At 43.7% G+C, this 127,945-nt stretch overlaps 9 protein-coding genes across 10 annotated transcripts; 6 read left to right on the plus strand and 3 right to left on the minus strand.

The window, feature by feature from the left end:
• Window positions 1-541: 541 nt before the first annotated feature.
• capn15 (calpain 15) lies at window positions 542-38,721 on the plus strand. 2 transcript variants are annotated; one of them, XM_035145949.2, is made up of 12 exons: window positions 542-809; window positions 16,586-18,245; window positions 22,612-22,820; window positions 24,410-24,593; window positions 25,451-25,674; window positions 26,365-26,490; window positions 28,471-28,623; window positions 31,647-31,808; window positions 31,923-32,158; window positions 32,302-32,471; window positions 33,950-34,128; window positions 35,071-38,721. In XM_035145949.2, exons 2-12 carry the CDS (start codon window positions 16,608-16,610, stop codon window positions 35,246-35,248), a joined length of 3,459 nt encoding a protein of 1,152 aa, XP_035001840.1. In that variant the 5' UTR covers window positions 542-809; window positions 16,586-16,607; the 3' UTR covers window positions 35,249-38,721. The 2 variants fall into 2 exon arrangements, with proteins under 2 accessions (XP_035001840.1, XP_035001839.1); XM_035145948.2 differs by lacking the exon at window positions 542-809 and adding an exon at window positions 2,884-5,697.
• A 682-nt stretch (window positions 38,722-39,403) lies between these two features.
• LOC118100637 (putative protein MSS51 homolog, mitochondrial) lies at window positions 39,404-50,756 on the plus strand. The gene is made up of 7 exons (XM_035145951.2): window positions 39,404-39,619; window positions 42,525-42,702; window positions 42,796-42,945; window positions 44,986-45,110; window positions 45,362-45,925; window positions 49,270-49,363; window positions 49,870-50,756. The coding sequence occupies exons 2-7, from the start codon at window positions 42,545-42,547 to the stop codon at window positions 50,075-50,077; spliced, it is 1,299 nt and encodes a 432-aa protein (XP_035001842.2). The 5' UTR covers window positions 39,404-39,619; window positions 42,525-42,544; the 3' UTR covers window positions 50,078-50,756.
• Window positions 50,757-51,859: 1,103 nt separating this feature from the next.
• On the plus strand, window positions 51,860-56,207 carry LOC118100635 (putative protein MSS51 homolog, mitochondrial). The gene is made up of 6 exons (XM_035145950.2): window positions 51,860-52,041; window positions 52,377-52,526; window positions 53,484-53,608; window positions 53,769-54,332; window positions 54,487-54,580; window positions 55,426-56,207. The coding sequence occupies exons 1-6, from the start codon at window positions 51,875-51,877 to the stop codon at window positions 55,628-55,630; spliced, it is 1,305 nt and encodes a 434-aa protein (XP_035001841.1). The 5' UTR covers window positions 51,860-51,874; the 3' UTR covers window positions 55,631-56,207.
• A 123-nt stretch (window positions 56,208-56,330) lies between these two features.
• Window positions 56,331-57,203, minus strand: LOC118100638 (myeloid-associated differentiation marker). The gene has a single exon (XM_035145952.2). It carries the CDS (start codon window positions 57,201-57,203, stop codon window positions 56,331-56,333), a length of 873 nt encoding a protein of 290 aa, XP_035001843.1.
• Window positions 57,204-58,657: 1,454 nt separating this feature from the next.
• LOC118100833 (myeloid-associated differentiation marker-like protein 2) lies at window positions 58,658-59,590 on the minus strand. Its single transcript, XM_035146267.1, has one exon. It carries the CDS (start codon window positions 59,552-59,554, stop codon window positions 58,658-58,660), a length of 897 nt encoding a protein of 298 aa, XP_035002158.1. The 5' UTR covers window positions 59,555-59,590.
• A 950-nt stretch (window positions 59,591-60,540) lies between these two features.
• Window positions 60,541-67,166, plus strand: cog7 (component of oligomeric golgi complex 7). The gene is made up of 17 exons (XM_035146410.2): window positions 60,541-61,045; window positions 62,014-62,162; window positions 62,415-62,531; window positions 62,932-63,100; window positions 63,210-63,292; window positions 63,432-63,554; window positions 63,645-63,843; window positions 63,946-64,073; window positions 64,172-64,326; window positions 64,439-64,555; window positions 64,704-64,769; window positions 64,872-65,058; window positions 65,133-65,273; window positions 65,421-65,501; window positions 65,598-65,712; window positions 66,045-66,188; window positions 66,374-67,166. Exons 1-17 carry the CDS (start codon window positions 60,880-60,882, stop codon window positions 66,538-66,540), a joined length of 2,307 nt encoding a protein of 768 aa, XP_035002301.1. The 5' UTR covers window positions 60,541-60,879; the 3' UTR covers window positions 66,541-67,166.
• Window positions 67,167-68,500: 1,334 nt separating this feature from the next.
• Window positions 68,501-84,801, plus strand: LOC118101116 (ubiquitin carboxyl-terminal hydrolase 31). The gene is made up of 16 exons (XM_035146803.2): window positions 68,501-70,088; window positions 73,804-73,941; window positions 74,157-74,245; window positions 74,976-75,068; window positions 75,322-75,457; window positions 75,766-75,916; window positions 76,134-76,314; window positions 77,020-77,131; window positions 77,237-77,331; window positions 77,730-77,807; window positions 77,927-78,056; window positions 79,076-79,195; window positions 79,295-79,520; window positions 80,068-80,226; window positions 80,337-80,489; window positions 80,575-84,801. Exons 1-16 carry the CDS (start codon window positions 69,549-69,551, stop codon window positions 82,119-82,121), a joined length of 3,948 nt encoding a protein of 1,315 aa, XP_035002694.1. The 5' UTR covers window positions 68,501-69,548; the 3' UTR covers window positions 82,122-84,801.
• Window positions 84,802-94,872: 10,071 nt separating this feature from the next.
• On the minus strand, window positions 94,873-100,399 carry LOC118100170 (heparan sulfate glucosamine 3-O-sulfotransferase 2). Its single transcript, XM_035144944.2, has 2 exons — window positions 99,534-100,399; window positions 94,873-96,249 (listed from the first exon to the last, which is right to left on the minus strand). Exons 1-2 carry the CDS (start codon window positions 100,067-100,069, stop codon window positions 95,631-95,633), a joined length of 1,155 nt encoding a protein of 384 aa, XP_035000835.1. The 5' UTR covers window positions 100,070-100,399; the 3' UTR covers window positions 94,873-95,630.
• Window positions 100,400-111,326: 10,927 nt separating this feature from the next.
• Window positions 111,327-119,281, plus strand: lrrc4bb (leucine rich repeat containing 4Bb). Its single transcript, XM_035146554.2, has 3 exons — window positions 111,327-111,990; window positions 115,870-116,475; window positions 116,593-119,281. Exons 2-3 carry the CDS (start codon window positions 116,233-116,235, stop codon window positions 118,576-118,578), a joined length of 2,229 nt encoding a protein of 742 aa, XP_035002445.1. The 5' UTR covers window positions 111,327-111,990; window positions 115,870-116,232; the 3' UTR covers window positions 118,579-119,281.
• Window positions 119,282-127,945: the final 8,664 nt, after the last annotated feature.

The following is a 127,945-nucleotide window of genomic DNA, read 5'->3' on the forward strand; positions in this document are numbered from 1 at the left end:
GTCCATATGATAATAAAAATAAAAATCATAAAAATAACTTTATTCACATGGTACATTTTAAAGCATACATTACACAAGGCTTCAAAAACAAGATTACAACACATCACAGACAAGAAGCAAACTCATACAATGACATCACAGACAGCAAATGATATAATACATTTTAAAATAAAAAAATAAGCAAATAAAATAATAGAGCAGAATTTAAAAGTAATGGCAAAATAAAGGATTAAAAGATATATAAGTAATAGCAAAAAAAAAACAATCACGTTAAAGCGATATAAAAGTATTTCAATGAGGAACAATTCAGTTTTTTGTGTTACTTATGCTCGTCAGTGGTGACGACACTCGTACCCAGATATCCGGGTTGCTAATGTCCGCGTTGAGCATGGGAAGTGTAGTCCTCTACGCCGGCATTCTGGAATGGCTTTTACGCACGCTTCCTTGCGCACACACACTGTAGTGAGCCGGACGCTGCGCATTTGACGCACGGCCGCTCCGCGCTAGCTCCTTGGAGATTCCCCCTCTTCCTTCCTGGGCTGTTTGAGGTAAACCTACACGGTCGTATCGGTGTCGCTAACACCCGGCGGAGTGAAACTACATGTACCGCGCGTTTGGCACCGATGTTGGGGACATGGAGCCGCCGCGGGCAGCGCGAAGCTAGCGCCGGGGGAAGGTGACGTTAGCCACAGCACAACCCCCGGGAAGAACTTAACCGTCTCCATGGCTGTGGAAAGTTAACGCGCAAGACGAAGAACTGGGGGAAAAGAAAAGCCGCCGAATCGCTCTCCCTCGTCCGCCGACTCGAGGTAAGGGGAACCGGGCTGGGAGTGTGGGGTTTAACCGGGGGCCACGGCTGTCGAGAGCGTCTTTGTTTACGCGGAGCTCCGGCGTCTTTCTCCCCCCGCTGCGTGCCGTCTCAATGGGATTGTTGAGTGTGGCTACACTGTGTTGGCTAATGTTAGTGTCAGGCTTCTTCCACACAGACATTGATTATGTGACAGTGGTTAGCGGCGGCAGGTCACTTAGGAACGGGGTAATACACCAATAACAACACGGAGCTCCTCTCTGATGCTGGTAGGGGAGCCGGGGTCATGAAGGTGTATCTGCATGTCCAGATACTACAGGAGCACATGAATACTTCAGCAGGGTGGATGATACTCTTTATGTGGCCTGACACGTGAACTCAGCTCATACAGTTGAAGGTTTTGGCATCAAAATAAAAAAATCCAGGCTGGTGTGTTTACATTGAAGTTGTCAGGTTCTTCAGGGTATAGTCTCATCCCAATGCTTTCCAGTCTGTCCACTAGAGAGAGAGAGAGAGAGAGAGAGAGAGAGAGGTACAAAACCCAGAAGAAGCATGTGACAGTCAGGACATTTTGGGTGGTGCAGAAATGACAACTTACAATTTACCGTGAAATCAGCTCACATCCTCCCTTTCCCTTCTTCCCCTCCTGTGTGTCCCTGGAGACGAGAAATGAAATCCAATATCGCTCCCTCCCTGCGTCCCCCCCCTTTTCTCTCTGGCACTGACTGTGTCAGCTGCTGTTTCCCAGGGGTGCCGACTTGCATCAGGACAGGTGGCACTTGGACAGGTGGCACCCCGAACAAAGGCCTGCAGTCCTCAGACTTCTGGCCCCGGTTTATTACCTCTGCCGAGGAGGTTATGTTTTCAGTTTCACCCTCTGTCTGCTTGTTTTTATAGTTGTTTCGTATGTTTATTTGTTTGTTTGTGATGGAAAGAGACCATTAAATATCCGTGTAGATCCAAGACTTTTTTTATATCACTTTCTTTAACTTTGTGAGACAGGGTGTTTGTTGACTTTTTCAATCATTTACCATGGACAACAATCAGACTGATTAATTAGGGGGCTGATTTTATACATGTGCACAACTTGGTTGAATTTAAGGACTATAGGGCCTTGGCAGAAATATATGCTCTCCTGAGTGCTAATCTAGTGTTCAGTTCTTTTTTTTCTTTTTTTGTGCACACGTTATTGTCGTTACCCCTATCACACAGCTACAGTATGCAGTACGTCAGTTTTATTTGCATATACTGCTTTCTTTGTTGTATGATTTCTGAGTAAATCTGATATGATTCTCATTCAAAGAAAACTTCCTGCATGACACAATCTGCTCTTGTTGAGGAGTTTTGACTGCTCCTCTTTCCGCATGACACAGACATTCTTGACAGCTCCAGTCATCCTCTCTGGTACAGAGGTTCGACCTATAGAGTACATCCACATCAGCTACTATGTCACACACTGGAGGCTTTTCTCTGGAATCACAGAGCAAGTCAGGTTTCACCAGACAAACCAGTTTCCCTCTGAACCCTGTGTGCACATGGAAAACCACCCTTGCAGCCACTGTGCACCTGGTTAGGCAGAGTTCCAGACAAAACGACTGGGCACACAGTCAAGCCTGCTTGAGCTGCAGCAGCATGTGTTAGTGGTGAAAAGACAACCCAGTGATTTCTAAACAAAAAAGGATTCACATGTGAATATGAGTTTTAGGTGTTTTATGCTGTTATACTGCTCAATGAAACTATATCAATATATATCGCAATATAATTTTCATCAATAGCAATATGACAAAGGTTTGATGTACAGTATGTCAATATCATGCGTATGCATTGTGCAAGCATGGTGAGGAGGTACAACACATAAGTGATCAACCTCATATTCATGAAATGTTTTGCTGATGGTAAGTGTTTGTCAATCTCTGCTCATAAAGAAGAGTTTAAAACCACAACCAATCTTTAAACCTAAAAGAAATAATAATTTGACATTTTTTCGATACCGACCGATATGATCATCTTAATCTTGATATAATTTTTGGCTCATATAGTTTTATGGGTGAACACTGCGAAGTCAGTGGGAGAAGAAGAAGAGATCAGGAATGAGGTCAGCAAAGTGATATGAAGTGGAAGAGAGCGGAAAGGGGAAAGTTTGAAGGCTTATCTCAGTAATGGGCAGGGACAGTTGAGCAATGATGAGTGTGGCAGTCACAACTGTCTTCTACTTAACCCTTCACTACCTCCTCTGGCAGTGGCTCTTATCAGGGAGCCAGCAGATAAACACGAGGACATTTCAGCTAGTAGACACGAGTGGGACATGGAAACTGGTTTGATTCCCAACACTGAATCCCCCTCATCCCGTCCGAGCTGTGCCTGACACCCACTGCCACTCATTACCCCGGGATACCTTTCACATTAATGAGTGAGACCTCCACCACTCCTCTCGGACTCTTGCGAGGCAAAACCCCAGCTCGCCTCTGCTCGCCGGGGCCAGTGCGCATGCGCCCTGCTGACACTCCAGTAATCCGCTGTTAGGAGGAGATTGCATCCCCCGTCCACTGCGCTCAGGCAACCAGCGAGGACGAATGAAAGCCCCCACCCCCCCATCCGGGAGAACATATCACGGGGGGGAAATGGGAGAATTAGAGAACATATCGTGAGCAGAACGCGCCCGGGATGGAACGAGTGATCAGTGCGCGCACCGGGATGGAGCAGTTCTGACACGGAGAGCGGACTCGTATCCGAGAGGCGACAACGGGACTGGGGCGAGGATGTCTCCTCATGTAAGACAACAAGGCTCAACATCTACAGCCCAAGACGCTGGGAACATGAGATGAAGCCGGCGGAAGATGGTGAAATCCGCGATTGAGTGCTGCCTTTCCTGGACGAGACCTCCTCGGCTATTTCCACGTTTCCTCAACCTGCATGTCGCCTTCTTGCACGGTGCTCCCCCTGGCCTCTGTGTGGAAGCGGACACAAGCCAGCTTTTTTATTCGTGCGAGATTCGAGATACGTGCTGTTCACAAGCGAAATTCAAAGCACATATGCGCGTCTGTCCTCAGTGATAAGCACGCATGTAATATTCGCAGGAACCTTGGAAACCCTTAAGTATAGTTTGAAACCCATGTGATCCATGCGTTGGTGCCATGATAATCAGCTAACACTACATGTCAAACAAACCACTGGATGTTGCTGCGCAGACCTCAGCCTCGGGGTTTCCTACAAGCTATCGATACCCGTCAAAGTGCGTGCAAATGTTCCCTCTCCTCCCTCGCAGGAATGATACTTGTTTCTTTTTCGCCCTGCGCAGACTTGCTGTGACAGGCTTGGGAGTCCACATTGATCCAAGCGCAAGTTGATGAACTCGACTGACTGCGCTTTTGGGATCAGACAGAAATTAAGCTGCGTCTCTCAGACAGCGGAAACTGGGATCATCTCCTCGTCCTTGCTTTTGGCAGAGCAGCCCCGAAAAAGGGACATTCCTCTCGGGTATTCTGTCGGATGTTGCACGGACCTTGAAGATGAGCTGTAAACATTTTTGATGTTGTGGCAACAGTCTAAGTTTAGAGAGTGTAGCTGCTTTTTAAAACTCCACTTGTATCTGGAGTTTCTTCAGGTTCAATTCGGAAGTTCATGTGAGTTGAAATCCAAAATTGTGCAAACACCAGCAGTGGCCTCCTCGCAAGGGTTTTTCAATCGTGATTTTTTTTTTCTATCCAGTGGGAGAAATGCAGCTGGGCTGTTTTACTGGTAAACTTCCACAGCAGCTGTTAGTCGGACTGGATGTCTGAAAGATGACACTTGGACATTAGCATACTTGTAGGTTTGCCAACACCCTCCCAAGGAAATGCAGTGCATCGATTTTTCTCCTTTGCCCACATCGTAAATAACTCTGTGAATATATTTTGTGTGACTGCTATAGTTCCATGCCTCTATTGATCCGGATCAGCTGTTTTTATGGACCTTGATGCTACTGGGATTTCCTGGATGCCCCCCCACCCCCTCGCTTCTTGAACCTTGAGTTTTCCCCAGGTGAACTGTTTGGCTGCTGAGATGCTGAAAGACGGTGAACACACACAATGTTCTCATGTGCGCAGCTTCCCCAGCTTTTGTTGAGCTTCTGAGCATGTGCAAAGGATAAAGGAACGAGGCATGAGAGCACACAGACTGGGGACATGTGTCGGAGGCAACGCGGGAGGAATTATGAGTGGCACTGTGGAAGATGTGGTGCAGAGTGCTACAGGCTTAGCGTCGACAAGAGACAGAATTATGAGCCTTTGCTGTGACAAAACTGTATTTTCTCCTCTCTGAGACCAGCCGCTGAAGTGGAATCAGTGCTCTACACATGAAATTACTTTTTCAATTGAGACCGTCTTCCTCTGTGCACTGTAGGAAATCCACCCTGCTCTGCACACTTGGCCACCTGCAAGTAACTCTAATTTCTTTGAGTACCCTCATCTTTGATTCCCTGTTGCGATGGCTTTTATTTGTTTTTACTCTAACACCCTCACAGTTCATGAGGAAATTTGCTGACAGGAAGTTTGCGGCAAATAGAAACACATGATTAGTCTCGCCTGTGTAGTCCAAACAACCCCTTTAGTATCTTCCCAATCTGTGTCTCACACTGAAAACGACTGTGGAACCCTTGTCAACCTTTTGTGCTCTAGGGGCAAACGAAACAAGTAGATCTATTCATCAGACTAGTTTCCGATCGCTGTGGCGATGGGGAGTTCAGCCTCGTCCCTCACTGCGGAGACTGAGTCGGACCATGGCTTCCGCAGCACCCCCTACCCGTCGTCACCCCCTGTGGGCTGGCTCAGGAACAGCCACAGCAGCCCGGTGTGGGGAACCACCTTCATCACACGTCAGCAGCAGCCCCCGCTGCCTCATCGGGAGCGCAGGTAAGAGCCCGACCTGTTAGCAGCCGGGTGCCAGCCAACACAGCTCTGTCCGTTGGGTGCAACTGGAGCAGGAGTGGCCTGGCTTGACTGGTTGAGTCACAGGGGGAATGAGCAGTGGGGTTGTATTACACAGAACTGCTGTGAGTGTTAGGGTACAACTTGGCATTCTTTTAGGATCTTGTGCTGATGTTGTCATTGGCTTCAGTATTTAGGTGATGTGCATTACAGGACACTGTTAATCACTGTTGCGTATTTGAGAAACTTCCTACATTCTCTTCCACAGACTTTTAGAAACGCTCACTGAATATTCAGTAACCTCACAGCTATGGATCCAATCCACGGTTTCATCAAAGCTTATCTAATCAAAGCCTACATTTTGCTGTTTTTTCTATGATGCACCCAAAATCTTTCTAAGCTGGATTTGTAAACCGAAATCCCACCCTATTGGTTCCTCCCAGCGCAGCTGCACAGTATGTGCTACATTTCAGGGCTGTGCAGCGCTGAGTGGATTGCCTGGACAGATAGATTGACCCGACCTCTGTGAGCCCAATGAAAAGCAGCCCAAGGGTAATTAGAAGATTAGTTTTTCTGTTATGCTTTTAATCAGACTTCAAGAGGCGCTTTGATTCACTTGTGTTAATTTTGAAAATGATTAAAAACAAGAGTGGATGCATTCTCTTAAGAGTCTTGTTAAGCGATGCAGCACTGTGGTTTTGTTTTATTCAGTCAACACACATCTATTTTCCACCCACAGAAAACTTACCAGCGACTAGAGGCTGCTTAGTTTGATTGTCTGAAATTGGTGGGGGGTTCTCAGACTATATTATCTATTCAGAGTTTCTCCAAGAACAAAGTGTTTTCGAGCAGCAGCAGCTGTGTAACTGAGCAAGATTTATGTCCAGCAGAGTAAACTATTTGTAGAAGAGAGGTGCTTTTTGTATATACTTTTGTTCTGTATTGACAGAATGAAAGGGATATATTCAGTTACTATATCTAGAATGACTGTGCTGCAAAAATTAATTTTTCCCCTCATTGTACTGTCATCATAGTCAAAATTCCCATCAGCAGTATGCAAGAAGCTCGACCGGCAGCTCTGACGGACTTTTTCTGCTGAAAAATTATCTTCTCTCTTCTCTGATCCGCCCTCACATAAACTTGTTTAGAAGTGTCTCCAGTTTTTCTTCCGCTTTTTGGGTCATGTCTCCCGGAACAAGAACAGGCAGTTGATATCGACCGCTTGTAGTGTATTGAAGTTGTTGCTGAGTCACTCAGGGCATCATGGTCCGGTTGTTAGTTATTGATTTTCAGAGAGACCGATCACATTTCCCCACAATGGATGCCATTATTTATTCAGCATTGGTCTCCAGTTGGGCTTTCATCTTTCTTGATTCCTGCCTGCTGCTGTCAATGCTTTCCTTGCAGTTGCTCTATGTTTAACAGCTACGGCTGACATGGTTTCCTCTGCTAAGTCTTGTAAGACTTCTAAACTATAGACAGGGCTAGCTTAAGCACATGCTTTAACACGGTTCCATCAACCATACCTCTACGCATGAATGAAACTCAAGTGTGGCTCCTACTTTTCATAAGTCATAACTTGTCTTTTATTCAACAGATTCATCTTTTGTGTTTGTACATCTCTGTAGCAACAAGCCTCCACCTCCATCACTCACCAATCCCACTACACCCTCAGTCAGCTAAGCCCATAAACACAGGCAGAAATGCACAAAGACAACTCACGCACCCTCTCTGGCTGATGCTGCAAGGCAGAGAGGGACACACACACATGTTCTGACAAAAAACGTTTTAGAAAGACGATGCAGCAGCACTCTGAACATGCCCTCTTATCTGCCTCCACTCCCCCTCTCTCACGCACGCACGCACTCACTGTCGTATGCACGCAGACACACTGCTGTGTGAGCCTAACAACGTTGGGCAAGCTTTGCTGAGCTGTGACAGAGCATGAAAAACAGAAACAACAGAACACTATGAGCCCAGCTTAACTTCAGTCATTTTTATACAGTTTATTCTCCAATATATTGTCCAGTATAACTTTTCTTTTCCTTGGTACCTCGTGAACAATGTTGTCCTTGGGTATTTTCAATTTGTTTTCACCCAGCAGTGACCCATTGACTTTGGGATTCTTTGTGTGCTCTGAATCAGTGCTGTTATTGTGATGATTCCCTCATGATAAAAAATAACACCCTCAGCAGACAGATATTTGCTACAGAGGGGTAGCAGTTCATAACTGTGGAATCTCACTCTTTTCTCTTTTTTAATTAATAGCAGCTCAACACGGTTTTATTCCAATGGTATTATTGTTTGTGCTTCATTTCATCTCGGCCCCACACTCGCAGTGTGTTACATTACACATGGCCTTGGGAGTCCTAAGCCATTAAAGTCAGAGTCTGCTCTCCCCAGTGTCAATCCCAGCGTCTCTACTGTCCCAGCATGATGGATGACGCTGTTTATTCCAGCTCCATTCCACTGGCTCTCCTCCCTTTAATTGGATTAAACTGGGTCCACTTGGATTCAACCAGCATGGTCACTGGCCGTGTTTATGTCTGAATGATTTCAGCGCCTTCTCCCCTGCTAACGTCTGTCTGGCAAAGACAGGGCCGCGTCAGGACAGTCCGCACGCATGCAGAATAGATTTGGCATGCAGGCTTTGTCTCTCAGCGTGGCTTTCTTGGAGAAAAACGGAGGATGGGCGCTGCAAAATAAAATAGCCTATTGACACTGAAACTGACATGTCTCCAGATTCCCCTACTCCTGTTGCCATGGAAATGTGTTGCATATGTTCAGTAACCTAATTTCCTTGGGCCCTAGATATCCACACATAGTAGCCTGGCAGTCACACACAGAAAGAAGCATGTGCTGGCTTATCGCACCTGTGTAGGATTACAATAACCTGCTAATTACTCATGGCACTGTTTAGTGACCTTAGATAGACATTTAGCTTGATAAACCTTATGGTAAGTGTTTTTTTTTTTACACTGCTTTAAAGGGTTAAATGTATGTCTTGGTGACAGTAAATCTCTACCCTGGGCTGTCTGTGTTTGAAGTTCCCTCTCGGACTGAAGGCAGCACTGTGTCAGCAGTGTTCCTGCCCTCCAGCTTTGGGTGCCTGCAGGAACTTGAGATTAATGGCAGCAGCACCATACCCTTGATGCCCCTGCCATCTCAGCCCCTTCTTCCTCCCCGATTTCTGAGCGTCCTGGCAGCTTCCTGTTAGCGCTTGTGTTGCACCACGCTGCTGAAACCCAGTCAGAGAGTTTCCTCTGTTAAAAGATTCAACTGTCTGAAGCTGTCTCCACCGATGACAGATTCACTCATCAAAAATGAGCTCCGGTCGTGAAATATTCACCGAGGGCATAGCTAGAGGTCAGAAGCTACTGGTGTACGTTCTGTTTCTCATCCAGCATTTGTATTCTTAGCATCTTCAGTCTCTTATTCACAAACAGTGATTGTTAGTTCAAATCTTGTGTAGATAATAGTTCTGGGATATGAGGCCTCGTGTGGGGTCATGTGTGTCAGGCTCACATAAAAACAACAACTTAAAAAAAAACAGCGATGAACTGTCTTGAAGTGAAAAACATTAAAAGCATAACCAAACTCAGATAATCTCATGCTCATGGCGCTGACCTGACACATAATATTTATACAACGCCTCCCTTGTTTCTACAGAATCACACCCTTCTTGTAGCATTCCATTTTCTTGATAGAGGACTATTTATTCAGCTTTTAAAATGCCTTTTATTGTAAAGCCTCAGCAATGCTTATTAAGGATCGTCTTAGCCTGAGGGAACCTTTTTCAAAGGAGCCTTTGTCGAAGTTGCTCTGTTAGTCTGCGTCAGCATCATAACATTTTATAAACCTATTCAGTCTTAATGTTCTGTCTCCAAAAAGTCTCACTTCTCATTAAAGAAACGTCCTGCTCAGTGTCAGTTGAGCATAACTTCCCCAATTATCTTGTTGTGTTGTCTTTTGTGACTCAGACTTGACTGTTACCAATCCCCCGTACTGTTGTACTAAGTCTCGGAGTCGAAACTCTTTATCTGCTGCTAAAGTTTGGGCTCCAGACACTCGTCTCAGATAAATTCATAAGGCAGTGGCTCGGCTCCATAGTGTTTGTCGTAACAAATGAATTCAGGAGACCTGTCAGGGTTGATTAATGAGTCGTACTTATCATGCCATGGCGTATTAGCTGGCAGGTAGAAAGGTTTTTACAGTTAATCTGACCCTGATTCATCAGCTCCTTTTGAAACACAAAGAGGAATGTTTGCTCAGGGAAAATCCCTTTAAAGTGAAAGACTTGCTCTGATCTCGCACGCAAGAAAAGGGCCATAATGAAGTGATAAACAAATTTCTTTTGCCATCAGACGCAGACTGACTTAAGGGCTGAGATATATTCTATAAAGTCGGTTTTCTGTGTGTGATAAATAACGTTTGAAAGAGCTGGTGTGTTCTTGCTGTGTACAGATGCAGCAAAATTCTTCAACCATCTTTATTGTCCGATTCATACAGCACATTGGCCTTTTGATAGCTGTCATTTTTAATACCAAGCTCATTGTTAAACAGAATCACCAGTCCACCCATTTCCAATACTGTTATATAGGCAGATAAAAAATGGCAATAATTCCTAAGATGTTTTTAATCAAACCCTCATGACAAAGAAATGTAATTAAAGCATTTTTATTACTTTCTATAGTTTTATTGGCCATCGGCATCAATCCGTTTGTAATGTTAGAAGTAAAAGTCAACAGAAAGCAGCAGCAGTAAGGCCAGCACTTTGGGAAGCCTGACTAATGCGCTCGCAGGTGCAGATTACTCCCTGCATCTCTGTCACTTCCAGAGCTGCAGCTATTAAACAGGATCATTGTCCAGTGCACATTCGCCACAGCATTTTTCTGACATAAACATTTAATAATCTCCAGGTCTACGCCTCTAGTTCTCTCCCTGCGTTCAAATAAAACTGAGCCTGTAAATATTTATCCCGAGAGTGACTCACTTTATTTGAGCGTGTTTGTGTGTGGAGCGGCTCTATCTGGAGTGAGTTCAACACAGTCTGCCTACCTAGAGTTATCCAACTCCACGCGGCCTCTTAGTAATCCCAGATAACGAATGTAGAGAAGCCTTTTGTCGGGGAATTCAAATGACCCAAATAAATTGCAACAAATTACAAATGCATCATCGATAGATCGAGTCTGGGTTAATCTCATTTGATCTATTAAATTATGAACTTGTGTATTCCTCAGGGAAATTAGTTTATCGTCATTAAAACAAATTGCTGATTAAGAGATAGTGAAGGAGGAAGCAATAGAAGCCGAAGAAAATTGCTAAATTATTTAAAATGATAAAAGCAATTATATGGTTTTATAATTTCTTATATATACATTAATGTATTATCTATCTATCGTCTATCTTTTTAGTACATTGTAAAATTAGGACGACTGAATGAAAACGTGTTTTGAGCTCTTCCATAAAGGCAAGATCATATGACTCTGACTAATTGCATTACTGATTAATTCATTGATAATTCATCGGGCTTAATTGACCCCATGTGAGTGTTTTAAAATCGCTCCAACCTGGAGTCTGAGACCCCCCCAAATATTCAATGACTAATGAGGTAGTTTGTGAGGCTGTGAACACATTAGCTTTCTCTGCAAATTAGAATGGGTGATTTCACTAGGTACAGTAATCTTTTTATTGTCATTAATTGCAGAAATCTGTTATGCTGTTGATCATAGTTTATCAGGAAGCTTTTTTTCTGTCAGTATTTCTCTGCTGTCAGCAGGTTGTGCGGTACAATTCCCTTTCAAAGAGTCATATGAAATGTACGGACGAGCCCGACCCAGCTCAGCATGGCTTGGTTGCATTATTAATTAGGAGCAGCCCCCATCCGGACAAGTTCACTTCACCACATTCTGTGTCTGTTGAGCCATTTAGCTCAAGTTTGACTTACTAGGAAAATACTTTTAATCATACAAGTGCACACCTTGTGGTCACTTTGGGGTTTTGCTTGCAGATTTTTCTTGGCACGTACTCTTTGTGGTTTCCAGTATAACACACCCTTGAGCTGTAATGTGTGTGTACCAGCAGCTAGTAACAGGTGGGGCATGCTTTGTATCTCTCAGCTATTGTGTCGTATGAAGGAAGTAGAAACGCATACACTTGATGAGAAATGGATTCATTCCTACTCCTATTGTGTTTAGGCTCAGAGAACCATTGTGTTTTACTAATTTCCTAAGCACAGCTAGACACAAGATAAACTGTCATGGAAACCCTGTGTGACACACTTTTTAGTTTTAGTTTTTTTAAATTATGATTACTATAAACGAATTGTGTAGCTTCTATATGATAGTCCCAGATCTTGAGGGAAAGCCGCCACACACTGACTCCGCTGCTCACATCTCTCTTTCTCTCTCTCTTACATTGACACAAGCTCAGCTGACGTCTCTGACCCGCTACAGTTTAAACTTAGACTTGTTTGAAATGACGCAACAGTATCAACACTGATCACCACATAATGATCAGTCATTTTCTTAAATGAGTAAAATCTTCCTAGCTGCACACACTCCACCCTCTCTGTCTCTGTCTCTGTCTCTCTCTCTCTCTCTCTCTCTCTCTCTCTCTCTCTGTGTCACTCTCTCAGACACACAGCCAGCCAGAGACACACACACACACACACACACAAAGAGACTGGGTAATTAATTGTACTGGTTAAGGAAAAGCCTTGTCAACAATAACATCTGGTTGATACTTGTTTTTTAAGCCAAGGAGGGTACCACACTTTCCCCTCGGGCCCTGGGCTCAGAGCCAACCTTGGAAAGGCAGTGCTAATGACTGTCGCACAAAGGTCAAATGTCTCACAGCGAGGCAGGGAGAAACTGGCGAGACTCAGCTCACTTGATCCCGCAACCAGGTTCAGTATGTGGAGTGAATTCAAGTAGCCAGCCGAAGGTAACCCTTAGATTACCAACAGGGCCTTTGTAGATTTAGCTCAGTCTTTTACATTTCTTACAGTCCTACTGACCCATATTATGTCCTGGCTCATCTACATACATCTTTACGCTCTTTTCATCAGCACCCTTTTTTTCTCCAGCCTAAAGACTTCCTTTGCAATATCTCGGTTGTTTACTATGATGGTGCTGACTTGCTCGTTTTCACTGAGCGTTTTAAAGATCACACTCCGTGTAATGGTCTGCCGAAGTGCTCCATGATTATCTTACACCCAGTGAAGCATTTCAAAATTAGCCAGGGGTCACTGATGTTCTTGCTTAAGTGAATTTTGAACTAGGAGCAGGTTCCTTATTGGCAGCAATCTGCATTGAGGACCTCATTGCAAAAAGATGGGTTTTGTAGAGGTGAGGTCTCTCTCTCTCTCTCTCTCTCTCTCTCTCTCTCTCTCTCTCTCTCTCTCTCTCTCTCTCCACTGTAAGCTGTTGGCCTGCTTCCCAGGTCTGCGACACTGAGGAACAGAGGAGCTGAAGTGGGCACTTTTAGAACAGCTCCATTGAACACAGGGCCAAGGACAAAAGGTGTTTGTGTGTATTTGTGTGGATCTGTGTGTAACTCTGTGGATGTTTGTCTGAATATGTATGCACTCTTATGAGTGGAGCATGTACACGGAAAGCATCCTTTTAAGTAGGGTCCAGGGATCACAGGCAATAGTGGGTCATCCTCTGCTGCAGGCATGTACTGTACATGCAAAGGTTTGTGTGTGTGTGTGTGTGTGTGTGTGTGTGTGTGTGTGTGTGTGTGTGTGTGTGTGTGTGTGTGTGTGTGTGTGTGTGTGTGTGTGTGTGTGTGTGTGTGTGTGTGTGTGTGTGTGTGTGTGTGTGTGTGCAGAAATGGAGCTAAAATATCTTGGAGATAAATGCCACCATCTTGCACTTTTGGATTCTTTGCAGTAGGGATCATAATGTTTTACCCTGAGTTTAATAACTTCAAATAAGTAACTAAACCAAACTCACTTGACAAATGAACACTTGAACATAGATCATTTATTTGACATGTACAATGACTTTTTAGTTTGGACCATGCCCTACCCATTAACGTGGAGGAGGCAGAATTTATGAACTATATTGCAGCCAGCCACCAGGAGGCGATCAAGATAATTTGGCTTCTCTTTCTTGTCTTCTAACTTTTTATACAGTCTATGGTGTGTACTCATGATGCATTCATAGTGCATTGAAGGGGCCACGACTGTGATTGTAGATGTTCATCATGTGTTGCTTTCATTTGATAGGCGCGATGCCGACAACTGAAAATAATGATATATTTAAGCCAGGTATTAACATTTCCTGGAGAGGCCGATTATTTCGTTGAGAAGCTCTTAGAACGGCTGCTGTAGACAGAAACATAATGAATTTACAATCCCCGGTGCTCCGGCGAGAACCAAATCAATTGCTGTGACAAAGTCTCTGTGCGGCTGACACCATGACTTTGCTCTCTCGCTGGAGATGAAAGAGGCCTGACAGTTATGAAAATGGCCACAGGGAAGTATCTGTCATCAAACATGAGGTGTTGACACTTGTTGTTGTTGTTGTCATTGCTGTTTGCAGGCCTTTGAAGAACCAAGCACAGTGTGAACATGTGCGATCAACGCCAGGGCTGTCACTCAATTCAAACACATTTAACTAAACCACTGAGTGGGTGGAGTTTGTGTTTTAGTCTGAGGCAACACTATAGGTTTTTGAAGATAGAATAAATATTTTCAGTGCATAATGAAAATATTGTTTTTGGCAAACAATTTTGATGCACTTCGTATTCTCACACAGGGACTGATGCTGCATCCACACCCCCTCTATGTTAATTTGTAAGGTTAAGAACCCTTCCAAATTCCACACTACCATGGGGACATGACAGCTATTGCTTCTGGATGAAAGCTAAACAAAGCGCTAAGTACTGATCTCCTAGTGTTTGTGTGTCTTCATAAAAATTGTGTTTTCCTAATTTTCCTCATCATTATCATTGGAGGGCTTAGCTTCCTCCTCACTCCATAGGGCCCTGGTTTATGTTGGAGTGCTGACTTCAGCCCACGGGAATGAATGCAGTGCTAATGGCTCCTGACATAAAGCACTGGGACTTCTACTTCCATACTTTTGCTGCCTCGAGGTAGAGGACGAAATGTGGCACAAATGTAGCTCGTCTGTCAATAAATAAATATAGTGCTACATGCCTGCACACGCTTAGTGGTAAGAACCTACAGACTCGAAGACACCCATAGAGACACGTTAGAGGCCCTTCCTGCTGCCATTCTCCTCCTTGCCTTTGGGAGGAGAGTTGACGGGAGTAGTGGAGCTGGGAGCAAGAGCTTTTCTGTGAGAGGTCCCCCTGGGTTCTGGGGATTGGCCTGGTTTAAAAAGGTTTAATGGAGTTGAACTAAGGGAAATCAGTTGGCCTGGACACATGGTGCTGCAGTGGAGAAGAGCAATTGGGCCACACAACCAGCAAGTCTCTCCTATACTGTGGCAGAAATCTATGTCCTAATGTGACAAGCAACAAAGGAATAATCAGAAAATGTTTCTCCATAGAAAAATAGGCTTGTTTTCACAGCACGTACATTTTACAAATAGCCACAAACCACTGCTTTCCCCATAAAAGCCTTTGTCGAAGCACCTTTGCATGTGGGCATAGTTCTCTAACCATAGAAGAAAGGCAGATAAATGTGACCAGATCCACACACTCTGTGGGTAGCATCTTCGCCACTGGGATCAATAAAAAGGAGCATCGTGGTATTCCAGCTCTTAGCACCTTCCCCTCTGCTACCCTACAATCCCCACAGTACCTTCTCTGTGTTGGTGTTCACACATGAGCAGCTTGAGCGACTGTGACATTTTTATGGGTTTGTCCAGACAGCAACCACGTCCGTCCCTTGGGGCCAACCCTCTCCAAACCCACCCTCCCATCCCCTTGTACTTTGGAGGTATCCAACTGTGCTGCTTCCCCCCCCAAAAGGCTTAGATATACCCACTATCAATATGTTGGATTGACTGAACTGCAGCCACACGGAATGAACTACATGCAAGTCAATTCAGAACAACACTGTTGGAGGTTATTTTGTCTAAGGGGTGGAAATCCCTCGACACTGTTTATACTGCTGAAGATTAATTAAAATTCAACAGTATGAATGGTTTGTAATTTCAATAACCCCAAAGTCCAAAGTTCTGCTTATTCACTGCACCCATCCATTCAAACTTAATTTAGAAATTCACTTGGGCATTGGGTTGACATGACCTTAAGTAGCTCCCGTCTACCCTGCATTAACATTCACTCAGAAAAAGGGAGATGGGTGCTTAAGTGAAGTGGAGGAGATCCTGTGTTTTTTTTTCAGTCTAATAAGTGTCAGTCAGGAGTACTCAATGAACTCTCGCTGCCTCTCTCTGCCTCTCTCTACCTCTCCTCTCCTCTCCTCTCCATGTGCTGTCTTCCTAGCTCTAATCATGTGGCCATTGTGTATGGATTTACAGCCCTCACTGCCCCCAGGAGGGAGATTTGATTTTTCCCCTGCACTTGCTAATCTTTCCCTCTCACACTCTATTTTTCTTTTCTAATTCTGTCTTTCTCCCCTCCTCTCGCAGTCCCAGAGATGTTTTTGCTGTCTTGTCTGCCGATTATCACCATGAGTTGACTGGAAGCATGTATTCATCCTCAGGGTTCTTCATAATTTTTTATTTCTCACTCTTTCTGATGCCATCTTACTTCTTTTTTTTTTTTTACTTTGCTCCTACATTTCTCCAGGGACACTTTATTCAAACAGAATACTGACTGAAATTGCTGAAATGATTGAGCAGCGCCAAACTCGATATGAATTTATTATTGCTGTGCAAAAGTAGGTAAAACTATTATGAATTTGTTTTGACACATTGTCTACTTTTTTTTCCAGCCACTCTCACTCTCCTGGCTCCATGGCAGCAGCGGTGCGAGGCAGTGAGTGGTCGTGTGGACGCTGTACGTTCTTGAATGCCGGCGCAGCACCTCGCTGTTCCATTTGTGAGGCCCCACGCCAGAAACCTGACCTTAACCAGATCCTGCGGCTGAGCAGCACCGAGGAGCATCGCTGGGCCTGCCCCCGCTGTACCCTTAACAATCCCCAGGGATCTGGAGCCTGCTCCGTCTGTGGCTTTGGACCATCCCTTGCCACTAACACACCCCCTACCACCACCATAGCCGCCACCGCCAATGGCCTGCCGTCTGCTCCGACCGAACCTCCAACACCAACTCTCCCTCCCACAGTCCTGCTTGAGCCTCAGGGGCAGCATCCAGCTAAGGAGGAAGTGCTACGACGGTCCGAGAGTAATGGAGAGGTGGGCAGCCTGGAGGTGCAGCACTCGGGCTGGGCTTGCCCTAGATGCACACTCCACAACACTCCTGTGGCTTTGTCGTGCTCAGCCTGTGGTGGCCCCAGGAAACTGTCTTTGCCTAAAATCCCCCCAGAGGCACTAGTGGTGCCTGAGGTGCGCACGCCTGTGCTGGGATTTCCAGTTCACACAGCAGGGACTGCCCCACTACTCATAGACCTTACAGACGATTCTCCCCCACCCCCTCCCTGTGATCCTCAAGAACCTCCCCATGTGTCCTCACAGTCCCTCTCCTCCCCCTTTACTTCTTTCTCTTCCCTCCAGAATAACCCAGTGCCCCGAAGCAGGAGAGAAGTGCCCCCTCCAGGGCGCCCACCGAACGCAGGCACCAACACTCCCAGTCCCACTTCCCCGTCAACGGCCACTGTGCCACCCCAGCCAGGCCCACAGCGGCCAGCCAAGCCCAAACATGCCCAACCCCAGGAACCCTCATACCCCAACAAGCGCCTCAGTATCTTGGAGGAAGAAGATGCTCAGCACCACCCACTGACTCCACACCTCCCTGTTGCTTCCACAGCTGCCCCCACCTGGAAGTGCCCTAGTTGTTCTTTGCCCAATCCAGGTAGCTCATCTAAATGTGAGGCCTGCCGATCATCACGGGCAGGCGCTGACCTCATTGACCTTGTTGGCTGCGAAACGGTACGATTTACCCCAGCTAGCCCCTCCAGCCCAGACTTCAGCACCTGGGCCTGTTCCAAGTGCACCCTGCGCAATCCTACAGGGGCACCTAAGTGCTCAGCCTGTGGTTCTTCCAAGCTGCATGGCTTTCAGGAACAGCAGGCGCCCATGACCCGCTGCTGTGCACACTGTGGCCTCCCATCGGGGTCTGGTACGGCATCTTGTTCTTGCACACCTTCATCCTCTTCAGGTCATAAAACACGGAAACAGGCCCGGGGCTACCCTTCCTCCTCCCCTGCTATTGCTCCTTCCAATTCCACTTCCTCCTCCACCTTATCGAGCCTTCAAGAGAAGATAGGACAGTGGAGCTGCCCGGCATGTACGCTGCTCAACGACATCAAGGCCAAGAACTGTGCAGCGTGCCACACACCCCAGCAGTACCTCACCCTTCGCAAAGTGATGAAGCCTCTGAAGAGGAGGGAGAGCATGCATGTCGAGGCCCGTCGACGAAATGACGAAGGCGAGGCCAAGGAGCTTTGGGAGAACATTGTCAGCTTCTGCAGAGAGGTAAGAGTAACTAAACTACTAATGACAAATGGCTCAACAGTGACACACATGTATATTATAAGGGTTTCAGACTATCTATGTTGAGATCTGTTTTACTACTTGAATTCATAAGACCATGCTTAAAGCCGGAAGGTTTTTCTTTTGCAGTGCACTTGTTATCTAAGGGTGAACAAGTAAACCCTTGTCCGACTAGGTCATTTGTTGTCCTGCAACTCTGAGTTCTTGATATGTCAGCGTTACCTTTTCTTTGTGTTGAGTTTTCCTTGATGTCTTTGATAACCCTGCTTATTTCAATGTGTAATGCGTCACAGGGTGCACATTGCCTTGCATAGCACAGCTCCTTCATTTTAATTCCTCTTTTTTGCAACGGCTCTGGCTTTGTTCCCACTCCCCTCAATCTTTCTAATTTCAGAGAAATGCTAATAGGCTTTGTCATTACCTCTGTTTGCACTTGCTTTGTTAGCTGGGTTTAAAACGACCAGTGGGTGAATCTTGGCTACCTGAATGAGCTGCAGATACTGAGCATCTCATTTCTATAGCCAGACTACAGCCCGCCCTCATTCTGAAAGAAGTCCCTTAACAAAATACTGCAATACTCTGTTGCAGAACTGTAACTCCTGTCTTGGGAGTCCAGCTTTATTTGTTCTGAATAGTTATTTTTTTTCACTCCTGACAGTTTAGTTTGAGTCAGATGTTCTATTTCCTGTCCTCAGTTGACTCCCACCACAACTTGGAGTTCTTATTTAGGAAGACATTGGGCGGCTTAATGAAATACATTTCTTTGTATCAGCAGACCTGCCTCTTAGACATAAAAACATTTTTGATCATTCTGAATGTAATTTCCCTTCAGAACTGTGGTTGTTGTTAAAAGCTCCTTTTTATATCAATACACACCCTGAAACAGAACATAATCATTATGTTGAATAATAAAACTAGATCATCCTGTTTTTTTGTTCTCAGTATTGAAAACGCTAATGATGTTATGCTTTTGTAATTCTGGGCTTGTCTGTTGTTATAACAACCCTAATGAACGATAATAATGCCCAAAGAGGACGAAAGGTCAATTGGGGCGTTCATCCGTCACCGCAGTTCGGAGACATGGAGACGTCTCGCCTAGCTACTGTAGTTAAGATGGGACAAGCTTTATTTGGCTCCTCTGTATCACACCACTTCATGCTCACTTTGTTTCTGCAGACCTTTGATAAGCCTCTAGTGTGTTGTCATGGATATGCTACTCAGAGCTGTCACAAGGGCTCATTTGTTAAGACCTATGCTAATGAGGCAAATCTGATTGGACGAGTTAAACCTCAGAAAAATGCAGAATCCAGAAACTATTAGATTCAGGTAATTTTTTGTGCAGCAGCAGATTTATTTTTCTGAATTTCTTCGGGTGATGCGTTCCCATTCACTGCACCGCCATTGCACCTATCATGCCATGTTTACAATAGCATGGAGTGAGCTTTTGAATGCATAATTTATGTCTTCTTTGAAAGTCGCAGGGCTCACTGCTGTTAGCGTGGGAGGGAAGTTGGCTTAGTAGGAAGGAAGGATATCGGAGATCTCTCATCCCCACCTTTCCCTTTTCCCTAATTTGAGGCCGACATTTAAAATACTCGTTCTTTTTTATCATCTTTCCCTTTTTTCTCCAAATATTTCAGGCCTCCTTCTCTCCAACTCTCCCCCCTCTGCTCTCTTCAAAGTACTTTCCCCTTTTCATCTCCTTTTTATCCCATCTCCTTCATCACATCTATCCCCACATGCTCATCCTGTGTTTTTTCTCTTCCTCTCTGCTAATATCTCAAAATATGCTTTTCCCCTTGCCACCCACTGTACCCTCTCCGCCCCCACCCCACCCTCTCCACACGACTGCACTCAATTCACCAGTGTAGCAGATAATGTGTGTGTTTGTGTGTGTGTGTGCTAAGGTGAACACAGGGCTCTTCTATTTTTAGCAGCAGAGCTAGAGAAGAGAAGAGCAGAAACGATCGGCTTCCCTATAGTGAATGAAATCTCTAACAGCATCAACCGCTGCAGCTCAGTTTTAGGGGTCAAAGATCTGAAGGGGGCTAAAATTGTTAAGTAAGAGGCTCTAGTCTGTCGTATCCATCTCTGTCAAAGCATTAACACTTGGCAAGCACTGAAAACACCAGCGGTGAAAATGTAATTACGATAAAAGCTTTCGGTTTACCCTGTTAAGGCATGTGGGCAGTCCATTCACACAAACACAGCGAGCGTGTCCGAGCGTACGTTTCTGTTTGTTTAGTTCCGATTTTCCTCCTCGAGTCGTTGCATTATAGCAAATGGTGCTGCTGATGAAACTGACTGTAGAAGTTACAGCAGAGTTTGTCCAGATTGCAACAATCAATAAAGAGCAAAAAAAATGAAGCTGGAGTTGTACTGGAAGAAATATTATTCTCTCTTCACCTGAGGGCCTCGTTGCTTTTCTACTCTCCTTGATTGGTTTTGAGAGTAAGAGGTGTGTGCTTGATGCCAGTGCCCCAGAGCGCGTCCGCTTACTCCCGGTGCCAAGCGAGTAAATGCTACTAAGAGCCATCAGCGCCGCTTGTGAACTGTAAAACCCAGCATGGCTGGAACTCGGGCCTCTGTTCCCTCTCCATGTCACCCTCAGAGGGAGCAACAAGAAGATGCCACATGGCAACAGATTAACTTTGATTTGTTTTATTTATCTCCTCAACACCACTCTCTGTAACCACTTCTGTCATTTGATTTTGTGCCACACGTTGGATTGTATCTGGGGTTTTGGTTTACATGTTTTGGATTGTAAGTTGTGACTGCCTGCAGTGACAGGTTTTCACAGACTGTGACAGCCGTGTACGTGCCAGGCTGTTCTGGGATGCCTTTGTTTTGAGTTTAATAAGTGTAGCACTGTGAAATCCAGCTCTATGGTTCCTTGTCACCATGTTTTTTTCCGAGATCAATATGTTGTCTGCGAGATGTAGATGTCTAGCTACAAGCTTACACTCCTCAAAAAAGCATTGTATGGCTGCCAGTTGTGTGTATTCTGGGAGATGGCATGGAGGCAGCAGGTTTTCTGAGCTCAGCAGTGAATTGGCTGATCACTGTCTCGGGTTTGCGTGCTGGCATGTGCCCAGTGGAAGACTCAGAGTTGGCAGCACCAGGTCAGCTAGATTTACACTAGTAGACATCACATTGCAACCTCAATAACAGAATTGTTTTTGTGTTCGTATTTCATTAAAACTCCTTACACAATCAAAAAGTGTTGCTGATAACGTCGTAGCTTGTATATGTTATATGTTAATTCAATTTCTTTTAAATCCATATTCTTATATACTTACTTGTTTGTTTTTAACATTTTATCATTTTTATGGATCGTGTAAAAAAAGATATCAGGAAAAGGACAAGACTTCAGTTACAAAGCAGCTTATGTGTGACATTAGATTGAAGTGTATTCTCTGTTTGTGCCCACCTTTGATAGCCATGCCTCCCTCTCCTCCTCTGTGGAAAATCCCCGAGACCGTACAATAAAAGCAAGCACAAGGGTCAAACTTAAGCCAGTGAACTACAGACTCTGTAAGCTACACAGAGACCTTGGAGGATCAGGGTGGCGGGGCTGCGTGGAAGTGATTCTGCCTGGTGGCTAATGCTGCATCCCGGGCTGCGGAATTGGATTGTGTGGGATGGGGACTAATCAATTCGCCGCACTGTGAGCCACCAGTGAGGTGCCCACATTACATCCCCTGCCTGCCTCGCAGAGCGACTGGCAGAGCCCACTTCTCGCGCCACAAATGGGAAAGCGGATAGGGTTGCGTGTGTGGCGGTTTGCCCTCTCAGGTTTGTACAGGAGAGTTTAAGATGAGCAGATAGTGTGACGGATAAGGTGTCGTGATCTGTTTATGTATTAATGTAGTCCAGGTCCTGTGTACAGTAACGAGGCAGTGTTAAAATACAGTGTGTCTTGTTAAACTCTTGGTGCTGTGCAGAAAGTGAGGTGCTTTGAAGGTTTGGAAGTGATGTGCACATGTGTCCTGTATCCTGGCAGGCCCACTGCTCCACAGCTGGTGTTCTGCTGTGCACATGTGGGATGCCACGCTCACAGTGGAAGTAAAACCTCCTGTCACATGAATATATTTTGGAGTTTGTCCTTGTTCAGCCCAGAATGCAGGGCTCATGTGTCATGTAGTGCCCTGCATTAATCCTCATCCACCTGCAGACTTCTTCATATCAGAAGGTTTGAGATTAACCATCACTCCTTCAAGGCTGCATTTCAGAAGTTTTTTTCTTTTGGTGTTTAGATAAGCTGTCTTCTTCTAACAATCTAAAATCACTTTTTTTACTTTCCCCCTCTCCCCTCCACCCCGTCTCCCTATTGTCCCCCTTTTTTCAGAACTCTGTGAACTTTGTGGATGACAGTTTCCCCCCGGGACCTCGCTCCGTGGGCTTCCCCGAAGGCGACAGTGTCCAGCAGCGAATCAAAAAGTGGCTGCGCCCCCACGAGATCAACTGCAGCAACTTCAAAGACCGGAGCGTCAAATGGTCCGTCTTCCGCACGCCGCGGCCCTCTGACATCCTGCAAGGCTTGCTCGGAAACTGCTGGTGAGCTGTCACAGACTGACACTAATGAACCTAGATAACTAGAATGATCTAGAGACAGACCAAGGAAATTTGTCCTGATTAATGCTTTGACCCAGGACAAACAAGAATAGCCGAAAATCCCCAAAGTAAAAGGCGATTTCTCATTCCCCCTCAGCCTCTGCGAAAGGTCAGAGGAATATAAAACAGACGACAGATACCACTTCAAGTCTGTGTGGGTTTTGTTTTCGATGAATACTGCAGCCTGAAGCCAGGAGAGGGAGTGAGATGGAGACAGTGACAAAGAGGCAGTGAAACAATAAGTCGAGAAAGAAAAAAGGAAAATGAAAAACTTGCAGCAGAGAAAAATAAAGGGGGCCACAGATTAAATGGCAGAGGAAGCAGGTTGGAGTTAGACAGATGTACAGATACACCTGACAGGGAGATTATTCACGGGAGCGTGAGTCCGGACACATGCTTTATCTCCCTGCCCTTGTTCCGTGTGTCCTTCGGGGTGTGTGTGAGTGAGTGTGTGTATATGTGTTACCATCTTCCTCCGCGCACACAACAAAGAACAGTCGATCACAAAGTTGTCCCAATACAACTTCTCGCTTCATCACCAGCACACACAGCTTATCAAAAATAACCCTCCCGAGAACCGAATCCTCTCACTCGCGACAGCATGTAACCCAAATTCTTCCTCTCAGGCTGCGTCTCCCTCACTCTTACTCTCTCGAATACACACACCGACACACTTGTCCTAATAAACCAGCCGACATCCCGGCTCCCGCCAGCCAGCCAGCCAGTCAATGACAGCAGAAATAGAAATAGTGCCAGTCACCCATGTCCTTGTCTGTGGCTGCAATACAAGCCGATATTAAGAGTCACATTATGACACAGATAATTGGATTTTCATTTGATTCTGCGGCGACAATTGGGGTTTTCATCTGCGGCAGAATGGGCCGCCACTTAAACAGATAGAATGTAGCTTTAATAATGCACATTTCCAGCCTCGCACAAAGGAGTTTCAGCCTTTAAATGGCTGCTGTACTAACACACAGTGACAAGTGGATGGAAAGATATATTCCTTTTAAGTGGGATCCTTGTGTCCCCAGCTGTGTTTCTTCTTTTTTGCGAAGGAATTAGCATTTTCTGATGTAGCTGTATTTTTGATTAACTAATTTCTCATGCAAGCTCATTAGGCAAGGCGGTTTGTCTTTGCTGCAGGGTGAATTAACAGTAATGGGGGAGGTAACCAGAAGGCACAGAAGCTTGACTCATCAAATGAAATGGATTTTCAATGAGGGAAAATTATGTTAAAAAACAAATTCACAACGGCTCAAGGTACCTTAAGGAGAAGTATGTTTTAATTCTGCATTCAGATGCTGCTAGTCTAAATTAGCCTAACCCCCTGCCTGTCTTTTTGACAAAACAGAGCGTCCAATCACCTGGCCGCCACGATCAGCTGATCATTGATGTCTTTTCTTCTCCACCCCTCTCAGTGCTTTATTAACATCATCTTTGTCTCACTCGCACATCCTCTCATTTACCCATCTGTCCGTCCTCATCCAACTTTTCATTTTCCAGTTCATTGAGTATTTTTCTCTCTCCAGGTTCCTGAGTGCGCTGGCGGTGCTGGCTGAGCGCCCAGAGCTGGTGGAGAGGGTAATGATCACCAGGACCATCTGCCCAGAGGGGGCCTACCAGGTTCGGCTATGTAAAGACGGGACGTGGACGACGGTGCTGGTGGACGACATGCTGCCCTGCGACGATTATGGCTACCTCCTCTTCTCCCAGGTCAGAGTCGAAGAGGGTTGTGATGAATCTTGTAGGGAGTTAAACGCTATTGGTGTCAGAGAGGTTGCACGGACACTAGGAATACAGGGAAAAAGAGTTCACGTTTATTTTTGTCTGAGAGAGTAGAACACAGGACCAGAGAAACATACTGATGCATACAGACATGCACTGTTAATTTTTTATTCACTCTTGCACTATTGTGACCCTTCAAGGTAACAAAACAGGAAGTGGATGCTTGACCGATTATAAACTATTTGCTCCTTCTGCAAACAGGGCACAATGAAGCCACATTCACTTCCTCCATTATTGCCGCCTTAAGAAAATATTAACAATATTAACTTCTTAATATGAGTTCAAGCTAATTCATTATCTGGCTTTTTATCACAAGCATGTCTCAGAGGACCCCTCAGAAAAGGAATGCATGTGGAGGTCTAATTAATCAACAGTCACTTACAGGATATACAAAGTACTGCATTACGCAACAAACGAAGCACAAGGTAAAAAGAACTAGGCACAGATAGATGCTGGAGAGAGCTAACATGATACCTTATCGACTTATCTTGTTGAGAAAAAAAGAAGAAGAAACGTTCGATCGGCCAGTTCAGAGTAGATTCCGCCACCGCGATGACTGAACAAGTACGAAATGTTTCTTCAAAGCTGTCAAAGAAGTGTGAAGTTGATGGAGCTGATAAGATAAGAAAGACGCAGAGTATGAGAGGTTACGAGTGGGTTATCATGTTCAGAAACCTTGAAACGAGCCTCACAGCAAACAGCTTCCTGTGATAAGTTCACCTCTCTCAGTGACCCACATTTTGGCTTGCGGATGACTAAACGTTTCCTATTTCCCATCCTCGCAGGCCCAAAGGAAGCAGCTATGGGTGGCGCTGATCGAGAAGGCCCTGGCCAAGCTCCACGGCTCCTACTTTGCCCTGCAGGCAGGGCGTGCCATCGAGGGCTTAGCCACGCTGACCGGAGCTCCGTGCGACTCGCTCATGCTCCAGGTCAGCTCCACCAACCCCCGGGAGGAACCAATCGACACGGACCTCATCTGGGCCAAGATGCTCAGCTCCAAAGAGGCCGGGTAAGAGAGGGGCACATTTTCTTTGCTGGTGTTTGCTTTTCACATAATCACCTTCCTTTTTCAAACAGAATACTTAAATAAAGTACATATACAATAAATATGTTCATGTTCTGCCCAGCTAACAGTAGAAATAATATGCAATCACAGCAATAATCACAACTATGACCAGTGAGGTACTACAAAGCTCATTTGCAGCATATGTCAGTAATGAAAGAGGTCTGTTAATCAGGACTTTGATATGTGAGCTTTCAAAGCAACGAGACACGAGCTGAAAAGAGGCCAAATCATCTGTGGCCAAACAACCATCTGTCAGAAAACCTGCAGTATTGTATGTACCAATGGAGAACAGTCTGAAATACATTTACACATTACAATTATTAGACACATAGGCATATTAATGATATTTGTTCCAAGCTAATATTGTTTGTCTCTGAATTAGTGTATTGTTGTCTAACTTGGCCACAACAAAGAAAAGGATAGAGATTTAATAAGGGAATAAATTATAAACATAATTAACTATACAACACAAGAAAAACAATAGTTTGCTCTGACATTTAAAATAGTTTGTACAGACATTTAAAATACTTTTTACAGACATTTATTTACCTCTATTCCTTGGTTTTTACATTATTTTTGCTAACAACACTGTAGTAAAGTCTTTATCTTACACATTTTGTTCTTGTCTTTTAGATTTCTGATGGGAGCATCATGTGGAGGAGGCAACATGAAGGTAGACGATGTTGTCTACGAGTCTCTGGGTCTTCGGCCTCGACATGCCTATTCCATCTTGGACGTCCGAGATGTCCAGGGTTACAGGTATGGACGGGCTGGTTGGACTCTCTGAGTTCCGGTTTGTAGAATACTGCTTTATTTTTCTCCTTACCTCTATCTTTATTTGTAACAGACAATATTGAAGATGTTAAAGGGAAACTTAAAATTAAAAGAAATAACATTGTCTGGCTGCACACCTGCGGAAAAACATTGTTGGAATTTTTGGTTACACTGGCGAAGAAATGTCACAAACAGTAAGACGTATGTTGACTGCCATTCAAATGTTCAGCATACAGGTCACAACTAGGTGGTTGCTCTCATTTTGAAGGGGAGGAGAGGAGAATGTTGGCTTATATCCACAGTCTATATCGAGACAGTCAGACTAGTCTACGTATGACCTTGACGTATACAGCTCATTCACTTAAACAGAACACTGTGGTCAGCTTTTAGTACAGAGGAGGAGCTATTCAGTAATAATTCTGTTTCCACGTTTATTACCAGGACTTTGGCAGCCTGCCATAGTGCAATTTGTCCCACTACACTTTCCTAATGGTCCAAAAAAAACTTCTCATATTAATATATAAGGTCTCGTACTTTGTGCAGTTGCTTCACTGCTGTGTGTAGAGCTCACTCTCTCCCTCCTCTCACAAAATGAGTCAGAGTTGCCATCAGCTGCACGGGGAGAAATCCTGCTGCGTCGTTGAACATTCAAAAACATCCATTAAGTTTTTACTGTCCTCAGCATGCAGGCAAACCTCAGCATAACACCTGCCCTCGCAGTGTACCTGGTTGTGCATCACAGGGTACTGCAAGTATGTTCACATAATCAGTCTGACACCAACGGGGGGGGCCCTGCCTCAGCTACTGCCACAGATAGAATCTAATTCTCTGGGAAACACTGTTGTATTTAAATCAGTTCACTTTACTACTCTGAAGTAAGCATTTATGATGGTAATGAAATGTTTTGAATTCGCTCCAGCTCTGATTCGTGCCTCTGGCTGTTTCTTCATAGCAACAGTGATTTGTTATATAATTTCAGAGTCGTATGATTTCTCTGAGACAACATTAAGATTATGAAAACTGATGGCCATAACATAAGTCTGCAAATCACTGAACGTTATCTGGGAGAGTTGTGTGTTTCAAATAATATTGAGGATGTTTTTTAAGGAAATAGAACTCAATTAGGAATACATGGTGAGAATGGTGAAAATACTCATTTATCAGTTATTTTAAGGCTGAAACATCATCTTCAATTCCCCCCTTTCCTTCAGCTACATCTCCCATTCGGGTCTGATGTAGATTTTATAGCCAGAACCAATGAATCATACAATCTGTTGCACTGGCATCGACTTGCAGGAGTATTTATCAAAAGAAGCTGCCTTACATCTTGCCCAACATCTCGTCCTATATTCTCAATAAAAAGCATATTCTCAAACACATTCTGGATTATATATTATGGATATTATTGAAAAGTTACCGTATGTTTTTTGTGAACATAATTCTTGAATGATAGGTAAATGGGGACAGAGGTTTGATGCCAGTAGAGAACAGGGACACACCAGCTCACTTTGATCACTTTGATCAGGGCACTCCACAATGGAGGCTTCTTCTGTCCCGACTACAGGAGGAAGTTGAGAGTAGCCGTAAATCCCAGAAGCAATTTGCTCAAGAGCCAGAGCCGCACACACAGCCACTTTAATTTGCTGCCATAAAGCAATCGGAGCGGAAGCGGCTGATCTAAAATGAGTTGGAGACCTCGTGCTAGGATCCGAGAAGATGAAAAGCAGCTTGGAAACAGTGATTCACCTGCACTTTTTTGGGGGGAAAGTTGTGGCTCTCCAATATGGCTTCCCATAACACCTTTACACTGTAACGAGGAGGCGGTAAAATGAAATGGGTTGTTAAAAAGTGGGCAACCATCCATGAGAGGAGCTGCAGGGGTGAGGATGCTGTGTTGACCAAAGCTGCCGTCGCTTAAATTGGATCTTATATTTGGCTCCCCCTGGCTGACACTCTTTGTTTTAGGCTGCTGCGGCTGCGGAACCCGTGGGGCCGCTTCTCGTGGAACGGCAGCTGGTCGGACGAGTGGACGGACTGGCCACAGCACCTGCGTCACGAGCTGATGGCCCATGGCAGCAGTGAGGGGGTCTTCTGGATGGAGTACACCGACTTCATAAAGTAAGAGTCACATTTACACAAAAAAGTATGATCCAGTAAGACCAGTGTTTTTTGGTCTATAGCGTTATACAGAATAAACTACACTAACCAATTTCACCAGTGAAAGAACAGTGAAACTACATTGGTATTAAAATTAGGGCTGGCCCAAAATTATATAAGATATACATGATAACAATTTTCATATCAGTCAAATTATTTATTTTAAGTTATAAGACACACTTTTGCGAAGGTTGTGGTTTCAAACTCTGTCTTATAGGCAATGAATTACAAACGTTTTCTGAACAACAATACATTTTACAAATCTGAGATAAATAAATTATGTTTTATACTTCCTCACCGTGTTTGCACAATGCATATATATCGATATATATTGGACATTTGTTATGTTGCTATTCATGAACGTGATATTACGATCATTATTGATATTGTTTTATTGCCAGATTCCTCTTTTGTAGAAGTGAATCACATCTTGTGTTGTGACATGAATCAGTCGTTCTGGATTTGCCAATCTGCTCCGTGGCAGCAGCTGTAACTGACACCGCGCATATTTTGTCAACTTAAGTTATCATTGCTCTGATATGACTTTTCTGTTGATATCTGATTCCACTGGTATGAAGGACTATGAATTTGAGCCATGGTTGCTTCGGCCCGCTAACGCTACACTTACCCACATCCCTTTGTTTATTCCACACACACACAACTGTCAGAAATGTAAAATGCATGACTTCCTGTGAGGGTTTATCCCAGGAAAGATGTGCTCAGCGCCAGCTGTTCAGAGCAGCGAATGTTAAAGCTTTTATTAAGTGAGTGCAGGTGAAACAACTCTCCAAATGTCCTTCAATTGTGTCATGATGGAAGTACAGAAAGTGCGATGGATGGTTTAGTAATCTCTTGGCCCTGTGGATTTTACTGACCATCTGGTATTGACACCAAACTGAGTGACTGCGTTGTTGTTTTCAGTACATTTTGTTTGTTGACAAGCGCATCACACACTGTTTCCCACACCGTGCTGTTCGTATGGAATTGTTTGTAATGCTGTTTTCTTCTTGTAGTTGCTTTGGTTGCCAGGGATTTGGCAGTCAAAGGCTTAGACTTGTCATGGCTCAGAGTTTTGTCATATTAGATTAATCCTCTCATTCAGTCACACGCAGCATTAAGTATTGACAAGCGTTAATATTTCTATCTGTCTTTCTTTTACATAAAATGGCCATGTCTTGAGCCATTAGACTGTAAATGAAGATGGACAATACATAGAAATTAAGCTTGAATATACCTACGCCGTCATTTTACACATTTGGAGTCCGAGTCTGCAAAGTAGCAATTGTGGGATGGAGTTGCAGTAGCGAATTACCTTTGATACAAGCACTCGACCAATGGACATGGTCGAGTGCCAATGGAATGGACTTTCAGTTTGGTCCATGTCCCATCCACTAACATGGATGAGGCATTACTGCCCTGAAATCAAATCCAAAAAAACGAATTAAGATTTGAAAAGAATCAGTTTAACTGTTGCATAAACATTTCCCTAAGTGTTTTGTTTGTGTAACTAACCTGATTTCACGCTGCCAGAAGGTGATCCCACAGACAGGACCGTTCTTGCCTAGAAAAAGTTTTTCCCCCCCACTGTCAGCAAATCATCTGATCAATGCATATCGGCACAAAGTCCAGCTGGTCAGCGGGTTCACCTGAAGATGAATTATGTGTTTGTCGGTGTGCTACTCATGTCTGTCTAACAAAATAAGAGCAATAACTCCGCAATAAGTTCAGAGAGACCGGTGTGGCTGTCCTCCGTGAAAAAATCCAACCTGAGAAATGTGTTCGGCCCAGACGAAAAATCTCATCTGTCTTCTGGCTCTTTATTGGTTTCTGTGACAATAAAATTATCTCTCCGATTCGCACTAAATGACAAACCTTAGCCTGCGTCTGCCCAAACCTGTGTCAGTGAAGAAAAAGGACGAGGAATGTATTGACTCTTATGCATCAAGTGGACAAGTAGCCCTGATGCTGATTATTAATAAGGTTTCAAAAAAGACTATTACACTAAACACAGTAAAGTACAAAACATAAAGAAACAAAAGACATCAGAAGCAGACATGTTTGTCTCTAGTGATCAAAACCTACTGTAAAACTTCAGCATACCTTCTCATTCTTCCTCTCTCTTGTTCTTGATTGTCAAGACGACAAAAGGAGGCCGGGAGACAGTTGTCAGGGTGAGGTTAGGAAGTGATGAAATAATAGAAAAGTGAGAAGGAAATGTCTCTCGGGGGCTTCGTCTTTGAAGGAGGAGGTCTGATGTGTAAGCACTAAAACTGTGTTTGTACAGCAGCACCTACAGAGGCTGTGCTAATGTTAAGGATTTGATTGCGGTGCTTTCAAATGACAGGAAGGGAGCAGAATCTGGAAACATACAGACTTTTTAAATAAATGCCATACTGTTTATAGTAGAGTCTGACTTAGGCTGCAATTTTCTGTCGGAGTCTGAGAGAAAATGAACAGGACTCGACAGGCATTCTGGTTTTTTTGCGCCTGAGCCAGAGTCTGATGTTTTCCTTGATTAAAAAAAAATCACGTACATAGGCCCAACCAACGTAACAGAAGCCGACCTAAATATCATTCAAAATTCTTGTCCGAACCCGCCCCGACTCGACGGGTCCCGATGGCCTCAGGTCAGGTTCCCACACTCCAGTGTATAGACCAAAGAAGGTCTATACACTGAAGCAGTGAATGTTCACGTCCTGCAATAATAACATAAATAAAACCTTGTTAAAACAAACATAAATGCGCTTTTGCTTTGAAAACAAGTGTTCCAAATATTTATGCGTGTGATATATTCGACAGATGTTGAAATATCCTTTCCAGAGACCTCAAACCTCGAGAGGAGCCGCGTGGGTCTGAGACGCACGGCGCTCTGTGGGCGCTCTGACCTGATAACATGGGCCCTGAAATGAAAAGCAAGACGTTCCCTGACAATCGCGCATCCTGGCGTGGCCTGGGCGTAACCTCTCTGCCCTCTCCTCCCACAGGTACTTTGACTCTGTGGACATCTGTAAGATCCACTCGGACTGGCAGGAGGTGAGGCTACAGGGATGCTTCCCCAGCAAGGCCAGCGGCCCGGTGACCGTCACAGCCCTTACTGTGCTGGAAAGGACGGCGCTGGAGTTCGCTCTCTTCCAGGAGGGAAGCAGGTACAGTCAGGCTAATTTTTAGCCCTCCCCCGCACCTCCTCTCCTGCCCCTGTTTTTGTTGTTCCCTCCTCTCCTGTCTGTGCTCTAACCTCTTCATCCCCTCTCCCTCCCCAGGCGTTCAGACACAGCTGACAGCCACCTGCTGGACCTGTGCATCATGGTGTTTCGCGCCTCCTTCGGCAGCGGCAACAAGCTGACCCTGGGCCGCCTGTTGGCCCACAGCAAGCGAGCCGTGAAGAAGTTTGTCGGCTGTGATGTGATGCTGGAGCCGGGGGAGTACGCTGTTGTCTGCTGCGCCTTCAACCACTGGCAGATGAATGTCAGCGGGACGGGAGGTCCAGCCACACCCAGTAGGTGTAAACATGCAGTGTGCACAAGCAAAGCGCTTTTTTGTTTTGTTTGTATACTCAACATGAACAGAAACTCAGTTGACATTGAACACACAGCATCTGTTAGTTTTTGTCCGATTCACATCACTATCTCTTTCCAAAAGTCTCCAGCCCAACCAGTGGAGCAGCACGGCGGCCCAGCCAGGACTTCCCTGGCTACATCCTCGCCATTTACAGCTCCAGACAGGTGATGGTGGAGCAGGTGGAGGCCAACGCCACCACGCTGGCCGACGCCATCATCCTCCTCACGGAAAACAAAGGGGAAAGACACGAGGTGAGAGCAAGAGAACAAGCACAGTTCGATTTTAATCTGTTAAATATCTTTTTCAGTTTCCTCACTCCACAGCTTCGACTTTCCCTGTCCTCCCATCACACACATACATACACACACACACCTCTTTGAATACATATACGCTTGTGAAGCGGGAGATTGCATGAAACTCAGTAAGCCACTTTGTGATAACACTTCAGATTTCCTCAGCAGAGTCCTGCCTTTACACATGCACGTGTGTGCACATTATCTAACACACACAGACCCGCTCACACTGAAGGAAACAAATTATTCTGGCTCTCCTGAACAGCACTTTCCTAAAACTGCTGTCACATTGCTTGGTATTTTAGAGGATGACAGGGCTTTTTAAACACTTGAGATCGTCTTTGTTAAATCATTCAGCTCCTCGGCTCTCTAGGAATTCACCACACGCAGTGGGTGTCAACCACTCTGCAGTGAACAGCAGCCGCTCTACTTCTTGTGTTTCATGATATGGTTAAAAAATTGATGTTTTGGGATATTATTGATTAATTATTTGACCAATTCTGGGTCATGAAAAGAAAAGTTCTGGATTCGGAGCTACAAACATGCTGTCAGTTATGTGTTAGTTAGAGTAGGATTCATGGTAAAACTGAGGTGACATTGACAGCAGCTAAAGATGTTCTGCTGCATTTGTTTTAACTTAATTACAATGACAGGCCCCAAAAGCGAAAATCAGCAGACACATCATGAGAGGGGATAGTCATCTCTCCGTCAGAGAGTTGTATTGTGAATTCAACAATCCATCAATTATCTATACTGCTTATTATCCATTAAGGGTCAAAGAGGGGTCGGCGCCAATCCCTGCTAACATTGGGCGAGAGGCAGGGTACATCCTGGACAGGCTGCCAGCGTATCGCAGGGCCAACACACAGAGACCAACACTCATTCACGCTACAGTTTAGTGTCGACAATTGACCTAACCCTACTTTGCATGTCAGAAGAACATGCAAACTAACACACACAAAAACTGAACCAGGAACTTTCATGTTGTAAGATGGTAGTGCTAATCTTAAAAGCTATTTCACAGCAGACTGCAGTTAGAAAACTGCCGTTGTCTGTAACGGGTCTTAGTCCATTAAAGACCAAGGTCATACTGAAATATGGATAATATAGCAATATAGCTCTTATTGGATCTGTACAGACCTTCTCTTATCCCTCTCACCTCACCTCTACCACATCCCTGCTGCTATTCCACCACTGCTTTCAGCTACTGTACTGTATCTCCTCTCACCTCCGTTACTCTTTGTGTCTATTAGCATTTAGAATGAGTGAAATATTGCCTCTCTTAGACTCTAGGGGGCCTAAGAAGATGATTTAAAATGTCCTCACTGAACTGTCCCTTCTTTATACATTTAGAGGATTGGACTTGGCCTGTATGTCTTGTAAATGTCACGTGAATCTCTGCCGTACATACATCTTCAGCTTTCTCTTCTCCTCAGGGACGTGAAGGCATGACGTGCTACTACCTGACCCACGGCTGGGCGGGGCTCATCGTGGTGGTGGAGAACCGCCACCCCAAATACTACCTCCACGTCTCCTGTGACTGCACCGACAGCTTCAACGTGGTGTCCACGCGCGGCAGCCTCAAGACCATCGACAGCGTCCCGCCCCTGCACAGGTACCCTGTTCTCTCTCTCTCTCTTCCTCACATACACACAACTCTGATGGGGCTTTTTTTTTTTATATCACACTATATTTTGGTGTGATTAACCTGAATAGATTAGTGAGGAGATTGGACGCTCTGGGAACATTTGCTACAGGTGCAGCGAACATCCACCCACCATAGAGGATTATATTTGTACACATTTAAATGAAAGCAGCGATCCTAGATGATTAGCACTCTATGTTTCTTAATAATCTTCCCTTAACTGCTTTTGTTTTGCCTGTCAATCTGCTCTGTGCCCTTGAGAGACATGGGAAATATTATGTTTGATAGACACCTGCAGAATCGAGCACGGTGTCGATGTTCACACGTCATTAGGTTTCTCTGAGTTTAGCGTCTTTGGACATCCACTGCATGAATGCTGCAGTCGTACGGACGCATTGCTGCGCACATTAGCGCAAATTTACGACCTTATCATCTGGATGTTATGTCCCGCGTAATAGGAAACTGTAAAGAGTCCCCATGCATGAGGACCATGTCTTTTAATGTCGTTTCCTCTCGTCTAACAAGAAGATTATGTCAATTCCACTTGATAAAAACACTCGACGCTGCAATATCACTCTGTTTTTACTCACTCGATATTACACAGTGTATAGAGGAGATGAAAGCATTAGGCTGCAAGGCAATTATGTTCAGGATGAAATATGTCACAGGAGTGTGGTCGGAGGATCCAAAGAAAATATGAATTAAGCTGGGGAAGCAAATATAAAATTCAGACCACCTTCCTCACACCAATAAGTTGAATACACCACCTTATTATTATTATTATTCACATAATCATCATCATATTTGTGCTCTGAATGCTCAGCGTGTGCCTGTTTGGCCTTGATGTGCCTGATTGGCCTTGATGTGCCTCTCAGCAGCTTGACGTCCTTGTTGCAATGTCTCCCTCTGCAGGCAGGTGCTGGTCGTGCTGTCGCAGCTCGAAGGGAACGCCGGCTTCTCCATCACACACCGCCTCGCTCACCGCAAGGCAGCCCAGGCCTCTCTGGGAGACTGGACCCCCACGAAAGCCACCCACAGCCCGCAGCTCACGCCAGACATCGACGGCCTGCACCGGCCCAGGCCGCTATGACCACCGCCCACTTTCACCCTGTACATACGCAGACTCCACATCAATGAACTGTCAAGACCACTGGAAAACCAGACTGGGGTGGGCGAGTGGTGTGTGCAGCCCTGAAACACAGAGACAGATGTGTATTTGTGTGTCCATTTTTTTGGATGGACACACACATGAATGTATAGCATGAACGGGCAGCATTTATGTGCTCTCTCCCCCCCTCCAAATGCTCCGTAAATGCTGAAATCTTCATCTGGCCCTCATGCACTCTGTCCCTTGCCAAGTGGATGTGCCATGTCAGGAATAAATTAGGGAAGCGGGCTACGTGGAGTGACAGGGACGTACTCGCAGGACGATTATTTTACCAAGTCATCGGAGAGGATCCACTTTGAATTCTGGAGGTATTTTGTACAAGCGCTGTATGTGGCACGGATGTCAGCCCCGGGTTTTCGTACGCTCGGAGACGACCCAGCTTCACAAAGGCCAGGGTGGGGCGCTGTAACTACTGAGCCGTATGCCTGCAACAATCGGACACCCCCCCCCATGTCATGCACAGAGACAGCTAACAAAGTGGGATACTTCAGTGGGATTTATCTCACCCTGTCCTTGATGCGGTACTTAATGAGCCAAACCCAACTTCGAGTGTTACTCTTGGTTACACGTTTTTTTGTTTTTTGTTTTGAAACAATACACTCAGTCAGTATCAGTCTTACTTCTTTAATACATGACCTTTGTTGCCGTTTTGTCCATATTTGTGTTTTTTGAGATCGTAGAACAAGCCATCATTCATATCAGTACTGTGAGTCCACACTCTCCATCACCGCGGTGCTGTCAAAGCGCTCTGTAGCTCAGGACCAAACTCACAACCTTTACAGCTGGCTGGAGTGGAGCAGAAACCTCAGGCTGATTCAGTGACAGGTGTGTGTGGTAGCTGGAATCTCTTTATCTCTGTTTGTTCGTAAAAAGAACCGCTCACTGGGAAGGAGGCGGTGTAGACGGCGGTGTTGTGCTTTCGGAGGTTTTGTCTTGTGGAGAACTGACACACAAGCCGTTTTCAGACATGAATCCCGGACATTTTCCGCACAGTGGGGTCCAGACTTTGTCCAGAGTTTGCCTTTCACATATGAAGAATGCAGCAGGAGATTCTCTGGTGAAAAACAACAGAAAAATCTGGTGCGTTCAGGTGAAGGGGGGGGCGCAGCATGTAGGAGACGTATAAATTCGGCTGCAGAGAGAGATTTCGTTTACAGCACCCGTATCACCAAAAGTTTTCAAATCTCTTTCTAAGTTGTCCTCTATGTGTATGGCTCCTCATTTTGTCCTGACATATTTGGGTTTTTTTCAGTTTTGCATCTGTCGCTTGTCAGAAATGTCTCGTGCCCACTGAATCCTCCAGAGAATCTCCTGCACTATTGTCACATGGGTTCACTCAGACATTATCCAGAGTTTTTACTGGGGGGTTGGCAGGAGAAAAACCTGGGAGAATGTCTGCAGCAACTAACTCATATGTGCATGTCAGTAAACCGCTACAATGAAATCCCCACCTTTGTGCTTTGGTAGACAAACATCAAATTTTGGCTTTTTATTGCTCCAGAGAAAAAAAGACTTGTATACATCTTTGTCTTTACCCTCTTAAAGTAATTTTCTCTCAACCTCAGTTTGAGGTCTAAATGCTGGAGGCGAGTCAGTTGATCCGTATTTGAACACACATCCTACAGAGTGACTTCATGCTGAATCCTGCACTTCTGCATTGTGACACCTCACACCTCTTTTTGTCTGGTTCTTTCCGGTACAGAAGGTCAGCGAGCACTTTGTAAGTACTTTGCGAGTGCTGGAGAAGCGAGTTGCTGTTTGAACAGTCAGTCTGCCACAGGGGAGCTTTTAAGAGTTTACTCTGGGAGGTCAGGGACCACTTTTTTGTTTGCTCGGGTGCAGCGCCAGCATCTGGGCCGTCCTCCCGCAAGAATACACTGACAGCACATTAGCGACAGCACGGAGTCCTTGTGTAATAACAAATCTCCATTTTTGTCAGACTGCATGCGAACGCAATAAGAGAGACGAGGGGACCCCTGAGACGTGTTGTGACACAGAAAACGGTTTAGTTCTCTCTGAGTTTTCGTCTGCGTCGTTTCTCAGGATGTGTTCCCCCCGCAGCTGTTTCACGCACGCCCCACCCAGTTGTTCGTTCCAATTTATCCGCCGTCAGAGCCGTTAGTCATCTTTCGCTGAGGATCTTTCACTCGTCACCATGGCAACGTAGATGTAGAGGGAGAACTAATGCGGTACTATGACATGTACCAAGTTGACGTCTTACTATTATCATCGTGAAATGAGAAGAAAAAAACTTGATAAGAAAATCCCTGGAGGACTATGATAGGACGATGATTGTTTTGGTAGAAGAAATCATTTTTGTATGTCGATAAAGTTCTGAGTCTGAAGAGTTCCTCCGTGAGATGATTCGGCTCACGAGTTTGCGACCTTGAATTGAGCAAACGCTGAAACGTGCATCGTCTCGTGAGTCGTTCCTGTAGCTGGTGTTGTCTCCGCACGGCCTCGTCTTGTCCTCGTCTGTAGACTTCGCTTCACGACACCTTCATTTTGTGTGAGAACTACTACAGCAGCGTAACGTTTCTTGAAAGAAACCTGAAGCCGAAGTGACTGTAAATAAGTTTTTCCAAAGATACAGGACGTGTAACGACCACTTCCAGATGTCCCCACGAGTGTGAGTGCGGCCCAGCAGCTGTGGAGCGTCTAATTTATTGGTATAAGTGATTTGCAGGCCTGTTGTCTAATGAATGCTGTTGATGATCACTGCGTCAATGAATGACAGATAAAGGAATGTGATAATTTAAGGCTTTAGATTGAGCCCAGGGGGATGAGCTCGAGGAGAACGTGCACTGAAACACCTGCAAAGACGAGGCACCTCATAATTCAGTGTCGCTGCTGAATCACTTTACATTTACATTGAGATTGATTTTTGTTTTTTACTTATGTTTTTTTGTTGTCATTATTGTCACTGTTGCTCTTGCTTGTGTCTTTTGAACTCACTCCCCTCCTGGTTGAAATTGTGGTGGGCACTCTTCTGTGCTTCAGTGGCGCCCCCTGCTGCTGAAGAGGCTGCTGCCAGCTGGGAAAAAGGTTCGAGAGGCCGACACGACGCCTTTTTTCTCTCTCTCTTCTCCCATGTCTGGTTTCCTCCTTGTAAATTGTACAGACTGCAAATATAAGCCACAAAAAAAAAGATTTAAAAAAGATTTGAAAAAAATCAACTGACCCTTTTAAACTTGTAAAATAAAAGACAAAAGTATAATAGTAGAAATTTAAAAAAATACAACCTAATGCTGAAAAATTGGATCTCTGATGAATGTGAGATATATTTTAACGATCTTTTCTGTGGGATGGATATGTGTATATGTGTACAAAACTTATGTATGTTTAATTTTCAATCTCAGGTTCCGATGGACCAAATAAATTTTTTTAAATTAAAAGTCAACGTTTGTCATTATTGCAATTGTAGAACAATGGACAAGATGGTGAATATCTCTTGTATAATACGGTGTCTTCTTCTCATTTCGAGGGTGGTGTTGGCTCTTTGTGTTACGGTAGTGTTTTCCTCATCCATTCAAATGTATCACACACTAACAGAGAGGCTCGTGTTTGCTTGTGTTTCACAGAAATGACCTGACGAGCTGCGGATCTTTCAAAACTGAAATTGGTTTTGAGACTTTACACGTCCCGGCTGTTGCACTTGAAGAATAATGAGAGGAAGTCAAAGCAGTCACGCAGCACATACTTAAAGAGAATATATTAACACATCAAAATTGTTTTTCATTCACTCGCACACTTGTTTACTTCACATTCACTGATTCCAGAAATCCCCTTTCTGATGTGTCTTATCACTAACTCCTCTTTTCTCTTCCACATGCATCCTCTCATCTTTCCCCTCATCCAGGCTGAGTGTGTGTGACATCTGAGGAATATATTTGATCCTGTGTGTGTGTGTGTGCGCGTGTGTCCCGCTCGGGTCTCCACCTCTTCTCCCTTCACTCCACCCCACCCAGCTTTTTCTCAGAATGTGCATTGGTCCTGCTCCCCACTCCTCTCCTCACCGGCCCCCACCTTCCTCTAAGGCCAAACCCACCTCCCCTAACCCCTCCGGCTCCCTCTCCCCCTACCCTCTAACCTCAGATGCCAGGAGCACTCTGCACCTCCCCAACTTTGGCTCTGTTGGGGGTGGGCTTTTTAAGACTCCAGCAGAGGAGGTGAGGGCTCCATGACTTGCTCACATCCAGCATAAGGAGCTGTCAGTCACTTTGCTTCCTCTGTATTCAGCTGAGAAAACTCACAGAATCATCTAGGATCCACGCTGCTCGTCTGGAATCACAGGTACAAACTAACACTACGTGTCTTGGTGTGTGTGGTGACATGGCGGCAGTCATAATGATCATGCTTTGGCCAGATCACCAGTGGTGGGACTTTTATCTGTCGGGGTCAGATGTGTGAGGACAGAAAGATCTGCCCTCTGGTGGGAAATCTGTTCAGTCTGTGCATGCCTTTCCCAGACGCTCTGCAGATACCAGCAAACTAATTAGATAAAAGGCCTTTCAATTTTCGTCTGAAGACGTGATGAGGCAAAAATCGTTCCCCAGCGTCACTCGATGTGAAATTGAAAAGATGCAGAGTTCCTGAAAAGTGGATGAAACACAGTTGTTGTGTTTTTTAACGAGGAGCGTTGAGACGGCAAACCAGTGTCTAGGTGTGATAAAGTATTTATTGTGCTGTTCTCAAGCCAAGTAGAAGGTTTTATGGCTGCGAGATGCTTGTAGGTAAATGCAGTTCACATCACAATATCATAATAAACATGGGAAAATATTGTATCAAAGGTACTTCATCCAAAATAACTAGAAATTGAATGTGAAAAAAGTTGCAGACATGATTCTAAAAAACCTCCAGCAAAATCTAGAGCAGACTGAAGGAGGCTTGTGAGTTACATAGATGTGTGTGTGTGTATGTGTGTGTGAGAACCTGTACTGATGTCTTTGTGGGGACCATTTTAAGCATAGACCCTACAGAGTGAGGACATTTTGACCGGTCGTCACTTTTTCAAAGGGCTGTTTGAGAGTTAAGACTTGGCTTATGGGTTAGGGTCAGGCATTTAGTTCGGGTGGTTAAGGTGAGGGTAAGGGGCTCGCGAGTGTATCATGTCAATGAGTGACCTCACTAAGATAGAAGTACAAACATGTGTGTGTAGGGTTAGGGTTAGGTGTGCGTGTGATGATCACATTTCTCCCCCCTCTTATTTCCCCTTATGTCAAGACAAGCACATAGATCATGTGACATGCAAACAGGGGGGAGGCGGGGGTGCGGGGTGAGGGGTGAGGATGCCAGGGTTGTGGGGACAGAGGATAGATTTTTTTGTTTGTCAAGGGCATGAGGCACAGTGACACAACACAAAGAACATTCCCTGGGCAGCCTCCGCTTGTCTGAGGTTTGGAGTGATCCTCTGGTCGTGAGTCTCTGTCATCAGGAGGCATCAGGCTGTGAGTGAGTGTGAGTGTGTGAGTGTGAGTGTGTGTGTGTGTGTGTGTGTGTGTGTGTGTGTGTGTGTGTGTGTGTGTGTGTGTGTGTGTGTGTGTGTGTGTGTGTGTGTGTGTGTGTGTGTGTGTGTGTGTGTGTGTGTGTGTGTGTGTGTGTTTTAAATGCACAAAGGCAAGCCTGCTCTGCTTTACACCTCTGTAGCTATGCAGAGAAGAAAGACTCCTACCACTGCCTTGAGATTAACACAATGTATAATAGGAAGGAGCACAGCCTGTGTTTATGTGCAGCTCTTTCACTGGGGGGACCGGGAAAAAAACCAATCTCATATCCTGGAGAACCTTATGTGTATTCCTTAAAAAAAAATGTTATCCTCGGTTCTGAAATAGCTTTTTGTGGGGCTCCTGGCGACAGTGATGCATTATCAAGAGAAGCATTTTGCACCCTGTCTGGAGTCGTCATCTATAAAAGCAGAGGAAATCTTTTCTGCTGGTTGCATTGAGATAACTTGCGTGTGAGGGTTCACACTAAGAATACATCTGTGTGTCCGGGCCGCTCTGCTTCTTCTCATTCGTCAGTCTGTCCGTCCACACAAGCCCCTCACTCTGCTGCCTATCTGTCACACAAAGCCTTGAAAAAGAATGGACCTGATATTTCAGAGGGCGCTGCTGTTGTTGAGGGTGGGGGGGGGGGGGGGGGTGTTGTTGTTCCTGGTACTAGGCCCAGTTTGACTGACTGAGCCATTACAGACACCAAACCGGTGGATAACATTTGATAATACTCTGTGACAGGGTTGGGCAATGCTGGAGAGTTATCACCGCCATGGTTATTTTATCTTTTGTTGCCATGATCACAGGGTGAACTGCAAAAAAAAACAAAATAACATGGCACACAAAGTAATCTAGAAGGAACGTGCACTTATTTGACTGGACCGTGCAGTGTCCTGCTGGATGACATTGAGTTACTGTCAAGACAGGTTCAAGATTTTGTATTTGTTTTGATTAAATTTAAATTCAATTGAATTTGTTAATTGAATTTTTGATTTTCTCTTCCCTACAAGCTAAAGTCAGAGATGTGATTTGTTGCAGCACGGCAACAAAACAAACCACAGGAGTCAACAAACGACTTTCATCGTAGGTTCTGCTACAGCTAAATATCTCTCCAGGCCAAACATTATTTTTAGATAAGATCATTTTGTTTGTCTGATACGTTCCTCATATTTTCCTGACAGAATCCACTTGTAGAAATCGGTGAGATGAGACCTTTTGCAGAGAGATTTTAGGAAACACTATGTCATATTAATGGCTAATAAAATAATACATGTGTTATTATTTGGGTGGCATGGTGATGAAGGTGGGTAGCACTGTTACCAGTTTGCATGGTAACATTTTCATTTTCTCGCAGATGCAGATTAATTGTCATATAGATAAGCAGTATAGATAAAAGGTGGATGGATGGATTTTTTTCTCGAAGGGATAAAAACAGAGACCAGTCATGAAGGTATCTCCCTGAAGTCTCAAATATGACTTGCAATAAGTCTTTTTTCATGTCTTTCTTTCAGTGAATTTTAGGAGAAAATATGAGAAACATATAGAAACTAAAATGGACTAAAGTGAGAATTACGTATTCTCTGGGATGTCCCACCACCTCTGCTGGGTCAAGGCGTTATCCCAGGACAGAGCTGACCCTCCAGTCTCAGTGAATTTAATGTTAATGTGTGTTTTTCTATATTTTGGATGCATTATTCTCCTCGTAGTGGAAAGCCAAGGCGTCAACATGGCATCTCAGATCCCAGCTCTCCCTCAGTCCTACGCTCCTGGGACCGACAGCGTCTTCTCGGACCAGTCTGGCTTTTACTCTCTGGACTCCAACGTGCCCGGGCTCTCCAAGGTGATTCTCAACAAGCTCAACATGAAGGACTACGGAGAGTACAGGTGCAAACAGACTCTGATTCATCAATATGGACACACATGTTATAAATGATGAATATCTTCTCCTCATTGCTTCATTTGTTCCATGCCAACCAGGGCTGCCGTTGTGGGAGAAGCTAAAGGAATCTCGTTCCGCAACTACAAGGAGATGTTCCAGAAGATGGAGGAGACCTTTAAGTTCTGCACCGGCTGCAACAAACTGCCGGAGCATCTCGGCGAGAACCAGACCCTGAAGCGTTGTGTGAAGTGAGTGCGAAGCCCCAAGGGACGGGCGACACTTGAGCTCTCCAGTGTGCTTCCTTTTAGTAGGTGCTCCGCGGCGCGCTGCAATACCCTGGCATTAACACTGATTAACATTAATCATTGTTGACCATCAGAGTATTTCAGGGTCACTGAAACCCACAGCGTTCTCCGCTCGGCTCCATCAGCACCTGGTCGGGACATTGGTTTGACATCGTTGCCCGAAAGCTGTCATGAGTGAAGCATTACCCTATGATGACGGACCGTCAAGGTGCGGACGACTCCACAAAGGTGGACGATGGCCAGTGGCAGATATAACTAAGTCCCATGACTGTGATTCATTGCTCCAGAGCCCTGCAGCTTATTATGAGCAGCTTAATGTATTTTGTACTGTCACAGCAATGCAGATATTTCAAGGAGCGTATTGAGAGTAAGAGCCCCGGGATATTGTGCTGCTTATTCACAAGGGCCTCGTTGTTTTTTTTTGTTATCTCACCTTTGCTTGTCTGTTTCTCTCTTTTCTCTCTCCAGTAGATTCAGAAACACACTCTCTCTCTCTCTCTCTCTCTCTCTCTCTCTCTCTCTCTCTCTCTCTCTCTCTCTCTCTCTCTCTCTCTCTCTCACACACACACACACACCATCATGCATGTGGGTGAAATTCCCAGCTGCTACTGCCTCTCGTGGAAAAGTAACTGGGAGCAGCAGACGAAAAACCAGAGTTGCTGACGAGTGAAAACCCTCCGGACCTTTGACATTTGAGAATTACCATGAACAGTCCAACAGAGCCTCTGCATGCTTTCCTAAATCTGGATCTCTGAAAAAAAAAAAAATATATATATATATATATATATATATATGTATATATGTATATATATATATATATATATATTTTCCTTTTTCACAGCCACCTCTGTTTCCTCACATTGTTTTGCCTCCTTTGTCCACCTGTAAGCCACTTTTTGGAGGATTAGTCCCCGTGTGCACCGTGTCACTACACAGTGGCTGATAAATTGTTTTATGTAAATGCAGGCGCCTCCGAGGCAGCAAATGATTGCAAGGTAAAGTAATATCTCCCTCAAAGCGCCAACTGGCCGTCACATTCCTAATCTAACACGCTACCTCACCACCTGAACTGTGCGACAACACACACACACACACACACCGAGGCCACATGACCATAATTTAAATTGCAGCATCTGACTGGCGTGCGTGTTTCCGTCGTCTAAAACGGGACAGAATCCGCCGTAAGAGTCACGAGTATACAACAGTAGAAGAAGGTCAAATGTAGATGGTTCTAAGGGGATGCAAGATGCTATTTACGTCCTGGCACAAGACGTTCTGATAATAAATCTGAATGATTTATACTGAGGCATAGCATTGCAAAGCTAAATAATACTAACAGGAAGAAATTAACACGCTCACATTACATTGCTGATATGTGGGCAGTTAGCAGGTATAATGTTTGCCATGCAGGGGCGGATGCATGGGCAGGGCCATGAAATCTGATTGGCCCCTGAGGTTCATCTTCCTATACGTGCAGTGCTACTTCACTGAATTTATTCTGTTTACATTGTAAATATTATTGTTATACGTTCTTATTATAATTATTTGTATTATTTCTTCTAATGTTTATATCGCCCCTATTTTTGTATTGCATCATGTTTACGTTGCATATATTCAAATGTATTATTTTCTAACTGATGCTTCCCTCCTGCTGCGATACAGCAGATCTTTGGGACTGAAAGAAATATCTAAACTTAATCATCTGAATTAAACTACGACAGTTTCTTACAATGCAGCTTTCAAGGTTTTTTTTCCGTAGTGAATCAACTTATTGAACAAACTGCACATTTGAACCTGATGATGGCTCGAGATGAAATGTCAGCGGATCACCGGAGGACTTATCCTCTAAGGACCTTGAATATCTAAACTTATGCAATCTTTAGAAAATCGCAAAACAAATTCAAATGCAGATGTATAGTAGTTTGTACAACTTTGTTAGTAAAAGTGCTTCTTTTCGATTAATTCCCATGATTTCTCTCGCAGGTGCTTGAATGTGTACTATTGCACCAAGGACTGTCAGAGAAAAGACTGGCCTCAGCATAAAAAAGTCTGCAAAACACTGCATCTGGTGGCCATTGACAGACTAGTGGAGTGGCTGATGTTCACTGGTGAGTAATGAAAAGGCCTTAAAACGCGATGTTGCATTAATGAGGTAGTCGGCTGTATTTTAAAGCTGAGCTGCAGAAACTAAATACATCAGAGACTAAAAGGGACACAGTCCCAGTGGAATATCTGTGTGGTTTCGAAATTGTAATTAGTTCCTTTGAATTTCTCTTATTGCTTTTTCGAGCTTTTCTGTAAACTTGACAGGCCGAGTCAACATGTGTTGTCTTCATCATAAATGTTCTACCACACACAGGAGACCTCCCATTCCCCACTGAGGAGTGGTCCAAATCAGCCGCTGAGGTGAAGAACTGGGACGACTGGCTCCCCATGCAGGGCGACCTCACGCCGCGTCTGGATGCCATTTTGTCCGGTGCCAAAATGGCGACCCTTTGGGACAACGCCAGCAGGACGCGGCCCGATGATGCTGACCTGCGACAGTCTTTGTGGCGCCTTCAGAGTGAGTTCCTCTCTCGAGTTCTCACAGTTGGGATGGCGGTTCAACACTTTGGCTTGGATCCGTACGCCAAACCCCTCACCATTCACGTGGCAGGGGCGTCCCACAATGAGACCATGAGAGCAGGGCTGACAGACTATGATGAACTCAACCACATGTTCCCCGGACACCAGGGCATAGAGATCGTCATGGTGGGGCCGGAAGTGGTGGACGGGCCCATCATGAGGCCCCCTCTCAGGGGGTTTGGACCCAGGCAGAAGGTCTTCATCAGCGCCTATAAGGGGCTGTACCACCAATTCTGGGAGGAGGTGGTGGAGGAAGAGGAAGCAGCCAAGCCGGACCTGGTGGTCGGATTTCATCCTGGTATGTAAACACAACAATGTGCCATCGTGGAGGTGTGAAAGTACAAACCCTAGAATCACATAGAAACAGCTTAATCTGAGTGTTTAGAGAATTTAGGACTTCTCTCCCTTCATGTGTGTCGGACAATAACCTCCCTCGGTAAACAGAGCGGGTAGGAGACGCATAACATGCTACATCTGGCCTATTCATTACAGCCAGGCTTTTATTGGGGATTTGGGTAATTAATCGGAGTAGCTGGGAAAGATTTTGGCTTCGGATTGCTGGACTCAGCATAATGTCGATAAGCTGCCCTTTTGAGTCCCAGTTCACTCCCTCGGAGGATTCACTCAGGCGGACATTTGGTGTGACAGTCAAAATCACTGACTCAAAACAACCTCTGCATCCCTGTCCTGTCTTCATTTCAAGGACGTACAATATAGGGGCCTAATAAAACCATTTTTTTGTCAATTATGGATGGATTTAATCTACATGTGGAATGCATATCTGGAGTTTGGTGCGATTTGGACATTTGATACATTCTAATTTAATAAAAATGTGACTAAGCAGGGGACCAGCGCTCTGTAGCAGTCAGTGGATGTCGTCTTCTATGTCTTCAGATAAACAACAGCAGCAGTCGGCAATTGGGTCAATATCACTGCCAGATCATTTGGATAATTTGATTATTTTCATTTAACCATAGGACTGACACTGACACACAACACAGATGCTGATCTCCATCATGGCATCAACATTCACAGAATCCCCCTTCCTTTAGAAAGATGTCTTCAAAGTAAAAGCACAACGTTCCTTTTACAAAGCTTTTATTTTGAAAAATTGTGAACTTGGGTCTGAAGATTGTGCTGATGCTTAACAGACCTAACAGATCATTCACACTTTTATGCAAACCACACAGGAGAACAGTAATAAAGCAAATTCAGTCTCATTTTATTAAAACATTGACTTTATAAAATCTTCTTACACAACGTTTTCTAACCATAGACTGTTTATAAAAAGCTCTGCACACAACATCCGGCACACAAACAATAACAAGTGACAGTATGAAGTCGAACTGTTCGAGGAGGACTCACTAATGACAAGGAATAACTCTGAAATAGCTCTGGAGCATTAACACAGGACAAGAGAACAGCCCATTCCAAACAGGCAGGTTTGAGAAATGGGCAAAAGCAACTTCACATATTTCACGTCAGGCTCAAACTTATCACAACCCCCTATAGAGAACCAACCCATTAAAGTTGCACCGAACAACCCGACACCTCCTTAAGCTCTGGCACTTACTCGGCCCCTTGGACCCTTTAACCTGCAAATCACCAGTAAAGCCCAGACCCCTCTGCGCCCATCACCCCCCGGCTCAGCAGCCACTGCAGGCTCCCACATGGAGCTAAATATACGGTGAATCAGTCGTCCTGTGAGCAAAGTGCCTGAGTGGCTGGCTGCATTTCATACTGCAAAGCTGGCAGAGCGCTGCATTATAACGCTGTTTCTGTGATAGTGGAGCAGGCGGCGTGACACGAGGAATAGAAAGACCGGTGTGTGTGTGTGTGTGTGTGTGTGTGAAAGTTAGAAAGAGACAGAGATTGAGAGGGAGTGGGAAGGCGACAAGAAAGCTGTGAGAAACTGATAAACAGGAGGCTTGACCTTATAGAACAGCAGAGGGCTGTTGTCTCTCAATAAGGAGACGGATGTGGCCTCAGTCAAGTCCTCCTCACGAAGATAGAACTGTGGCTGCGGGCGAAAAAAGTCCAAATAAACTCCTTTCCTATCCACTGTTCCTTGACCCCTGTGGAGAACGTCAGGAGGTGAAGGAGAAGCGGAGGAGTTAGGCAGTGCAGAGAAAACCTGACTCCGCTCACACTCTGTGTTTCTTTAAACAAACTTTGTTTATAACAGCGGGGACTTAAGTGTGTGGTAAAGTTTCCTGTGCAAAACAGAATGACACGTCCTGATAAGTGATGGCTTCAGTTTTTACAGAGGGAACATTTAACCATCAGTTACTCACAGGATGAAAAATAACAAATCACGGACTGAAATGTTGAAATAATCTAATAATGTTAGGGATACACGTGGAGAAAACCTTATGTTAGTGGAGACAATTATTTATGACTTTTATAGTAAAGAAATCAGGAGCTTCGACATTATTGTGAAGATTTCTCTGGTACCAATAAGACACGATAACAGTCGTTAACAGTCACAGTGCAACGTCTCTTTTACACCTCATCTCTTGAACGTCTAAATGCCGCCACGCTTATACTCCCTGTTAAATCTTTTACTGTGACGAGGAGTGTAACCTGTTTGATGTTTGTATCGTAACGTGCATTATTCAAATCTAAATCCCTGGAAAGATCGGTGGAAAGCATGATACCATCTGTGCAGCAGTATCAGGGGCCTTACAGCTCTCTGGCCTCTGTGGCAAACTCTTAACCGGTACACACACTCACACACACACCAGTAAACTACAGAACAGCTGATGCTTTAAAAAATGCATCACTTGCTTTTCTATTTCTCACATGCATAGTTTCTCATATATCTGTCTGTGGGACGGACTATTAATGTGAGATTTTAATTCTCTGCTCCCCTTGGTTTTGTCTGATTCAAGGACGTTTTACGCTGGATGGATTTAAAGCATTTGCTGCCACAGCGGCTTGAACCTCAGTCGTCAGGCTGAAGGGCAAATATTCACCACTACTACCCTGCTGCTCTGGAAAAAAAAAACATAATACCACTGATGGAAACCAGAGTCAGGGGAAAGTGACATCTGTCAGTTAATATGCCGCAGAGATTATGAAGCCAACCAGCTTAAATGTGGCAGAACTGCTGCACTGGATTGTCTCTGTGTAGTTTCACTGAATTTTCGTGAATTTTTGTCAGTTGGTTTGTTTGTGAGCAAGATTTCATAAAAACAACTGAGTGGATTTCCACGAAACTTGCTGGAAGAATGCAATATAGCCCAAAGAAATATTTTTTTTTGCTTTCTTGAACATTGTGAGATAAGAGCGTTTTACTGTTTTCCCAGAGAATAAATCATGGATATAGATCTAGATATAAAAAAATGATGCTGTTTAGGGAACTGATATCTATGATTGTATTAAATTTGGAGCAGCTTGATTGAATTTAAGGGCCTCGGTGGAGGAATGCACTCTACTGAGTGCTTTTCTAGTTTAATATAAGTTTAATGGCCCTAATATACTGTCGTACATATGCACCTACATGGCAACTCTGAAACCCCATATGATAAATCCCAATTTCATAGTAGTATGGTTTTACTTCCAGGCACCAATCAAATTTAACAAGACTGACATGAAAATCTGATCACTTTTGTGCAGTTATTATGTTTTTTATGTTTTTAGGGTTCCATGCCAACCAGGGTCTGGTGGAAGGCTGGCTGCCAACGCTCCTGCTACTCAGAGACTCCAACATCCCATCCTTCTTCACCATGTACAGGTTGGTCGCATAACTGTATCGAAAACAAAACAAAAACAAAGCATCTTTTAGGAATAAAAGCCCCGAACAGTAGTGAATATATGAATGTCTTTGTGCCAGAGGGCCTCATTAACTCGCAGCGTTACACCATCTGCTCCCCTAAACTCTCGCAGAAAGAAACGTCATAACTGATTAATGTCGACTCCGTTCAGACGCTGCACCTCCTCTGTGGCGGAGTCTTATTGGTTCACCCACATATCATGTCTGGTCTCCCTGCTCCTCACCTTCCTGACCTCATCACCACAGTCCTCAGTTGTTGTTGTTGCCCACATCACACCACTGCTCTCACACCTCACCCTCACTAACCTCACCTCCCGGTAGACTGTAACTCGACAAGATAGCAAAGTTATTGATGTTGTTCTCATTCTCCTCTCATCCCACCGTTTCCCCGTAATTTCTCTCGCGAGGACCATGAAACCGAACTCACTTGATTTATTGATTCCCCCTCTGTCTCTTTGTCCCCCCAGTGAGATGGAGCTCAAGTACTCAATGCAGATCCTGCTGGAGCTGGAGATGCACATCAGGGACAGTGGCTCCAATCCGTTCACCTCGCAGAAGCCGGAGCAGGTCCAGGCCTGTCCCAACAAAACGCCGGTCCAATGCAACTCGCACTACGTCCGCTTCCAGGGACTGCTGCCAAGTGAGGACCTTGAGGAGTTAGGTCCAGACAACTAAGAAGATCAGAGCTTGTTTGGGTTCTCACAGCTCCCTCCTCTATAAGGATGTGCACTTTGGGAACGTCGTGGACTGTGAGGTTTCCTGCAGATTTACTTTACATTACTCATCGGTGCAGCCTCTTGGCAGATACGGACAATGGGGCTCACATTCTCGTTACATATCTACGTTATGTCCCTTGGATTCTAGAGCTCAGTATTGGGTCCACCTCCACCAAGGCCCACCGTAAATTCAGTCTAGCTGCACCAAATTGCACACACTCATAGATATAAGTTGCAGAAATATGCCTGTTTTTTTTTTTCATCGAGATGCATGAATTCTCCCCTGGGAAATAAATGAAAATGTGGATCGGCACCAAAATGTAATGACTTCTCTCCTGACGCATACTACATCCTTCCACCAAGTTTAGTAGTAATCCGTCCACTAAAGTGGAGGAAATAAAGTTAATTGTGTGGGATGATGGCACCTGAGTTTGTACTTCATTGGTGCCCTCAGGTGCATCATGGGTGTACAAACATAATGAGACCAAAATGGGTTCAGTCCAAATTTGATGGTTGTGTTGATGATGTGCTTTGCAGCTGAATTTATTCCAAAATCTCACATTAGATGCATGACAGGTGCCACATGATGTAAAATCACACTGAAATAAATCACGAGAGCCACATGATGCAGAATGTTACCAAACCATTGTTATTCTCTTCCTTCATCTTTGTGATTCTTTGGGATTTTCTGTTGTCGACCTTTATCCGAACCTGGGTTCATTCACAGCTCTGTCCTGAACACTCTTTTTAATAGACAATGTAATAGTTCTGTGTTTGCTGAGTGGAGTGGAGACAATTACACCTTTAATAAAAAAGGACAAAAGGTCAAGCAGCAGCTGGTTAACAGATTTTTTCAGTTTTAATCAGAGTGAATTATATATCATATTATTATCAAATAAAACACAGGATTAAATATTCGTGATTAGATAAGTGATCAGCGATTCCACAGGCTTTTGGATGGGATAGTATTGCATTACAATACATAGGTAGATAGATCGATGTACTTTATTGATCCCAAATTGGGAGATTATTGTGTAACAGCAGCATGTCAAGGGAATTGCACATAGAGCAAAGAACAAGTGACCAAATGCAAGAGATGACAAGTAGTTGCAGTAGTTGTTTGCAAAGGTAAGCTGCCATGAAAATGCTATTTCAAAAGCATAAAATGATAATCTTGGAGAATACGCTCTGAAAATCTTCGGGTGAAAGTTTTCACCCAAGCTTTTTGTGTCAATACAGTTGTTGATTTACTTAATTGTCCTATAATTTACTAATAGTTGAATAATAAAGCAAATTCTTCCCAGAAATCTCATTGGATTCAAATATTATTATAACAATGCTCAATTATGAGATCCACACCACACTGTGTTAAACATAACCATTGAGAAAATAATGGCATGTGTTTCTTGTTTCGATTCACAAAAAGAAGAATAGTCCTGCAGATCTCTTTTGGAACAGGGACCTCTAGTGGAGAAAAGTGTTAAAAACACTGACAGTGTACTGCAGGTTGTGTTGTAGTAGTGAGGCTCAGGAGAAGTGGAAACAGACTATGTCCTGGTGATTTGACAAAAAACACTAATTAAATTAACCCAAACTAATCAAAAGAAATGAATTGTTGAATTGTGCCCTGCATTAATATAATAATAAAATAATGGGTTTATGTTGTTCTCTTTCCATAAAAACCTGTATGTGTGTGTAGATATGAATGTGTTTTATGTAAAGGATCATTTGTGGTCACCTTCTTGGAAAGTCAGGAATGGTCTGGAGTTGTCAGGTCTTTCTGGAAGGGAAAGCACAGGTGTTGAATCTGGCAGCAGCAGCAGCAGCCCCCCCGACAGGCTGCTCAGATAACAAACCCGAGGAGCAGCAGAGGAGGAAACACAGGAGCCAGTGTGAGTCCCACAAAATGACAGAAACTCAGGGGTAAGTAGCTTTTAACCCTCTTCGCTGCCACATCCTTTACCTGTCGCTTTTATTCGAGAGAGCACGTCTAAATTTGCCTTCACCACCTCACGACCCCATTAATATCATGGTTGTGTGAAGCCACGCACAGTGTGAACAGACGAGAGACAACGTGACATTTGAATGGCATTTTGTGACACTGGCCCGCCACCACGACCTGTTTCATTACTTTTGCTTCCCGCTGTTCCTCGCTGCTTCTCCCCTGCCACATTGTTCACATGTGAATCTATGCAAAGCCTCTATGCTCCACATGCTGTATGTCCCGGTCTAATAATAGAAGAGATTTCTGTCCTCAGAGCCGCTCCGGACACTGGGGGTGAACCCATAGCCTTCCACTCTCAGAAGGAGATGTTTGAGAAGATGGAGGAATCCTTTAAAGTGTGTGCACATTGTGAGAAGAGGCCAAACCAACTCTCAAACACACAGAACCTGAAGCGCTGTGTGAGGTAAAGAGAGATAAGAAGAGATTTCGTCAAGTGAAACAATGCCTCCAAGTTATTTTGCTATCCTGAATGCGTGTATGCCTATATATATTTGTATATATACTTAATGTGTATACATATGTCATTGTAAATGGAAATATAGTTATATGAAAGATAGCGACATGTAGAAGGTTAATGAATGAGAGTATAGCAATAGGGTGTGTTATTTCAAAACATTTTTAAATATGATGAATAAGAGTACATAAATACTGGATCCTTACTAAAATCTAATTGGTTCCCAAGAAGTAAAAAAAAAAAAAGTTGCCAAATGTGCAGGAAAGTTCTTATTCATGCATTCATTTTCTATATCTGTATTAATTTGTATAGTGTAGTGTAGTGTAGTATAGAATATAGTATAATACAGTATAGTGTAATGTAGAGTAGTGTAGTGTAGCACAGTAAAGCATAGTCTACTATAGTGCAATATAGTGTAGTGTGGTATCATATAGTGTAATAAAGTGTATTGTAATACAGTATAGTATAGTCCAGTATATATATTGTGGTGTAGTGTACTATAGTATAGCACAGTGTATAGTGTATTGTATTGTAGTATAGTATATTAAAGTAGTGTAGTGTAGTACAGTATGGTACAGTACAGTACAGTACAGACAGTATATAGTATAGTATAGTATAGTATAGTATAATATAGTATTGTATAGTGTAGTGTAGTATAGTGTAGTAAAGTACATTGATAAAGTAAGCTTTCCAGAAAGTATTTTATGAGTAATTATTTTCTTGTTCATAGTTGTTTTACCTGTGGTGTCCTGACTGATGTCACGTATGTGTGTTTTTGATATTTTATCTGATCCGCAGGAAGAAGAGCAGCAGCTGCTCGATCTTAATAAAATCATGAATCTTGATCCAGGTTAGAAATGTCAGAGAAAAGAAGTGTTTTACTTTCTGTCCTCTCTCTCTGCACAGATGTCTAAATGTTTACTACTGCTGCAGAGACTGTCAGAAGGAGGACTGGCACAAACACAAGAAGCTCTGCTCGCTGCTGCGTCTCGCTGCCATCGACAGAGTGGTGGAGTGGCTCGTGTTCAAAGGTAAAAACATCCTCACACACCTAAAAGACAGTGAGAGGAGTCAGGTGAATTTATCCAGAAGAGGAATGAGGGAATCAGCAAAAATAGTTAAACTCATGATCCATCTCTACTTCCATTAATCTACAAAACTAATTTAATGTATTCATTTTTCCTTCACCAGGAGAGCTTCCATTCCCCACAGAGCAGTGGTCGAAGCCGCTGTCAGAGGTTAAAGGTTGGGACGACTGGCTGGCGATGCAGGGAGATCTCACCTCTCGCCTCGATCCCATTATAAACGGAGCCATCATGTCAGAGCTGTGGATCAACACGTGCAGACCTCGGCCTGATGTCCCAGACCTCGAGCAGTCACTGTGGCGGGTCTGCAGCGAGTTCTTCTCCCGGCCGCTGACCATCGCCTGGGGGATGAGGCTGTTTGGCCTGAAGCCTTTTTCCAAACCTCTCACCATTCACCTGGTGGGAGCAGGCCACAGTGAGACCCTGGCTGCCAGACTGACAGACTATGATGAGCTAAACAACATGTTCCCCGGGCACCAGGGGATCGAGATCGTCATGGTGGGACCAGAGGTGGTGGACGGCCCCATCATGAGGCCTCCTCTCAGGGGGTTCGGCCCCAAGAAGGCGGTCTTCATCAGCGCCTATAAGGGGCTGTACCACGAGTTCTGGGAGGAGCTGGTGGAGAAACAGGAAGCAGCAAAGCCGGACCTGGTGGTTGGTTTTCATCCTGGTGAGGACGTCTTTCCATTTACCCAAAAATATCAGTGATTTACCAGGAAATACAAAGATTCCAACCTGATTTACTGAGGACAAAATAGCTGTTAATTGACTCTTAGACAAAATTTATATCCGTACTGATTAATTTTTATTTTTGGTGTTTATAGGGTTTGATGCCAGTCAGGGTCTGGACCAGGGTTGGCTTCCAACTCTTCTGCTCCTCAGGGATTATGAGATTCCTTCTGTTTTCACTGCTCTCAAGTGAGTGTTACACACGAGTACTAGTCCCACTAGTCACACACACGCACACACGCACACACACACACACACACACACACACACACACACACACACACACACACACACACACACACTTTATCTCCTTGTAACTGAATTAGAAAGAAATAAAAACAGAAAACATGTAGTCGATTTCATGTTACATATGTGGTACAGTACTGAAGAATATTATGATATTTGACAGATTTATATTAGTGCTTATTTTTATGCCTGGGTTATATGTCCGTCCCATTCTTGTGAACTCGATATCTCAAGAATGCTTTGAGGAAATTTCTTCAATTTTGGTGGTCAAAGGTCAAAGGTTAAGGTCACAGTGACTGCACAAAACATGCTTTTGGCCTCTTGAACATGATTTATCAAGTCTGCCTTTAGGCCTTTAGGGAGATTCTCCAAATTTTGAGCAGTTGTCACCTGGACGGAAAGATGGTGAAAGGTCACAGTGACCTCACATGAGTCTTGAATAAAGTGTGTGTAGACTGAAACTGCACTGAATGGAGGAGGCATACAACCACAGGGTGGTACTTTTAGTTTGTTAAAGTAATTTGAAGTAGCTCAAATGTTCACATCATACAACTGTGATTAAATATGCTCTTAAAAATCAATCATTGGATGATTTAATAACCTTTCCTTCTCAACCTGCAGATCCTTGAATTGATTTAACCATGAATACAGACATTGATACATATTATAATCCATATCTGATGAATACTGCCCCTGTAATCCAGGCTCAGTCTCTATCAATCTATTATTATGAAAAGTGAACAAATCCATTACAAACCATACCCCTGCTCCCTGTCCTCCGTCCGCAGCGAGACGGAGATGACCTACTCGCTGCAGATCCTGCTGGAGCTGGAGATGGACATGAGGGGGAGCGGCGCCAACCCGTTCTCCTCGCTGAAACCAGAGGGGGTGGGCTCGAGTCCGGGCAAGCCCCCCGTCTACTGCAACTCCCACTACTTCTGTTTCCAGGGTCTGCTGGAGACGGCAGAGTTTGAGGAGCCGGAGGAGGCCTGAAGGAGCTGAGTGCTGCAGTGTGCACCGACACACTGACGCCTTTCACATGTGGAAACTGAACAAATTCTATTTGACTATATTTTATTAAATTCTAATCACGATTTAGAAGTAGTGTTATATAGCACGTATGTATTATTGTTAAAAAATGTGTACATTTTAAGTTGGCTCTGACATTTACATTCACTATCTCAGTTTAATGTCATGCAACTGCCAAAGTGGTGAGATTTGAATATGCCCTCTGTGAACTATTGTCCTGTTTGCAGAGGCAATACAATATTGTAGAAATAGCTTAATTTATGATGATATCCACAGAGACGTTTTCTAACTAGTTAGTGCTGAAAGGACTCTGTTGTTCATTCTGGTTAAACCACCACTTTTCCCTTCTTTACTTTAAAAAGGCACATTTTATTCACGAGGCTACATTTATTTATTCATAACTCTTCAGAATGAATTATATGATTTAGTTTCAATCAACAATAAGACATATTATAAAATATTGTCCACTCCTGACTTGAATACAATGCAAGACTTTATGTTATTAATTAAAGAAAATTAAATAAAGCTAATGTTTCACTCAGCTTTGGGCTATAAATCAATTGATAGATTGCATCGATTAATACATAACACACTATGCACAGCTAAGTAGCCTGAGGAAATAAAACAATCTAATACGAGCAAATAAATTTTCATGTTCGTACTTCTAGAGGGATTTGAAGGATAAAACCAGGTCGACCAGGTAAAGCACCAGGTTGACGAGGGCTCCGACGATGACGGTGATGAAGTCTGCGTAGGAGCAGCGCTCACAGATGTAAGGGCTGTAATTGTAGTGTTTGTAACCAAAGACAATCCAGAGAGTGATGGCGAGCAGGTACGACAGCACCGTCACGATGTTGAACACAAACTCCATCAAGCCGAGGCCGAATGAGAGGAGGCACCGCAGGAGCTTGAGCAGGTGGAGGAGGATGATGACCACGGTGACCAGGAGGCAAACGGCAAACACGATGATGCTGCCTATCATCCCAAAAGGAGGAACGGACCAATGCTGATTCACAAAGTAGTCGGCGGCGGCGGTGAGAATGATACAAGCCAGGAAGGCCTCTGACATGCGGAGGAGGCCTCTGAGGCCGGAGAGGTAGCAGCTCCGACACGTGATCTTCTGCTTTACAGCGTCGACCAGGAAGACAGCTGTGGCGACCAGGGAGAAGATGACACACAGGATGTTGAGGACGCAGGAGAGGCAGGCGAACACAGCTGCGAAGATGATTGTGGCCGAGATGATTGTGGCCGAGATGATTGTGGCCGAGATGGTCATGGCGGCACACAGCAGGGTCAGCCCGCAGCTCAGGTCGGCCCAGTCGGGGAGGAAGGCGGCCAGGAGTTTGTGCCACGACATGGCCTCCATCACCATCAGCACCAGGGGCACGATGATGCAGAACACCCAGACGAACTCGCACCACACGCCCCGTGGACTCACCATCCCGCCCCTGATCATGATGATGATGAGGGACAAAGCGCTGAAGATGATTTCCAAGAGGCGTAAAATGGCCTGGCAGCTTTTAAATGGGCCACACATGATGTTTGGTTTGGTTCCTCCTGATGCTCCAACACCTGCACTCAAGGTGACCTGATCCTGTTTCTACCTGTTTCCACTGCTGCTCTGTTCTTACACTGACAGGGGACCTTGTGTTATAGGACAGGCGTTTCCCTGTATTCAAATTTCTTGATGGAGGAATTATTCCGTAGACTGTGTGAGTGGGTTTTCTGTGGAAAAAAACAGCTTTTCAACTATTTTCAAGATACTTATTTAGTATTTATAATGATCTTAAAACCAATATCATCATTTTGTAGGATATGTGCTTAAAATTAGAAAATGTATAAACCACAGTTTCTATTTTTTTCCCATCATTTTAAACATTTTCAGCTCTTATTGAATAAATCAGGACACAAATATGAAACCGCACTTTAAATCGTCTTCATTCCCACTGTACAGGAATCACTGTATTCTGGCCTCAGGTGTGTTCATTCCGTGTAATCTCATTTTCAAACAGTTAAAAGCGATTATGTGTTAATTCACTCGAGTGTGTGTGGGTGAATCTTTCCAAATAATACATGAAGCCTTTACAAAATGTAAATTACCTTTAAGATCCAGTGTTTTGAGTGTGATCAGAAATGGATTGTTCAATGCCCTGAAACTTGATTGTTGTACAGCTACAGTTCTGAAACCAGAGGTTGTGGGTTCGAGTCCCAACAAGTCTCCTATCAACTGCAACTCCCACTACTTCTGTTTCCAGGGTATGTGGAGACGGTGGAGTTTGAGGAACCAGAGGAGGCCTGAAGGAGCTGAGTGCTGCAGAGTGCACACACTCACTATCTCGGTTGCCTGGTGTTCAACTGTCAGAGTGGTGAGATTTGAATATGCTGTCTCTGTTGGGCAAGACATAAAACTTTGTAGAAATAGTCAAATGTCAACTCTTATCACATCTCCAATTACAACTTTCCAAATGATGAAATAAAGGGAAGAATGTAGTGTCCACGGCTTTTCTTTTCTTTATTTAAAGACTATTAAATATTATATTATTTTGTGAATTTCTGACATATATTCTATACATATGCATATGTGGAATGTACTATAAACAGAAAAAACTTTTACATGATATTCATTGGTAATAAACAGATTCAATTTAATTTATACTCTAAATACACACCAATGCATTATGGAGTAAAAAATGGAAAATTACACAAGGAGCCGATTTTACGTTTCATTAAACATCACGCTGTACATTAACTGAAAAAACAAGACTTAAATCATATTAAATATTTGATACAGAAAATAAATCATTCAAATGGAAGTTTCTGTTTAAAAGATGGCAACTTAAAACCTTATTACTCAGAAATGCTTCATTTTCTGTCACATTTGTGTTTGATTGTCCATCTGAATAAGTATCATTTCCTGCATTGACCACATCATGTCAGTCCTCAAATTTGTTTAGGTTTTCAAAAAAATGATTACAAAAGCCAGCACAATATTTATGTACGTTTGAAGCCACAGATTCCAAGCAAGGTAAAAATGAGGTCCACTGTGAAAAGTGTGAGATTCACATAGGTCATGAATGCAACCATGAACTGAATGGCCCAGACGCAGAAGCTGGGCGGACACTCGCTGGGACGAGGGTTGTTTCTGAACATAAAAATAGGCCACACTATAGCAGCGAAGATGTACAGCACAACGGAGATCACCAGGAATATAAACACAAACCTGTCCAAGTTAAAAGGCAAACACTTCTTCAGTTTCTTCAGGATGTTGGTGGCTATGATGACTGGGAGGATGGGGAAGGGAATGATGTACGCTATAACGCAGACGATCAGAGCCGGCTTGTCTCTGTAGCCCGTCAGTGATATGAATATTACACAGCTCACAAAGGCCTCCATGACCTTGAAGAATCCAGGCAGAGCGGCGAGGTAGGTCCCCTTCTTCTTGTCCAGGATTTTGTCCTTCAACACTTCAAGGGCGTAAACAAAACCGCACAAAGAAGCAGACACACTCACTATCCAGCCGTACAGGCATTTCAGGCAGGCGTAGAAGTTGGCGTAGGTGATGGCGACGGAGACGGTCATGAGCGTGGAGGACATGGCCATGCCCGTGGCGAAGTCAGGCCAGTCCATACAAAACATGTTGAGTGGGATATCGAGTTTAAACATTTCGATGATGGTGATGATGAGGGTCATGATGGGGCAGAAGGCCCAGGTGAACATGGCGTAGTTCCAGTAGGTATGGCTGCTCCCTCCTCTGAAGGCAGCCAGGACAAAGGTGACCAGAGACAGGGTGATCTGAGCCATGTGCAGCCCGCCGCGTCCAGATAGCAGAGTAGAAGGAGAAAACACCGCTTTGGACATTGTGTCCTTGATATGATCAATTATCCCCATCTCTCTGGGCGAGCTGAAATATGCTTGTGATGTCCCAGGTAGCTGCAAGAAACTGGATGAGGGTGTTTGATGAGAGTTTTCACTTGTTTCACTGCCTCCCACTTTCCTTCCACGTTATTATCGTAGAGTTATGGCCTTACTGGTTTGCATAACAGTCGTGAAAGAGTCTGTGTGTAGAGATAAATATCTGCTGCACCTGATATGAAATAACTGAAGTGTTTTATTGTGCTTGTGGCATCAGTTATTTAAATAGGGACATAGTTACAGACAGGTAATCAACCTGACTATTAGTCACACAATACACAAAGATAGTTTACAACTTTATTATTATATTATATTGTATTATTTTATATTATACTTTTATTTGTAGTAGAAGCATCGTTATTGTTATTATGTAAACTTATAATTTTTTATTATTTCATTAGTATTATATTTATCCTCAGTAGTAATTCAAATTATTTGATGGGCAAATGTTTACTGAAGGAAAGAAGAAAGGAAGGAATTCAACTTTTGGTTTTCTTTAACCCATAAAAGTGAATGTAGTAACACAAAGCGTTTCGTTATTAGCTTTAAATCTGTTAACAAAAAGGCTATAAAACCCATATGTGTTACTTTGAACATTTTTATGTAATGTGACAAAACCCTGGCCGTGTTTGTTTTTCTTCTTCTTTGTATATTTCCCCTGTATAATATGTCTCATTCTCTCGCTATTAAGGAATTAAGGAATAAATGCGAAGCAAATTGCAAGAAAACTAGGGATACACGATTCCAAACGGATACATTTATTTGTGACACATCTTCAAACCCTCCGATATGTGTGCCCATAGACACGTTTGTGTATTTGTGTGTCTCCCTCTGTCACAGCTGCATTGACAAACACACGCATTGTTTAATGTTGTGGTCGAAAAGCTCTTAATTATATATATTTCATATTTAATTTGGCAGGTCACTTTGTTGCTGCTGGTCCTTGTTTCTGCGGAGGGTAAATAGAGCGCACAAACAGGAAGTTGTTGTCAAGTGTCAGTAGCGCAAATCTTCTCCTACACAGAAAGATGTCTGTGGTTTTCTCCCAGTAAAACCCGGGGACACTTCAAAATAACTCTGGAGGAGGCCGTCGCACTGTTGGAACTTTATCTGGTTGTGATGATCATTTCTTTTTCTTGGGCCATTTACTTTATATTCGTGTCGAAGCCGTTGTTTGGGAAGAACTAGCTAGCGGCTAACGTTAGCCATGGGTCGATGACACACACACTGCAGCAGCAGCAGGGGAAGAAGAGTTGACTGACGGTGTCTCTCTGCCCTGGTGGAGGGCTGAAGGGGCCGTGATGGATTTCTCCAAGTTCCTGGACGAGGACTTCGATGTGAAGGACTGGGTGAACGGAGCCTTCACGGTGGTGCAGAAGGACGCGCCGGGGAAAGCGGACACACACGCAGCCACACTGGTCATGAAGCTGCAACTGTTCATCCAGGAGGTCAACAACGCCATCGAGGGTCAGTCCTCCATTATCCCTGCTGCCTCTCGATGTCTGCCGCTCTGCTTAGACAATACCTGGGGTTTACTTCATTCAGTTTATAGGCAGGATGATTAAACACTTGATCTACGAATACAACACAACAGCACCACAATCTGAGGGTGTGTCATTGTTTATGTTTTGAATTGTGCATTTCGCCATTGGTCTATATAGTCTATACAACAGTGAACTACAGTCTATCTACAGGGTTAAATATCTGCACAATCAACTTTAACTTCCAACTTTATTTGTCCCCAAAGGAAGGGACAAACAAGGAAGTACAACACATAAGACATAAAACGGAACAGAACAATTTGTATAATTCGAAAAACTGGTATCTCTACATGGACAAGATGAACAGAGAGACATTCAGATTTCTCAGCTGGAAGTTAAGATGGAAGCAGGGCTCGTCTAAGGGCAACATTGTTTATATGAATCCAGTTTATTAGGTACATTTGAAGTGAATTAGTTCAGTCTTAACAACCTTAAATTATAATGATCCTAAGTTCCAAGTCTTACTCTTGTAAAGGTTTCTGTGTGGATTTTGGTTGTTACACAAGGCAACTGATGCACCATGATTTCTCCAATTCTTATGTCTTTGCACCATCATTGTAAGCACCAGAGAAATCACTCAAGTCTGTAGGAGTTAGTTTAAGTTGGATGTACTTAATAAAATGGGAAATAAGTGTTAAATGTGTGAATAGCATTTAAGGTAGACAACTCTCTTATGTCTTGTATAGTAAATTAAAACACACCCGATAATTCAGTCTACAGAAGTCGCAGTAGTGAGGTTAGTTAGAGTTTCTTTTTGTTAAAACCAGTACCAAAGATTCTTTTTTTTTTCCAGTTTTGTCTTCGTGGCACCAGCTCTGACATTATGTTCTGAAAGTTAAACTTTTCTTTTCATGTCCTTCAATAACTCAACGACTGCTGCATGTCTGTTTGCAGAGAGCAGTCATCAGGCCCTCCAGAATATGCCCAGAGTGCTGCGGGATGTGGAGGCTGTGAAACAGGAGGCTTCTTTCCTCAAGGAGCAAATGGTCCTGGTCAAAGAGGACATCAAGAAGTTCGAGCAGGACACTGTGCAGTCGATGCAGGTGTTTGACCTTTTCATTTACTATTATATTTAGCATTTGCATTCTTGAAGTATAGTCACAGTTCGCAAGTAAAATATTGCAGGTAAAATCAAGATCCATAAGAACGTTCACTTTTAGATTATCAAAGTGACCTTCTCTGAATTTCTGTGATAATAAGCAGCGTAATATTCTAAACCTGACAGCGGTTTAAAATGCGCAGTGTGATGTGATATTTTTAGGCTGACCTGTATTTTTGTGGATCCTATTCATCAGGTTCTGGTGGAGATAGATCAGGTGAAGAGCCGCATGCAGCTGGCAGCTGAGGCTCTGCAGGAGGCAGACAAATGGAGCACACTGAGTGCAGACATCGAGGAGACCTTCAAAACACAGGTATAAATGGACAAAACCTCCACAGGACTTTGCTTGTTATGTTTGTGTGGAGGTTATTATACCTTTGGTATTTGGAGCTACTTACCCCTGTCCTTGTCGATAGAAATCATGGGTTGAATTCCTTTTTATATTCTTAAAACTGTGCACATATACAAATTCATTTTACTGAGAAAAGGAGGAGTCCAAACTCTCTAAAGTGTAAACACAACTCAACCCTGTAAATTGGCCCCTCTTGGATTCAAGCCGTATCTCAGGCAGTTCATGTGAAGTAATTCTATTTAGCTCAGAAAGATTCATCACCATATTTTATTATATATTATTATGAAATAATTGAAAGTAAAACATCAGGACTTTATATTGTGGACATTAACAGCGAAGGGGCTTTTTTTTCTTCTTCCAGGACTTTGCAGTGATCTCCTCCAAACTGACCAGCATGCAGAACAGCCTGGCCATGCTGGTGGACACGCCAGACTTCTCTGAAAAGTGCGTCCACCTGGAGGCGCTGAAGAACAGGCTGGAGGCTCTGGCCAGCCCACAAATAGTAGCGACTTTTAACTCCATGTCTATAGGTAAAAACCTGCGAGAAGTGCTTTTGTCTGTTTGTTCCTAATCTGTATCTCTGTTCCCTGAAGGTCACTGTCTGTGTACACAACTTATTCTCCTGTTTTCTCTCTGCAGACCAGGCCAAGCTGTTTGTTAAAGTCTTCAGAGAGATCGACAGAATGCCACAGCTTCTCGCCTACTACTACAAGTGTCATAAGGTAGGTGGGACAGGCCTCTTCCTCGCGTGAATAAAACATTTTAAGTAAGCGATTACAAAATCACAGTCTCATCCTTTTTCATCTGTATGGTGGAGGCATGCACGCATTTGTGAATGAATGTTTGTTTTGGCCCCTCCAGGGCCAGTTGGTGAGTATTTGGCAGGATATCTCTCAGAGCGAGCTCGGTCTGAACCAGCAGCTGTCCGAGTTCTATGACACCTTGCTCTCCACGTGGCACACTCAGCTCCAGTGGAGCAGCCAGGTCAGAAACACTAACACAGTTTGTGAATTGCTGGACAGTAATCAGCTAGAGAAAGTGCAAAACAAATACATTACCTGTGACTGTCTACAGGTGTTCAAGAACCCATATGAGGTGGTGACGGTGCTGCTGATCCAGACTCTGGGGGCCATGGTGCCATCCATCGCTGTTTGCCTGAGCACGGCCATGGAGCGGGAAGCCCAAGAGCAGTGTCTCAACACCCTGCTGGAACTCCATCAAACTACGTCCACGTTTGGGCACGGCCTGGAGGCCGCCATGCTTCCACACCTGGGTGTGTGCACCTGCAAAAAAGATGAAGCCGAAACACAGAAACTGAATGAATCATATATGTGGTGAGTTTGGTCCTTATGTTGTGTTTGTCTTTTGTCTCCAGGTGAGAATAACCTGCTGAAGGTGAATGAGCTGGTCTGTGCGCTGTACGACCCATATAAATCCTATCAACTGCAGTATGGAGATCTGGAGGAAGCGCACCTCCTCATCCAGATCAGTGCTGTACCTTTGGTAACTCACCCCACAAATATACACACATACGAGTTAATAGAGTTGTCATTTTTGTCTGATTCCATCTTGTCACACTGCACATTCTTTCCTCTCTTCAGGAACACGGGGAGGTAATTGATTGTGTAGAAGAGTTGACCCACTCTGTCGGCAAGTTGTTCGGCCTGGCCAGTGCTGCTGTGGACCGCTGTGTCAAACTGACGGACGGCCTGGCCGTGTGTGGCCTCCTCAAAGCTCTCAAAGCCCTTTTTACCAAGTAAGGATTCTTAACCTTTTAACTGTTACAATACTTTCATTTTTAGCACGTGTGATACTTTGATTGATTTACATGTATGTTGCCAGTTTTAACGTTGTGCTCTTTTTTGCAGGTATGTGTCTGACTTCTCCACAACGCTGCAGTCAATCAGGAAAAAGTGTAAACTGGAGGATACGCCAAGTTCATCGGTTTTCCAGGAGGATTGGACGGCCTTCCAGAACTCAGTCAGGTTAGATCTCCATTTATGTTTGAGATCTTAATAGCAAGTTATTTGAATTTCTATTTAGAATACAAAAGACTTATTTCTTTTCAAAACTGCCCTTTTGTTAGTTAGAGATGTTGCTGATGCTTTAGGGTTTTTCTGTTGTATTTTGCAGGATTATTGCCACTTGTGGGGAGTTACTTCGACAGTGTGGAGCGTTTGAGCAGCAGCTGTCAAACAAGTAATGGAAACCTTTATAAACTCTTGTGTGCACACTTTAATCGAAGCAAAACCTTTGATTTTAAATAATTGTATGAATTTTTTTAATGAATTCCTCCTATAGAATCCTGGGTTCGGCAGGTAAGTACTTGTCGGAGTCTTACAGCCCCCGCAGTCTGGCAGGCATCCAGGAGGTCAGCTCCACAGAGAGGAAGAGCGCCACCAAGAACCCCTGGCAGGAGTACAACTACCTTCAGAGGGGCAATCTGGCTGAATATAACAGCCTGATGGAAGTCCTCTTCTCATTAAAGGTATGCAGTCTGTCTCTTCTTATCAGATCTCCCGGTCGCTGCTTTTTAATACACATCTTCCCCTCGTCTCGCAGGAGAAGGGCACAGGTAACTCCAGCCTGTTGGCCAAGCCCAGAACAGCACTGACCAGACTCAACCAACAGGCCAACCAGCTGGCGTTCGACTCCGTCTTCCTGCAGATCAAACACCAGCTCTGCCTCGTCTCCAAGATGGAGGTGATTAAGTGTCAAGTTTCGAGATTATTTGATTTCAACTGCTGACAGAATCGAGTCGAGTGCACGAGCTTTCCGATTGTCTGTGTGAGTGCATCTATTTTAGTCTCACCTCAAGCATTTTGGTTTGTGCTACTTGTTTGTGATCAGAATAAAGAAGCTGGCATCGGAGAGAGCTACACAGAGGACCTGCCCACTTACAGCCTGTCACCGCAAGAATACATAACAAATGTCAGTGAGGTTTCAACTAAATAAAATCTTAGATCATACGTATAGATCAATAGAAGTCGTATAAAACAATATTATTTTATGTTCCTCCCCCACCAGATAGGACAGTACCTGATGTCTCTGCCTCTGCACTTGGAGCCGTTTGTGACCCAGGAGGACCCGGCTTTAGAAATGGCTTTACACGCTGGGAAGCTGCCGTTCCCTCCAGAACAAGGTTATTCAAAGAATCAACTTTTGCATTGTGAAATGTGTTAAGTAAGGGAAAATATCAAAAAGCTCAATGTAACATAAAGTGATAAAAAATCCTGGATCCACCCCTTGGTCCATATCTACACCAAGATGTTATTGGGCTCTTTCTTGACCTATGTCCCGTCCTTCCATTAAGTTTCGTGGTAATCAAGTTTTTGCGCAATCCTGCCGATAAACAAACAAACCAATAGACGGGGTAAAAACATAACTTCCTCGGTGGAGGTAAAAGAAAAATAACTATCCAAAAATGTCTCGGCATCACCTAACCCTTGAAATATCACCTTCCATCTGTTTCAGGTGACGACCTTCCCGAGCTGGACAACACAGCAGACTACTGGCTTGGCTCCATTGCCCGGGCAACCATGCAGACTTACTGTGACGCCATCCTGCTCATCCCGCAACTCGGCACCCATTCCACGAAACAGCTGGCCACAGATATCGGTACAGTTACCATAACGCTGGATGGACTCATGGAGCAAACGTTGCTTTTTGATAACTAAACAAAACCGTGATATATAATCACATTGTTAATCGTCACAGGGAATATTGCATTGAAACTGTGGCTCTTAGGTAAGTTAATGTATGTTAAATCATTTGGGTTGATGATCCCTCTTCCTGCTCCACAGACTATCTGAGCAACGTGATGGACGCTCTGGGCCTGCAGCCCTCCCGCTCCCTGCAGCACATCGTCACCCTGCTGAGGGCCAAACCAGAGATCTACAGACAAACCGCCAAGTTGCTGCCTCGTCGAGTGGCCTCCACCATCGCCGCCCTGCGGTGCATCGACTACTAACAGTAAGGGAGAGGGGGAAGGACTCTGTAGGTAACGTGTAGGTGCAGTGTCAGGGCGGCCCCGGGGGGACTTGTGGATGTTTGACCTGTTCCTGGATTGTTTGGGGCTGCAGCATTTAAGGTTTCTTGTCCTGTTAAGAGATTAAAATCCTGGTGGTTTCGTCTTGTTTTCTATAAAATACTGATTCATCTTCAACTAAGTGTGACTAAGTGACTTCTCACTGGGGATAATGCCTTCAACTCAAGTCAAAGAGAAAGTGTCTTGATTCTAAATCTTTAGTTTCTGCATTTATTTGTTGCTTAGGCGTCTGAGTAAGTAACAAAATGTTCATCAGGGAATGTGTGAGAGCATTTGAAATCTATATGAACCACATATTTGTTTTTCATTACTTGTCATACTAAGATAATTCATTTGATTATAATAAATTATGTTAAGGTAATGATTTTGATATGAGCAGCATTGTTTTCTGTTAAATGACCTTCACATTCAGAAGTTGACCTAAAAAGTAAAGGTGGAGGGGATCTTTCTCTTTTGTTATAGCCGGGGCTGGATAAATGATATGAATGAATTGATGATGTAACAGATCTAGTTTAATAAATGTTTGATCTTTTTCATGGTTGGTCAAATGCAGAGTGTGTCTAATGTCTGTGGGATGTATTTTTTGACTCTGACGCCATGAGAATCGTCACATCTGCCACAAATATATGAGATAGCAACACACAGGTGAGACTCCAGACTGAGAGGAATTCACCTTATTGTTTTTGCACAAGGGGTAAATCTCATGTTTGAGATAGTGGTGATTATGTTGGTTCATCGACTGGTGGAACGTTGAACATCTTTCAGTCATTTATTTAACTAGTTATCTTAGACAACATACAAACCACACACCCACAAAAAAAAAAAAAAAACCTGATCCTACACACACACATACTCTCCCTCATACATACAAAAATACACCTGGGGTATGAGACAATAGCGAAAACAAAAGTAGATTTATATTTTTTGTTTATTTACTAAGAGTAAATGCCATACTCACCTTCTCACATTTAAAGATCAGCTCCGAGTGTCTGTTTTATTTGACTGTAAACTGAATATCTTTGGGGTTTGGACTGTTTGTCTATCAAGATAAACATCTCCAATGACACTCAGTAGAGTGCACACCTCCACCAAGGCCCCACACTTGAATTCAATCAAGCTGCACCAAGTTGCACACACTCAAAGATTTCACTCCCCTAAATGCATATCATTTCTTTCATCAAGATCTTTTTTATTTCTTTATAAAATCACAACATTTTTAAATGTTCAAGAAAATGAAAAAGAAAGGATCTGCCCCAAAATGTAATGGGTTCTTCCCTGACCAGTGTCCCATCCTTCCACCAGGTTTTGTGGAAATCTGTCTAGTTATTTTTGTGTTATCTTGCTGACAAACAAACAGACAGTGGTGAAAACATAACCTCTTTGGTGGACGCAGCTATCAGACATCACCTCAGGGAAGCAGTTTAATTTATAGACTTAAACATAAAAATCATTAAAATAATTAACAAAACAAGAAAATACACAAAACATGATCCAATGGGTTGGATTCCTTTGACGGCGGCTATATAGATATAGTTTATTATTCTTATCGGCTGTTCATCCATTCATCCCTCCATCCATCCATCTATCCAAACTACATCCATTCATCTCATCTCAACTCAAACCTCATAAACCTGCCTCCATCCATCCATTCATCCATTCATCCCTCCATCATCCATCCATCTGTCTGTCTATCTAAACATGCCTCCATCATCTGTACTTCTTATGAGGGTCACGGTGGGAGCTAGAGCCAATCTATTATTATTATTATTATTATTATTATTATTATTATTATTTAAAAAGGCTTTTATAGGCTCATGTAATATTAAGACTTGAACTCATACTGGTTAATCCTTCCTGCACTGACTTGTAGTGTAGAGCCATATTCATTTATATATTTAATTTCTGTAAATAATGCTCTTACAAGTTGACATCATAATCATCGGTTCATCAGTGTCCGTGTCGTCCGGAGAGTCGGAGCATCACCCAGCAGCAGCATCATCACTCGCCGCTGTACCTGCGCTCCTCTCCTCCGACATGGACCAGTGTCGGGCCCCTGACGTCAGCCGTCACCGCCCTGCCTGCAGTGTCGGAGCCTACAGATGATGCTGATGGAGGCAGGGGGAAGCGGCCTCGCCGTGAATCCCGTCCGGACGGCGGAGGCGCTGGATTATTTGAGGCGCAGCTGAAGACTTGGGGGAGGAAGAAAATCGAAACGACCGCTCCCACGAGTTTCTGATGGGGACAGAGAAACGCGAACATCTGGCCCACGAACAGATACTCCAGGGCGGAGAGGCGCGGGGGAGCGGCGGGCTGTGCCGCTCCGGTCGCGGGGTTCCTCGGTTTGGCAGAGCGATGGTTTAGGGCGGAAGCCATCCACAATCCACGGGGTAAACAACGGCCGATCCGTTTTCGGCATCGCCGTGGATACGGTCACCAGGGACGGGTGGAGGAATACCTTCAAAAGGGTGGAGCTGCGGTTTGTTTAATAAATGATGAGGGATCCCGATCATCTCCTCTGCCCACTTGTGAGAGGTGGATGTTCGTGCCGCTGATCGGCAGCCTCCTTGTTGTGTTGTGATATTTCACCGGACCCGCTGTGGGAGGATGGCTGCAGGCGGGCGCGGGACCACCGCAGGCATTTACGCACGGCGCCCTGACTCTCCATGTTTATGCAATCCGACGCAGTGCTGCCAGTGGGCTGATCCGATCCTCCTCTGCCGGCTCCATATGATGTGATATGATCCCCACCAGCGCCAGGCCCCAGTGTTTCTGTGAAATATGCCCAGGCCTCGTGTTCGACACCACAGAGTGAGGGTGCTGCCATCGCACAGCAGGCTCCGGGCCATGCGCTAATCGGAGAGACGAAGGGGGGGGAATCTCTGGGTTTTTACGGTGTTATAAGCGGAGGGGGAGACACCATCTCAGGCACCATGTCGAAAGTTGTCAGCAACAAGGAGAAGAAATCCTTCAGCAAGAAGCTGTTCCGGAGGAGCTCGGTGCGCTCCGTGGGCAGCTTCATGAACAGAGTCCTCCGGACACTGTCCACTCTGTCCCACTTCAGCACCGACGAGCAGGCCGCCGAGGACGAGAAGGACGACTCGACCCTCCTCCCGAGCACCACCGGGGGGTCGGTGCCGTCCGACGACAGCGACTGCGGGGGGTTCCCCTTCGGCGACAAGGTGCCCGGGGTGGCCGGGCTCAAGAACCACGGCAACACCTGCTTCATGAACGCGATCCTCCAGTGCCTGAGCAACACGGAGCTGTTCGCCGAGTACCTGGCGCTGGAGCAGTTCAAAGGTGCGGAGACGAGCAGCAACAGCGGCGAGAAGGCCAAGCCCAACGGGGTGCTGGTGCTGAGGAGGGCCGGCCAGCAGCAGCAGGAGTCCGGGGAGGTGACGGAGCAGCTGTCCGGCCTGGTGCGGGCTCTCTGGACCTTTGAGTACACACCTCAGCACAGCAGAGACTTCAAGGTAGGACGCGTGTAGAGGTGTCAGAGTCAAAACAGTGGCGGATCTGGGATGTTTCTCAATCAGGGGCCACAATTTAGACAGAGGGGCCAGTTATAAGTGGCACTGTTCCCTCACAGCAAGAAGGTTCCCTGTTCAAATCCCAGTTCAGCTGGGATATCCCTTCCTGTGCAGATGACATGTCCTCCCACTGTCCAAAGACATGCATGTTGGAGTCAGGTTAATTTGAGACTCTAAATTGTCCATAGGTGTGAATGGTTGGCCTCTGAGACACGCTGGCACAGGGTGTCCCCCACCTCTCACCCAATGTCAGCTCCCCCTGCGACCCTCAAATATATATATATAGCGGTATAGACAATGGTTGGATGGCCCAGTAGCCTTTTTTAGACACGAACTCCAGGGAATGTCCGCAGAGTCGGGTTCGGACTTTCTCCGGAGTTTGACCAATGCAATGTCTTCTGCTCAGACGCGTTCACAACAACACAAAAAACTCCGGAGCTTTCATACAAGGGGTGGCGCAGCCTGCAGGAGGCAGGACGTAATGTATATATTCCGCGGTGGAGATCATGTGTTTTTGTTTACAAGACAATAACACGTGTCAGCCCTTCATTTATTAAAGTTTTGCGTCGCGTGTAAGAATGGTCATCAACACGCACACTTGTTCGCGATGAATCCTCCGGAGAATTTCCTGCTGTCTGGAGAATGTCAGGACATTATCTTAAGTTCGGTGCATGTCTGAAAGTAGTTTAAGTTCACATTTAAGTCATGTTTGCTGTTAGCTCTGTAGCTTTGAGCCAAGTCACACATCATTTACTATATTTTACTAGTTTATAAAAAAAAAGAGAGATTATATACCGACAGGACAGGGGATCCTCAGGGGGCAATCAGATTTCATCTAAGGCCCCCCTGCCCCCACCCCTGGATCTACCCCTGTCCAAAGTAACACAAGGTTGATATATGCAGTATAGGGATACTAGGATCAATGATGCATACAGACTCAAATTGCACACATTTCAGTGCTTTGTTCTAGAAGTAAGTTTACAGATCAGATTAAGTCTGATTTTAAATAGAGGAAGATGCAAAAAAACCCCTGAAAGTTAGATGAGTCTTCATTCATCTTCGTTTGTTGTGTCTTTTGCTATAAAACCATGACGTGTGTTGTGAGGGGAGGCGATCACAGTGAGCTATTTTGCACAAATGATTGTTTGCATAAAAGTATTTTCTTCTGACAGCACTGACAAAACCAAATGCAGATAAATAGGTGAACTTGAGTCTATAAAACATCCCGTTCTTCCTTCGTCCGTCAGAATAATTGCAGACGGGGTCAGATGAAGTGATTAAGTAGCAACCCGACTGACCGGTTCACCAACAAGCGTTTATTCAAAACAAGAAGGTTTCTTTCTTCTGTCAGTTTCTATGGAGTCACATCTCAGCTTATGTAATATTTGTGCTTATCATCAGGCTTTTTTTTTTTGGAGAATAAATCCAAGAGGGAAAGACAAAGTCAGTGTTTTTAGACCAAACACTAATTTATTTAAAATTCTCTTTGAGCTCATCTGAGCGTCGAATCATCAAGCTGAGCTCTTCTCGTTATTTACTGTTTGAAATGTCTGTCAAACGCTCGTCAGCTTCTGCTCCAGCCTCGCTTCACCTCTTCAACCTGGAAACGTTGCTCGTCACGATCACAACACGGATATATTTTGTGCCTGTGTCTTTTTCTGTCTCTTTCAGAAGCTCAAAATACATGATGGAGAGGAACTAAGTTGGACAGGGCCGCATTTCTGGTTCTTCACTGTGTTTCTATTTCCGTCCATTTTTTTTTTTCCCTACCTTGGTTGCCAGCCAGAGAACAAACTGTCTGATTGGATATAGATTGTTCTGTTCACAGTGAGAGGCCTTGAATATGTTTAACTGAGTGGGGAAACAAAGTGCAGCTGCAGTCTATATCAGGCACATTTATTCAATTTAGAAACGAGGAATTTTAAGTATATACAAATGAATGTTTTTTGTATAGTTTGTGAGGGCGTGCAGCTGAATACTTACTGATGTTCTCTCTAATAACAGAAAAAATACGGATTGACTGAAAATGATTCCTTTCCCATTATGCAAAAATTAGATGTATCTTTCCGTCGTCTACATCAAAACCGTAAATGCAGCTTCTCCTGGTTTGTGCACATCCCAGTGTTTGCATGTGACCGTTTTGTGCCTCTTGCCTCTGACCACAATCTGAGCCTAAACTGAGAGCACTCAAAGATCATTAGGAAGACGTATCCGGTCAAATAATAACGACAACAACACTGTGCCTCGGAATCCATTTTTCTTTCTCAAGAAATCTAGTTGTTGTGCAGCATCCCAACTGCCCCTGAGCAGGATCCACACAAACTCTCCTAGATGATTTGCGATACTTAATTTCATATAGTAATAATGGGTTAAATCCTTTTTGAATATATTACATAAATTATTGATCACAGATTTGAAAGGAACTGATTTTTACAATTGGATACAGTAGAAAACTTCACAATTTTCACCTTCGCCTTCATTTTTCAATCAGTTGATTCCATCGTTCTAATGATATATTTCCTTTAAATTAATTTGTTACAGTTTTCTTTGAATTTAAGTATCTCTACCCTGTTGTGTTTTGCATCAGGGACAAACCCTTTCATGTGATCTTAAAAATTCCTCAGTCTTAAAATCTCCCTTAACTAAATTTCCCATCTTCATATTTTCAAATCAGTGTAGATTTTCTTATTTATTTACTGTCAATCGCCTGGTGATCCCTCCCTAGACACAATAATCCCATGGAAACACATTCAATTGTAAATTATAACATAAGACAACACATTTCATCTCTTCTTATTTCTAGTTTATTATACTGTTGAGAAAAATGCTACACTGCAAAATCAATCTGAATCAACAGTCTGAAATATATAAGCTATATTGATATCATGAATATGCAATAAGTTGCTATAGAAATACATTAATCTCTATTTTGTTACTTCATCCGAGTTCATTAACGCTATAAATATTTGTTGCATAAATCTGGAGCCTCATCTTTTTTTTTTTCACTTACACTGATTGTATTTATTATACATCTTTTATTCATCAGATACATTGAGAGGATCATTTTCTGCATGACACGGATTCTTAGGATACGTTATTTCTTATCAAGGTGTTTCAAAGAGATGCAGAATTTGCAGAATTTTTTTTTAAACCGTCTCATGAAAGACAGCGTCTGTGGTCGAGCCTCAGACGGACGGCTCGCTCTGTGTTTGCGTCACAGTTTGTCAGAAGTGCTGAGGCTGCCCCTGTGATGCCTTGAGAGGAGAAAGGACGACCCCTGGGAGAAGCTGGGAAGACGCACAGAACTTGGATCTTTGACCTTGTGTGACATTTGATATCCGGTTAGCAGGGGTGACTTTATATCCGCGGAGCACACACCGTTTTCATCTCTGGTCGCTCATTGTCAGTGAGGCGGTTAATCTGTCGATTTTCCAGCCCTGCGTCCTGGTTTTTAAAAAGCCTCTCCACGCCTGCCTCGCAAACAGCCCCACCACCTCCACTGACCTTTAGGATTGTGCTGATCGTCATCCCGGTCAAACGCACTGAATATTTTATGATCAGGCAATGTCGAGAAAAAAGCCTCGGCTGCACCATGTGAAATCGTCTCTGTGGTTTGGAGCGATGTGCTGAAATTTGATTTGTTTTTTTTGTGCTGCAGAATGTTGTGTCCAAGAGTGCCCTTCAGTTCAGAGGTAACTCCCAGCACGACGCCCAGGAATTCCTCCTTTGGTTGCTGGACAGAGTTCACGAAGACCTCAATCATATCGTGCACCCTGACATCAGACCTCTTCGGAAGGTAAACAGCAACACAGGGCAGTGAAGGCTGCTGTATGCTCAGTAATAGAAAATTTAAATCTAAATTTCTGGATATATTTTTAATGATTTAACCAGATGTTGCCCCTTCTGTGTTTTCCACTGATACATGTTACAATATAGTAAAATGCTGCTGTTATTTAACATGCATTACATTGTGCGTGTTTGCCAACTAACTGTTCTGTGTTATATGTGCAGCCTCCAGTGGAAGAAGAAAATCCCCCTGAGGGATCTCCACTACCAGCACCTGGCTCTTTTGTACAGGAGTTGTTTCAGGCACAATACAGGTGACATTTTAAAGTCGCTGGAATACGTATATGATCCGTTTAAACCAAATGTAAATACACATTTATGACCAGCGCTCATAAATGTTTATTATGTGAAAATCAATGCAGAACATTTACAAGGAATGAAACAAAGATGCATCTTTCAAGACAATAAGTGATTAACACATATAACACAAGATGGTGAAATATTCTAAACCTTCCAAAGGTTCACTTACTAGTTTTCTCCTTTGTTGTGATGCCAAAGGTTCTATTTGTTTTCCATGTTTTTGGACACAATTCAGTTCTGAATGAAGTGTTTTAAAAAACGATGCCAGCAGCTGGTTTTGTTTAGCTTGGAAATGGGAAACAGGAAATCTGGCTTTGTCTACAAGGAACAAAATCCACCTCCCAGCAGATCTGAAAGTCGCTAACGTGATGTATTATGTTTGTTTAATTTGTTGAAAATGTAATTTGTCATGCCACATTGTGTTTATTTTTTCACAATGGGAAGTAACACAGAGCAAGGCTAGCTGGGTCCCCCCTTTCCAGTCTTTATGCTAAGCTATGCTAACCTGCTGCTCATATTTTCTGTACGTACATACATGTCATAGGTATCAATCTTCTCCTCTAACTCTCAGCAAGACAAAGATTGAGTGCACTTTCTAAAACTCTGAACTAATCCTTATTAATTATTAATTATTATTAATTAACCACTGATTCACTAACAGTTCTGGAACATGTCTCTGTGCAGGTCGTCTCTGACCTGCCCTCACTGCCAGAAACAGAGCAACACCTTCGATCCTTTCCTCTGCATCTCACTGCCAATCCCGGTACCTCACACACGGTAAGCCGGCTCGGCATCCACTTTATATGAGTCGGAAAATATCTGTCAGACGAAAAACAAACATCCAAAAATGCGAGGAGACGTGATGTATTCTGGACGTGGAATTAAAAAGAGTGTCAACCCCGGATTAGCAAAACCCCAGGAGAGATGTGACAGGAGGGAGCTAAAATTAGGAGATGCCATGAACCTTTGAAACATCAGTCCTGCCTCGGTTATGGAACAGCCAATTAATTTCAATATGTCTGTGTTGCAGGCCGCTGTATGTGACAGTGGTGTACCAAGGAAAGTGCTCCCACTGTATGAGAGTCGGGGTGGCCGTGCCGCTCTCCGGCACCGTGTCCAGGCTGAGACAAGCTGTGGCCCAAGAGACCAAAATCCCTGCGCAACAGGTGCTGCCACGTTCTGAAACTTTTTCTGCTGAAGGCCGTTAATGCATTCAAATTAAGAGGATTAAAGTTCTTTGAGGAAATTGGATGGAAGAGTTTGCCATGAGAGAATTAGGAGGTTTGATTTGTTTTTTAATGGGAGACGAGAATTATCTCAGTTGATTTGAGCCACCGTTTTATAATTAACACTAAGTAAACATATAAATCTTCTATGTTTCAGAATAAAGTCTCTTCACTAATAACTTGTTGGTTTTAACTGCAACTAATTCTAATCACATGAGTGAATTCTAATGTTGCCGGTCTCTGTTCAGATCGCCCTCACTGAAATGTACTTCGATGGCTTCCATCGCTCCTTCTGTGACGACGACGACGACCTGGAGATCATTCAGGAGAGCGACTCCATCTTTGCCTTCGAGACACCTGAGCTGTTCAGACCGGAGCAGATCCGCTCCAAGCGAAGCGGTACAGCATCCTGTTTACTCCCCCATCCCCAGTCAGAAATCAGGTTAGCTCTCTGTCTAATTACGGTCGTGGGAGTGGAGAGTAGGTTAGAAATGGACCAATATTGGAGAAACGCCCGGTTCAGGAAGCTGCCACACACACACTGACCTGCACGTTGGATTGGTTTTCACCCACACTTATGTTTGGAGAGTTTGTAACTTTCATTTGTTCATTTCAGGGAGCCCACATGCAAATCTGAACCAGAACAATTTGAAGTACGGCACAGACAACAACAGGATTCCCACGCAAATACAAGAGCCGGCGACACCCCCGGCGAGTCCTAATAAGAACAGCGGGCAGGCGGAGAAGATCGTCCTGCTGGTGTGTAACAGAGCCTGCGCTGGACAGCAAGGACGCAGGTATGATCTAATGTCAGGGGCTGATACTGACCTAATTCACTTATGGGATATTGAGCTGACATTACTGGAATCTACAGGCACATGTTTTAATGAATCATAAACATGTAATAATGCAATTATAACCCCATTGCCAAAATGTTGTAGTACAAATTAATTAATTAGTCAGTAATTATACAGTTCCTCTAAGACATGCAGTCGCCCCCATTATCTTATTACGTTTGAACTCATGTATAGAAATCTACCGAAAGCTGATGATGCATTGTTGTGTACTCGATTTGTTCAAGGAGTCGCCATGGTAATTTGCCCTCCTACACTTGTTTGTATGAGCAGTGGACTTAACCTACAGTTCACACTAGAACGGCCCATGCCTCTGAAACCATATTTACATTTACTAAGTCTGGATTGTCATTTAGATCTGCACCAAATTACGCACACTCATAAATATCACCCCCCTAAACATCCCTGATTGTTTTCCATTAAGATCCATGAATAGTTTTCTGAGAAATCGATGCAAAACCCCCTTTCTTACAATATGGCCGGATTGTGGTAATCCGTGTGGAGAAGTTTTTGTGCAAACCTGCTAACAAACAAACAAACAAACAAAGTAATAAAATACTTTGGAACACAAATTTAAATTGAATGCATTTCATATAATAATAATATTAATGATTATAATAAAACCTCACTGCTTTTGTTTCCCTGCAGGTTTGGAAATCCATTCATTCTGTATTTGGAGCGAACGGTGACCTGGGACGTTCTTCAGAAAGAGATCCTGGAGAAGATGCGTCACATTTTGCGCCCCGGAGCCTTTGTGCAGGTTCAAACTCCCAACCTGCTTTTCACACCCTTTGAGTATTTTATTTCTTTAGCCATCTTGTTAATGTGTTATATTTGATCATGTCTCATCCCTGGTGCTCTTTAGGTGGGGCCCTTCACGTTACGTGTGGTGGGCGTGGTTGGAATCACGTATCTCTTGCCTCAGGAGGAACAGCCACTCTGCCATCCCTCTGTGGAGAGGTAATACTACCACTTATTACCACAAGGGGGGAGTGTTGCCTCAGTTGAGTAGTTGTTACATAAATCCTGCAGTGTGTTCAAACCACTTATAATTTATGAATAGTATGTAGTCCTACTCTTCAGTGTGTGTTTGGTGTATCAGACTTTAGATTTCCATTTCCATTTATTATATGTCACTAGGTTTGTTTTTTGCTCATCAGAGCCCATCGAAGCCATTTCAGATCCAATATGCATTTTCAAAACACACTTTCAAACAATTCATAAAAGAGGCTTGTAGTTGGGATCTCCAGTGGAATCTTACCCCAGTGTATCTTTCAGTTGCTCTGTACAGTTTTATTATTTTATATAAGTGTATAAAATGTTAAGCATAATTCTCTCTATGTAATATTATTTAACAGGGCGTACAAGTCCTGCGGCCCTGGAGGACCACCTCATGTCAAAATTGTTGTTGAATGGGACAAGGAGACAAAAGACTAGTAAGTGACATCTTGCTAATCACACCCACTTCATTAAGCTCATGACAGATGTTTGGTGTGTTGTTTCTTCCGGAGTTCTGTGTGATCCCTCTGTGACTTGTGCCGCGCTGTGTCCACAGTCTCTTCAAAAGAACTGAGGACGAATACATCCCGGACGCTGAGAGTGTGCGTCAGGTGAAGGAGCAGCACCTGCAGCCTCAGACGTGCTCGCTCGCCCAGTGCTTTCAACTCTACACCAAAGAGGAACAGGTAGCCTGAGACGTGGGGCCATGGGGTCTTTAGTGGTGTGGATATGATCAAAGACAGGGAATAAATATGTGGCTTGATTAAGGTTTCACTGATTCAGCTCAGAGTTTTATGAAATCCTGGTCAAAGAGAGTAAGGGGGACAGGGAAGGGTTAATTGCGGATGACTCCATTTCCTGTGAAAAGAGACGAGTTGACAGAAGATCTAGTAAAATGTCTCTGTTGTACCGGAGTAATCAAGAACCAGATCAGGTTATTCCAACAATACTCTCTCCGTATATATGAACTTGAAGTTTTCAACTTGCAGCTCACACACATTCTCCTTTTTCTCATTAGTTATTTCCAGGTTTCCATGCTTTTCCCAGTTTTGTTTCGCATACAATTACATTTTGCTTGTTTTAGCCCCTATGAAGTTTCCAGATGGATTTTTTATTCGATTTCAAAAGATATGTATCATATAATCTTGTTTATTGTGAGACAAAAACAATGGTTTTTCAGATATAAGCAGTCATCAGAGTGAGGAACAGTAGTAGACATGATCGTCTATATGTAATCGAAGAGGTCTAGAAACCAAACAGCAAAGACAATATATTATTGTTTTGTGAGTTTAATATGTACCACATTTTTGTTTGGCCCAATTAGATAACAGTGCAAATACAGTTTTCTATGTTTTCAATGTTTGTTTGCTGTATATTTTGGGCATTTTTTTGCATTTATTGATAAGACCGTATATACATAAAATGGGGAGAGAGAATGCAGAGGACATGCAGCAAAGAGCCGGGTCAGAACCGAACCTGCAGTCGCTGCAGCAGGGCTAAAACCTCCATTTAGAATTAGTAATAAAAGTTTCTTAAATTTTCTGAACAATTCAATGTAGGGGCCCCCGCTCTAGGTGTGCTGGCAGGGGACTCTTTTTTCAGAGATTGTAAATTCTTAGCTTTCATGACAAAAAACAAGACAAGAGAACAAGAGGCAGACTTTATAATCGTTACTCTTTAATAACTGATGTTCTCCACATTTCAGCTGGCTCCGGATGATGCGTGGCGATGTCCACACTGTAAGCAGCTTCAGCAGGGCAGCATCAAGCTCAGTCTGTGGACCCTGCCAGACATCCTCATACTCCACCTGAAGCGCTTCAGACAGGTAGTGAGACACAATGTATTTTCACATTACTGTGTACGAGGTGCTTGTAGAAGAACTTGCTCTCGAATTCAAGGCTGTGAACATTGTTGTGTTCCTCAGGATGCGGATCGACGAATGAAGATGCAGAACATGGTGAAGTTCCCACTCACCGGTATGGACATGGCACCCCACATGGTAAAGAGGAGCCAGAGCAGCTGGAGCCTCCCCTCCCACTGGTCACCATGGCGACGGCCCTATGGGATGGGCCGTGATCCGGAGGACTACCTCTATGACCTGTACGCGGTGTGTAACCACCACGGGACCATGCAGGGAGGTCATTACACAGGTAACCACCATGACACGCACAACCGATGACAGACGTCCCTGTTATTGTATTAAAGATATAATATGTAGCAATTCTGCATTAAAATGTCTAAAAAATGCACTTTACCTGTGGCTATGCCCGTCTCTGCTATAACTTCGGGTCAAATGATGGATCACATAGGAAAAGCACACTGTTAGCCAGTTAGCTAGTTAGCCAATGGGCTCACTAGGCTGGTTTTCCTTCCAACATTGTATTGGTCACTTGTAATAGGTCATGATTGTTCATGGCTGCTTGCTGCGCGTTCCGTCGGAGAAACTCTCCCATCAAAGCACAAATGCAAAGGGGAACCAAGTAATCCGAGAAGATTATGGAACAAGAGATGGTGGTGAAGACAACAACTCCCATGAACCCATGCTGCTTCATGATGTCATCAAACTTGGTCTTTTGTTGTTGTTTAGATTGAGAGACCCCTACTGGCCGAAGTTACATATTGTACGTTTAACTGGTTAGTTTTTTTATAAAACCTTCACAATATATTTATCATATCTTATTTAATTGTGTCTCGTAGCTCACTGTAAGAACTCCATCGACGGACAGTGGTACTGCTTTGATGATAGTGACGTTCATCCCATGTCTGAAGATGAGGTCTGCAAGCAGACTGCTTACATCTTGTTCTATCAAAGACGAGCCACTATTCCATCCTGGTCTGCCAACAGCTCTGTGGGAGGTAACTTTTATTGATATGAGGCTCGACACTGCCTCTCATACTGTATATGCTCAGGTTTTGTCAATGGGATAAATTGCAGATGTTCAGCCACTCTCTATTTTGGCCTTAAGGTTCCACCAGTTCTTCGTTGTGTGAGCACTGGATTAGTCGGCTGATGGGCAGCCGTCCACCCAGCCAAGCCTCATCTGGTTCCTCCAGACGCACCTCATTGGCCTCCCTTTCTGAATCTGCTGAGTTTACTGCTGAACGGAGCGAGGACGATGGTGAGGGAGACTTATGCCATTTCTCAGAGGATTTCATCAATGTTTTCTTTGAGAGTCTAACATTTGTCTGTGTCTCTCTACAAAGCAGGCCTATCGAGCCGCCCAGCAGTGAGAGGCATGCAAAGGCAAACCTTCACCTCGAGATCTTCCATCGCCAGTCCGTTGGTTCTCAGTGAAAATGGCACTAAACCATCCTGGTCCCACTCTGCTAAGCTCCAGCTCCGTTCCAACTCTCCTTCACGCTTCTCCCTGGAATCCCACTCCTCCTCCCCGACTCTGGAGATGATAGGAGAGGTTGTTGATAGCCAGCTGTCAACCGCCTGCTTCACTGGGTCGCCTAAGCCGGACAGACTGTCAGGGTGCAAGTTGGCCCTTACAGCTTCGGATAGTAATCCTGGCAGTAAGAGGCTGATAGAGCAGCTTCACTCCAAGGCTGTGATGCAGGCGGAGCAGAAGAGCTCCATCCAGGCTGGGGATAACAACAACATAGTCACTCCTGCTGAGCAAGTTAGTCCTCGACATGGGGCAGCTGCTAAAGAGCCGAAACAAAGAAACGGGGCTGCAGACAGCACAGGTGTTAAAAGGACCTCAGCAAAGACTGGGTTAGAGAGTGAAAGGAGTCCCAAGAAGCGTCCCACCACCTCCTCAACATCGTCCAGCTCTTGCTCTCCTGCGTCCCCAGCCATTGACAAGTCACCGTCTCGAACACAGACAAAGGGTGCAGCATCAGCATCAAACCCCAAGGACAAGAGTGATGGACCTCCTAAAACTAGCAAGGCTGGTTCCTCGAAAACAGCAACGCCCTCCAAAAAAGGGTCCTCTCAAACCCCGGAGGCATTACATCCAGACTCTGCCCAACAGAGGAAGGGTGGTCCTCCAGGAGCACAAAGCTCACATCCTCAGAGAAGGGCATCACCTAGAGGTGGAGGTGAGAAAAGCTCCGCCTCTGCAAGGACTAGAGCAGCAGAAAGGAGTGCAAGCCGTGATTCCTCACGGCCCATTGCGGTTTCGGAGAGAAAGGTCAGCCACGGAGGACCTCCCTCCAGGTCAAGTGCCGCTAGTAGAGCGGAGGGCAGGCCGGGTCGGGCTTCGGAGAACAGGGAGGTGGCCCGTAACTCTAGCAGTAGCTCCTCCGTGACTAGTCTCCGATCCTCGAGCGTTGGCGTCTCGTCTTCGAGCTCAGCACCACCATTAAGGGGACCTCGTATGAACAGTAAGACGGAGGACAAAGGTCTGTCCTTCTTCAAAACTGCTCTGAGGCCCAAGGAGACCCGTAAGTCAGCTGATGGTGGAAAATCAGGGACGGGAGAGGCTAAAGGAAGTCCAGAGGATAGTGTTGGTGATGCAGCTAAAGAAGGAGGCCAACATGCAGCAAGCAGGAAAGCCCAGAATGGGGCTTCAGAGGCCCAGACTAACGTGACCACAGCCAAAGACAAGGAATCCTCGAAGGCATCTGCCGCAGCCAAGCATTCACTGCTGCCCTCCACAAAGTCCAAGCTTTCTGGAGCGGAAACGACAACCCAGTCCTCCGCCAATGCAAAGGACCTTTCAAAGAAGGAGCCTGCTAAAAAGACAATGCAGTCCAGGAAGATCCCCATCAACTCTACACAATCCAGCCAGAGGTCCAAGTGATGTTGCATCGAAGACTCGATAACAATTTCTCAAGTGCAGCTCCGAGGTGTTTTAACCATCAAACTAGACCTGAGTGTCTGACCAACATCTTTAAAGCACCTGTAGCTTTTCAGTGGTTACTGAATACCAGCTGCCATACTGGACGCGTACTGTCCACATTGTTAAATAGTTATTTAGGAATGGATTTTAACAAAGCACTTTGTATGGATTGCATTGATTTTGAGGAATATTCTACTGTGTTGTAAATAAGCATGGACTCCACATGTATTGAAATGATTGCCTTGTTCTGTCTGTAGCATAGTTGGGAGACGTACATCTCGGTAGGAGGTGAAAATAAAGGTGACTTTGCACAAGACGGAAAGCAAATATACTGTAAAAGGTGGAGAGATACTTTTGAGAACTGTCAAACATGGACCACTCAGTCACCAAAGGAAGTTTACTGGCAATTTTTAACATGCGGATGCAGTGAAATGCTGAATTATTTCCAAAAAAAACATACAGCTCTCCTTCAATATCGAGAGCCATATGTCAACAACAAACATCAGTGCCTCAGATAATCATAGTGAAGTATTTAATCTAAATTCTATAACTGCAGGTGTTGGACGATTTATAATTCAATTTTAATATTTAATACGCACTGAAAATGTAATTTCAAGTAAAACACGATTTAGCCTATTTAACCTGAACTGCTGTTTACATATGCTCCTCGGTGTAGTAATTGTGCAACAGCCTTTAAGGGGAAGAGGAAGAAGAGGGAGGAGTCTGTGATGGAGGTGCAGGAATGAAGCATGTGTCGTTGGTGTTAAATGTCTGGAGACCTTGGTTTTGTAATGACTCTTAAATGTTTTGTGTTTGATTTAGCAGTGATAACCTGTTAACCCCCCACCCCCCCTAAGACGAGCTCCCCCACCCGTCACCACCTCTGCCCTCCAGCTGCTGATGCCAACACTTACCTGCGGTGCCCATGCTCCCCGTGGGGACCAGCATCTTCAGACTGCCAGACATCTCCAAACATTCCTCTCAGATGAACACAGGGTTTATGTAAAAACAACAACAGCAACAACAACAAAAAAAAGCCACTACACGCGCTAAGACGACATATTCAAAGACAGCTGGGTTTGCCTCGGTTGAACACCACACATGTACGTAGAGCATTTATGGTGCGTTTTGAGTCAGCCCCCCTCCCCCCTCCCCCACCCCCGTTCTCTGTCTTTCACGTGTGACATCGCAGCTTGTGCACATCTCTCTACCTTGCATCGAACGCATAGATAAACACTGAATGCACTGAGAAAAAATAAATAAAACACACCTATCACGAAGTATACGACCGTTGTTGCATGCTGAAATCGCTTATGCATGCACTTAACTATGCAAGCAGATTCTTGCTGATGCCCACACTGAGTATGTAGACGTGCTACTCTTGGATGTGTATATATTTCTAATTGTATATTTTTCCAAATGCCAGCATCAGAGAGCATGTTGAGGCATACTTTATTAAAGCTTTGTTTGCACATTTCTTCAACAGTTAATATACATTTTTGTATGAATGATAAGTATTGCTCATTCACCCTCTCAAAGTAAATCAACGCATTTGCAAAGTAATGTTTTCTGTACTGTGTTCATTCGTCTCACGTTTTTACCTCAGAGTCTTTTAAAAGGCAATTTTTAAAAAATGTTTTTTTGCTGCAATTTTACGACTTATGGTGTAACTCTCATCGTCGCGTCTTTACCAGTTTCAACTGTAAGAGCTCGGAAACTAAAATGACGCGTTCAAATGACACCACTAGTGTACTGTGCATGCCCTGATGTGTGGCTTGTTTTTTGGTTCTAAATATATATTATTATACACGTTTTTTCAATTTAGGCCAGGACAGTTTAAAACAAAATGCTGCCATTTTATCCCTTATTCGTCTGTTTTTGTCTTAAAAAATCCCCCAAATTTACAATGTGCAATATTTTCTCAACAATCTGAAGTTGTCTTGATTTTCATTTTTGTACGATCCAACCTCAGACCTACTTTACAATACAACAATAGACAGATGTTAATACCTTTACTGAAGTACTGTAAATCACAATATCTTGAGTTTTTCACTGTGAAAAAATTGCACTGTAAGGCTTCATCGAATGATTTTTTGTCCCACAGGTACAGATTCACAAATAGTAGTTATGGTTATATAAATATCACAGCTATAGATCAAGTGAATGTCACATTCAAGGAGGAGTGTGCGATGCTAAGCCAGAGCAGCTGGACTGTAAACTGCTTTATAGAGCCTTCTGGCACACGGTGCGGAATAAATCTAAATGTTAACTTCAGTGCCTGGTGGCTACAGTGAGTTGAAACTGTGCTATTACAGCCCATACATGCAGTAAATGAACTGACTTATGTATGTCACATCCACTTTAAGTGAAACCTTGCAGGTGCTGGCTATAAGAGAGGGATGTATAAATATAGCGAGGTGCTATGAGGAGTTATTTATTTTCACAAATGCATGAGAGCAAGTTTTTTCTTTTATTCTTTTTTCCATTCATATTCTGTGATATAATGTAATTTTGACCTGTGGTGTGTTCATCTTGTTTTTTGGGGAGTAGCAGCGTGTGCTGGCATTGATTTGGCAACGCAAGACAAACGACAGCAGAATCTAATTATGTCATGAAAATAAAATTTTGTTGACATACAAAAGTATGTAGTTCTGGGTGATTTGATGTTTTTTTTTGCACGGCAGTTTTTTTGTGCAGCTACTTTTTGTTCCACTTGGTGGCGCTCAGTGTTTGCCTGAGAAGCCCCAGTTGAAACAGAAATAAAAGAATCGGGGGAATGAGGCTGCGCTCGACCTGAATTAGCTGTTAAATGCCCTTCAGTTCGAACTTGTGGGTTAACTGAGATGTATAGTAGCATCAGATCTAACGGTGACACTGAGGGAGATGATTTAATATTAAACTACCGGCACCATCATTTATTTAGAGCTGATTCAATTGTGCTTTTATTAGTTTGGCCCAAGGCTGAGCATATTAAGAATTAATGCGGCCTCTTTGTCTTTCTGTTCTTGTAATTTTGAATAACAGTCATCAGTTTTGGGAATTGCATTTTCACCCTCTCACTTCTCAGCTGCCGTATTGAAATTGTGAAAATCACCTTCGGTGTGATGGGGCTGCAAGATGCGTCTCTTAGCAGCAGCAGGGAAGACACAGTGTTGTTTATTTCATTAGGAATTGAGCGTTTGTCTCTATTCAACAGTAAAATGCATGGATGTGTAGTTAATATGCATGGATGAGTGTGATTAGAAAATTCGCAGACTGCAACCCGGACCATTCTGTGAGGATGCCAGGCTTCTCCACTGCTCAAATCAATAATCATTTGCCAATTGTATCAGTTCCAATAGAACATAATTATCAAGACGTCAGTGGAGAATTCAGCAACTTTTGTGACATTACCCTCCTTGACTCCTCAACACGATGCATCTGACATGCTGAATTTCTTTACTTTTTTTTGCCTTTGCTACATTGATGTGTTCGATGCATTTCAGAAAGGCAATTTAATCGTATTGATCAATCCAATCGTGGCCTCTCCTTGGGCCAAATTCGATCCTTGATGCTGCGGCTACGTCTCCATTTTGAGAAACTCTCGTCCCTGGATGGAGGAGCGACGACGAGCAGGATCTTGATGATTAGCTTTCACCTTCTCACCACTTGCTGTTTGGGTGGATCGATGCGTGCGCTGCTGTGGTAAATGGGACACATATGGGGGATGGGGGGGGGCACAATGTGAGGAACACCTGTGTAATAGGACACTTAGCCCTGCAACACTGTGAGCCTCAGAACGTTTCTGCTGAGATTATGACAAAGATTTTTCATCTAACTTGTATAATTCATGTTTGCGGTGGCATTGTACTGTGTATGTGTATAATGTAACATTGTTTTATGTTATAATAGTTTATCATACATCATATTGTATCACAAAACAACACAGATCAAACTACAATCAATAATTACAAAGCAGTTCACATACAAATGCATAATAAAGGTACTTGTTTGAGTGCGATTTAATTAAATTACACTTATAACATTGCATCTTTTTGATATATATATCAGTGATATGCAGTTCATTATGTTAACAGGCTTGTCCATACACAGCACAGGCATTGTGGAAAAACTAAAAGAATGGACCATTCTCATAAACACATTACTATCTCACACTGATTGAAAATATGTCATGTGTTTTTTCTGTTGTTTTTTTTCTGTTTGAAGAAGCGGTCACCATTTACTTCAATTGTATTGGATTTGGCTGCAATGCTGTTTACCCCTGAAAAGTGCTTTGTGGACTCAAACACTTCACCCACCCCTCCATCAGCATAGGGGTGAGTAGATAATAAGTTCATTTTCATTTTGGGGTGAACTATCCCTTTATAACGGATGATGTGTCTCCTCTTCCACCTGTTTCACAAAAATGAAGCCAAAACATCCCAAACAGATGCAGCCATGGCGCACGTTTTAACATAATCTGCTGATACAAGTGCTCGACCAACCGTGAGTCAGTCTCAGCCGTCAATCGTGAAGTTTCACCGTGTTTTTATAGCATCAAATAGATTTAAACAAATCATCAATTTAACATACCAATGTATGTGTGATAAGTGTGATAAGACCAACCTAAAATGATTCAGTCTGTGCTTTGACCAGTCAGTCCACTAACATGGAGGAGGTGGTGTTGTGATGTATACTGCATGCCACTAGGGGGCAATCAAGATGCATTTCAGTGCTGCATTTGTAGTCAGCTGATTGCCATCTGCAACATCACAGCCAGATGGCAATAGATAGCCAAAACTCTTTATAAAAAAACAGTAAAAACAGGCTCCGCCCTTTTTGTTTTTTTTTACTTCTCACAGTCAGATTAGCAAAAAAACGTATTATCTTCTCCTATTCATTTTAGCATTTTAGCATCTTAGCATTGCACTAAATAACAACCTACAGATGACTAAATGTATTCTCAATGCAAGCCTCTTTCCCCCTGCTGGCTGGCAAACAAATTCAATTATTTAGTCGTCTCAGGAGCGAGCGTGTCAGTTATTTCTCTTCTCCCGAGTCCAGTGAAGCAGTACTTTAGTCCCCTTTTAATTGGAGATGAAAAATCTAGCAAGCTCTGAGTGCAGTTGGAGAGAGAGCATGCTGCTTTTTAGGCGATGCAATATACATAACGTGTCATGTGGGACATCCGAGGCTGAATTACATAACCCAGAGTGGCGCCTTGAAAACAACACCCAAGGAAACCGTGTTCTTGTTGGCGGACCAGAGGCAACTCCCATGAACCATCAGGATTAGTCCTCATTGTTCCTTTCCCTGTCATTTGTCACCACAAAAGGCTTTTTTTACACAACAGAACCATCACACAGGATATAATCTCCATTATTTCTCTGCTGAGCATTTCATCTTCACGCAGATTTAAGATGGTTTTCATTTTGAAATGGCAGAAAACCTTCACCTGTGAAATGTCTGAGACCCAGTAGCCATATTCCTCCCACATGCTGCACCCTCTCCTACATGAGGCACAGCAGCGAGTGGCTGGAATCCCAAGAACTCGCCAATAACAGAGGACTCATCAGGATGCTAGGGAGCGAGGTGTGAAGTGTCAAAGTTGGACATACAGCCAGCGCATGTCTGCCACGCTTCCACTGACACTCATCCTACACCATTGGCTGTGCGAGGAATGATTGACTGAGAGGTTGATTATGCATCTTCCAGCCAGGTGGTTGGCAGGCAGAGCGGCGCATATCACCAGATTGCTGCATCAGCCAAAGTGTGAGGCCACAGTTTCTGGCATCGGTGTGTCTGGACGAACATCACAGGAATAATAAAACGATGCGGGGACGTCAATCATCACCTAAAATGTGTCTGTTCAGTTGTAGATCCATTTTTTTCTCTCTTTCCACCCCGTTTTGTTGGCAGCAGTCTCTCCATCTTGTATCTTGTATCATTAGAGGCGTTTGAGCGGTGCTGAGACTGGAGACAGACGAGTAAAAAACTCGAGGTTCCTGGGTTCTTGTGGGAGAGGGAGAAAGTCTTTGATGTGGTGGAGTTTCATAGAGGCAAATAACACACTTTGATATTTCATAAGCCATCTCTGCAAAAAAAATCAAACGGGCACAAACAGCACAAACACACACACACACAAATCTGCGTGCACGCTCTGTCAGAGACGACGTTCGAATTACCACCCAGCCGAAAGATTTGCACTTATTTTGGCTGCAGATATTTGTCTTACACACGGCGCAGCTTTCGAAAAGTTCCAATCTTCTCGAGGACCGCTGAGTGAATGTCTGTCCCGTTTGATTTTGAGAGGAAGATAAATTAGTGTTTGGATGAACATAAAAGGTAATGTATTCATAAAAGCCGTGATGAGTGCAGCTGTCTCCAGCATCTGACATCCAATCTGAGACGAGCCGCCCGGGAGGTTGGACCATCCTCCACTGTGGGGGCGTGTGTGTGTGTGTGTGTGTGTGTGTGTGTGTGTGTGTGTGTGTGTGTGTGTGTGTGTGTGTGTGTGTGTGTGTGTGTGTGTGTGCGCCTGTGTGCCTGTGCATGTACGTGTGTGTTTGTGCTGTGATGTTTATGAGCACAACAAAAATTAATCATCTGATTGAATATCATTTATATTTACGTGAGGAAAAACAGTTTTGTCTTGATAATAGTTTAATCCCAGAATAGATAAATCAATAGTCAATGACGGGCAATATTTTAATGTCTGGGCAATATTCTATAGGATTGATTATTGATTAAGACAAGTTGTTGATAGAAATATTAGTGAATTAAAAATGTTTGGCCTTTTGATTTTAAATAATTCTAGTTAATGTGAAATAATAATGGTGGTTTTAATTGAACCCTACTTTACAAAAAAGAAGAAATTGTTGGACCAACTTAAAAAATGCCTCAATTTGTAATGCAGAAGTGAATTAAGTTTGTTGAAATTGAAGTCAACAAGTTATATTAACACAATTAATTAATTAATTGGAAAAATTGAAAAAAATATGTGAATGTGAATAAATAATGAACAATAAAATAATAATAAATAATATTATTATTTTATTTTTTTGTTTCCCATTATTTACTGATTGTTTTCACAGCGTAAATCTGTAAGTAGAGCATTTAGTCTTTCTCACCAGTCCCTGTTGACATTTTAAATCTAATTCTTCAGCCTCCGCTCACACTTTCCCATGAGTCAATTGATCTTATAGCATTAATTTGTATCTAGAATACGTGCCAAGGCTTTTGCACAGCAAACCAAGACTGATGTGTAATTTAAAGTAGCTTCACACACTGGAGGCGGACTCCCAAATCACACACTCGTCACCCAGGTTCAGTGTGTGCATCCTTTTAGGCTGCTCATTATATTAAAACTCATTCCCTTCTCTGTCGTTAAAGAAAAGGTTGCTCCCACTGATATGATTCCCCATTTGTTAATTATTTGGGTTTGGATTTGTGTTCATTACCTGAAAAAACAGTTTGGGTGTAAAAACCTTCACGCAGAGCCTCTCTCTCGCTGGCTTCCATTATTGTTGCTCCGGCTCTGTGAGGCCTCCTGCAACGAGAAGCTCAAACCGCCCCCTTCCTCCCCGTCAAAATCCTAATGCACCGCATGTCGACTCAGGTGTGGTCTCGAGCCCAGGGGTTGCTGATACATCAGATGTGTTTTGGTTTGCCGCGAATGTGAGGTTCATCTGGAGGCAGCCTTGGGATGAGGCTTGTTATTCTCCTCGGTGAGACATGAGCCACACACTCTAATTAGAACACATCTCCTGGTGGGAGAGATGCCTCCAATCTAATCAGCCCTGTACCTCACTTTAGCGGCTCCACAGAAAACACAGCCGCTCGTCTGACAAACACAGACGACAACAAGGAGATGGCACCAAACAACTGTTTCTGATTTGGAGGATTTTACGGAATTTCACAGATCTAAATCTTGAAAGGGCGCGTGCCCAACAGATTCTCCCGTCTCTGCCATCTTCCTCTCACTTCCTGCTGGAGACAAGTTAAAAAGTGGTGGTCAGGTGGCTGTTGACGTGTATCAAATCTGAATGCAAATAAAAAATCTCTTTAAAAACCATCAGTGATTAAAAATAACTAAGACCACGGGCTCTGTTTCACCTGAAAATTAAGTCAGTTATACTTCTTCAGCCCATAGCTTGAATAGAGTACATCACATGCACATACTCTTATTAAGTGTCATCCCCACAGACTGCCGTTCTAACATTGGTCTGCAAATAGCTGCAGAACATGTATCGTTACGTGGCTGAGACTGTGCCACACTTGTCAGCACTTCACTTTAATTTGGCTCCAAAGCCACTGGTGACTTCGACCGCTGGGACATCCCGTCGGGCTGCTGCACAAGTTAAACTATTCTGAGGCATTAGGACTGAAGGAGGTGCACGCGGCTGAATCGCAGCCACTGCAGTGTCAGCCGCTGTCTCACTCCAAGGAAACCAGGGAACCTCATTCTTTCTCATGTGAACAGCAGAGTGCAGGACGAGGCCGTGTGAATGTGCACCGCTTTTAATTCAGTGCAGCTTAAATAGAGCATGAATGTAAAATTTTGCTTGATTTTTCTTTCTTTCTTTGTTTTTGTTGCCATAATAGCATTGGTAACAGTTAAATGCAAAAAAAGTGAGCACAATATTAACATTTCAGGGGGACATGTTCCTTTTTAAAAAAAAAAAATCCTTTGCCACTGCTTCCATCTTATTTCAGCGCTCATTAAAAATCCAAAAGAGTGAATGTTTGAAGCTGCATTAACCAAGTGGGATTCTGCTGGAGATGAACTGCATTACGTGCACGGAGAACATCACTGTGACATTTAAACACTTTAAGTCTGTCCTCAGCCACCGCACTCCATTTTATTTAGTTATTTATTCTTTTGCTGCTTTGGATGAAAGTAGATTTTCTTTCTGTTTTGATTTTTCTCCCCTCCAGTAAAAAAAGAAGAAAAAAAAGAAGTATTGCGGCTTTCAGCATTAATCAATATGAGATCACAACATTCAAAAATGACTATCAAGAATGCTCTAAGCCTCTTTCTGAAACTCTCTGCGGAGGGTGAGAGATAAAAAGAACAATATGTCTCTGCTCTCTGTCCTTGAAGTTTCATTATTAGTCTCAGCAATAACCAGTGCTTATCACCAGCACGCTAACTGATCCCTTCAGCTCCTTCAGGTATTTTGAGCATTCAATAATTACCAAAGCACCTCTATGGGGATGAAATAATGTTGCACGATATATGAAAATCCCTTAATTAAAACGTAACCTTGCGTGGGGAACAGTTTGAAGGGAATCATTTAGCCCTGATGTTTCCACAACAACAACAACAAGATATAAAAAGATATATTCATCAACACATTAGTCTTAACAAATGCTCATTAAGCTTAACAAGCACCTCATTAGCTGGAGTGCAAATAGGTCACGTCGTGGTGCTGTGAAACGCAAAGGTTTGCATGATTTGCATGAGTTTGGCTCCTGAGGGAATTCATATTTGAAAAGAAAGCTGAGTGTGTGTATACGTGCGCGTGTGTGTGTGAGAAAAGAGAAAGAGAGATTTGACCCGCAAGCAATCTCTGGAGAGCCGTCCACTTGCAGAGTCTAATCAGACTCTGGCTGATGCTTGTTCTCGGGGATCGCTCCTCTCCAGCCCTCAGGCCTAATTAGGACCCATGTGTACCGTCTAGAGCTGCTGCTGCTGCTGCTGCTGCTGCTTCACTGTGACGACTGGATAGACGCTCACCTGTGTGTGTGTGTGTGTGTGTGTGTGTGTGTGTGTGTGTGTGTGTGTGTGTGTGTGTGTGTGTGTGTGTGTGTGTGTGCACGCACGCCCAGCAAGCCACAGAAATGAGCTGCCGGTGAGTGTGATGGCGAGAAGGCCGTGAGAGGTGCTGGAGCCACGCCGCCTCTACGCCCCCCACCTGGAGGTCGTATGAGTTTAATGAGTGTTAGGATGAGGAGAGCGTGAAAGAGAAGCTGCGTGGAGAGAGAGAGAGTGGGAAAAAGAAAATAGTCAGACGTCTGGGCTGAGAGAGGGTCACACAGAGTCAAACAACTTTTATCATTTTTTCCTTCTCTTTTCTTTAACAACGCACTGTAACCATTTGCAGACGAGGGGGAAGAACAAGGAGCCCTGAACATGCGAGTGGCTTTTCAAGACTTCCTGCGGCTCGGCTTCCCTATATCACCATGTCAAACACCAACACTTCTTCAAAGCCCAGTGTACTCTGCTACATGCAAATTTCAAGAGAGCCTCAGATGAAGCAGCATTCCAACAGATAAAAGTGGCAGCAGTCTTCTGAGGTATGGAGATAACAGCGAGAGGAGCGACGTGTCCTACATTTCCGCTGCGAGCGAGAACCGCAATTAATGAGCATTATTACTTAAGAAAACAGACTCTCACAGACACAGTGTTTTAACATCCATTGTGACGGATGCAGATAAAGATGCTGAGTAACTCTGTGCTCCTCTGTTTCTTTCAGGGAATATCTAATCAATATGTACTGTCCATGCGTCAGCTTACCCTTATGTAGGATCTCAATTTCTTGAGATTGATTTATTTAATTTCTTGCCGTTGTTTGTTAGGAGCGACAATTTTAAAGTGCAAAGAATAGTTACAGAGTAAATATTTTGTGCTAAGAGGCTCCAATTAAATACTTACTGGGAATAGGAGGCAATTATGATTGGACGGGACGCTGAACTAAAGGTTACCCACAATATATTGAATGAGTACACAGCCCATTACAGCCCACACACTCTGTAACCACTTTATTTTACTGCCCCTGGCCTAACACTGTAATCCAGTTTTCACTGTTCGGATCAAAGTGGTGTCACCGAAAAATATTGTCCATAACCTCAGTTTTTATCCTGAGTCGTAATTTGCTGAGTTTCTGATAAGTGTGCGACAAATGAATTTACACCTCTTTGGTATCTTTCAATCAGCTGTGATTGTCAGATGGATCGCAGGATTTCCTCTTCATTAAAAAAGTACTCACAATAACAATTTCATGGCACCCTACTGATAAGTTTCCCGTGTTTATAATAGATTCAGAACGTTATTTCCCAAAGTACTTGATTTGGTAAATTGAATCATGTCTCATCTAATTTCAAAATAAATTGCGTCTGAGGTAAATCATTGGGCGGCATGGTGGTCCAGTGGTTCCCACGTTCCAGCCACCAAAGTCACATGCACAGTTGGAGCTATCTCCGGGCTCCGCCAGCTCATTCTCACTTCTCACACAGTCACTGCCAGACACGCTCGCCCTGAGCCAATCACCCGTAAGCCATCAATGTTTGCAATGTTCTCTCTCACCCTCCTGTCTTCTCGCTGTCAGTTCAGTTCCGTGTTCAGTGTCCACTTCCGCCCCTGCACCGCCTCAACTCCTGGTCTTCTCCCTCCAGAAGCAGCCGTGAGACGTCCCATCTGCGTGCTCTGTCACTATTTTATCGAAAAGTGTTTCCTGATCGAAACTGACTGTAGTGCGTGAGTGTGAGTGGTTGTTTGTCTCTGTGTGTTGGTTCTGTGTCCGATGACATGTCCAGGGTGTACCCCGCCTCTCGCCCAGTGTCAGCTGGGATCAGTTCCCTCCCGCAACCCATAAAGGGTAAGTAGTATAAATGATGGATGTATTATCATGTCATTTCAATATCAACACCTCTTCCCAGTAACAATATAACTTTACGCTATAATTAGGACTTAATCAGAAACTCAAGAAGTACTTGAAATTTATTTCTAAGTCTTAAACACAAAGTCATTACATCTTAAATCCAAACCAATTGTCTCTAAAGTGTTCCCTTTTTTAATCTTTAAGTCTATTTTGTAACCCGGCTAATGCCTTTCTTTTTTTTATTTATCTTCTTTGCCTTTTATTTGTCTTTCCTACAAATCTTATTTCTTACAATGAACTCTCTAACTTTAATCCATTGCTTTCCTTTGCCCCTGGTTGTAAAGCCCTCAACTCCTGTTGTTTTTAATGTGCTTTATCAATAAATCTGACTTGACTTGCATAACTGTGCACCAAACCAGCATGATAATTAGCCTCCCATATAATAAATGTGATAAATCCTTATGTTCCAAAGTCTTAACCATCTCATCAACTGGTGCGATATTGAATGTGAGGGGCTAATTACTCACCACACACTGCCTCAGTTCATAAAATCTCCCGTAATATCTCCTTCATACATCACAGAGGGTTTTTCCTGTCTTCCTGCAGCCGAGCGTCAGTCTGGCTGGAGCTCAGATATTCTCCCTTTAGTATTCACATCGTGTCGCCAGATCCAAACTTTTTCGCCGCAATCGTGCGACGCGCAGTCCCACAATCTGTTTGATAACCTGCCACGACGAGGTGTTCCCTGCTTTGTCTTTGAAAAAGTGATTGAAATTCCTCACACCTACACCCACTCGTCGGCCCACTGCAAAGCGAGGCGACGCAACAAACCTTACACAGGATGCAATAAACCTCGGAGGTTTTCACTGGCGACGCAGGTGACAGATATGAAAAGTGTCACAGCAGTCTAATCTGTCCAGGAGCACATTTTTTTTGCTGGTGAGGAGGGAGGTGCAGCACAAATGCAGCCACTTTCCCAGAGGTTGAGTAATGACGTCAATTTGTCAGTTTCGTGAAACATTCTTTGATTTTGTGTTTTTGTGGAATTCAAGCAAGATCTTTTCTTAAATGTAATCAGCATGAATGTAACAAGGTCCAGAATTCACATGAGACAGACTCATCGTTTCACATTTGTATTTGTGCATCTCTTTCATTTAATGGCGTTCATGGACGAGCATTGTGGGTAAGGCAATGATTAAATACCGTTTGTAACAAAAATATAAACATGGATTTCTGCAGACGTGAGCACAGAATACAAAGTGAGGTTCTGCTCGCAATAGCATGTATGAAAAAAAAGAAAAAACACGGATCTTTTCGCTCCGTATAGAAACTGATGAGACCAACGGTTAGGAACATTAGGTGGGTCACACTTGTGTTATGGCTTTACACTTCGGATTTACCACCACAGTGCTGCAGCTTAATTCTGCTCTCCCTGAAGACTTCGCTGACATTTTCCAAGGTCTTGCTTTCAAACCCCTGCCTTGATTAGTGAAGCAGGTTTTTTCGAGAGGAACTAATCCCATTCCCTGGAATTCTCTCTCTCTCTCTCTCTCTCTCTCTCTCTCTCTTTCGTTCTTTTTTTTTACAAACGAGTCAGCAAACGGGGGGATCTAGTCAGCAGCAATCCAACAGTAACAGGAGGAGAAATCATGTGATCCCGAAGCTGAAATGATGTCTATATCTAGCAACAAACAGGACGCTGAGGATGGCGGCTGGCACCCGATCGTGCAAGTGCAAAAAGCAATGTCATCTCACATTTTATTTTTTATTGGTGTTGTTTAAAAAGAATAATACTGCGTTTGCTGTTTTGCACAAATTGTCTGGAGACTGCTGATAGTTAGCCGTGATATAATACTGTATTTTTCTTGCACTATTTAAAAACAAACCATTAGTCCCACTTAAAATCATGACCCACCATTTCATAAAACTTGACATTATAAGGTCTATAGAAGTCTCGCAATTGCTCAATAGCATCTCTGTCTATCTGCACATGAGTCCTGCCCTTGGACTTGCCCAGGCAGCGTGGCGAGCCGCTGCTCTCTGGCTTCTTAAGGCAGGGGAAACCTTTGGTGCGGTTGAAATAGAAGTGTTTGTCTGTGACTATGCGCTTTAACCCGAGGAAGTCTTGCACCCGAGCCAGCTCCCCTGCCGGGTCTGTGATAAGACGCTCCCCGCTCACAAAGTGGATCTGAGCCAGGGGGAAGTAGCGGAGCCAGTTTTCGAGGTGCAGAGCATACAGGCCGATGCGGATGGCATTCCAGGACGTGTCCACTATGCCCAGGCACTGGTTCCTGAAGGCCAGCTCCTGGAAGGTCGGCAGGTCGGGGGTTTTGGATAACGTCTGAGTGTAGTCGGATATTGCACGAGTGACGGGGTCTCGCACCACTACGATGAGTTTGGTATTCTGGGACATGGCGGAGATCCGGCGTGGTGTTTCTTTAGTCACAAAGTAGCTTGGCGTCTTCTCCATCGTTATTTGGCTTTCAAGAGTCCTTGGCATTAAACCTCTGAATGAGAGATGGAAACACAAAGTGAAAGTTCCAGTAAGATGAAGATTCCTCACTCACATTGACATTACTTTGTATGTTAGTTTTAATTACCGCAAATGCTAAGAGACTCAGCCACAGAGGACATAATGTCCTTGTATTAAAAAAAGTGTGTTTTAGATGCCTGGTGAATAGAGAAGAAGAATAACACATCATAAATGAGAAGCTCCAGTTTGGCTGTGAACCTCATTTCTCCATGGAAATGATAATAGGAGCAGTGAAGCAGTGTCACAGTGGTCTGTTGTCACTGGAGACTTGCAGACAGCTCTCCTCTGCATCAGCCCTGCCTGGCTCAACAGCAATAAATCACTCTGAAATGCAACAGAACACATATATAGCGGAGTGACTCTGCCAGGTTACTTCTGGGTCTTCAAAGTAGGCCACTGTGCTCTTTGATAATAAAAGATTTGAACAGGTACGTCTTCACACAGTCATCGACTCAAGTTTGAATGGAAACCATCCAAGAACAAGGACAGACTTTTAAAAAGAGACAGTAAATAGGGCTGTGAAATTAGAGATTTATTCATTTGATTAACCTCTCAACTAATTACTTTATCACTTGGTTTAGATAACATCAGAAAACGTAAAATTTAATAAAAGTCCATTACAATTTTCTAAGCCCCACGGCGTTGTGAAATATTTTGCTTTGTCCGACCAGCAGCGCAACACTTTTACTGTTCAGACAAGGACAACAAGCTTTGATTTAGATATTAGGAGCTGATTAATTTCGGCAGCTATTTTAATAACTGCCAAATTGATTGCAGCTCTATCTGTAAATGAAAGCTCCCGTGTGTCTATTGGTTGGAATTTGCGGTCGTAGCAGGGGCGGATCCAGGGGGGGGCACTGGCCCAGCTAATTGGCCTCTGAAGTGCCCCTGTCCTGTATTGTCCTGTCAGTAGTCTTTCTTTCAAATGAGCTAGTTACTTACTAATAACAATAAATATGACAATTTGTTATGACTTAGTTTTTAAGTACACAAGGAACTATTTTCTAAATATATTCAATGATGTGCGGCTTTGCTCAGTGGAATAGAGGTAACAGTAAACAATTAAATGTGCACTTTACTGAATCAGGAGCTGTGCATGGTTGTTGGACGTTTAACTGGCCCCTCTGTGTAAATTGTGGCCCCTGATTTTGCAAACTCCTTGATCTGCCACTGGTTCGCAGAGGACTGATATATTCTATCTGTTGCATTTAACCAGCTTGTCCCCAGGCTCTGTTGAAACTACCACTAGGGGGCACCACTCCAGGAATGCACACAAAGAATTTAATTACGCTGCGCTAAATTGAAAATAAATACTGTTGCATAAAAAAAGGACACAGGTCATTTGAGAGGGGTTGAGATTCATTTTCTGTGTTTACATTCTTGAAACATGTGGAATAACTGTGTTTATGTGTTTTCCGCAGGAGAGCACGTCCACGGCCCACCTCGCCGCTCAGACTCATTGAACCGTTATTGCAGTTCTTCTCATTTGTCCTCCTCAGTCTGCATCTGAAGTGTCCACGATCAGGAACTTCAGGGGTCTTTCATCACATCTCTGTTCCCTTTTATTTTTCCTTTTTGCATGAAAAGCCGAACATCGGCCCATTGAGAATCAGAGCATGAACAGTTATCTGGCCTTCACAGATGACTGTTTACATGTGTTTCAGAGAAGCAGCTGTTTATTTTGAAGGCATTCCTCCAAATCTCAGCGGCTTGGCATTTGACCTCGGCGGCTTTGACAGCTGCCAGTCAAGTTATGGTAATGGGCGCGGGGTCCACGTCTGCGGGACGCATCGCTGAGATAAAAGTGCTCCAGCCTCCGAGCGTCCTGAGGAGCACCAATTAGTGGAGATATTTCACTCCGTAATTATTTGATGATACCACTGATACACGTACCTCCTGCGGGGTACATGACAGCCGATCATTAACGTGGAATGTATTTGGAAGTCGAGCGTGTTGTGTGCTTGTGTGCATGTGTACACAATGCTTCATGACTGACGCATAAGTCCGCTTTTATTTTGTAATAATGATCTAGATGCTCCTTGTGCGTAGACAGATACTTGATTATCCATCAAACAAGGCAATTTTACAAGGAGGACTGTGTTAAAAGTGCATCATTAAATGTTTTAGAATCAATAAATCTTTTGTTTTAATAGTCATTTCTATAAACAAACGCCACAGCGTCTCAGAGGCCTGGCAGCCAGAGGAGCCCTGCACGCCGCAGTTTACACAGTTTGTCTGCAGAGGTTGGGTTTTACGAGAAATCTGATGAATTGCTCCACAGTACATCTTGGGAGGAAACAAAGAGGGCCACTGTTCTGCCGCTCTAAACAGAGCCCGGGATCCCAAAGTTTCTGGCGATAGGAACATAAAATGAGTCCGAAAACTGCGGAAAAAACACATCGAGCATGTTTGCCCTCCTCCAAACGCAGCGTACTGTACACAGAGCGGCAGAGAGGAGGGGGACGAGGAACTGGGCGATGCCGACAGGGAGAAGCTGGCTTTACATGATGCTCAGCAGCGTTTACACTGATTACACAGAGACTTACAGTTGTCTCAGCTTTCATGTAAATAATCATAACCTATGTATAAGGTTAAAGTAACAACGTCAAGAGTAGATGATAGATAGACACAAAATAATCACTTTAATACCAGTATGTTTCAAATTCCAGTTGTAGAAATTTAGAATTAATAAAACATACAAAGAATAAATTAGACACTGTAGGACATGATGTGTATATTGGCTAAATATCAGAATCTGGATGTTGGACATATATGTTGTAAATTGTGGCCCCTGGTTTAGAAAAATCCTAGATCCGCCACTGTCACTTTATTCATCTTAATTTAGCGCGTTAGCATGTTGACGTTTGTTTACAGTGCAGAACAATTTCCCTGTCTGTGTAATTGCAATTTTTCTATATTCCCGTGTTCAATATTTATACTATATTTATCATGTTTACACTGTAATTATCATTGCTGTTTTTATATTTTCATATTGGCAATATTTTGTATATTTCATTCTTTATAACGCATGTTTAATTATTATTTTGCTATCACCTTTTCAATGTGGCAAATTTCCCTCATTGGAAGACTGATAACGGAAAATCTTATTTTAATTATCACACAAAAAAACTTCAATTAAGGCTGATGTCGATTTCATTAACTTTCCAGGTATTTTGGGGATGAAGCCACAAAGTGCCCATTTGACCTGCTGATCCTAGATCCTGGAGTGGACACACGCATGTACAGGTGAGCTCTTACCTGTACCACTCCAGGCCTCTGTCATAGTTCCTGTCGAAGAAGTGCGTCTCTGTGCCAGCTGCTCGCACATCTGGATGGATCCTGATGAACTCCAGCACGGCTCTCGTCCCTCCCTTTTTCACACCAACGATGATCGCGTTCGGCAACTTTTTATTCCCAAACTTTGAATTCCCCATCAGAGGACTGGGAGTGTCGCTCCTGACGGCGAGGAGGTGACTGGAGGAGGAGGAGGAGGAGGAGGAGGAGGCGCGCTGCTCGGGCTTCTTCTCCCGGGGCTGCACCTCGGCGCTGCTCGGTCTCGCCTCCAACTGCAAGACGCAGGAGAGGGAGGATTTCTGGAGCCGCCTTTTGGCTCCATCGGCCGGGACGAGTTGACAGCTCGGCGGCGCATCACCTGACCTGTGCATGACGGTGCCCACGGGGAAGAGTGCGCAGTAGCACAGGTAGGACAGGAACAGGGAGAGCAGGCAGATGGAGGTTCTCGTGAGCCGGTGCGAGAAGGGGAGAAGTCGACTGAGGAGGAGCACGCATGCCATCTCTCCATGGATATGAACAGTGCATGGTTTTCTAATGGGTCCTCTCCTGTATCCCGTGTGGCTGCTGTCAAATTGGCCGAACTGCCCAACACACTCCAGAGCAGCAAAATGCGTAAAAACTTCAGTTCAACACTTCCACCACTTCATCCACAGCATCACAATCCACGCGTCTCCTCGGGTCAGGAAGGGAACATGAGTCCCTGGCGGCTGCGCACCGACGTCCTCCTGCTCCAAAACTCCCGGACGTCTCCATGGTCGTAGCGCACGAGGAGCGCGCTCTCTCCGCTGGCTCGAGCGCACTGTCAGCTCGAGACCTGCTGAGAGACAGAGAAATACTTCACCACGGTGACGTCAGAGCATCTTTGCAACTGAGAGGTGGGAAAGTATCCAGCTCTCTCCCTCTCTCTCTCTCTCCTCTCTCTCAGACATCTGACTTCACCCTCAGGAAACAGGCGAGATGAGTCCACAAGCCTTATTTTCATCCACATTTAGGGGAATTCAACATCTGAATATGTTCACATAACAAGAAGCAAAAGATAAGCGTGGCTCACACATATTTAGGCTACATGACAGAAGAACTTAAAGAGAAAATGAAAATTCACTCATTATCTACTCACCCCTGTGCCGATGGAGGTGGTGGGTGAAGTGTTTGAGTCCACAAAACACTTTTGGAGTTTCAAGGGTGAACAGCGTTGCAGCCAAATCCAATGCAATTGAGTAGAACTCGTGATAATCGCAAGCTCTCGCGAGAACTGCAGCAGAAACCTGGTGGATATCAGCTGAGATTTTGGCTTAAAACAAGGTGTAAATGACGACGTTTCCAGTCAAATTTGAATGTTGGGGCTTCTGGACACTTGGATGACACCACAGGAGCAGTATGGAGGCATTTTATGTTTTTTATCCTGTTCTTTTAAGTTTGAAGAAGTGGTCACCATTTGCTTCAATTGTATTGGATTTGGCTGCAACGATGTTTACCCCTGAAACTCCAGAAGTGTTTTGTGGACTCAAACACTTCACCCATCACCTCCATCGGCACAGTGGTGAGTAGATAATGAGTGAATTTTCATTTTTGGGTGAACTGTCCCTTTAAGGAGGGAAAAAACATCCACAACCAACCATCATTTAGTAAAATAATTTCTTTAAAAAACTCCTTGAGAGGTGACACAGATATTTCACCTCACTCTTGTTCATGGTGAACCCGACTATCTGTTTGTTGAAGTTTCAGAAGATTTTACGGTGGAATATTTGAGAAAATTAAAGGCAAAGTTCGCTGCTTTTTTATTATGGCATCCAAAACTACTTATATTATTTTAAATATTTTCTAGAATATACCATTAACTAATTGTTTCAGCATCTCAAATGTGAATAAAATGAAAGTAGCATAGAACTTTTAACTGCATCAATACATGTAGGCTTCATCTGTATGTTGTGAATATTTTCACATGAGCATGAAGCAAAACCTGTGATTAAAACACTTTTTTACACATCTGGTTGAGACATGTTTAGACCAAGAGCACTTGACAGGTAAGAACTTACAGCCGAAACACATCCTTAAACATCCCTAATTTCTTGTAATCTTTCATTTATTTTTCTTATTCATTTTGATATATTTTGAAATTTGAATATAACATATTCTTTTTTAAATGATTTTTGATTAATTAAAAAAATCCCAATCACATAAACCCTATTATTAACATTTCCACATCTATCTTTCTGTCACTGTCATGGTTGTTGTACTAGCATAGAACTTTACTCTGCATTAATACATTTATATGAATTAATGTTTTATAGCTTCTATTTTTATCAAGTACGACTCGACAGAGGAAATGCTCTTGATCCTCAAACACAACTAGATCCACTGGGGAAAATAACAAACGACCGATGTGGTTTGTCCACATGTGTTCAGGTCAGTTCCCATGGATGAAGGTTTTGTTTCAGTTATAACAAAAACTCTGAGCGGAGTTGTCGACCATCTGTTGGTGATATAGTGAGTATTTTCCCATTTCCCACTGCATGGCCACTGCATGGCTGGACTGTAAACTGTATGTCTCCACCTTTTAGAGGCCGATAATCCAGTCCTGAGAGGGTGTATCCTCTTGCGGCCTCAAACCAGCAATCTCGTCCCTGGGATCGCTCTCCTCTGAGCGGAGGAAGTGTTTGGGTGTTGTTGGTGTCAGCAGAGTGTGCAGGGTTGGGTCATCCCTCTTAGTTTCCCCATGACTGATACAAATGCAGACAAGCCCGAGGTGCAAACAGAAGAGGATACAAACTCCCAGGACTGCGGATACACACAGGGAGGAGTCGAGGTGTCACTGAGCTGCTCCCGCGGGTGTCTGCGCCCAATCTCGGAGGCCTCTGATTAAAGAATGATTTATAGGGCTGGTCGGAGGGGCCCGCTCAGCAATTCGTCTAGTGAATGAGATTTTTCCACAAGAAGAGGGCGGGTAAATCAAACCTTGGGGCGAGAAGTCTGCAAAGCTCGGCGATAGGGCTCAGTGATTAAATGTTATAATCGCCTCTGCTGAGTGTGTGGGTTGTTTCTTTGCGGTGCCACTTTCAAGGATACTGATCCCTAGAATCAGTTTAGCCGGAGTTTAATTTAGAGAACATATGTCTTGGTTTTGTTTATCACAGAGGTAATAGAGGTTAGCTTTGTGGACTGACATAAATTATGACGGAAGTGCAACGTGGAGCAATTTCATCCCATGCTATTTGTTTTACATTTATATAGAAAAAAAAGATTATGTCAGAGGACGTCCTCAGAGAAAATTTAAAACTGATACAAGAAGAGATTTCTCTTGTGTCGTAATCAAACTTTTATAGGAAACAAACAAAACAAAATAAAAGATGCGTCTGCACAACGCACACACTGTGTTTTTCTTTATATGGCTGGGTGGCTTTTGGAGATTAGTGAATAAAAGGCACTGACCGCTCCATCAGCGGCACTGCATCATTTGTCAGAGCTAAGTGAAACCTGAAGGGGGAACGTCAGCCTGTCGTGACTCTGATCCGACAGCGGGCACAGATACAGATGATCCAGACAACCTTACACTACAGATGGATGAAGAATCGCTTCCACAGACCCGCTTCACACCCCTTTTGTGAAACAGTGCACACACACAGGGACAAACTGAAACGTGTGTGTCAGTCAGAGAGTCAGCTGAGAAAGTGTTAGGGTATGAAAGCAGCTTCTGGGCCTCAGAGGATCCAGTAAACCATGTGTAAACTGGAAATTGTGGATCTGTACATTTAGCACTAACAATGAAGACTGACTGAGATAGAAAGAGTAGGTGGACTCCATCCATGCATTCATCCATTTTCTACTGCATATCCTTTGAGGGTCATACTAGCGCCAATCCCAGATAAGATAATATAATATAAGATGAGATGAGATAAGATAAGATAAGATAAGATAAGATAAGATAAGATAAGATAAGATAAGATAAGATAAGATAGGATAGGATAGGATAAGATAATCTTGTGCCAGATCTTGCTCAATAACAGACTTATATAATATTATGAAAAATAAGTTATCTACAAAAATGTAAAGTAATGAGGAGTGAGAGGGGACCAGTTATTATATATTCAACAACAATAAGATAAGTTAGAAAAATATAAAAATATATTATAGAGAATTGACTAAAAACTAGAAACAAATACTAATTGAAAAAGTACATTGGGAAATGAGAACAGACAAGTAAGTATTGTACATGATAATGAACAAAATGTTGTACATAATATTATTAGAAGTGACATTGGTCATGAAATAATAAAGTGATATTGCAACTACAGCACATGATGAAAAAAATCCGATGTGTATATTTAATTCTATTAGAATATGAGTTTGAAAAGCGATTTTTACTTTAAGTTCCACTGGTGTTATTCTTCAGCTTTGAAATGTACGGAGGCTGCAGGCCTGTGAGAGCATATTATTGTCACAATACTGACCCCTGCTGGAGACACCATCGCAGTGCACCCATTGTGTGGCGGTGATAGTGAAAGTGAAAGTATGCGAAGAACTAGATTCTGGTAAAAAAACAACCAGAGGCTGGAACCAGACAAACGCAGCAGGTCAACTATACAACGACACAAAAGAGTGAGTATTCTCTATTTATCCACGGTCAAAAGTCATGTTTAATCGTTAAAGATCTGCTGGATGCAGTAACTGATGTCTAACTGAGAACATTATTCCAGCAAACAAGGAAATATTTCAGGTCGTAGGATTGCAGATGAAACATGACATCATTGTTTTTGTAAGACAGCAATACGCTGATAGAATACTTGAAAGTGATTTTTAAGTTTTTAAAGAAGGACTCCAGAATGTCCAGGACCACAATCAAAAAAACAGGTTATTACTTTTTTTCTTTTTCTCTTGTCAGGGAAAATGGCAAAAATTTACTCACACGTGGACGGAAAGACTATGGGGGCTCATGAGGAATTTCTTAAAAAACTGACCAAGAAAGGAGCAAAGACAGTGAGCTCAGTCGATGACAGCGACGCGACTATTCTCTTCTGTCCCATAGTCACTCGTTATGAGACCGACCTCAACTCAGCGCTTTCCAAGCTACCAGGTAAACCTTCAGAAATGATGTTAGACTACGTTTTGCCATGTAGCTGCAAACTGTGATGTGTGTTGTCTGTCTGTGCCAAAGAAATAGGAAGCAAGAAGCTGATTCTGGTGGCGATGCATCACACTCGTGAACCCGACTACACTACACCAAACTACAGAGAGCTGAGATGTACAGTCCCTCTTACAGTCGACTGTCTCTTCCATGAAACAAAGGGACTTTTGAAGTGTCCTAAAAATAAAACGGCATACAATAGCGTTCGGCAAGAGGTAATCACACAAGTTATGCATTGTTTATATATGGTGTAGCATTAAAAAACGGTAAATGCTGATTTAGACAGACAAACGTATATACACATCATTTAATGTTGCATTTCAGTAAAAGTTCATGGATCTTTTTTCAATTAAAGATCAAACAGTATTCCTTTATGCTTCCTGTACGTATAACATCGATTTTTATTCTTTTTTCTTTTCTTTTTTGGCAGCTGGGTCTCAAACGTTCGGGAGTAAAGTTCTGTTTTCCTAAGTCATCTACCAAATCGTAATGAGTTGGGATATCATCATTAAAAAGATGTTAGACCAAAAGGAGGGGAACACAACTGACTTTCACATTTGCTTTGTCTAACGCTCTTTAACTGCAGTTTCAGCAATGGGTTGGATGCATGTAGATGTTTGTTTGCACTTTCTCATTATTTACCATACATCACGATTTCACCAACTATGCATGTGAAAATAACACAAAATTCTGTATATAAAATTGAGTATGCAGGATGACGCGGGCTTGTAAATTCCAGAATAAAAATCAGTCTTGTGCATTTATACTTAGTCTGGTCATTGTGTCCTGGCTCATTTCTTTGCCAGAGGTTCTGTACTCGTCCTCTCCACCCCCGTGTCGCACAATGGCCCAACAGGAAGCCAAGAGAACAGAGGTGGTGCAGCGCAGAGACTGAGCCCCTGCAGCTGCATTGATCTCGTTATCATTCATCTGACTCTTCCTCATTACATGCTTGGAGCTGTGTGCCGCTCTCAAAGCCAATGTCCTACAAATCTGGTGATGGCCAGAAAACCCGAGCCTGCTCCCAATGCATTTTAAATACTTTAGAAACATTAAAGAACATGCATCTCTGCTGTTTGACCTATAGGCACAATGACGGTTTGAGCTAAATGCTCACATCACCTTCCCATCCCACATGGTGAAATTGTTTTGGCCCAGATTTGGCCCACACTGTCATCCGACACACATGCTCCGTGATGTGATGGCACTTGGTCGGTCCACTCCTGTTTGCCAGATCTGGGACACAAGTAAGCCATTGCAATATCAACCAAAGGTGGCTGGAAACTGTTTTCGGCTATTTGGGCCATATTTATCATTTACTACTTTAGCCACTTTAGGTTCACAGCCAGATCACATCTTGCCTAGAGCAACACATGTTTGCCATTTGTTTTGGGATATTTGGGCCACACTTTATACTTTTACAATTACTTTAGGCTCACATCCATTTTGTCCGGGCCACAAAAAGACCAGAAGTGCTGCATCATTGCCCAAAGCGGCACACAGCCGTATGCTATCTGGGACGCCAACACATCTGCAATGACTATACAACATGCTAACATAGTCATTGTGGACATGTTAGCATCTCTGTGAGGTTAGACTTAGGCCCAATGATGCTTTGACATAATGCTAACACCATTATGCTAGCATGGCCACAATAACTATGTTGAATTACTATTTAGAATGCCTTGAGATAATGTGTGTTGTGATTTTGTGAAATACACATTGAAATTGAATTAAATATTGATTGTTCAGGAGGTATGCCGCACTGTCCAAGTAGCATGTTAGCATGCTATAATTAACACTGAACAAAGTAAAGCACAGGCTGATGTGAATGTCCTTAGTGATGCAGGTAGGGCAAACTAAAAATCAAACTCAATAACGGGGCTAAAAGGTTATAAAAATGTATTCTGAGGAGAACGTGAATATCTGCACCAAATGTCACAGCAATTGAGCAATTGATGTGACATTTCAATCAAAACCACGAATGTGAGCGTCGTGGTGGCACTAGATGAAAGAGTAAAGGGATCATCAAAGTCAGACAGATTCATCCTCTGGGATAAATAACAGTTATATTTCAGTCTGGACCAAAGTCTAAGACCGGCAGACCCACACTGCTATCCCTGTATCGCTAACATGACAAAAATATCATCTTTACTTAACTACAGGATCCTGTTTATCCAGAAAATGACAAAAATCGACCTCCTTAGAGCAGAATGTCGAGGCATCAAGTGATATGCCCCTAATGTGCTGTATATATTCTATGTGCCAGCAGTTGTGCAGGGGGCAGCAGAATTGGTTGTAAAACAAGTTGTGCTCGGTAATATGTGTGTTGTCTGCCTTTGGTCTTTGCAGCAGTGACCTTGCTGCTGTTACTTTTTCCTCTGCTCTCCAGTTTGATTGAGGCGACTCTAACGATGACGTTTTGCTTGAATAAGAATGTTTTGCGACAGCGTGTAAATTGCGCTGAGGCATTAGCTTGGCACAATGTTGGACACTGATTCCCCTGCGATAGCTTGTAAACCGTGTGCTGATCTATGATGGTCTGACTCTTTGTGTTGCTGACTGTGTTGATTCATACGAGCCTGGAATAATAATCACCTCGTAGAAGCAGAAACTCATGTGTTCTTTCATGTATTCACCCATATTTATTTTTCCGTTTACTGCAAGGTCTGCTTTCTTGGCCCTTTATTTTGTCATTTAGAATCTTAAAATCATGATGCTAAGATACACAAGATAAGTTTTGTGTACCTGGCTTTTATTCATCATGGTCACCGGCTACCTTCTGTAATGCCAAGCTACTGAATGTTGTCTTTGTTCTCTGCTGTAAAAACCCAGTAATCTCAGTAGAACCATTCTTCCTGCAGAATCTTTAGTGGCTCCTAGAGCCGTGCTTTGATTGGAACCCTTCTCTTTTTCTTCAGGGTGCAAGGTTTGAGAGCCTTTTCTCTTCTTATAGTTGGTAAACACATTTTAACAGTGTTATTATACACCGCAGCCCCTCAGCACATCCTACTCGATATACTAGTTAGTTTTATATAGTTAATACTTACTAGTGAATCCAACATTCCACCATTACACAGACACAGCTCTCATGCTTCATTTACTTTTAGGTATGAAATTCTCCGCCAAGCTGTCAGAGTTGTTCAACCTGTTTGTTAGCAGCGTTACACAAAAACTAAGGGAAGCATTACCATGAAACTTGGCTCCACCAAGTTACTGCGGTATGTGTCAGGGACAAACCCATAAAATATTGGTGTGGATCTGGACCAGGGATTGGATCCAGGAATCATTTTTCACTTTCTTTCACATTGTGAGATGGGCGTTTTGCCACATTTCCATTGATTTCACAAAGATTACCTCTTGGATCTGGAGGGGGGAAAAGTCTGGCAAGTTTAGGGGCTTATATTTGCAATGTGCAACGTGGTACAGATCCAAATGAAAATCCAGTGACTATTAGGGGACTATTGGGCATTGATAGAGTCATGAAAAATATCTGATTGTTATTTAAGCTAAAACGTGATGTGTTTAGCATAATAATAATAACTTAAATGTTAAGATGAGATAGAAGTTATTTCTGTTTGCACTTCACTTCTTTGGGCACAAGGTGGCAGCAGAAGATGACATATTCGCTGCATTAAGACACGGGCTGCTTGTTGGATTCATCAACTGAATTCACACTGGATACTGACAAACTTGATGGTGCAGACACAGTCTTAGATGTGAAAGTACAAACTGGTGCAAAATAAAGACATTTCGCAGAACATGACAGCAAAACTATTATTACTGTTATAACACATGGTACAAACGATTTAATTCCAGACACAAGAAAATAGATTTCAAATTGTTTAGAGGGAAAATCCTTTGGACCTGTGAAACTTATTAGTTTTGGTCTTTGTATAATAATTTCACAGCTTAATTTAAAACCTTATTTCTAAAATAACATTTCAAATACAAACAATGAATCAATTTTAAAATCAGTGCCAGTCAGTTGAATTCTAATCAATGGAAATGATGTTTATTTTTCTCCCGACTTTCAGATTGACTGACGTTCTTCCACACACTCCGACTGAATCACTAGAATACATCCCCTCTGCATCAGTGCACATTCTGCAGGCACCACATCTGCATATGAACGTGGACACACGCCAACACACAAACAAACAGACGCACACATACATTCCCTCGCACTCGCGCACACACACACTCACACACTCACACACACACACACACACACACACACACACAAACACACTGTGTACAAACCCAAAGTGAGTTCTCACAGACAGGAAATGATGTCAGTTCTTGTCTCCAAGGAGATGGAGGCAGTTGCTAAGATACTGTGACACTAGGATTTTTCTCTCTATTTTCTCTCCCTCTCTCTAACATGCGCGCACACACACACACACACACACACACACACACACACACACACACACACACACACACACACACACACACACACACACACACACACACACAGGGATGTCACCATGAATAACTTGAAGCTCTCTCTTATATCTCTCTTATTCTTTTGCACAGATGGCAGCCGAGCACCATTCCAACTTTTTCAGTCTCATTCCTAAAAATAACCACCAGAAATGTCACTTTGTCCACAATCCCAATTGGCCACTCGGGGCCATTAAAGAGATCACTAATTCTCTTCGACCACGTCTAATATCAGCACTGCTGCTACAAAAAGAATCACATTCTCAATCTTCCGCTGTGAGCTGTGCACGATTCCTCTGTGCCAGAGCGCTGAGGCCCATAGCTACACCGTGGAAGTGATGGATGTGTATCAGCACCCCCTCCAAAGCTTCTTCTGAGCGTGAGCTGCACCTCTCCACTGCTATCAGCATGCCACATATGTCTTGGCACTAGCATGTTACTGCCAAATCCTCACTGCCCTCCCTTTCTCCTGCCCTGTGGCTCCTAACACAGCATTAAGAGTTTAAGGGGGCTTGGGTTGTATTGGAAATGCCATGCACTCGTCCTCTGGATAGTTGGATTAGCTCGCTCCGCTGTATTTCTACTCCAAGAGCCTTCCTGTACTGATGACACAAGCAATACAGCGATGAGTGTTTGTTCATTTACTGTGCACAAATGCATGTCCCTCTCCCTCCCTGCACTCCATCGCTCCCACACACACACATGCTCAAGGGTGCTGGCGTGCACACAAACACACACACACACACAGGCGTACCATACGTGCATAAGGGGAATATCAGATTCAATGTGCAATGACACAGTGAGGACATAGAGTGGAGAGAGGGGGAAGGAGGATGAGCAGAGGCGGAAGGGTGGGTTTGGCATGGGTAGCGTGGAATCTCTTTTAAATGGCGCGGGGGTTGGAAGGCAAAAAAAAAAAAGATGCACGGAGAGAGGAGATGAGAGTGGCGAAAAGGCAGTGAAAGGCAGCGAGGGTCGAGCGAAGAGGCTGGATGTGGGCTAAGATTTCAGCATGAGTGAGAGGGAATGAGGAGAAGAGGGAGAAGGAGGGAAAGGAGGAATATCCTCTGCACCACTGTGTGACTGGAAATTTAATAGAGGGGGAGAGATAGAGAGAGAAAGAGAGGGAAGGAGAGAGGGGTAGATGGGTGGGAGAGAGAGAGAGAGAGAGAGAGAGAGAGGCTGAGGAGGGGGAGGAAGAGAGAGGCAAAAGGCACAGAGACCTCATTGCTGTGCGGCTTTCAGCAAAAGCTAGTGGTCGTGAACAATGCTCACTACGGCATTCACGGGGAGAGGGAGGGGAGGAGTGAGGGAGAGGGTGAGGAAGGAGGGAGATGGAGAGGGAGGTGGGAGAGTATATATCTTGGGGGTCTTTCTGAAGCAGAGCTGGCCTGCTCTGTCCTTTGACCTTTACTGTGAGCTAAGACGGACTCAGATTTATTTTTACGCACAAACTAGAGGACACAGAGTCACAAAGGGCTGCTTCTCTCCTCCTGCACACATCTATCAGGGGGGATGAGGATGATGGTTTAGAGGAGCCGAGGCGCTTGACACGTGTGGACAAACACACGACGAGGATCAATATGCACAGGCCAGGCATGCAGAGAGAAAGATCGGCATCTCCTCACCTACTAAATCTGTCTTTATGGGCTAATAACTTGCCGACTTTCTTTGCAGTCCCCTAATTGAATCCGTTCAGTATGACTCCACATATGCACATTAGCGGAGGATTCAAATGGTTTGGGTTTTATGATGTGCAAACCTCACAGGGGTCGCAGGGCGTGGATACCGACAGCAGGTCACATGTGGCAGCTGGTACAACTTTAACTTCACCTCCGAGATCCGCTCCGGGGACGGGATAAATAAACACTCACGTGCAAGAACACAGAAGTCACTAGTTTGCTAGATTACCACTGAGCATTCATTATGGAGTATAGGCCTCATACTCTTTAAAGCTCAATGGGCCGGGAGATGTTTCCCACTGCAGATGTTTGGTGGCTTTTGTGGTTAAACAGGTGCCCCCGTGACACGGTGATAAACGCCGAGCACACTGCAGAGCTTAATATCTCACTTTAGCATGAGCAACACACTGACTCAGATTAATGATCGTGGAGTGCTGCTGAGTCATATTAATACATACTCATTACATGTCTGGAGCTTATGCACAGATGAAATTGAGAAAAACAGAAAGAATATATATTTATATGCAGATCTGGTGACAGCCTGGTTAGAGGTGTTCTTTATCCAGGAGTCCTTGGTCCTCCATCTATTCTTCTATTGCCGCCTTAGTGGGATTCTGGCTGAAACATACGGAAAGTGCGTAAAAGGAGTCGCTTATGCTGGACGCAAAAAGCTCTGCCCAGCGGGCGCCGTCGCGTTGTGCTGCCTGCGTTCCTCCCCACTGATGATGATAAGGCGCACGGGTGCACTCGTCCAGGACCTCGCTCCTACATGTGATAATACCAACATCCTCTCCTCCAGCGACACCTTAATCTCATCTCTGTGTTGATTTTATTTTTTTGCCGGAGTGTGTGCGCGCACATGTGTGTGTGTCCGTGTGAGTGAGTGTGTGTGTGTGTGTGTGTGTGGATTCTGTTCATCTTTAACCTGCCATCACTGTAGCCCCCCGCGTTGCGTTGGCGCTGCGGATCTAGTCCACGAGAACAAGAGGCAGCTCACAGCCGCGGAGACAAGCGAATCAATTTAGGGGGGACGAGGAGAAAAGGAGAGACAGACAGCGAGGCTGGAGGAAGGAGAAGGAGAGAGAGAAAAAAAAGAGCGGACGATCGGGGAGGAGAAGGAGGACGAGAGGAGAGGAGAGAAACCATCGAGCATCGCGCCGCAAACATTGAGGTACGTGTGGATATTGGATGTACAGGTAGAAAAAGGGGGGTGAAATGGCCGGCGTAATTATTGCATGTGTTACCCGACATGCATGGATGTTGGAATCGGTCGTGAAATGATGGAGATCGGATCGTGAAATGTTGCACGGATGGTAATCAGTAAATCATTAATACCGGTATGGAGAAAAAAGCTCATATGTAGTGTTGTCAGTGCGGTGCTCATTGCTAACATATTCTAAAAAAATTTAAAAAACACCAAAAAAAAACATGGCTCCTTATGTAAGTGTTTTCCTACACGTCCACACATTTTTCATATCTCGGCCATATGGATTATTGTCGGGGTGCAGTCGTGTTGTCATTACCCCGAAGACGGAGAATGGATGCAAGCCATTTTGTAATGCAGCATGTGCAGAATTAGGCCTATTCAGAATTTCAATTGCGTTCCCGAGAAGGTGCGCCGTAGTGCGCGCAGCTGCATAGATGAATAAGGCCATTCTGTTGAATTGTAGGAGATATTATGCTGGGGGGGCTGGTGGGGGGGCTATATGATGAGGAGAGGTCGCGGTTAAATGACAAGATGCACGTTATGTCCTCTTTTATCTTTCTTTCTTTTTTATGTCTCTCCCCCATCCATATGTTGGAGGATTGAGAGACTATACTTGTCATCATTTGCAAGGGGGGTTTGGGGGGATATTTGGCATCAGCCTGACAATTTCATCTTTTTTTGGTTTTAATATAAGCAATGCTGGTCGTTAGAAACTGGTGAAATGCGTCCCAGCATCCTTCCCTGATTCCCACGTCCTGAATCAATCTGGTGTTGTCATAGTTACAGTAGATGATGTTGGCCCTGCTGCTGCACCTGAGTCGCTTTGTGTTCGTCTCCAGACCGTCGGTAAATACATGGGGTCTAATTGGGCCTTTGCGTAGGCATGTACAGGAAACATCTCACGGCCATCATAGATGTTTTAATGAAAACAACAGGACTCTGCCTCTTCATAAACCTTAATGGCTCTGTTGAGGGGGGGAAGCGAGGCATTGATACAATCAGGCGCTTACGATGATGTGATTGGTTTGTAGCAATTGGTCAGCAGCTTGCAGCTAATTTGTCTTTTCACGACTGAGCGCTCTCTCAGGCCTGATCGAATAATCAATATCTACATGGTTGCAATCTGCTCCTGACATGGAAAAACGGCCAAGATCAAGAAAGAGAAAATACGTCTGAGTGCAATTGGTTGGAAAACATACGCCACTCGGCCGTGTCGCAAGCCCCAAAGAGAGCACATCTTGCACAAGAGCGAGGATGAGGAGGGAGGCCGCCGGGCGACGGAGTTGGCCCTCAGATGAGTCAAGGTGTGATTTTCTCAAAATAAAGGCCGTCTTCTGCGTATATGTGCTGTTGCTCTCTCGCGTGCTGGAGAACTTGACGCCAGGTCGAGGCAACAGGCGTCCCTGCTTCTGAATTCAATGTCTTCTCATGCAATTTTAACCTGTGTAGTTTACGTAGATGGTTAAACCGTCTCCCCTCAGCGACTCTTGCTCTGTGAGAAAATGCTCAGTTCCTTCAATGTTAAGAAAAAGGCTCAACATGAAATGCATTTGAGCATTTTGGCCTTAAATTTTAGACCAACGTCAGAATGTATACAACTGCAAATCTCCCCCTACTTTTGGTGGCAGAGGCAGGAGGAATTCTTGCATTCACATTTAACCACAATTATTTTAAAGACAAAGCACCACCCTTACAGTATTTTCATTACCAATGTATTGAAAAACTGTGTGGTCAGATCTTTGGCCGTGCTGAATATTCATGATGTTGTGTTTTGATGCCTGCATGAATCATTTTCTGACGAGCTAATCATTCAAACTACCAGGCCGCCATTCTGGAACAGATGCAATTCTGACGTCTGCAGCAGACATTGAGACATTTTCTCTCTCTTTTTTTTTCTTTTTCTTCCAATTCCGTCAAATAATTGACAACAACAATTACCTGCTGGATGGGGATGAGCGAGCAAGAGAGGGACTCTATAAGGAAGGACGGCCATGTAAAGAACAGCATCAGGAGGAGTGTTGCAAAGGGGCTGCATACTGTAACATGGAGGTTTCGAGATTTGTATTCGTAAATCTGTACTTGGTCTCGAAGCGGAGATGGATGATGTTTTGTCAGTTCTGTGTGGCATTTGCACCCAAGTGTGTGTGTGTGTGTGTGTGTGTGTGTGTGTGTGTGTGTGTGTGTGTGTGTGTGTGTGTGTGTTGGAGTGAGAGAGAGTCTGTGGCATGTGCAGAGCATCTGAAAAAGTCTATTTTTAGCACATACTCCCTTATGACCTTTCTTAATAGCTGCTTTAAGAGTTCTCGGAGCTATGTTTTTAATAAAGACGGATGTTGACCTAATCCTCAGACCTTGTAGATATTAAGATTCATGGCAGGTTTGTTCGCTCTGTTGCGATATCGAAGGCCAAGGTTCGACTGTGTGCTTCGTCAGGTTCCCCTGCGCTTATGTAAATATACATTTTCTTATACGTAGCTGGATTTGCAAGATTCAGGTTTTTTTTTCCTCTAAGTGTCTCTGGAGCAAAAGGCTGTTTATTGCATAGGCTGTCTGCTAATGAGGAAACACACCTTAAACGTTGTGTCAAATATACATTGATTTAGACCAAAAAGGTGTTACTGACCGGTTTTGCACGGCAAACGTTCATCAGGCTCAGCTAAGCACAGTAATGTGGAATAGGGCACTGGACAGTAAAAACACAAGATGGTGAGTGAGCAGGTTGCCACAGCAACAGTGTTTCTGGGTGGAGATGCTAAGAACTGCCATGGAAGCTTTGAAAAAAAAAAAAACTGTTTATCAGAGAGTAAAATATTTGAGAAGTGAATCTTTTTTATATAAAATCAATAATGGTAACACAGTGGTCACATAATCTGAAAGGTAACAAAGATGCTCTTGTTTGTGGTCCACAGAAGGCACAGGGTTGTGACTGGCCGAGTCTTAGTGTCGAAATTGAGGAAACAACGAACACTTTCTCTTCGGTCGAATCATTATAAGGGAACGAGAACCAAGCATTTCTAAATTTAGTGAGTCTGCTGATGCTCGCAGCCATTTCTGTTTCGGGAAGTGTGTGGCACTCTCTCAACCAGAGTCACACAGGATACAGATGCATGTATTCAAAGAGCCACGGCAGTATTTTTGCAACATGGTCACAATCTGGTTGTTGTTGCTGCCTTTGTGTCGCCAGTTTCAAGTCGGGGCTGTTGTCTGATTGTGTGTCACTTGTTGTACACAGAATGGGCATTGCAGTAAAATCTCAGGAGTCAATAATCATTCCCTCATATCTTAATTGCTAAATTACTCCATGCAGGCATCATTTGTTATCTCATTTGTAATGCTGTGCTGCTGCCTCATGATGGATTGCATGAAACTCTGCATTAACCTTAGGTCTAGATAAGTCCCACCGGCAGCAGTAATTGCATCCAGCAACTTTAAATTCCTTTAAATGCAATATTCTACTTCTATCAGTGTGTATCTGACTTGGCAAATGCCAGTATCATAAAGTGGACGATGAGATGAGACTGTCATCCTAATCGTTAGACTGCCGCACTCTTGACCCAGCTCGAGCTTTTTTCAAATTTTGTGGCCATTTCAGACACGCCATGACCCAGATGTTGAGTTCAACCTATAAAGAAAATGGCAGCTGACTCACCAGTTAGGCTACAGGTCACAATTTTAGATTCACCTCTTTGGAAACGAAAGCCAGACTCCGCTCTTATCGTACATTCTGGTGACAGGACAGTTTCATATTTTTGAGATATAAATTCTGTGTGATGAGGCTAATATCTTGCACAGTGCACTTGCTTGACCTCTTTCCTATTTCTGCTTTTCTCTCTTTCCCTACAGTGAGACGCACTAGCCTCCACAGAGACAACACATTCAGGAGCAACCCCACCCCCCACCTCCAGAATTCGATTCATCTGCAAAAGATTGTCATGGGAATTGAAAAAACAAATCAGGGTTCCCTGAAATGACATGTTGAAAGTTGTTTGTCAAAGATTTGTCAAAGAAGCATGAGCAAAGTAAAATAAGAATCTGTGAATAATAGATATTCTTTGATATAACATCACACCTTGTTCTGTGACAGTGTAAAGGAGGAAATAACAGAATAAGAGGATCAAATATGGACATTAAGATAAGCACTTAAATTCCCTCATTTAGAGGTGACTTAACATTATTGCAGTAGGGGTGGGTCATGACTCAGTTGCCATGCGTGTTGTCACGGTGACCAGCCCCTGTGCCCCTTCCCCCCTCCTCTGGTTGGTCCAGCTTCTGTTGTGGTTTCACAACCATGGACCTCAACTTGCAGAGGCGGCGCCCCCCTGCCCCACCCCGTGCACCTGCTCCAATCAGGCGAGCCGTGTCATCTGTACAAGGAAGAGTTTAGATCAAGTCCCAGAGAGTATTTCAGAGAACACAAGATACCTCAATCTACAAGAAAACACCATTCAGGTAAATATGGCCTCATCTACGAGCCACGACCACACTTTCACACTGAGTAAATTGAAGTTGACAGCAGTAATTCTGATGTTGCTACAACTTGCCTTCATGTTTTTGTTTCCACACTAGGTGATCAAGTCTGACACTTTTAAGCACCTGCGGCATTTGGAAATCCTCCAGCTCTCCAAGAACCACATCCGACAGATTGAGGTGGGAGCTTTCAATGGCCTCCCCAACCTCAACACGCTGGAGCTTTTTGACAACCGTCTCACAGTCGTACCGTCACAAGCCTTTGAGTACCTCAGCAAGCTAAGGGAATTATGGCTACGAAACAACCCCATCGAGACGCTGCCGGCATTCGCCTTTCATCGTGTTCCCTCTTTGCGCCGTCTCGATCTCGGGGAACTCAGGAAGCTGGATTTCATCTCTGAGGCTGCCTTTGAAGGTTTAGTAAATTTACGCTTCTTGAATCTTGGCATGTGCGGCTTGAAGGACATCCCTAACCTCACCCCACTATTACGACTAGAGGAATTGGAGCTGTCTGGGAACCAGCTGGGTATAGTTCGGCCTGGATCCTTCCAAGGCCTAGCATCACTTCGCAAGCTGTGGCTAATGCACTCCCGAGTGTCAGTGATCGAACGCAATGCTTTTGATGACCTCAAAAATCTGGAGGAGCTCAACCTCTCCCACAATTCCCTGCATTCCCTGCCCCATGACCTCTTCACCCCTTTGCACCAGCTGGAAAGGGTACATCTCAACCACAACCCTTGGGTATGCAACTGTGATGTTCTTTGGCTCAGCTGGTGGCTGAAAGAAACAGTTCCCAGCAACACCACATGTTGTGCTCGCTGCCATGCGCCTCCAGGTCTAAAGGGCAAATACATTGGGGAACTAGACCAGAGCCACTTCACCTGCTATGCCCCAGTGATCGTTGAGCCACCCACTGACCTCAATGTCACAGAGGGCATGGCTGCTGAGCTGAAATGTCGTACTGGAACATCAATGACCTCTGTGAACTGGTTCACTCCGAATGGCACTCTGATGACCCATGGATCGTACCGCGTTAGGATCTCAGTGCTTCATGACGGAACACTGAACTTCACAAACGTGACCGTGCAAGACACCGGGCAGTACACTTGCATGGTGACCAACTCCGCTGGAAACACCACTGCAACCGCTGTGCTCAATGTGTCTGTGTCAGATCCCAGCAACAGCTACAGTTATTTCACCACTGTCACTGTGGAAACAGTAGAGACAGTAAGAGGAGAGGAGGAAAACTCGGCGAGACAGTATATTAATGAGACTTTCATAGAATTCCCAAATCCTACTGTTCAAAGAGGGGTGGTGCATGGGAGACCTGGCATCACTACATCTCCCTCACCTTCCTCTCTTTCCTCACTGTCCCCACGAGCTAACAGAGGTACGGAAAACTCAGTGACTGTGTCGATAATGGATGTAACTAACATTCCAGGCCTGGATGATGTAATGAAAACAACTAAAATCATCATTGGTTGCTTCGTGGCGATCACTTTTATGGCAGCTGTAATGTTAGTGGTCTTCTATAAACTCCGGAAGCAGCACCAGCTACATAAGCACCACGGCCCCGCTAGAGCCATCGAAATTGTCAACGTAGAAGATGAGATTGGAGCCGGGGCAGGAAGTGGAATCTCAGGTGGTTCAACGATGAATTCTGGCATGGGTGGAGAAGGAACCCTGAGGAGACATCATCCAGAAATAGTCAACCTTCCCAACATTGGCCGTACAGATACTCTCAACCATTACTACAAGACCCATCATTTCAACAACAACGTGATGGGTCTTAGTATTGGCGGTGAAGGGATCGGACCAGGAGGGATCATGAGTAGCAAGAACCTGCAAGGCCAGGATATGCCCATCTCCTGTACCTCAGTCCCAATCTCCTCTAATATGCTCTCATCAGGCAATGGCACCAATCCCAATTCTATGTCCCCACCTCTGCCGATGTCTCTCCCCATGCCTACTATGGGCTTACATGGATCAATCAAGGGTTTCATGGGCCAAAACCAGAATCCTCAAATGGAGCCTCTTCTCTTCAAGGGCAACTCGAAGGAAAATGTTCAAGAGACTCAGATCTAAAAAAAACAAGAGCAAGGAGTATAGAGAGAGAGTGAGCAAGAGTCGAAGACAGAGAGGGGATTGATGTCGGGTTTATGCACGGAATGATTAGACACTAAGAGTGCATTGACGTTACACCAGGAAAGAGGATAGACTGACACGGCAATACACAAACACATAGACTTATTCGTGACAGTGTACAAGCCAAGGATTTCCACAATGGGCCACTTTGTGTTTGTAGTAACGATCATGGCCATGGAGATCAAGGAATGGACATTCTACAATGTAAATCTGTGCCAAAGCAAATGTTTTTTGCAGTTTCTACAAGCTGTGTTCTCGTAGGGGAAAAACTAGCCTTTCTGAGTAATCAGTCCCGTATTCGTTGTTGGCCAGCAGAGATGAAAGACATGCACAGCACTTACCACACTGAAGACCGGAGATATTACAGACAAAAAAAATTTTGAAGAGACATTTTTCTTCCACACAAAACGCAAGCCACACTCTCTCTCAAGTGACTCAATAGACTCCCTCAAGGTGAAAATTATGTAGGCATAAATAGATGGACAAAAAGGTACAGTGCAGTACAAACTACTGTGAAAAATCCACAAATTATATAAATATATTTTCATTTAAATATGTATCATTGCAGACTCCGATGCAGAGATATTTTGGGGTGGATGTATAAGCTGGTATAGTTTGTTTCTTTGTGAATAATCAGGGGTGGCGATAGTGACGGTTGGTTATGATACATGTTTTAAGTTTGGCTACTTCTCAGAAACATAAGGGCTCAATTGCAACACTCATTGTGAATCTTTGAATTGGCTTTGTGACATAAAGTCCATTTAGGTTGTAGAACAGTAAATGCAGATCTCTGTTTGACAAACTTTTGTCTGTTGCTTCAGTAATAATCATTACAAACTTTTGTGTTCTAAGAGTGTATTATGTATTTTGTAAAAGCCAGCTACTTGGTATTTGAATTTGACAATTCTGATACTTAAATGCCAGCATCAAATAATGGTAAAATTATGTTCCACAAAACATGGAAAGGTAACTCGATGCAAAGATCTGTATGGGTAAAATAAAAGTGTTGACAATGTGTTATTTAAATCAGATCAGTAGCCAGATATTTGCTTTTAGACAGGAATTTGATATGACCTCCTTGCTCATGGTTACCATAATCATGCCATAAAATGCTGTCATAGGGATGATCAGACATCTATCTACAGCAGCATTGAAGAAGGGATTAAAACATCCATCTTTGGATGATTGGAATGAATGGAAATGTACAGTATATTAATAATAATAATGTCTGGTTGTATGACAATTGTAAGATCCACATTTTTACAGTGTAACTTTCATATGTTAAATGCCATTTACGCTTCTTGCGTTTAAACTATGTATTTCTTTATTTTTGTTAGTTTGATATACTGTGTACAGTTGTCTAGCCATGTATCATTACGTGTGAAATAAATCAATCATATATTGGGTTGTGGCGGGTCAATGTGGCAACCACATGAGTAAAGAGTGAGACGTTATGCAGCCCTCTGTACTAAACCTGGATTGAATGTATGGTTTTGTGGTTTAGCCATTAGTCAGCCTGGTAATGATAGGTGCCACCTGCTCTACTAACATGTCCAGACAGGCTTTTAGTCACTCTCCTGTAGTTGCTCTACAGACGCTACTGGTTTTGCTAAATTAGTGTTTTTGAACGAACTAGATGATGTTATTCCTAATGAAGGTGCTTTTGTCTGAAGTTAGCCCTCGATGTGCTTCTCCATGGCAGATTCTTTAACACATGCTTTTGAAATGTGAGGTTAAAAAAAGAAATCCATTGAATAAATCACCTTTCTCTGGGATGACATACTGTATTTATCAAGCAGGAGCCCAAAATGTTTGTTGCAATTGAGCACAAACTGGACAACACCAGTTATTTTTAGATAAATGTACCTGAGACAGTATCAGCAAAATCACATCGACACTTTTTTTGACTGTAATGCAGCTGTGTACGTGATTCTGCTGTGTTTTTGTTCCTTTGGTTCTTCTTTAATTTGCACCCCCCCTCCCTCAGAGGTGTATTGGCTCTCTCTCTCTATATATATATATGAGCTGTTTTGCGTGATGGTTTTTGCTTATCAAGTTCACACTTATTGGAAGAAAAGAAAACACTGAAGAATGGTAATAATAATGTTAATGGTGTGAGTGATGATATCAGAGAAAATCCCACACGGATTGTGTTGTCGCAGAGGTTAATCCATGAAAGGAACATCTCCTGCATCAATGCACGGCACGGTGATCCTGATTAATGATAAACATCTAAGTCATCTTTTGAAATGCGCCTGTTGTTGCAGCCACGTACTTTCCTCAACTCGCTGTTTTCGATTGTGGATCTCATTCGAATCCATAGTAAAATGTAAATGAGCTGCGACCCAACCAGCAGATCTGGTGGGCAGGGTCCCACTGTAGCCCCGCTGAGACACAAATAGAATATAAATGAAGGCTAAAGACACAACATATGGCCGCTCCCTTGATGTGCTACATTTGGAGGCTCTGTCGTCAGATTTCAAAGAGCATATTCGATACCTCCTTGTGAGCGGCGTGCGAGGGGTCCTGCATCTCAGCCGCGGCACAAAACCTCCTTTAACGCTGCTGCTGCTGCTGCTGCAATGTGTAATCATGATGGTGACTCACCTAATCAGCACAGAAATGTTCCTTTCATACCTCTGGACATACATAACATGCACCGTGCACAGTTGTCATCATTATTATTATTGTTATTAACATTCGGAGGAAATGCGGGAGGGCTTTGGTTGCATCTTAGTATCGGGGCTCAGTGTGAGGCTCAATCTAACAAAACATGTGACACCTTTTTAATGAAGAGCGCAAGCTTGAGACTGGAATCTGAATATCTGCGGACAAGGCAAATGTCTCTCACTGTTTATTATGGTGGCGAATTGATGCAGCCTGGCCACAGATGGAGTTCTGCCATACACGTGTATCCTCTGCACCAACCTTCGCTTACAATGGACGCTTCAGCCCAGATGACATTTCTTGGTTTTGTTGGGAAGCAAAACCCCTTAATGAAATGGATTAAAATGCAAGGCGTGAAAATGGACTGACCTTTTGGTCCTTTAAAGGTAAGCTGTTCTGTTTGATAAAACAATATATATATATATAAATATATATATAAAGAAAAACCTGGGTCTGTTTTGAAAGATTTTTAAAAAGAAAAGAAATGTTAAGAGCTAGAAAATGTAGATTTCTTTAATATAAAAAAGGGAAAAAATGTCATTTTGTGTTGATATTCTTTTATTTTTTTTATTTTAAAGTTGTTGGTTGTATCTCAGTATGTGATATTATCAATTTGGGGTCTTTATGTAATGCCATTAAATGTGATTTTTTTCCACGTATCCATCCAGGTACACAATGTGGCAGCAAGGTGTATTTCTTCAATTATAGCAAAAATCAACATGTGCTACTCTCGCACTTCAATGACTGTCATACAATGACTGAGAGGTCTATTATTTCACTGTTTGCTTCTTCTGTGATTCAATTGTCCACCCGCTGTAAGGAGTTACTCCGCTATTAGAAACAGACACCACTTCCATTCTTTGTTGTGATTCCATCCTACGGAGCGGTGCAACTAACTAAATGAAAAATGAGTTAACAAGTTCACGATGATGATGTTTCAAATAAGTTATTGCGTGAAATTTTATAAAAGAAAATGAAAAAAAAAAGTCTGAACAATAATTGTGTTGACACTGTATTTTGTTGCTTCATTCTCCTTTACACACTTGAGCCAGGAAGGAGGGTTCCTGGTGTGCGTCTGCAAAAATGTGCAAAATCATGTTGAAATAGCTGCTAGCTCAACTGAATTTTAAAAAAGAGGCAGCAGCTAATAAACTGTCAAACACTTGAACAAGTTGCAAGGTGTTGAAAATATATTTATACAAGTTTAATTAAAAAAGGTTCCATTGACTTAACTTAAACAGCACAAAGTTGTGTAAGTGAATTATATTGCTCAACATGGGCCTGTCATTTCCCTGGAATAAATAAAAATGGTACTTATCTACTAGTCTTTGCTGGTTAAAATCCTTATAACACATTAGTCAACTAATTGATTAAGAGGGTAGAAGCACAGTCGTGTTAATCTAACAAATTCAACACTAGTACATCCTGTAATCGCTACAGCACGGCAACCACCATAATAAGTTATATGCTCTGTCATGTTGCATTAGAGTAATTGTGCATTAAACTGTACTGCTATTTTTTTTTTAATTCCTAGTGTATGTTGTGAATAAACAAATGTGACAGATATGGAAAAGAGAAGGGAAACCAACAAACCAGCTCTTTTAAATGCAGAACTTCATGGATTTTGATTATGTCGCTGAAATTTCTGGGAAGTTGACTAACTGAATGTGCCGGACACTTGAACAAAACATCACTGTCACTACTGATAATTTTGAAAAGAATTAGAAACTGGAGCTTGATTCCTGGTCCCCTGTTGTATTCTGCTCCTCTGTTCATCTGCATGTCACAGCTTGGATATTTGTATTCATATCCCGAACCCCAGGGTGAGGTGAAGCTGCATAGACAATCACAGATGTCCAGCCCTCGTTACGAAACAACTACCCCCGAGGTATTCATGCATCAGCCATGAACAATGACGATGAATTTGAACAGTATGTTGAGATAAAATGCTTGGGCCCCACAGCAGGGAGACAGTGTTAGGGGGCACTATGTAAAGAAAGGTTCTTTAATGTAAATGTACTGGGCTTGGGTCTCCAGAGACCTTGGTCCCCATGAGATTCCCTGAGCATGATGTTAAAGGGCCTGTTTGTGCCCTGAAATCAATTGAAAATGCAGCGACAGTGTAATATTGGCTACATCGTGGTATTTTCTGAAAACTGTCACCCAAAGCAAACAAAAAAAACCCATATATAATCAAACCAAATGCTCTGTAACACCTCGAGGTGACTCATTTTCGGGCAGGTATTAATATCTGCTTTTTTTCGGTGCTGTTTCTCCGGTTTTGTGTTAATGGTGAGCAAAACATCTGGGCTTGAATTTGTCCTTTTTGTAAATGCTCGCATGAAGTGTGTGAAAGCGAGCGCATGTAGAGTGGGCATGCAGCAGAGGGGAAAACATTAATATGCGCTGAAGATGAAAGAGAAATGCATCAACGTTTAGAGCCTCCTGTGATGTCGGCGTCAATGTAATGGGACGAAGTCTGGTAATTTTAAATTAGAGAAAAGGTGGAGTTTAAAAATGTCTGCTTTCCGCGCCTTGCAGCAAGAATCCATAATCCACAGGAGGTATATATATAAATCAACATAAATTCCCAATTGTAATTCCAAACTACGCGCTGGGCTCAAAAGAAACGAGGAAAACCTGCTGTTTGGATAATTCACATCAGCGTCTCCCGTTGCAAGGTTGTGGTGCAGTCGTTTTCTCAAAATCCACTGTTCCCCCTGCCCCCCCCAATGCTATCTTTTCCCTTCAAATTCAATAACCTCCCAGCTGTGTGTTTCTCCAGGGATTTCCCCATCTACCCCCCCACCCCACCCCCAGCCCCTCTCACCCCGCCCCGGCCCACAGACAGACTGCGGGAGTCTGTGGGGAACCTGACACAACATAAACTCCACTGTGAAGCAGAGGTGTCAGAGTCTGTGGGCTGCATCTCCGCCAAACGAGGAGCCGTGGAAATTCGAAATCCCTTTTATTTCTCCACACTTAACAGGATGCAGCAAAAAAAGGAAAAAACACATGTGTTGAACGCGATGGTGGTGTGTGCGGAACATCTGTGTGGGATGCATCCATAGGAAAGAAGAAAAAAAAACTATGTATAGATCCCGTGGCCTATTTAGACGCTGTTTATGTGACTACAAGTTAGCAGGCTTAGCTCCGAGTGAGGATGCAGAGTATTATGGGAAGTGTGAGGAGGGGATGACATGACCCACTTGGACTTCATTTGTGTAAGATACTTTAAAGGAAACCAGAAGCCCTTTGATTTAACGTCTGCTCTTTGTTTAAAGATTTAGATTTTTTTTTTTTCGTGCAAGATACACTACTGCCGCTCTCAAAGGGCTTCCTCGCACTGTACTGAATACTCTTTGCTTTTTTCCGCCTCAGCCTATATTTAGATTTTGCTCTCTTCTCCCAGTGTTATTAAGAGCCACGCCGCACATCCCATTGAGTTGGGAATATTGTTTCCCTTCTTTCGCCCCCAAAAATCTCGAATTAATAATCCAGAGCGAGGGAAGAGGATACACGCAAACATGCGAGGCCATACCGGCAGACGTGTGTCTGGTGTACTTTGCAAGACAAACACTCAGAGGGGCCTTGTAACTCCAGACAGTTCCTTGCCTCCGCTGGGAATAAAACACTCAACCTGACCAGCGAGGTATGTCACCCGGAAAATAAGCCATGTTTGTTTCTCCTTCCACTAAATGCTGGTGAAGTCAGAGTGGAGGAGTTGCTGTCCTGTGTGTGTGTGTGTGTGTGTGTGTGTGGCGGGGCTCAGATTGACGATGCATGTCTCCAAAAAAGCTGTATTTCTGGATTCATGTATTCATTTAATGTGTTTGTGTTTAGGCTATATGTTGATGAGGCCCGTGCATAATGAGCTGCTTTATAATGCTCTAGAAATAGCAAAGAAAACGGAAAGGAGCTCGCCCATAAATATCTCACCAGTGATGCTTGTGACAGTGTAGGCCTGTGGTGGAGGCTGAGCTTTGAAGTAATTACTTTCCTATGAATATCTCGTTTCCTGCATACATTAGAAACACAGACACCTCCCATGTAATCACTGGAAGGAAGGTATCTTGCAAATTGTTCCCAAGTGCTCACACACCCACACGCACAAACATACTTCTGAGGCACTGTGCAGATGTTGTTAGAAGATTATCGCACTTACTTGAGTATTGATTTACAATAACGGCAGATTGGGGGGAAATCTTTTTTTACGTTGCTCGGTTAATGTTGTGGTTTTTTAATGGTGTTTGTGAATTATGTAGCAGCTTTTACTTCCGTGGTGTTCACATATTCACAAGAGGTGGTCGTTTTGGGGAATATATTGGCAGCTGGATGAGAACAGAGGAGAATCTTTATACAATAACAAAATCTGCCGACCGGCTCCTCTAAAGCTGCTTTCAGACGAGCAACTGAAGTTCACACATCTTCCTGAAAAGCTTGCAGAGGGGCTGTATGTGAGAAATTTTTCTAAGTCAGTTGCTGCAGACATTTCCCACAACTTTTCCTGACCGGCCCCCCCGAGTAAAATGTTTGGAAAATGCCAGAGTGAGCCCATGTGAGAAGACATCAGGAAAATGTCCGGAGAATTCACGGCGGGCGAGTGGACGCGTTGATGATGTTTCTTACATGCAACAGATGTCGACTTGGAAAGACAACGACATTCGAGAGCTTCGTTGGTAACGGCCGACGTCGGCGTTGATGTGCTGTAAACAAAAACATGTGATTTCTGCAGAGAAATGTGTACGTCATGTGTGGTAATCTGCAGGATTTCACAAACACTACAGATTACCACGACAACGTGGTTCAAGGAGGCAATATGAGGAAGACAATTTTTCTTTAACATTGTGAGATAAGGTGCATTTCAACATTTTCTTTGAATTTCTCAGAGAATAATTCATGGATCATGTTGAAAAATTCAGGCTTGTTTAGGGGACCGATATTTAGCAATTTGGAGCAGATCCAAATCAAAATCCGGATCCAGTGAATTTCAGCGTGGTTTCACGAGGGGACCGTTGGGCCTTGGTGGAGGTACTGAGCTCCACAGTTGTGAATGTGTCAGATCTGGACGATCTCCTGCTGCTTTCTTCAAATGTGAAAGGAAAAGTCAGGAGAATGTCCAGACCCAATGTTCCGGACATTTTCCAGAGTTCATGTCTGATTACAGCTTAACACATTATAGTGTAAATAAAACTGTTGTGCAGTCTCAGCTGCACTGCACCCAACAACACATTTGTTGATTGTATAGATTTAATAAAAATAATATATATCATTTAAAAAACACCTCTACAGGTGGTAGGATTTATTTTGTTACCTTTAGACTAAGGGTAACTATTACACCCCTGTTTTCAGTCTTTAAGCTAAGCTAATTGGCTGTTATAGCATCATATTTACCACACACATAGGAGGGCGCTGTCGATACGCTTATCTAAACTATTCCATCAGATGCTATATAACAGAATGTGAAGAATGCTGTAATTTTCATGTCCTTAGTTTTCTACGTTAAATCAACTCACTCTTGTACAAGATGGTGGCTCTGAGATGCTTTCAGAGCGAAGTCAATAACAGAGAGCAAAAGAGATGGATGAAGCTCCTGTTGTTTTTTTATAATTTGCAGTTTCACGATACAGTGTTTACATTACTATTATTTTTCAAGTTATCGAACAAAACTTCTTTGCCTCTGTTTCAGCATTATTTCAGGTTTTCTCTCCCCATGAGAAGATGAGGATATCGGAATTTAAACAGACACTTACCAAGAAAAAGGAAAAACATGGAGACCCCTCTCTTCTTTCTATTTTTTCGCAGTCCCTTCCTACTCTCTTGCTTATTCTCCTTTTGTCCTAAAGAAGGACATTTTCGTCCCATGGGGGATAATAATATTGACGTGGAGAGATGAGTTATTGATTGAGAGGAGAGGACAGCGAGACAGTTGACATGCAGCAGATTACGACTACCCGAGCAGCACAAGCATTCATACATGTCTGTGGCGTGTAAGTAGGGACACATTACTTACACTTTCAAGTCTCGGCCGATGTGCAACGTATCAGTTTTGTTAGAGGATGTCAAACATGGGGAAAGAGGAGGAGTGGGCGCACGTCTTTTCCTGCAGGCCTCTCGAGCTTTGGCGCTCGCTACACATCTTTATATGTCGGGAAATTGATGCAACACAGCTTTGTTCTAATGCCGTACGATATATATGAAGAGATAATGAGATTGGGTTCCGTCCTGATTGAAGGGGATGATGACATCGATATGAAACAGCTTCGGCTTGGCTTCTGTGTGGATTTAGATGCATCTTTCTGGTCTCGCTGGTCATTTGACCTGCATTGGTTTGCACAGATTAAATAAGTGGTTCAGCCCCCACACGGCCTCCTATACAGAGACACACCAGGTAGAAGTCTGGTCATGTGTCCTTTTATTTCTAAAAGATGCTCGAAGAGACGCCTGGATGCAGCTTCTGCAGAGCAGGTCAATGTCACAGAGAATGAGCTGAGCGAGACACTTCTCGTGTATCATTTCGTGGACGATATCAATGACCATACACAGCAAATAGATTCCCACTGGCAATTATGCAAATGTGGATGTGACATGCGAGTCTGAGCCAAGCGTGATGCGACGAGAGGGGAATTCACCAACACTT

Source organism: Hippoglossus stenolepis, chromosome 21 (assembly GCF_022539355.2).
Source record: "Hippoglossus stenolepis isolate QCI-W04-F060 chromosome 21, HSTE1.2, whole genome shotgun sequence".
Classification (NCBI taxonomy): domain Eukaryota; kingdom Metazoa; phylum Chordata; class Actinopteri; order Pleuronectiformes; family Pleuronectidae; genus Hippoglossus; species Hippoglossus stenolepis.

Excerpts from the sequence above, each read along its gene's own strand:
- capn15 (XM_035145948.2), top strand. The coding sequence starts at position 5,519 with ATGGGGAGTTCAGCCTCGTCCCTCACTGCGGAGACTGAGTCGGACCAT. Across the intron at positions 22,821-24,409 it reads GGCTTGCTCGGAAACTGCTG|GTTCCTGAGTGCGCTGGCGG; the intron begins GTGAGCTGTCAC and ends TTCTCTCTCCAG. Across the intron at positions 26,491-28,470 it reads CGAGATGTCCAGGGTTACAG|GCTGCTGCGGCTGCGGAACC; the intron begins GTATGGACGGGC and ends TCTTTGTTTTAG.
- LOC118100170 (XM_035144944.2), bottom strand. The coding sequence starts at position 100,069 with ATGGCATGCGTGCTCCTCCTCAGTCGACTTCTCCCCTTCTCGCACCGG. Across the intron at positions 96,250-99,533 it reads AGAGGCCTGGAGTGGTACAG|AGGTTTAATGCCAAGGACTC; the intron begins GTAAGAGCTCAC and ends TCTCTCATTCAG.
- LOC118100833 (XM_035146267.1), bottom strand. The coding sequence starts at position 59,554 with ATGGGGATAATTGATCATATCAAGGACACAATGTCCAAAGCGGTGTTT.
- lrrc4bb (XM_035146554.2), top strand. The coding sequence starts at position 116,233 with ATGCGTGTTGTCACGGTGACCAGCCCCTGTGCCCCTTCCCCCCTCCTC. Across the intron at positions 116,476-116,592 it reads TACAAGAAAACACCATTCAG|GTGATCAAGTCTGACACTTT; the intron begins GTAAATATGGCC and ends TTTCCACACTAG.
- LOC118101116 (XM_035146803.2), top strand. The coding sequence starts at position 69,549 with ATGTCGAAAGTTGTCAGCAACAAGGAGAAGAAATCCTTCAGCAAGAAG. Across the intron at positions 73,942-74,156 it reads ACATCAGACCTCTTCGGAAG|CCTCCAGTGGAAGAAGAAAA; the intron begins GTAAACAGCAAC and ends TTATATGTGCAG. Across the intron at positions 75,069-75,321 it reads ATCCCGGTACCTCACACACG|GCCGCTGTATGTGACAGTGG; the intron begins GTAAGCCGGCTC and ends TCTGTGTTGCAG.
- LOC118100635 (XM_035145950.2), top strand. The coding sequence starts at position 51,875 with ATGGTCTGGAGTTGTCAGGTCTTTCTGGAAGGGAAAGCACAGGTGTTG. Across the intron at positions 54,333-54,486 it reads GGTGGTTGGTTTTCATCCTG|GGTTTGATGCCAGTCAGGGT; the intron begins GTGAGGACGTCT and ends TGGTGTTTATAG. Across the intron at positions 54,581-55,425 it reads TCTGTTTTCACTGCTCTCAA|CGAGACGGAGATGACCTACT; the intron begins GTGAGTGTTACA and ends CTCCGTCCGCAG.
- LOC118100638 (XM_035145952.2), bottom strand. The coding sequence starts at position 57,203 with ATGTGTGGCCCATTTAAAAGCTGCCAGGCCATTTTACGCCTCTTGGAA.
- cog7 (XM_035146410.2), top strand. The coding sequence starts at position 60,880 with ATGGATTTCTCCAAGTTCCTGGACGAGGACTTCGATGTGAAGGACTGG. Across the intron at positions 65,274-65,420 it reads GCCTCGTCTCCAAGATGGAG|AATAAAGAAGCTGGCATCGG; the intron begins GTGATTAAGTGT and ends GTTTGTGATCAG. Across the intron at positions 65,502-65,597 it reads CGCAAGAATACATAACAAAT|ATAGGACAGTACCTGATGTC; the intron begins GTCAGTGAGGTT and ends CTCCCCCACCAG.
- LOC118100637 (XM_035145951.2), top strand. The coding sequence starts at position 42,545 with ATGGCATCTCAGATCCCAGCTCTCCCTCAGTCCTACGCTCCTGGGACC. Across the intron at positions 45,111-45,361 it reads GGAGTGGCTGATGTTCACTG|GAGACCTCCCATTCCCCACT; the intron begins GTGAGTAATGAA and ends TACCACACACAG. Across the intron at positions 45,926-49,269 it reads GGTGGTCGGATTTCATCCTG|GGTTCCATGCCAACCAGGGT; the intron begins GTATGTAAACAC and ends TTATGTTTTTAG.